The sequence below is a fragment of the Salvelinus fontinalis genome, chromosome 12 (genome assembly GCF_029448725.1).
Source record: "Salvelinus fontinalis isolate EN_2023a chromosome 12, ASM2944872v1, whole genome shotgun sequence".
NCBI classification, from domain to species: domain Eukaryota; kingdom Metazoa; phylum Chordata; class Actinopteri; order Salmoniformes; family Salmonidae; genus Salvelinus; species Salvelinus fontinalis.
Window position 1 is genome coordinate 12844701 of NC_074676.1, and position 144179 is coordinate 12988879.

Sequence of the window (144179 nt, forward strand, 5' to 3'; positions counted from 1 at the left end):
AGCCCCTGGCTATCTTCCACGATGGATTTTCAGATTGAGGTAAATAATACTTATTGTAATTGGTGAAGCGGGTTGCAGGAAAGCTTTTGCAGGAAAGCTTTTGTAGTTGAGTTCTTGGATAATAAAATAAATAAAAGATATGTGAAGAAAAGGTGTAAATATATATATATATACAGGACACGACACGACAATACGGAAAAAGACGTCTGAACTGCTAAGCCACCTTGGATGATGAAGCCCTTGGTTCTCTATGGTATTGTAGGTCAGGGCGTGACTAGGGGGGTGTTCTAGTTTTTTCTAATTCTATGTTGGTGTGCTTAGTATGGTTCCCAATTAGAGGCAGCTGATTATCGTTGTCTCTAATTGGGGATCATATTTAAGTTCTCCATTGTTCCCACCTGGGTTGTGGGATATTGTTTTGGTAAGTGCTTTCTTGCGCTCCGTGACTGCACGTTTGTTATTCTTTGTTGTAAGTTTCACTATTAAAGATATGTCGAACTCTACTCACGCTGCGCCTTGGTCCACTCCTTTCAACAAGCCTGACAGTACCGCAGAGATGGAACATTAGTCACAGAAAATATATGTTGTGGTGGCAGCTGCAGAGAAGTACTTGGGGGTTAGAGATTTGACTTCAGAAGAGTTACAGGGTGTGTGGAGTGGTAGTGTCCGTCCTCTCAGGTCAGTGGCCTGGGGTAGGATCAGATATTGTTTTAAAGTAGTGGAATAAGGTGGTGGGTTTTAACGAGTGTAGGGTTAGTTTTTAGGGTAATTAAAAGTATATTTATTTTTCCCGTTTCCCCTTTTCCCATGTTGTATCACAAAGTGTAATGGATTTATACTATAGTTCAGTTGGGAGCGGTAATTCAATATATTGGATGCCAACCGCCGGTAAACCTCACCGAAGAAGAAGAGTAGCCATACAGACTCATGCTAGTTAGACAAACTTGTAGATTCCAAAGGTTATCATCACATCTGGTAGTGCCTGTCTTGACGATAGCTAGCTAAATAAGATACCCAGCTGTTAGCCAGTTAATAAGCCTAGGTTGCTAGCTAGCTAAGGCTATTTTGCTACGCTTCTCGTCCTACCTGATGGTTGCTCGTCGTTGTAGCCTACTCCTTCTCATTTAACAAACTTTATTATGTAATATGTATTCCATTTTGCATTGATTAGAAATCTCCCACTTTGCTGGCTAAAAATGGAGCCACTGACTGTAGACACTGCCACAACAAATCAAATCAAAGTTTATTTGTCATGTGCGCCGAATACAACAGGTGTAGTAGACCTTACAGTGAAATGCTTACTTACAGCCTCTAACCAATAGTGCAAACAAGCTATTAGGTGAACAATAGGTAAGTAAAGAAATAAAACAACAGTAAAAAGACAGGCTATATACAGTAGCGAGGCTTTAAAAGTACGAGGCTACATACAGACGCCGGTTAACAACCACAAAAACAAACACGTGAAACCCTTGTAGGTTACTACGGTATGTCTTTTTATGGGGTACGTCATAAACTACATTCAAAGGGTTGTTGTTTTATTGAGTTAAGAATTTCAAACGTCATGGTATATCATTGGGTGTAGCAATGTCACATGAAATGATTTGTCTTTCTCCAAAAATGAATACTCTTGCAAGTATTCAAATACTAACGTCCGTTTGGATATTCTACTATTCAAATAACCGTGCCCATCCCTAATTAATACACATCTCTGCCTTTAACACAACTTCAGGACCAGAAATGTTGGTCAAGAACATGTCATCCATCATGGATTAAAAATGAATTAATGTAAGGCGATTACTTGAGAGGTTGTGTACTCTGCTCATTTAGTCTGACATATTTCTTTGAGTTGCCCAAGTACAGCCATTACATTTGCTCCATTTATACAATTTCAAGGTCAGATGTATGTTTTAGGGCTCCAGAGTTGCGCAGCGGTCTAAGACCGCTCAGTGCTAGAGGCGTCACTACAGACCCTGGCTTTATTCCAGGCTGTATCACAACCCGCCATGATTGGGAGTCCCATAAGGCGGCACACAATTGGCCCAGCGTTGTCCGGGTTTGGCCGGGGTAGGCCGTCATTGTAAATAAGAATTTGTTCTTAACTGACTTGCCTAGTTAAATAAATGTTAAAATAAAATAAACAAATAATACTAAAATGCCTAATTTCATTCTCTACTCTGGAGCGGTTGATTGAATGCATCAGCAAAACTGCAGGAGAAACGTATAGCATAGAAAATTATGGCAACTCAATTGGCAACAGATGACTGTGATACAGTAACTCAGTTGCAGTACCAAATTCACTTAATTTACAATTGCTAAAACTAGATAATTGAGCCAGGAAGACAGATTGGCAAACAAAATCAACCAAAACAATGTCATAGCTGCCACTGCTTCTGAGTGGTGTATAATGCCATTTGGAGACAAGGTTAACCTCATGAAATTCCTGGGAGATTTTTAGCGCAAATGTATTCACAGTTTGATCCCTATATGTAGGCCTTTGCACTCGTACCCGTATACGGGTTGAAAATGGCAGATTTGGGTTACTGATAAATGGCTACATTGGAATGCAGTGGCTGCACAGTACAGTAACATGCTATAGCCTACATGACGCCAGAGCTCTGGCTCTGCGCTTCACGGGTTTTGACTGAAAGGCGTTCTGAACTTGAGCACCTCCGCAACAAGAAGTTGCCCCCATCTCTCCTGTTAAATGGGCAACTCTTGACATTTTGAGGGAAATGCTGTAAATTTCAAACTATGTATTTTAGAAGATGAGACATTGAGGATTATATTAAATACCACAGCTTTGGTGTCAAGCCAAACACCTGTGAATCCAAATGTGCACTTCACATTTCCATATCCTAACACTCGTGTCATATACAGTGTCAACATTTATGGTCATTATGTTTGATATACAGTTACAAGATGACATGGCGTCATACCCTGGGTTGTTCTGAACAGAATGAGCCATGTTTGTCTATTGTGAAAGAAAATTGGCCCAGGACACACCTAAATGCACTCATGACTCCTTTCCTGACTCCTTGCATTGTGTAATATCGTATTTTATTACTTAGCTAGTCATGTTGTCAATAGAACAAGCTTTCAAATCATGCCCACCTGACCCAGGCTGTTTTTGGATTGCATAAACAACATATTGTGTGATGGTGGGATGCGGGATTGTGTTCCAAACAAAACAACTACAAGTGTGCTTGTTCTAATTCCTCAACTGCACAGTTAGGAAAGCACAAAAAAAGTACCTTATAGTTGAAGACGGTTCTTTGAGTCATAAAAATGCATTGAAATTGCTTAGGAACTGTACACACTTTGGAGGGGGGTGAAGCCACTTGGAGACACCACCTAGTCCTCTCACCCATACCCTTCTCATGTGTTTGTCTTATGTTGCACCTACCCCACATCTCCCAGAAATAGTCTTATTGTGATAATATTGCGTTTAGGAGGTCGGTGAAGGAGTCAGGCGCAGGAGAGCAGAGATGTCTGAGAAGCGTACTTTAATTGGCAAGTCCACCACACATGTATGGCACAATCAAAAAGGTACAACGCCCTCGACAACAGAGAACCCGTACAAACGCACGGAGGAACAAACAAAGTACCGACAATAACACACTCTTATGAATCGGTGAAAACAAAAAATGGCATAACCTCACCGAGCACATCACAATGAAAGAATAATCCCACACAAACCTAGGCAGGCAACAGGGTAAATATATGCACACAGAAATTAAGGCAAATTTAACCAGGTGTGAAAAGAACCAAAGACAAAACAAACAGAAAAGGGGATCGGTGATGGCTAGTAGACCGGCGACGCCGACCGAAGTACAACTATTACTTTAATACATCCCTGAAGAGAATAATGTACTTTTTACTCCATATTTTTCCTAACACCCAAAAGTACTCAATACATTTTGAAAGGAAAATGGTCCATTTCACACACTTATCAAGAGAACATCCATGGTCATTCCGTTACTACCGCTGAGCTGGCAGACTCACGAAACACAAATGCTTTTTGTAAATTATGTCTGAGTGTTAGTGTGCCCTTGGCTATCTGCCAGTAAATTTAAAAAATACAATTGTGCTATCTGGTTTGCTTAATATAAGGAATTTGACATTAACATTTCATTATTTATTTTTCCATATTTTCTCATGGTTTCTGTGATCAAAAAAATACAATTAGCATTTAAATTAATTCCTTTAAGAGTCCAGTGTAGTATTTTGATACTTTGTGCAAGGCAATTGATAAGCATTAACAACTTTGTGGATGGGGCCTCCTGAGTGGCGCAGCGGCCACACCTGGGAGACCCATGAGACGGCGCACAATTGGCTCAGCGTGGTCCGAGTTAGGGGAGGGTTTGCCCGGCTGGGATGTCCTTGTCCCATCGCGCTGTAGCGACTTCTGTGGCGGGCCAGGCGCATGCACGCTGACATGGTCACCAGGTGTATGGTGTTTCCTTCGACACAAAATGTTTTTTTTGTGGATGTGTATAATTTGTATGTATAAAATTAATAATAGTAATATTTAAAATGACTAAATCGGATAATTTCGTATACATGTATTTACATTTGCATCAGGTCGCTTCTGGGGGGATTCTGGTAAGATGCCGGCACAGTCGGCTGAATTCCGGTAGACTGAAACGGCCCGATGTACTTGGGCCGATTCTGGGCAGTCATTCATTTTGATTCGGGCTGAGTCTGACACCCGATTTCGGGCCGATTCAATCAGTTCTGGCTCCCCGGAAGAGGGCTGCTTCTGGGGTGATTCCTCATTGCTAGCTGGGAAAGGAGAAGTGTTTGCTGCAACGCATAAATTAGCATCGCTAATCAACAGCTAATCGCTAACAGTCATGCTAAAATGCTCGTGTATTCCAATGCAAAATGCTAAAGGTAGTGCTAACACTAGCGGGAGCAGGAGCTAGCTAACAAGCTCAACACACGGTAATTATACACAATAGACCACAAAACTTAGCTCCACATAATAGTACACAGATCTCAAGGCACTTACGTTTAGATGCACACACAATCAGACAAAGAGATTCAGCCCACAGGAGTAAAAGTTCAGTAGGAGGGAAAACTGTGGGGATGGGGAAAGCACATTTCTGACCACACAGCGTGCTAGAATAACTGAAACTGAAGTCCCGTGAATCAAAGTCACTGGTAGGCTGATCGATATGTGGTGATTAGGATTCGACGTGACCTTGGCCAATAAGACACTAAGAAAAATGGGAGACTAAGATTCCCGACTAAAACTAACCAGAAGGGATGGCTAAAATCAGCTGACTGAGTTGGCCGTTTTAACAGCAGCCAAGTGTTTGAGTACATGCATCTTCTAAGAGGGACGTTTCATAGTCAGTGCTTGATGGTCAGTGCTATCCCATTGCTTGATATGAGGAAGGGTTGTCATTAGTTACCACAGCCACAAAGGTATGAACCCCGCCTATTTCTGCAATGTATCGTCTTAAAATTGTATTTTAAACTTAACCTCTAGCTCTACCCAGGTTTCTTTGGAATGTGGCATTTTCATTTTTGCATTATGGTAGTGAGACGCCCGATTTCGAGAGCTCAAATCAAGTATACAGAATTGATTTGAAATCTCAGATGATCTAAAGGGAAGTAAACAACTTATGAAACTAATGTAACTCCATGTAAGAGCAGCAGTACTTGGATGGGCTCTCACATGGCATGAAGGCAGACACTTTTATATTCCCAATATTCATGTCTGGTCTGCCAATACCTATACTCCTCATACAACAGCAACTCCATTTAAAGCCTTTTAACAGATTTAATGACAGTATATTCAGAGCTTTAATCATGAAAGATATAAACGGCACTAAAAGGTGCAGAGACCAACCAACCCACAGTTATTTAAGGTTAACTGCTACCACATTAGCGGCTGTGAAAAAAAAAAGACAAATAAAGTTGATATGAAAATATACTGTAATTCTTCCAGTGACAAACCCACAAGAATACCACTCTGATATCCCTGTTACTGTGTTTCCAATGTAGAGAAGCCATCGATTCTAAGAAGTAAAATTGTGCCACCCTCTGGAATACCTACAGTATCACCACATTACTACCTCCAACAAACCACTGCCTCACATGGCCTGCGATTGGCATTAGAATTGTCTCCAAGGCACAGTAAGAACAGAGTAGTATTCAGTACGGTTCTCTCTTCTATAAAACTGCAGACTGCTTTCACAAAACTCATCCAGAAAACCCTGTGAGTTATAGCATATTAGTGGACGTTTACAGTTACCATCCGAAGCCAAAAGTTAATAGATCCAATTGTTCTAAATGATCTTTAAAGTTCTCAGTAGGACGAACGTACTTAATGATTGGCGTGAAGGAAATTTCTGCAAAGAGTGACATCATGGACTGCTGAGGCTGATAGATATATAAATCATACTGTATTTCAAATCCATTTCTGGAGTATGAGGCATAGTCACAGTACATACGTGAATGCATGCTTATAAAACACTTGTTCAGTGCATTTCATTTTTACAATGTCTTTATCTCCTGGATGAGCTAGCTTTTGATTTATAGCCAGCAAGGCAAATCTCCATTCTCCCAATAATCCATGTCTGACATATCCAATGAGAAAATGATGCACGCTCACATCTTTCAACAGAAAACAGGGTGTTGAAATTGCCCTGTCTACCCTCATAATGCCGCCCTGTACATCAACCTCTAAGCCGTTTGGCCTTGGGTTAGGTCACCTCCCATTTAGTTTGGAACCCTATCACAGGGAGCTTTCTCAAGCTCTTGCCTGACTGATGTCTTGGCCTTCATGAGCCCTAACCAACCAAAACACAGTGCTGGCCTGATTGCGGTTGTCTGCCTGTCTTGGGAGGTCAGCTTTTTTTTTTTACAAGCTAAGCCACCCATAAAGACAGCAATGCTCACTCAGCGTACCGGTGGGTGTTCTCACTACCTAAGGCAGGGCATCATTGTGGTTGAGAGAGCAGTTTGTGGCTACCCATTAAATGACACAGTAATATGTGTGGACAGACACATTGCCTATACATTCAAACAGCATCCAGGAAGGGCTACTACCAACTAATAAGCACTATACAGATAGCTAACACCGCCCACCATTAAATGCACAGATGTTTTGTCCTTCAACAGACTGAAGGTCTCTGAGGATGCTATGTGAGCAGTAGTCTCTGTGTACTAAGTCTACGCTATGTTAAAAATATGGTGTTTTGGCAGAGGTGGCGACTGTGGGCCGGAATGGAAAGAATCAGTTGAAGATGGCTGGAAAAGAAGCTGTTCACCTGATCTGAAGCCCTGCACTCCCCAGAGGGCGATATGGCTCTCACCACACTCTCATTCTGTTAGCTTTCAGCCCGATACTAAACCTATTGTGAATCCAGCTAACTTTTGATATCTCCAAGAGGGTAAAAGTAAATGGCATCAATAGTTTGCCACAAGGAAGAAAAGTAAGAAGTACATTAATCATCTTCACAATCGTGAAGGTCAATGACAATATAAAAAAGTATTGAAAATCTATGAACTTGGGACATGCACAGCTATTGTGAGTGAATTGTAACACCAACCATAAAGTCATTTAAGATCCACCATCCATTTTTTAGAGGGTGTCTTTCCATACAGAACTGTATTGAACACTACTGTCATGGAAACTAGCCTACGTCAAGCCAAACAGTAAACATTTAGACCCAAAGCACCCTTTAAACCTCTGTCTGATACCCTTGATATCTTTGCTATTGATGGTTAAGGCAGATTGTATTTTTAGAACTTGGATCATGGATGTGAAAAGATACATCTCAGTGTGCAACTCAAGGTTGTGTTTTCCACAGACCCTTTTCTCTTACTTACCGTCTGTTACTCTTTATTTGACAGGCCTGTGCAGCTGCAGGATTTCACTTTGAAATGGGCAGCAATGAATGATCCCCATGTGTTTGCAGACCAAACCAGGCAACCAGAGTTGAATTGCCCAATAAATGCATCTCCATTGACCCCCTGGTGGGTGTATTTTACCGAAGAGCATATAACTACACAGCATTTCCTATCGCCACCATCATTAAACTGCTTAGCCACTCACTTTCATCCAGTATGAAAGCTTCTATTTTTTAAAGGGCTATCCTTGCAACCTACCCAATTCCTAGGATTTGGTACGTACCTTTGTTTCCCTCCATTTAGTATTATACTGTATACTACTTTACATTGGGTTACTGTCACGGCTTCCGCCGAAGTTGGTCCCTCTCCTTGTTCGGGCGGTGTTCGGCAGTCGAAGTCATCGACTTTCTAGCCATCGCTAAACCTCTTTTCATTTTCTTTTGGTTTTGTCTTGTCTTGTATCACACCTGGTTCCAATCCCATCAATTACATGTTGTGTATTTAACCCTCTGTTCCCCGTCATGTCTCGTCTGTGATTGTTTGTTTGTAAGCTATGTGCAAGTTATGTTCTGGTGTGCGACGGGTTTTGTACCCACTTGTATTACTTTGGTTTTTGAGCATTTATTTAACTGCTCCGTTTATACCAAGTTCGATCTCCTGCGCCTGACTTCCCTGCCACCAGCATGCACCCCCTTACAGTTACATTATGACTGGAATAGCAGTGTACAATATCATACGAATTAGATTACGTTAGGGCTGGGCGGTATACTGTATTTTACTATATACACCGGTATTGATGCGCGGACTGCTTTGGGTTTGTACTTTACCTTCTATAGGGGTATTTCAAAGTTTACTCAGTTAGCTACTTGAGTCATATTTCTCACTCTCCTCCTGCTGCATGCCGCTTCCCACACCAAGCCCTGCCCCCTGTCACTGAAGGAGAGAAAAAGATGTCCAAAAGGCGTCAGCATTGGTCCGTGCTTACTGAGTTATAGCCTACAACAGGGATGGGCAACTCCAGCTGAAACTAATTGCATTCTAAACTGAAGATCATGATTAGTTGATTATTGGTGTCAGATGTGTTAGCTGGGGCTGGGGTAAAATAGTGACACCAATCAGGCCCCAGAAGACTGGAGTTGCCCATCCCTGGCCTACAGTGTTGCCTGAAATTACATTTTAGGAATGCCCATCTATGTAGTAGGTCTACCGTTTGTAACCCCCCCCCAAAAAAAAAAAGAAGTCCAGTCCAGATAGGACCAAAAAAAGACGGCCAAAGACGTCGGCATCCGTGCTTAGTGGAGTGTAGCCTAACATGTCGGCCCGCAATGGAATTTTGTGAATACCCGTCCATGTGGTAGGCCCACTGTTTGTAAAACAGGCCATTGCATTGGCCTTTTTAGTCCTGAATTCTGTGACTAATCAATTTGGATATTTAAGATCTGAATATCAGCTACCAAACTTTATTAGGAAGAGTTATCCTGAGCCTATTTGCAATGTGTTTACACAGCTGGAAATGCAAAAGTATTTTTTCCCCCGCTATGATCAGCTCTTAAAACATCTGCGGATACAAACTTAAAACCACTAATCATCTAGCCAGTACCCAGAACTTAGTCACTGTCTCTATCTGGCTACCACCCGGTTACACATCCCTGCACCTTAGAGGCTGCTGCTCTATGTACATAGACATGGAACACTGGTGTAACGGCAGTCTAAGTCGTCCTCCTCCTCAGACGAGGAGAGGCGAGAAGGATCGGAGGACCAATGTGCAGCGTGGTAAGTTTCCATGATTTAATATGCACGAAAACAATATACAATTACAACATAACTAACCGTAACAGTCCCGTGTGGTACAAACACTGACACAGAAAACAACCACCCACAAATCCCCAACACAAAACAAGCCACCTATATATGATTCTCAATCAGGGACAACGATTGACAGCTGCCTCTGATTGAGAAGCATATTAGGCTGAACACAGAAACAGACAAACTAGACACACAACATAGAATGCCCACCCAGCTCACGTCCTGACCAACACTAAAACAAGCACAACACATAAGAACTCTGGTCAGGACGTGACAACTGGTTAATTTAATAATGTTTTACCCATTTCATATGTATATACTGTTTTGTAGTCAAGGCCATCCTATTCAACTATTGATGTACATATACTATTCTATCCTAAGTATTCTTCAGATATACTACATATTCTATCCATATACTGTCCATAATGTCTATGCATCCCATCACACACATATACTGTATATATATTTATACTCCAGACGCCGACATTGCTCTTCCTAATATTTCTATATTTCTTATTTCCATTCTTTCCTTTTAGATTTGTGTGTATTGTTAGATATTACTTCATTGTTGGAGCTACAGTAGGAAAACAAGCATTTCGCTACACCCGCAATAACATCTGCTAAATATGTGTATGCAACCAATAAAATGTGATTTGATTTGGTTAATTTAGCTTGGAAAATGCTGCCCTCGTCAATCTGCCGCCACAGGCGGCCGCCTAATCCTGCCTAAAGAGCAGGCCGGCCCTGAAAGAAACACATACCAGACAAGTAGATGTGCAATGGATTATGATCATTGTTGTTAATTACCACGTTTTGTGCCCAAAACTATATTGAGAATATTGGCCTGTTGGAAACTCCCTACTACATTGCACAGTTCAGGCTGGATCAGACTTATCTCTAGAGAAACTGTGCTTTGAGCTTGCAGGGAAAAAAACTGAAGGAAATGGATTTCAAATAATTGAACCGACATTGGTCAATTAGTTGTTTAAACAATGGAAAATAACCAACATTTTGGTTAATCGCTCAGCACTATGAACCCTGCTTATTTCTACAATTTCTCTTCTTAAAATGTGTTTTAAACCTAAACCTAAACTTAACCATACTGCTGGCCTTATGCCTTACTCTAACCTTAAATTAAAACCAAAGGGCACATTTTTGTTTTCATGAGTTTTTGCGATGTTGCCAATTTTGACTTTGTGGAGGGTAATTGTCTACTACGAAGATAGCTATGGCTCTGGCAGCAAATAGTAAAACATATCAACAAGCATTCAGCAACGTAACCAGCTGGTTGCACAGTAACAGCGTCAGCATCACCAGCTTGAATCTATTCTGTAGTTACAGTTCCTCTATCAGCATATAAATTACTTCCAAAGTAGAGAAAGTTATTTTTATCGCGATATGTTTATAGAGTGATAATATTTTATTTCAATCACGTGCTAAAACCTAGTGGATATTTTTTGCTCAGTAAACTTGGGGGGACAAATAAAGTTGGGGAACCCTGCCATACAGGGAGGTGTAATATTTGCACATTGTTAAATTAGCAGAACACTGCTTCTATAGTATTATGTGAAGTATGGTTTGTTCTACATGGAACTGTCACACTTGAAAGTTATCAAAACGCCTTATTTAGAATATCTACATAAGTTCAGCAATTGCTCTCTTCTCATATTACTCTGCAGGCTACTGGCCGATACAATGCTTCCTCATACCTCCTCGGTATGAGAAGAGTGCCATCCTCCTGCATCTCACATCTGCCTGTAGTTATTGAACTCTGCCTGCTGGACCCATGGGTTGAGGCAAACTCTGTCATATCCAGGATGGAGTGTCATGCATTCCATCTCTCCTGTCACCTGGCTGCACCTGTCCATAACCTGTAATACATTACATATAGTAGATGGAAGGGACTTTATCACCCACTGGAGACTTGAAGACAGAACCTCACCCAGAGAGCTATCCATGTCAGTGTGTGGTTAGACAGACAAATCCTTAGATAGACAAATAGAATGGCAAAACAGAACAAATACAATGCCAGTTATGTTAGACACCTGCAGTTGTACTCTACACAGAACTTATTTTTAAGTGTAGGCATAGTTACTGTCTTTATAAGCACATCAATATGATATTTAAAGCATAACATATTTTGTCTTTCGAACACAAACATACTTTTTTGTTGATAAATGTATCTACACTCAAGCTGGGTGATGTTAGTACAATGTCCACATGTAGCCTAAACCTGTTGTAGGGATATTAGTAGTTCTGGGAGTTGTCCCCCAGGAAAGATCTAACCGTGACCGACAGTGTGGTGAAAAATGCGCAAAAGCGCCTCGTCAACCTCAGGAGAATGAAGAATGTTGTCTTGGCCCCTAATACTCTCACAAACTTCTACAGATACACCATTGAAAACATCCTGTCGGGCTGTATCAATTCCAGGTAAGGCAATTGCACCGTCCGCATCCGCAGAGCTCTCCAGAGGGTAGTGCAGTCAGCCCAACGCACCATCGGGGTCACACTGCCTGCCCTCCAGGACATCTACAGCACCCGGTGTCACAGGAAGGCCAAGAAGATCTGTGATTTTAATGCAGAAAAACTGAAATCCATTTTACCTAATTTCTACGAGCATCTCACCTGAACAATTTGAGGGGAAAAAACTCTAGATCACATTTATTCCACACACAGAGACCCATACAAAGCTCTCCCTTGCCCTCCATTTGGCAAATTGGGCCATAACGCTATCCTCCTGATAACTGCTTATAAACAAAAACTCAACAGGAAGTACCAGTGATGCACTCAATGCGCACGGCAAGGGGTACCAGAGCGCCAAGTCTGTGACCAAAAGGCATCTGAAAAGCTTCTACTCCCAAGCCATAAGACTGCTGAACAGTTAATCAAATGGCTACCCATAATTTACATTGACCCTCTTTATTATTTATCTTGTTTTGCACTGGCTCTATGCACACTCACTAGACTCTACCCACACACTCACACATACTACACTGACACTCCAACCCACGCGCACACACACTACATACGTACGCTCACACACACACACACACACACACACACACACACACACACACACACACACACACACACACACACACACAAACACACACATGTATATTGACGCCACACACTCATACATAGACACACTTTACATACGCTGCTGCTACTCTGTTTATTATATATCCTGAAAGACTAGTAACATTTACCCCTACTCACAGTTCCTTCAGAAAATATTCATAATCCTTGACTTATTCCACATTTTGTTGTGTTACAGCCTGAATTCAAAATTGATTAAATTGATTTTAGGTTATTGTCCTGCTGAAAGATGAATTCATCTTCCAGTGTCTGGTGGAAAGCACACGGAACCAGTTTTTCCTCTAGGATTTTGCATGTGCTTAGCTCCATTCCATTTCTTTTCTATCCTGAAAAACTCCTCAGTCCTTAACAATTACAAGCATACCCATAACATGATGCATTCAGTAATGTACTGTATTGGATTTGCCCTAAACGTAACACTTTGTATTCAGGACAAAAAGTACATTTCTTTTAGTATTACTTTAGTAGAGAAGAAACCCCAACTTAATTAGGTCTATAATCAATAGTCTAACCATTTAATGTGCCTGGCTTTATAAATGATCCATATATATCTACATAAATAAGACAGATCTTGCTTTTGGTGCCTGTTTGAGTATTTGTTTAATAGTCTACTGATTTCATGAGCACCAAGCCTCATGCAATGTTGCAAACAGAATATTTTTATTCTGTACATGTTTCCTTCTTTTCACTCTGTCAGTTAGGTTAGTATTGTGGAGTAACTGCAATGTTGTTGATCCATCCTCAGTTTTCTCCTTTCACAGCCATTAACTCTGTAACTGTTTAAAGTCACAATTAGCCTCATGGTGAAATCCCTGAGCGGTTTCCTTCCTTTCCGGCAACTGAGTTAGGAAGGACGCCTGTATCTTTCTAGTGACTGGGTGTATTGATACACCATCCAAAGTGTAATTCATAACTTCACCATGCTCAAAGGGATATTCAATGTCTGCTTTTTTTGTACCCATCTACCAATAGGTGCCCGCCCTTCTTTGCGAGACATTGGAAAACCTCTCTGGTCTTTGTGGTTGAATCTGTGTTTGAAATTCACTTCTCGACTGAGGGAGATTACAGATAATGGTATGTGTGGTGTACAGAGATGAGGTAGTCATTCAAGAATCATGTTAAACACTATTACGGCACACAGAGTGATCCATGTGTCAATGGTGTAGTGGAGGCGAAGTCAGGTGCAGGAGAGCAGAGTATAATGAACAGGCACACTTTTATTATTGTTCCAAAAACGAGAGAACTACACAAGTCAAACGCGCTCAAAAAACAGAACATAAAAGTAAAGCGCGTAAACTAACACCACATAACATGAAACAATTACACACAAAACATGATGGGAACCAGAGGGTTAAATACAAGTAGATTGATTGGGGAAATGAAAACCAGGTGTGTATGGAAACAAGACAAGACAAATGGATATATGAAAAATGGAGCGGCGATGGCTAGAAAGCCGGCGACGTCGATCGCCGAATGCCGCCCGAACAAGCAGAGGAGCCGACTTCGGCGGAAATCGGGACACCATGCAACTTATTAAGCACATTTTTACTCTTGAACTTATTTAGGCTTGCCATAACAAAGGGGTTGAATACTTATTTATTCAATACATTTCAGCTTTTCATTTTTTATCATTTGTAAACATTTCTAAAAACATCATTTCTAAAAACATAATTGTGTTTAGGCCAGTGACACAGAATCTTAATTTAATCAATTTTAAATTCAGGCTGTAACACAACAAAATGGTTAAAAAGTTAAGCGGTGTGAATACCTTTTGAAGGCACTGTATTTAGCATGATACCATATAATCTATAATTGTATACAATTCAACAGCACAATCCATCTTCCCTGTACTTACTCATGAGACATTCAGGAGACCCCCCCCCCCAAAAACGTTTTTTTTATAATTAAACAGTCAGTGACCTTGTGTCACTTCTTTAGTGTTTCACCCTCTCTACAACCCACATACAGTATGACTGATAAATGCAATTGTTATTACTACAAGTCTCATAGTCAATTGCCAACAATAACTGTCAGATTTAAACTAAGAAACCACTGACATTGAGAAAGTAAACACATGGCGTGGAGAAAGTGGAGAAGGAGAGAGACAGAGAGGCCCCCGTGGAGCAAGCTGACTGAAACCCTGTGCGGAGAATAAGTGTTGTCTGTGGCCCCTCCACCAGAAAGAGCCACAGGGCTTAAAGAGCAACTGAAGGCAATAAACAACTTATCTAGTAGAAAACTGGCAATGTGGCATTAATATTAGTCAACATTTATTCTAGTGGAATCTAGTCTTAGAATTGACTACAGAGCGTAAAAGTCAGTCTCTTCCAACTATTTGTGAGATAATTAGGAAAACAATTTATGTCACGGAATGAAGGATACCATAAGAGTTTTCTTTGGGTTGGGTTTATTTCAATTTTGCCCACATGCCCACAATTCAGAGAGCAGCTGCACGCAACCCAATCGTTATGCCCATCTTTGATTTGGTTTGACATTTTATATCCGTCTGTGGCTAGTTTATTACCATCAGTAAATTACACAATGTACATGGGACAATATTTTTAAACGTCAATAGCTCCAAATTTCAATGGCTTAAAAACTTAAAACTAACTATAAATTGTAGATATTAATGTACAAATATTAAAAGCATTTAATTACATATCTATTGTGTGAATGTCATGTATTGCCGGTCCCTAACTAGCCTCAAAGGCAAACCAATTTTGCCACGATCGCACACCGGCCTGGCTGAAGCTAATTGGTGAAAGAAATTGGCTAGCTTGCTAGCTAGTCTAGGCTACTTCCAAACACAACCTGGTTAGACTGTTTCAAGTTATCTAGAAGAGTGACTGTAAATGTGTACTATTTTTGACAGAATGAAAGTACAAACGCTTCCCACGTTCGAACACACACACACACACACACACACACACACACACACACACACACACACACACACACACACACACACACACACACACACACACAAGAGACACCCACATCAAAGCATGCCTCCAAAACCCATTTCTCGTTCTCAGTCGCATTTCCTAATGAGGAAAATTGAAACAGAGGTTAAATCAGAACTTTCAGAACCCCGTTAATTAGGCTGCGTAAGTCCAGAGTTTCAAATTATGCTTCCATAACATTTGTGCTCTTACCCTGCATTGATTCCATCAACAGCAGTTACTGTTGTTCAATTCTGAAAATAATTATGAGGCAAAGAAAGAGTCCAGTTCGTTACGAAAACTGAAACACTTGTAATTGGTATAAAAGAAATGCGTTACTTGTTCTACGATGTTCGAGAGCAACAGCAGGAAGTATTTACAGCAGGAAGTATTTACAGCAGGAAGTATTTACAGCAGGAAGTATTTACAGCGCAAGAAAGCAGTTTGATCTCCAATATACTTATCCTTTGAATCTGAGGATTATATGGCTATAACTAAAAAATAACCAGTACGATTATGGGACAGACAGTTTTCTTATTGTGTTGTTGATTTTTACACAGTCTTCATTTAAGTGTATTGAAATATAGCTCCATTTCAAATCAGTTCATGCTGTTCTCTGGCCTCTCAAGCAGACCGAAGCAGACCTGAGACCTTGACAGAACATAAATCCACATACACAATTCTACATGTGAAGTATTTCCAGCGAAACTATTTTATCAGTGCTTTGGAGACTTTACACTCACATAGGAACGCTGAAGTGACGCTTCGCTGCTCACTCCATGATGTTCCTAGGACATTTTAGACTGAGATCTGGACGATCTGATAAACAATTTATTTGGGCTAAAATTTGCGCAATAAATCATCCAAAAGCACTGACAGAGAAGCATAATTTCAGAGCAGCCTGACACTTTAATTTCTATCTGTTGAATACCAAAAGATAAGCTTAAAGCTGTAATCAACCACATTCTATTAAAGACGGTGTAACGGTTCTCGTCCTCTTCGTCTGAGGGGAAGCAAGGATCGGACCAATACGCAGCGTGGTAAGTGTCCATTTTAATTTATTAAAACTGAACATTGAAAAATACAAAATGACAAAGTGAATAATACCGAAAACCGAAACAGTCCTGAAATGTGCCACAAACACTACAACAGGACACAATCACCCACAACACACAATGAAAAACAGGCTACCTAAATATGGCTCCCAATCAGAGACAATGACTGACACCTGCCTCTGATTGAGAACCATACTAGGGCCAACACATAGAAAACTAACAACAGAACAAAACATAGAAAAACAACATAGAATTCCCACCCCAACTCACGCCCCGACCAAACTAAAATAAAGACATAAAAAAAGAACTAAGGTCAGAACGTGACAGACGGAGGTTGTCAGATCTTAGTTGGTTAAACAGGTCAACTGCAGTGCACATAGGGACACTGGCAAACTGCTGACTCCAAGGACAAACACAATAATCTCCAGATGTGTAGTCCAGTAGGAAGGAAATATAGCTACATTTATGTCTTAATCTCAAATCAAATCAAACGTTATTCGTCACATGAATACAACAGGTATTCACCTTACACTGAAAGGCTTACTTACGAGCCCCTAACCGATGGTTTAGTTTGAAGACAGACAAGAATAAGAGATTAAACTAACAAGTAAGTAAAGAGCAGCAGTAAAAAATAACAATATACAGTTGAAGTCGGAAGTTTACATACACCTTATCCAAATACATTTAAACACCGTTTTTCACAATTCCTGACATTTAATCCGAGTAATAATTCCCTGTTTTAGGTCAGTTAGGATCACCACTTCATTTTAAGAATGTGAAATGACAGAATAATAGTAGAGAGAATAATTTTTTTCAGCTTTTATTTCTTTCATCACATTCCCAGTGGGTCAGAAGTTTACATAAACTCAGGTCTCCCGGTGGTGCAGTGGTCTAAGGCACTGCATCGCAGTGCTAGCTGTGCCACTAGAGATTCTGGGTTTGAGCCCAGGCTCTGTCGTAGCAGGCCGCGATTGGCCCAGCGCTGTCCGGGTTAGGGATGGTTTGGCCGGCAGGGAGATCCTTGTCTCATCGAGTACTAGTGACTCCTATGGTGGGCTGGGCTCGGTGCATGCTGACCAGGTGTATGGTGTTTCCTCCGACACATTGGTGCGGCTGGCTTCCGGGTTGGATTGTGCATTGTGTCAAGAAGCAGTGCGGCTTGGTTGGGTTGTGTTTTGGGGGACGCGTGGCTCTCGACCTTTGACTCTCCCGAGTCCGTACGGGAGTTGCAGTGATGAGATGAGACAAGACTGTAACTACTACCAATTGGATACCATGAAATTGGGGAGAAAAAAGGGCAAAAAAAATAAAAGAAGTTTACATAAACTCAATTAATATTTGGTAGCATTGCCTTTAAATTGCTTAACTTGGGTCAAACGTTTTGATAGCCTTCCACAAGCTTCCCACAATACGTTGGGTGAATTTTGGCCCATTCCTCCTGACAGAGCTGGTGTAACTGAGTCAGGTTTCTAGGCCTCCTTGCTCACACATGCTTTTTCAGTTCTGCCCACACATTTTCTATAGGATTGAGGTCAGGGCTTTGTGATGGCCACTTCAATACCTTGACTTTGTTGTCCTTAAGCCATTTTGACTCAACTTTGGAAGTATGCTTAGGGTCATTGTTCATTTGGAACACCCATTTGCGACCAAGCTTTAACTTCCTGACTGATGTCTTGAGATGTTGCTTCAATATATCCAAATAATTTTCTTCCCTCATGATGCCATCTATTTTGTGAAATGCACCAGTCCCTCCGGCAGCAAAGCACCCCCACAACATGATGCTGCCACCCCTGTGCTTCACGGTTGGGATGGTGTTCTTCGGCTTGCAAGGCTCCCCCTTTTTCCTTCAAACATAACAGTGGTCATTATGGCCAAACAGTTCTATTTTTGTTTCATCAGACCAGAGGACATTTCTCCAAAAAGTACGATCTTTGTCCCCATGTGCAGTTGCAAACTGTAGTCTGGCTTTTTTATGGTGGTTTGGAGCAGGGGCTTCTTCCTTGCTAAGAGGCTTTTCAGGTTATGTCGATATAGGACTCGTTTTACTGTGGATAAAGATACATTTGCACCTGTTTCCTCTGGCATCTTCACAAGGTCTTTTGCTGTTGTTCTGGGATTGATTTGCACTTTTCGCACCAATGTACGTTAATCTCTAGGAGACAGAACGTGTCTCCTTCCTGAGCGGTATGACGGCTGCGTCCCATGGAGTTTATACTTGTGTACTATTGTTTGTACAGATGAACGTGGTACCTTCAGGAGTTTGGAAATTTCTCCCAAGGATGCACCAGACTTGTGGAGGTCTACAATTTTTTTCTGAGGTCTTGGCTCATTTCTTTTGATTTTCTCATGATGTCAAGCAAAGAGGCACTGAGTTTGAAGGTAGGCCTTGAAATACATCCACAGTTACACCTCAAATTGACTCAAATTATGTCAATTAGCCTAACAGAAGCTTCTAAAGCCATGACATAATTTTCTGGAATTTCCCAAGCTGTTAAAGGCACAGTCAACTTACTGTATGTAAACTTCTGACCCACTGGAATTGTGATACAGGGATTTATAGATTATTTCACTTGTCTGTAAACTATTTTTTTGAAAAATGACTTGTGTCATGCACAAAGTATATGTCCAAACTGACTTGCCAAAACTATAGTTTGTAAACAAGAAATTTGTGGAGTGGTTGGAAAACGAGTTCTAATGATTCCAACCTACGTGTATGTAAACTTCCGACTTCAACTGTATACAGGGGGGTGCCGGTACAGAGTCAATGTGCGGAGGCACCGGTTAGTTGAGGTAGTATGTACATGTAGGTAGAGTTCATCAAAGTGACTATGCATAGATGACAACAGACAGTGGCAGTGATGTGGAGAGGGAAGAGGGGGAGCGGTGCAATGTGAGTACTCTGGATGTTCAGGAGTCTTATGGCTTGTGGGTAGAAGCTGTTTAGAAGCCTCTTGGACCTTGGACCTGGCGCTTCTGTACCGCTTGCCGTATGGTAGCAGAGAAAACAGTCTATGGTGGCTGGAGCCTTTGACAATCGTTAGGGCCTTCCTCTGACACCGCCTGGTATAGAGGTCCTGGATGGCAGGAAGCTTGGCCACAGTGATGTACTGGGCAGTTCGCACTACCCTCTGTAATGCCTTGCGGTCGGAGGCCGAGCAGTTGCCATACCAGGCAGTGATGCAACCAGTCAGGATGCTCTCAATAGTGCAGCTGTAGAACCTTTTGAGGATCTGAGGACCCATGCCAATTCTTTTCAGTTTCCTGAGGGGGAATACGTTTTGTCGTGCCTGCTTCACGACCGTCATGGTGTGCTTGGACCATTCTAGTTTGCTGGTGCTGTGCACACCAAGGAACTTGAAGCTCTCAGCCTGCTCCACTGCAGCCCCGTCGATGAGAATGGGGGCATGCTCGGTCCTCTTTTTCCTGTAGTCCACAATAATCTCCTTAGTCTTGATCACGTTGAGGGAGAGGTTGTTGTCCTGGCACCACACGGCCATGGCTCTGACCTCCTCCCTATAGGCTGTCTCATTGTTGTCGGTGATCAGGCCTACCACTGTTGTGTCATTGGCAAACTTAATGAAGGCGTTGGAGTCATGCCTGGCCGTGCAGTCATGAATGAACAGGGAGTACAGGAGGGGGCTGAGCACGATCTCCTGAGTTCCCTTTGCTGAGGAGCAGCATGGTGGATGTGTTGTTATCTACCTTTACCACCTGGGGAAGGCCCATCAGGAAGTCCAGGATCCAGTTGCGGAGGGAGGTGTTTAGTCCCAGGGTCCTTAGCTTATTGATGAGCTTTGAGGGCACTATGGTGTTGAACGCTGAGCTGTAGTCAATGAATAGCATTCTCACATAGGTGTTCCTTTTGTCAAGGTGGGAAAGGGCAGTGTGGAATGCAATAGAGACTGCATCATCTGTGGATCCGTTGGGGCGGTATGCAAATTGGAGTGGGTCTAGGGTTTCTGGGATGATGGTGTTGATGTGAGCCATGACCAGCCTTTCAAAGCACTTCATGACTACAGACGTGAGTGCTACGATTTGGTAGTCATTTAGGCAGGTTACTTTAGTGTTCTTGGGCACAGGCACTATGGTGGTCTGCTTAAAACATGTTGGTATTACAGACTCGGACAGGGAGAGGTTGAAAATGTCATTGAAGACTCTTGCCAGTTGGTCAGCGCATGTTCGGAGTACACATTTTCCTGAGTACACATGCTGGTAATCCGTCTGGCCCTGCGGCCTTGTGAATGTTGACCTGTTTAAAGATCTTACTCACATCGGCTGCGGAGAGCGGGATCACACAGTCTTCCTGTACAGCTGGTACTCTCATGCATGTTTCAGTGTTATTTGCCTCGAAGCGAGAATAGAAGTAGTTTAGCTCATCCTGTAGGCTCGTGTCACTGGGCAGCTCTCGGCTGTGCTTCCCTTCGTAGTCTGTAATGGTTTGCAGGCACTGCCACATCCGACGACCGTCAGAGCCGGTGTAGTACGACTCGATCTTAGTCCTGTATTGACGCTTTACTGGTTTGATAGTTCGTCTGAGGGCATAGCGGGATTTCTTATAAGCTTCCGGGTTAGAGTCCCGCTCCTTGAAAGCGGCAGGTCTACACTTTAGCTCAGTGCGGATGCTGCCTGTAATCCATGGTTTCTGGTTGGGGTATGTATGTATGTACGGTCACTGTGGGGACGACGACATCGATGCACTTATTGACGAAGCAAATGACAGATGTGATGTAATCCTCAATGCCATTGGAGGAATCCCGGAACATATTCCAGTCTGTGCTAGCAAAATAGTCCTGTAGCTTAGCATCTGCTTCATCTGACCACTTTTTTATTGATCTAGTCCCGGGTGCTTCCTGCTTTAATTTTTGCTTGTAAGCAGGAATCAGGAAGATGGAATTATGGTCAGATTTTCCAAATGGAAGGCGAGGGAGAGCTTTGTAAGCATCTCTGTGTGTGGAGTATAGGTGGTCCAGAGTTCTTTTCCCTCTGGTTGCACATTTAACATGTTGATAGAAATTTGGTAAATCTGATTTAAGTTTTCCTGCATTAAAGTCCCAGGCTACTAGGAGCGCCGCCTCTGGGTGGGCATTTTCTTGTTTGCTTATGGCGGAATACAGTTCATTTAATGCTATCTTAGTGCCAGACTCTGACTGTGGTGGTATGTAAACAACTACAAAGAATATAGATGAAAACTCTCTCGGTAGGTAATGTGGTCTGCAGCTTATCATGACAAACTTTACCTCAGGCAAGCAATAGCTCGAGACTTCCTTAGATATTGGGCACCAGCTGTTGTTTACAAAAATACATAGACCGCCGCCCCTTGTCTTACCGGACGGTGCTGTTCTATCCTGCCGGTACATTGTATAACCAGCCAGATGTGCAATTAAATGAAATATGTTACAAGTTACAATAAGTGAAGACATTACATGGATTTTAATGAGATTTTAAAAATTATACAAATTTAGAATGTTGCGCAAGTGCCTTTTGCTTCAACAGAGACCTACTGTGACAATGCCTACAGTACAGTACATTAAATATATTTTTTTAAATTATATCTTTAGGTGGAGCTTTTGTCCTGCTTTTCAGCAGTGTTTATACTGAAAATCCACTGTTATTTGATCCAACAATATATTAGTAGCCTATACCAAGAATATAAAGCAAATGTGTATAGCTTCTATGTTCCATTCTTTTTAGTCTGATATACCGTTACCATTTTTCTTTGTGAGCATAACATGAGGAATGCATGATATGGATCAAGAGATGAAAATAAAAATATTATACGAAAATACAACATACAAGACTGAATAGTTGAGCTGTGAGTTTAGGCCGTGAATTTTACCTGACTATGTAAAGTCATTCAACCGGGTCTGATAAAAAAAATTAACAAGTGCCCTCTTGTGCCAATGAAAAGATTCTAAGAAGAAAAGAAATACCACTTTTTATGTGCTGAGTAAAAACACTTTGAGATACCTTTTGAAGTTGAAAATGCATTTAACAACGACTTGAATCCACTGACCTAGGAGGTCCTTCTAACCAGTCAAATGGGAAATATAACCCATTGAGACGGCATAAAGAGCTGAGGCAGAATATAATTAAAATAACATATAAAGTCTGTATGACCTGCGAGACGGAACAGGACTATTTCATCTGGCTCACTATCAATGTCATAAATCAATCAATTATTTATGGCTGGGCCTGTAAAGAATATAGTGGACCTGGAATTTCCTTTTTTAACGTTGGACTGTACATCTTGAAATGTAGCAGGGACATAAAAGCAGTTGTCTCGAACCGTTGACAAAATAATAAAGAGACAAACTAACAAAAGTACACAGGTGACCCATGTCAACAGTAAGACGTAGGGTCCAACAACCGGCAACCAGACAAGAATATCTTATCAATGAGAATATAGTAAAAAACAATACAGCACTCAGTATTATACAGACGCTCATCCTCACATGCATCCACATACAGTAACACTCATCCTTATCCTTTTTTGGGACGTGATATCATGCCTGTAATCTATTCAGAAAACACATTTATATATATAAAAATATGACACATTTAATGCTGGCTTTACTGCCAATAAACATTTGACACTTTTCCAAACCAAGTGTCTGTTTTATTTATTAGTCACCACAATTTATACAGCCCTCTACAGGGGGGACCTATCAGATGTCTTTTTACATAGGAAAACCTGTGATCTCATCCCTCCACCCCTACTCCATGATCCCTCCCTCTATCCCTCCACCTCATCAAACACTCTCACCTTTTCGCACAACACTGGGCAAGGGACCAGTTGAGGATAAAAACTGACAACCTGTGGAAATACACTGACTTTACAAAACATGCTCTTTCCATGACATAGACTGACCAGGTGAATCCAAGTGAAAGCTATGATCCCTTATTGATGTCACTTGTAAAATCCACTTTTATTTAACCTTTATTTAACTTTCGCCTAAGCAATCTCACTAGAATAAAGACCTCCTCCATTCCAGCCATTATTGAAAGAGATCGTGATACCTCACATCTCAAAATAGGGCTACTTAATGTTAGATCCCTCACTTCAAAGGCAGTTATAGTCAATGAACTAATCACTGATCATAATCTTGATGTGATTGGCCTGACTGAAACATGGCTTAAGCCTGATGAATTTACTGTGTTAAATGAGGCCTCACCTCCTGGTTACACTAGTGACCATATCCCCCGTGCATCCCGCAAAGGCGGAAGGGTTGCTAACATTTACGATAGCAAATTTCAATTTACAAAAAACACCCCGAAGTTTTCGTCTTTTGAGCTTCTAGTTATGAAATCTATGCAGCCTACTCAATCACTTTTTATAGCTACTGTTTACAGGCCTCCTGGGCCGTATACAACGTTCCTCACTGAGTTCCCTGAATTTCTACCTGACCTTGTCAGATAACAGATAATATTCTAATTTTTGGTGATTTTAATATTCACATGGAAAAGACCCACTCCAAAAGTCTTTCGGAGCCATCATCGACTCAGTGGGTTTTGTCCAACATGTCTCTGGACCTACTCACTGTCACAGTCATACTCTGGACCTAGTTTTGTCACATAGAATAAATATTGCGGATCTTAATGTTTTTCCTCATAATCCTGGACTATTGGACCACCATTTTATTATGTTTGCAATCGCAACAAATAATCTGCTCAGTCCCCAACCAAAGAGCATCAAAAGTCGTGCTATAAATTCTCAGACAACCCAAAGATTCCTTGATGCCCTTCCAGACTCCCTCTGCCTACCCAAGGACGTCAGTTAACCACCTAACTGAGGAACTCAATTTAACCTTGCGCAATACCCTAGATGCAGTTGCACCCCTAAAAACTAAAAACATTTGTCATAAGAAACTAGCTCCCTGGTATACAGAAAATACCCGAGCTCAGAAAATTGGAACGGAAATGGCGTCACACCAAACTGGAAGTCTTCCGACTAGCTTGGAAAGACAGTACCGGGGAGCGACGCCACTCCGGGGGCTGGGGAGAATCGCCGTCCACGGGAGGAACTGGAGGCAGCAAGAGCAGAGCGGCAGCATTATGAAGGGACTCGGCTAGCAAGGAAGCCCGAGAGGCAGCTCCAAAAATGGGGAGTGTGGCTGAGTCAGGTTGGAGACCTGAGCCAACTCCCCGTGCTTACCGTGGCAAGCGTCGTACTGGTCAGGCACCGTGTTATGCGGTGGAGCGCACGGTGTCTCCAGTGCGCGTGCACAGCCCGGTGTGCTCCCTTCCAGCTCCCCGAATCGGGCCGGGCTAGAGTGGGCATCCAGCCAGGTCGGAGGATGCCGGCTCAGCGCATCTGGCCGCCAGTACGTCTCTACGGCCCGGGATATCCTGTTCCGGCTCTGCGTACTGTGTCTCCGGTGGGTCTGCACAGTCCAGTGCGTCCTGTGCCTGCGCCCCGCATCTGCAGGGCGAAAATAACCATCCAGCCAGGACGGGTAGTGCAGGCTCTACGCTCAAGACCTCCAGTGCGCCTCCACGGCTCCATGATCCATGGCACGAAGCTGCCAGTGATGATCCATGGCAAGAAGCCTCCAGTGATGATCCATGGCACGAAGCCTCCAGTGATGATCCATGGCAAGAAGCCTCCAGTGATGATCCATGGCAAGAAGCCTCCAGTGATGATCCATGGCACGAAGCCTCCAGTGATGATCCATGGCAAGAAGCCTCCAGTGATGATCCATGGCACGAAGCCTCCAGAGATGATCCATGGCACGAAGCCTCCAGTGATGATCCATGGCAAGAAGCCTCCAGTGATGATCCATGTCACGCAGCCTCCAGTGAGGAGTCATGGAACGACGTTCTCCAGTCCGCAGCCTCCAGCGACAGATTCCAGTCCGGAGCCTCCAGCGACGTTCTCCAGTCCGCAGCCTCCAGCGACGTTCTCCAGTCCGGAGCCTCCAGCGACGTTCTCCAGTCCGGAGCCTCCAGCGACGTTCTCCAGTCCGGAGCCTCCAGCGACGTTCTCCAGTCCGGAGCTTCCAGCGACGTTCTCCAGTCCGGAGCCTCCAGCGACGTTCTCCAGTCCGGAGACTCCAGCGACGTTCTCCAGTCCGGAGACTCCAGCAACGTTCTCCAGTCCGGAGACTCCAACGACGGCCTCCAGTCAGGAGCATCCAGCGAGGGTGCCCAGTCTGGAATTTCTCCGGAATTTCTAAGCAAATAGCTGGAGGCAGGGCTTTCTCCTATAGAGCTCAATGTTTATGGAATGGTCTGCCTACCCATGTGAGAGATGCAGACTCGGTCTCAACCTTTAAGTCTTTACTGAAAACTCATCTCTTCAGTAGGTCATATGATTGAGTGTAGTCTGGTGCGTCACTTGAGTGGGTTGAGGCACTGACGTGATCTTCCTGTCTGGGTTGGCACCCCCCCCCCCCCCCCCCCCCCACGGTTGTGCCGTGGCGGAGATCTTTGTGGGCTATACTCGGCCTTGTCTCAGGATGGTAAGTTGGTGGTTGAAGACATCCCTCTAGTGGTGTGGGGGCAGTGCTTTGGCAAAGTGGGTGGGGTTATATCCTGCCTGTTTGGCCCTGTCTGGGAGTATCATCGGATGTGGCCACAGTGTCTCCTGACCCCTCCTGTCTCAGCCTCCAGTATTTATGCTGCAGTAGCTTATGTGTCGGGGGGCTAGGGTCAGTCTGTTATATCTGGAGTATTTCTCCTGTCTTGTCCGGTGTCCTGTGTGAATTGAAGTATGCTCTCTCTAATTCTCTCTTTCTTTCTTTCTCCCTCTCAGAGGACCTGAGCCCTAGGACCATGCCTCAGCACTACCCGGCATGATGACTCCTTGCTGTCCCCAGTCCACCTGGCCGTGCTGCTGCTCCAGTTTCAACTGTTCACAAATTCTTATTTACAATGACAGCCTACACCGGCCAAACCCGGACGATGCTGGTCCAATTGTGGGACTCCCAATCACAGCCGGTTGTGAACCAGGGTGTCTGTATTGATGCCTCTAACACTGACCTTAGACCGCTGCGCCACTCGGGAGCCCACTTCAATCAGTGTTCAGTGGTTCTCAAACTTTTTATAGTCCGGTACCCCTTCAAACATTCAACCTCCAGCTGCGTACCCTCTCTAGCACTAGGGTCAGCGCACTCTCAAATGTTGTTTTTGCCATCGTTGTAAGCCTGCCACACACACACACACACACACTATACGATTCATTTATTAAATATAAGAATGAGTGTGAGTTTGTCACAACCCGGCTTGTGGGAAGTGACAAAGAGCTATTATAAGACCAGGGCACAAATAATAACATAATAATAATAAATCATTTTGCTCTTTATTTAGCCATCTTACATATAAAACCTAATTTGTTCATCAGAAATTGTGAATAACTCACCGCAGGTTAACGAGAAGGGTGTGCTTGAAAAGATGCACATAACTCTGCAATGTTGGGTTGTATTGGAGAGAGTCTGTCTTAAATAATTTTCCACACACTGTCTGTGTGTAACGGCTGTCGTCTTCCTCCTCGTCCGAGGAGGAGAAGTTTGAAGGATCGGAGGACCAATGCGCAGCGTGGTAATTGTTAATCTTATTTAATGAAAGTGAACAACTCAAAATGCAAAAACAACAGAGTGAAAACCGAAACAGTACTATCTGGTGCGGACACACAAAGACTGAAAACAACCACCCACAAATCCCAACCGAAAACAGGGTACCTAAATATGGTTCCCAATCAGGGACAACGAATGACAGCTGCCTCTGATTGAGAACCATATCAGGCCAAACACAGAAAACCAACACAGAAATTGAAAACATAGATTACCCACCCAACTCACGCCCTGACCACACTAAAACAAAGAAAATACAAAAGAACTATGGTCAGAACGTGACACTGTGCCTGTATTTAGTTGTCATGGTAGTGAGGGCCAAGAATCCACTCTCACAAAGGTACGAGGTTGCAACGGGCATCAGTGTATTAACAGCGCGATTTGCCAAGGCAGGATACTGTGAGTGCAGCCCTATACAGAAATCTAGCAGTCACTTCTTTTATTTTTTTATTCCCCTTTTTCTCCCCAATTTCATGGTATCCAATTGGTAGTTACAGTCTTGTCCCATCGCTGCAACTCCCGTACGGACTCAGGAGAGGCGAAGGTTGAGAGCCGTGCGTCCTCCGAAACACCACATAGCCAAGCCGCACTGCTTCTTGACACAATGCCCGGAACCCGGACGCCAGCCACACCAATGTGTTGGAGGAAACACTGTACACCGGGTGACCGTGTCAGTGTACATTGCGCCCGGTGTGCCACAGGAGTTGCTAGTGCGCGATGGGACAAGAACATCCCTGCCGGCCAAACCCTCCCCTAACCCGGACGACCATGGCCCAATTGTGCGCCGCCCCATTGGTCTCCCGGTCGCGGCCGGCTATGACAGAGCCTGGACTCAAATCAGGATCTCTAGCGGCACAGCTAGCACTACGATGCAGTGCCTTAGACCACTGCGCCACTCGGGAGCCCTGGCAGTGGCTTCTGATTAAATTCTATTTTCACAGAACCGCTTGTTGCAATTTCGATGAGGCTCTTGTTCAGACATCAGTAAGTGGACTGGAGGCAGGGAATGAAAGGGATAACGAATCCAGTTGTTTGTGTCGTCTGTTTCGGGAAAGTACCTGCATAATTGCGCACCCAGCTCACTCAGGTGCTTCGCTATATCACATTTGACATTGTCCGTAAGCTTGAGTTAATTGCACACCAAAAATCATACAATGATGAAAAGACCTGTGTGTTGTCCTTGTTAATGCAGACAGACAAGAGCTCCAACTTCTTAATCATAGCCTCAATTTTGTCCCGCACATTGAATATAGTTGCAGAGAGTCCCTGTAATCCTAGATTCAGATCATTCAGGTGAGAAAAAACATCACCCAGATAGGCCAGTCGTGTGAGAAACTCGTCATCATGCAAGCGGTCAGTCAAGTGAAAATTATGGTCAGTAAAGAAAACTTTAAGCTCCCTCTCAATTTTAAAAAACGTGTCAATACTTTGCCCCTTGATAACCAGCGCACTTCTGTATGTTGTAAAAGCGTTACATGGCCGCTGCCCATATCATTGCATAATGCAGAAAATACACGAGAGTTCAGGGGGCTTGCTTTAACAAAGTTAACCATTTTCACTGCATTGTCCAAAATGTCTTTCAAGCTGTCAGGCATTCCCTTGGCAGCAATAGCCTCTCGGTGGATGCTGCAGTGTACCCAAGTGGCGTCGGGAGCAAATGCTTGCCTGTGCGTTACCACTCCACCCCCTGTAATGGCGTTTGCGCCATCAGTACAGATACCAACACATCTTGACCACAAGTCCATTTGATGTCACAAAGCTGTCCAGTACTTTAAAAATATCCTCTCCTGTTGTCCTGGTTTCCAGTGGTTTGCATAAGAGGATGTCTTCCTTAATTGACCCCCCATAAACGTAACAGACAAAATACCAGGAGCTGTGCCAGGCCCGCCACGTCTGTTGACTCATCCAGCTGTAGTTGCTTCAAAACATCTCCTGCCATGTCACCATGTCATGAAACAGTGTTGTTTGATGAAGACATTGTCTGAATAGTTTTTTTGGCCTTTTCCCCTAGCATTGTCCGAGCCATATCTGCTGCAGCAGGAAAAATTAAGTCCTCCACAATTGTATGGGCCTTGCCTGTCCTAGCCACTCGGTAGCCCACCATATAAGATGCTTCTAGCCCCTTTTAATTAATGCTATCTGTTAGTTTTATACTACACAAAAGTCGTCTTAATTCTCATTCAAAAAACTCCCTTGGCTTATTTTTCAAATTGGCATGTTTTGTTTCTAAATGTCTGCGCAAGAGTGAAGGTTTCATCGAGTTGTGAGATAGTACTTTTGCACATATAACACAATGTGACTAAGGAAAGGCCCTACTCCCAATATAAGTGAACCCCAAATCAATGTAGTTCTCATCATATGTGCGCCTCATCGATGGTCCAACGTCCCTGTCTGTTGTTCGGTGCTTTCCTGGGTAAGGGGGCAGTAGCTCTTCGGCTGCATCAGATTCACAACTGTCAGTGTCCATGCTAGCTGGGCTAGCAACAAATATAGAATTACTGATGCTAGCATTGGATGTGCTCGTGGAAGCAGAACAACTTGTTTCGTCGATAGGTGCAGGTGTAGTACTGCTGGTAGAGCTGGTATGTGTCTCCATGGATGTGGGCCTTACTTTTTATATTAACCATTTATCAATTTTTGAGCAAACAGAATGAGCAGCAGCTACGTTTGGCTACATAGTGGAATTCCTGCGAGAGAGTAATGGTTAATGTGATTGGATGTTAATTATTTGACTAGGCTACCTGTCACGCCCTGATCTTAGAGATCCTTTTTATGTCTCTATTTTGGTTGGTAAGGGCGTGAGTTTGGGTGGGCTTTCTATGTCTGGTGTTCTATGTTGTCCTTGTTTTGTATTTCTATGTGTTTGGCCTGGTATGGTTCCCAATCCGAGGCAGCTGTCTATCGTTGTCTCTGATTGAGAATCATACTTAGAAAGCCTGTTCCCACCTGTGTTTGTGGGTGGTTGTTTTCTGTTTTGTGTGTTCACCTTACAGGACTGTTCGTTTGTCATTTTTGTTGTTTTGTTCAGTGTTCAGTTGTTTAATTAAAATAATGAACACTTACCACGCTGCACCTTGGTCCTCCTCTCCTTCTCCCGACAACGTTCGTTACACTACCTGTATTTGACATTGTGTTGTTATCTCGCTGAACACTAGATGGTTTAATTTTTTTTGGGGCAGTGAAACGAGGCTACTTTAAATGGACTGTTTGAAAATGTGAATCACATTTTTATTTGGTGTACCCCCGAAGGCATTGCGTACCCCAGTTTAGGAATAGCCTGTGTAGATGAAGTAATGGACTTGTAACCTGTTTTGAAGAGGTTCTATATGTTTCAGTGGGAAAGAATGTGTTTTGTTTCTTTTTAAGCCTTGATACAATTGAGACATGGATTGTGTGTGCATGCCATTCAGAGGGTGAATGGGCAAGACAAAAGATTTAAGAGGCTTTGAACAGGGAATGATAGTAGGTGACAGGTACCCTGGTCGGTGTCAAGAACTTCTACGCTGCTGGGTTTTTCACACTCAACAGTTTCCTGTGTGTATCAAGAATGGTCCACTACCCAAAGGACATCCAGCCCAACTGTGGGAAGCATTAAAGTCAACAAGAGCCAGCAACTCAATATTAGGAAGGTGTTCTTAATGTTTTGTACACTCAGTGTATGTTAATGTCAAAACCCCCAGCAAAATGAGGTTGAGTGGATGATGTCATGTGGAAGGACTGATGGTGCCATGTTGCGATATGAGTGGCAAACCAGTCGAGAATCCTTTTACTTCAGTCAAGTAAACACATTCACACCACACCCCCACTTTCCCAACATGTCCAGTGTGGTACATTGCCATCCTTCAAACTCTTAGAAAAGAATTAGCCACACATCTTACCATGCTATAATGCTTTAGTGTAGTTTACGTATCCAAATCCGAGGTGGGAAAAATGCAGAACTATCCAAAAAAATGACTGGCATTTTAAATGTGAAATTCCAATGGCTCTAGTTCATCTTGAGGATTTTCTGGTTGTATTTTAATGTAGGTGCAGGAGGACAGTGAGGGAGGCACTGGTCTGGGAGATATATATTCACAATGTTAGAGCGTGAACTGTTCTTTATAAGGGAGGGGAGCTACAGTTCACTTTCTCCTTTGGTCAGCTTTTGGTGCACATTCAAAATCATAAGCTACGTTTTGTTCGGTTTAACCAAATCCTTAAGCTATTCTTCTTCAAACAGGGCCGTTACATGATTGAAATAACACCTTTAATTCATTTCTACATGCAACATTTACCTTTAAGCTGTGCGGGCCAGAAAAGTTGCCTTTTTTCCTCCTTTGAGTATGAGGTTTTGACTCCTGTGGGTTGTTTAAAGGGTTTTTTGAGAAGCTGAGCCAAATAAAATATAAAAAGATAATGTTTTCACTTGCCTAGGTTATCATTGGGGCTGAAATTAAAGGGATTGCAGGAACTCAGACAGATGTTTGAAACTGGAGTATGGCACACTTAGCGACCAACTGGAAAAACAGTGGTGCATGGCTTAAATGTTCTCTTCTGACACGAGGAACACTTTGCAGTATTCCCTTAACCACCATTTGCCCCTTCAGATCACCTCAACTCTTAATTAGAATTAAATATGTTGGAAACTGGAATTTTTATATAAACCAACATATCTCCCATTTTCAGCCCACCAATTGCCACTCTACTAAATGAAAGTAATGCAACAGAGCTAATGTGGTTGATTCACGCTAGATTAGATACTCAATACACAAAGCATGCAATGTGCTACTAAACTCAGGTGCTGCTCAGGTGCTTAGTCTGTAAATACAGAGAGAGAGGAGAGCTATGGAGGCGTATGAGACACTGGAAAGCTAGGGAGTCCAAAATGCTGTACTGTATGGTGGAACTCACTAAGCAATGGAAAATATATGTTCTCAAGGGATAGGCCTATGGGGACTGGTGCTTACATGCAATCATGTCTAATGGCGTAGTCCAGTTTCAAGAGGCGATGGAAATCCCTAATGCTCATTCATGTACTGTAAGGGTGAGCAGAAATACAGGACAACGTACCCTACAGTAGGCACCTGGCTAATCAATTAGCTGTAATTTTAGTACGCTAATCTTGATCGAATCTAGGCTAAGTGGCTGGATTGGTAACGCTCTGTAACGGGCCGTTTTGCTACATTGTCACAAAGTTATCTGGCAACTCTGGCCTTCCACATCGTATCTGCAGCCAGGCTGAAAATGGTGCGTGTAATAGCTTGTCTTGCACAATAAAGCTTTGTGCGATAAGAGGCAATAGCAGCGAGGAAAGCACCCTACTCTGCATGCAGCCCTAAGCTTTAATTTGGCTACGGTTACGAGCCAGGTTGCCGAATGACTGCAGGCCAACCATGACCGCATAATGTGATAATGAAATATATGCCCCGAATACAACTGGTGTAGACCTTACCATGAAATGCTTGCTTATGAGCCTTCCCAACGATGCAGAGTAAAAAAAGTATAATAAAAATACAAATAGTAACACAAGAGAAATCAAATACACAAGAATGGAGCTAAATACAGAGAGTACCAGATCAATGTGGAGCTAAATATAGGGAGTACTAGTACCAGATCAATGTGGAGCTAAATACAGAGAGTACCAGTACCAGATCAATGTGGAGCTAAATACAGGGAGTACCAGATCAATGTGGAGTTATATACAGAGATTACCAGTACCAGATCAATGTGGAGCTAAATACAGGGAGTACCAGATCAATGTGGAGTTATATACAGAGATTACCAGTACCAGATCAATGTGGAGCTAAATACAGAGAGTACCAGTACCAGATCAATGTGGAGCTAAATACAGGGAGTACCAGATCAATGTGGAGTTATATACAGAGATTACCAGTACCAGATCAATGTGGAGCTAAATACAGAGAGTACCAGTACCAGATCAATGTGGAGCTAAATACAGAGAGTACCAGATCAATGTGGAGCTAAATACAGGGAGTACCAGATCAATGTGGAGTTATATACAGAGATTACCAGTACCAGATCAATGTGGAGCTAAATACAGAGAGTACCAGATCAATGTGGAGCTAAATGCAGGGAGTAGCAGATCAATGTGGAGATAAATACAGGGAGTACCAGTACCAGATCAATGTGGAGATAAATACAGGGAGTACCAGATCAATGTGGAGCTAAATACAGAGAGTACCAGATCAATGTGGAGCTAAATACAGAGAGTACCAGATCAATGTGGAGATAAATACAGAGAGTACCAGTACCAGATCAATGTGGAGCTAAATACAGAGAGTACCTGTACCAGATCAATGTGGAGCTAAATACAGAGATTCCCTGATCAATGTGGAGCTAAATACAGGGAGTACCAGATCAATGTGGAGCTAAATACAGGGAGTACCAGATCAATGTGGAGCTAAATACAGAGAGTACCAGTACCAGATCAATGTGGAGCTAAATACAGAGAGTACCAGTACCAGATCAATGTGGAGCTAAATACAGAGAGTACCAGAACCAGATCAATGTGGAGCTAAATACAGAGAGTACCAGTACCAGATCAATGTGGAGCTAAATACAGGGAGTACCAGTACCAGATCAATGTGGAGCTAAATACAGAGAGTACCAGTACCAGATCAATGTGGAGCTAAATACAGAGAGTACCAGTACCAGATCAATGTACAGAGGTACAAGGTATTTGAGGTAGATATGTACATGAAGGCAGGGGAAAGTGACTAGGCATCAGGATAGTTAATAATTAAGAGTAAAATAAAGAACAGAGTGCAGCATATGATGAGTGTAAAAGTGTGTGCGTGTGTTTATGTTGTGTTGATATGCGCCTGTGTGTTGTGTGTGTTATGTGTGTGGTGTATCTGAATGTGTGTGGGTTTTATGTGAGAGTTTTGGTGTAGTGTGTGTGTGTGTGTGTGTGTGTGTGTATATCGTGTGTATACTGTATATAGTCTTGTGAGTGTGCGTAAAGTCAATGCAAGATAGGGTCAATGCAGATAGTCCGGGTAAGCATTTAATTGACTATTTAGCTTGGGAGTAGAAGCTGTCTTGGAGCCTGTTGGTCCGAGAGCCGATGCTCCGGACGGTAGTAGAGTGAACAGTCTATGGCGTGGGTGGCTGGAGTCTGGCAATTTGCGATATAGAGGTCCTGGATGGCAGGTAGCTCGGCCCCAATGATGTACTGGGCTGTCCACACCACCCTCTGTAGTGCAGGGTGGTGAATTTGCCATACCAAGCAGTGATGCAGCCAGTCAATATGCTCTGGATGGTGCAGTTCTATAACCTTTTGAGGATCTGAGGACCCATGCCAAATCTTTTCAGCCTCCTGAGGCGGAAGAGGCACTGTCGTGCCCTTTTCAAGACTGTGCGGGTGTGTGTGAACTATGTTAAATCCTTAGTGATGTGGACGCCAAGGAACTTGAAGCTCTCGACCCGCTCCACTGCATCCCTGGTCGATTTGGATGGGGGCGTGCTCTCCCCTCCTTCTTCTGTAGTCCACGATCAGCTGTTGTCTTGGCACCACACTGCTAAGTCTCTGACCTCCTCCCTGTAGGCTGTCTCATCACTGTTAGTAATCAGGCCTTCCACCGTCGGGTCGACAGCAAACTTGATGATGGTGTTGGAGTTGTGCATGGCCATGCAGTCATGGGTGAACAGGGAATACAGGAGGGGACCAAGTACACACCCCTGAGAGGCCCCCGTGTTGAGGATCAGCGTGGCAGAGGTGTTGTTGCCTACCATCACCACCTGGGGCCGGCCAGTCAGGAAATCCAGGGTCCAGTTGCAGATGGATGTGTTCAGTCCCAGGGTCCCAAACTTGGTAATGTGCTTGGAGGGGACAGGCCTCACCAGAGCTCTAGCGTCATGTATAGCATGTTACTGTACAGCCACGGCGTTCCAATGTAGGCGCTTAGAGTCCAAATCTGCAATTTTCAACCTGCAAAGGGCTACACAACAGGGGCTTTCACGCAAGACTCGGTGTTGTGTTCCTCGAAGAGAGCATAAAAGGTATTTAGCTTGTTTGGGAGTTCTGCGTCATTGGGCATCTCACGGCTGGGTTTACCATTGTAATCCATTATCGTCTGCAAGCCCTGCCACATATGTCAAACATTGGAGCTGGTGTAATAGGATTACACCTTTCTCCTATATTGTCCGCTCCCCGCTCCTTGTAAGTGGTAGCTCTAGCCTTTAGCCTTGCGCGGATATTGTTTGTAATCTATGGTTTGGATACGTTCATATAGTCACAATGGGAACAACGTAGTCTACGTACTTATTGATGAAGCCTGTGACTGTGGTAAACTCCTCAATGCATTCGGATGAAACCCAGAACATATCCCAGTCTGTACTAGCAAAACAGTCTTGTGTCTGCTTCATCAGACCACTTCCGTATTTAAGTGAACAGGAAGCAGGAGAAAATAGAGTCATGGTCAGATTTGCCAAAGTGAGGACGAGGGAGGGCCTTGTATGCATTTCTGTGGGTAGAATCAAAGTTTCAGCACCGATAGTGGCACCTGGGACGAATTGGTAAAAGTGAGGTAGAGCGGCTTTAAGTCTCCCCACGTTACAGTCTCCGCCCACCAGAAACACTGCCTGTTCGTTGAGTGCCAAAGCGGTGCTGGCTTGTGGAGGGTCTACCCCGTCTACGCAGGGCCGGCGCCAGAACTAATCAGTGGGACGGGCCTTTTATTTCCATAGGCAGGCACATTTTCGCAAGGGACCTCAAGCGCGTGCACTCATTTTTTTTGATGGCCGTTATATTAAAAACCATAGGTGGTTCGTGAGTTTCATGTTTGGGGAAGCGTACAATTTATCCTACCATTTCTACTGATCTGCGTGCCAGGTATTATTAATAAAAAAAATTTAGATAGGCATTTTTGTGGAACAGTTTAATTTCAATAACATTGTCCTTTGTCAAAATCATTGTCACATGGTTAATCATACAAGTCAGAAGTAAAACGATAAAAATCTGGAGTGGGACACCATTCCACAGGCCACAATCAACAGCATGATCAACTCTACGCGAAGGAGATGTGTCACACTGCATGAGGCAAAAGGTGGTCACACCAGATACTGACTGGTTTTCTGATCTACGCCCCTACCTTTTTTAAATCAGGTTTGAAGGTAAGACCCAGATTCAGACTGTGTCGAAGTAACAATGTTTATTATAGCAACAGGGGCAGGCAAACGACAGCTCAAGGCAGGCAGGGGTTGATAATCCAGAGTAGCGGGGTGAAAGTACAGGACGGCAGGCAGGCTCAGGGTCAGGTCAGGCAGAAGTCGGTAATCCAGAGGTGGGGCAAAGGTACAGGCAGGCTCAGAGACAGTGCAGGCAAGGGTCAAAACCAGGAGAGCGAGGAAAAAGAGAGACTGGGGAAAAGCAGGAGCTGAGACAAACCACTGGTTGACTTGACAAACTGGCACAGACAGACGGAAAACACAGGTATAGGTACCCAGAGGATAATGGGGAAAATCGGCGATACGTGGAGGGGGGTGGAGACAAGCACAAGAATAGGTGTAACAGATCAGGGCGTGCCATTTTTTGAAGGTATATTTGACCAACAGATGCATATCTGTTGTCCCAGTCATGTGAAATCCATATTTTAGGGCGTAATGAATTTATTTCAATTGACTGATTTCCTTATATGAACTATAACTCAGAAAATCTTTGAAATTGTTGCATTATGCGTTAATATTTTTGTTTAGTGTAGATTTATTCACTTAATATATTTATTTCATTCACTTTAAGTCAAACATTTTGCTAAACTATAAATGGAAGAAAATAAAAATGACACTCTTGCAAGGTAACATCAGAGTTAGTGCATGGAAGCCATTGTCAGGTGCTCAACGGAAAATTCTGCCACCCACTATGATTATCACTGCTAAAGATTGCCACCTAGGGGTGGTAACAAGCAAATGATTTCTCATATTTCCAATATTTCATAAACACATTGACAGTTTTGATAGTTTTGATGTCTTCACTATTCTACAATGTAGAAAATAAGTCTAAATAAAGAAAAACCCTTGAATGAGTAAGTGCGTCAAAACTTTTGACTGGTACTGTAGCTTAGTAGCTAAATATATGTAAAAAGAAATCGACAGGGCTGTAGTGGAGCGGGTCGAGAGTTTCAAGTTCCTTGGTGTCCACATCACCAACAAACTATCATGGTCCAAACACACCAAGAAAGTCGTGAAGAGGGCATGACAACACCTTTTCCTCCTCAGGAGACTGAAAAGATTTCGCATGTGTCACCAGATCCTCAAAAAGTTCTACAGCTGCACCACCGAGAGCATCCTGACTGGTTGCATCACCGCCTGGTATGGCTACTGCTCTGCACCCGACCGTAAGCACTACAAAGGGTAGTTGGGGCGGTATGCGAATTGAAGTGGGTCTAGGGTTTCCGGGATGATGGTGTTGATGTGAGCCATGACCAGCCTTTCATGACCAGACTATTTATTCGCAGTGCAGAGACTGCAGTGGTACACTAAAACAATTAGGCATGGGTTGCTCTTTATACATTGTTTATATTGTTGTCTTTCTGTTTTGTGATGTAGCAGATTAAAAGGGCAGTGGGCTCTTCTCCTGTAGCCTCTCCTGAAACAGGGATACCATGGTTGGTCCTAAGACCCTGGCGACTGCCCCTCTCATTCTCAGCGAGACAGAGGGAGACTCCAAGTGTGATGTCAGTCCTTCCACGCCCTTTACACGCGTGCGGTGTGACCCTGGCCTGGCAGCGTTGTCACTCTCTTCCTGCGGTCTGCTTTTCCTCTCAGATGACTTCTAGAGCCTCCTGTTCCTCTCTTCAGTCTCCTGAGCTCCTCCCGGGGTGTTAGGGCTGGATGAGTCAAAGCTGTAAACCTTGAGCCCTTGGAAGACAGCGAAAACTGGTGCTCTTCACAGCCATCGATTGTGTAAGCAAGATATAGAGGAGGCCTGTAGCCTAGCTTCTAGTGCAGTCGCCATCATAATCTTCATCAGTGCTGTGCATCCTAAAATAGTTGTCTGTGTACTTTCTTGCAATGACAATCTTTTTTGTTCAAAACTCCATACATGCATCTGGCTTTAGAATCTAATTTGGAATCCCACCTGTATCTGTCAGCAGCACCAGACTCACAAAACAACATTTTAGAAGATGTTCAAAGCTCTCTAGGGCCTTAATCATCACAAAATATGTGGAACATTCTAGAGGCCTAGTCTAGTCCAGTGACAGACATGGCTGGAGAGAGTATTTTTACACCTGCTTGGCTGCTGTGAGATGGAGCAGACACATTTTTATAGCATCAGGCTGCTTGCCTGAAGTGGAGACCCCACCGGCACAAGACTAATCCATGCAGCATTTATTGGATTATATCTGTGAAACAGCCACATATAAAACAGCACTTTTGGCAAGTTGATGAACATTCACATTTTAAATTACGATCATGCGTCAAAAGTTCAAATGTAATCAAAAGTTGTTTATGGATACATGCCAGTGTTACTGTAAATTAAATTAGTTATTTTGTCAGAGTATATACAGTTGTATATACAGTTGCCAAGCCTGGCTAATTGCCTGCAAGTAATACCGCTACTGGATGCCAAGTTTGACCTATTTAGACATTTCTATAGATACAGTTTCATAGCCATCATGAACCATGGAACCATTATCTACTCTGATTTATTGGTCTTTGATTCTCTCAAAGACAAATTCATTCTCACTAAAGGCTATGAAAGACTTGGTCCAGTTAACTTAAGAGGGTATAATTCTGTTTTGATGATAATATGTTCTTCCACATTAAAAACTAATGCAATTTCCAGATGCAAACCTCAGTTTTCCAAAAACAATGCCTTGAATCAAAGATGCATAACATCTCTGTTTCCTATTCACAAAGGCCTTTACCATACTGTTACTATAGTATACATACTGTACTTAATTCTCAAAAGCTATAGTGTACATACATTAGAGCTTTCGGGCTGTATGGTACTGTACATGCTCCTCTAATGCCCTCATCTGAACATTGCCGGCATTACAACTCATACCTCTGATCTGCTGAGTACAGTCACCACACAAATACTGTACCATTCTGTAAAAAATAACAAAAATACATTGAGTGTGACATTGAGTACAACCCACCTTGTTCATTATGAGTATCTTAGTTAGCTATTCTGTCATGTTCTCACTACTAGACCAAATGTCTATACAATGATTAAGTTCCATCAATTTGAGGTGTTGTTTCATTTGGCACAACTTGTCAGCATCTTAATATAAGCATCAGCATCCCATATGGAGCATCATTGCAAGCCAAGAGGACATAAGCTTTTGTCAATTGGACAAAAGCCAGGAAACTCTTTCCAAGAATGTTCTGGTTTTTGAATGTTCTCCTTATTTTGAGATGGAGTAGGCCTAAATGTCTATACAACAACTTCTTGTTTTATTCATCAACATAGTGACCATTTTATTTATAACACTTGTCTCGTCTGAGGAGAAGAGTAAGTGAACATAAATTATTGCCCATGTCAATAAGCATTTCAAAGGTATCTATGGCTTTGAAGAGGAAAACTGTCAGGGTTGTCATAGCGCTCTGTAAATTAATCAGCCTCTGTAATTAGTTGCCAGCTGTGAATGGGATTCAGCTGCAAATTTGAGGCATACAGATCATAGAGGTCATGGTCTGATTATGATGTCAAAAAACAAATGTTCATTAATTTCTTCTTCTTCTTCTACTCTGGATAGTGCACACTGCGTTATGATTTGAGAAAGTCCAGCTGCTGCACGGGATTTGTTCGGGACCAGGGATGGGCAGCTCCAGTCCTTAGGGTCTTCACTGGTGTCTCACTTTTACCCAGCCCTGGCTAACACACCGGACTCTAATAATCAACTAATCATGAATAATCAACTAATCATGATCTTCTGTTTAGAATGCAATTAGTTTAATCACCTGTTTTGCTAGGGATGTGGGAAAAGAGTGACATTCCTGTTCTAGACAGATAATCCCACCTGAAAAACCAGGTAGTCAAATATGGCACTTGTAAAGTTTACTATAGGGCAATCCATGGTAAGAGAGTGACATTGAGACTCAGATTTTCACTTTAAAATGTGTCAAACAAAAACCAATGATTGCAAAGTTAAAGGCCCAGTGCAGTCAACAACAACAACAATATATATATATATATATATATATATATATATTACACTATGAGGTTGGAATAATACTGAAATTGTGAAAATTATAATAAAGAGCTGTTTGAAACGACCACCTGAAATTTGAGCCTGTTTTGGTGTGATGGAGTTTTGGCAAGCCTGGTGAATTAGAATAGACCAATAAGAAAGAGAGTTCTAAACCACTCTGCCAATTACAGCTAGTTTTCAGTTTCCCTCTCCCCACTCAGTCCACTCCCAAACAGTCCTAGCAAAAGTCTTGCTTGATAAATTGCTCTTTGCTAAGAAGCTTTTTTTTTTTTTTTTTTTCTTTTTGACCATTTTAATTTAAAACAGTCACAGTAAGGTATGTAATTGTTACCCAGAAATGATTTGATATTGAGATTTAAAAAATGGCTTCATTGGACATATAAACAAACCCTACTTTCCACTGAAAAGTTTACAACACATATACTTGAATAACAGTGCAGATGCATTTTGGTAACAGAATGATGGCACGAACACTCACTGTTACTAAACTTTGCATCTGCATTGTTCTTCAAGTAAAGTTTCTGTACAAATGTTCAGTGAAAATTGTTAAAAGTAGTCCTTGTGCATAGATGTGGTTCGTTTAACTGCAATTATTGATTTTACTTTGAAATAACATTTCAAAGTAAAGAATCTGAGTCTGTCACACTGTTGCCATGGAGTTGCCCTATATCTACAGACGCGAATCGACATTGAGTCCCTCCCCGCAGGCAGGTCTGTGAAATTCCTCCAGTTATGTTAACAGAGGAAATACAGCTTGTTGAAGTTGTGACAGATACACGTTTGACTGTCTTTAGTGCCTTCCAATAACACATGGTAATGTATTACTTTACTTTCGCTTACTATTTTAGAAAGGAGCCTACTTTAGCTAGCTAGTTGGACTGGACAACTATCTGCAGTGACGGGTGAACCAGAATCTGGGTTTACGGGAGACGTTCTCCTCATAGATTCTGGTTCAAGTGGCGGGTAACGTTAACAGTTTGAGAAGGGTCACTCTTTGTTAACTTTGTCGACAACTCTCATTTCTATTTTACCTTAGTGCTAAATATGTTATTTTTGGCTGAAGTGACAAGAATGCTTTTTATTTTAGAAACATGTCGCTACACCCGTGATAACATCTGATAAATATGTGTATGCGACCAATACAATTAGATTTATTGTTGGTGCTTTCAAGACAACTGGTAACTTCAACAAAAAAGTCAAATGTATTACGTCAGTGATCTTTAGTTCGGAAAGTCGTTACTAAAAAAATGCCAGAGTTTCCCGACTTGGAATTCCCGAGTTGGATGACCGTTCAAAATATTTTTCAGTCGGAGCTCGTTTTTCCGACATCCCAGTTGTCTTTAATGTAGTGAAGTCGAGATTTCCGAGTTCCCAGTTGTTCTAAAAGTAGTGGTGTTGGTGATTTTTTTTTTTTTTTCTCCCCCGTGTTGTGAACTGGAAGTTTCACATGCCGTGGGGTCTAGGCCTAATCATTAGTCCGAAAAAAATTATATTGGACAAATTCAGCTAGGTCCCTTTACGTTTTGCAACAAAATCGGCGTAATGAATACGCTTCTGGTTTGATGACCTGTTAAGAGGTCAAATAAGTAAACTTAATATTCAATGATTTTGGCATCTCTGTCTCATAGGGTGTGCTGGGCACTGTGCCAGCCAGGATATTGTTGATTGATTTTCAACAGAAATGGGTTATCACCAAAGTTCACTAAAAAGGTTAGTCTACATCTTTAGAAAATGCAGATCAGAACCACATTTTTCATCCAGTCATTACTTTTATGAGAACCTGCAACACTGATTTACCATTGCATCACAATATTACATTGCAGACCTGTTAGACAATTGCACTACACCACGTTGGAATTGTATAATTTTTCACTATCCATGATGGTTAAACTGAGAAGTGGCCTCAACCAGGAAGTGACTTTCAATTGTCAGTTATCTGACTGGGTAAACTTGAAAAACCTATGACCAGGTCGGATGTGCTGAAACCCCTGACTGACACATGGCCTGATAGGCAGGCCAGCGTTTGTTTGTACACTCCCAAGAACAAAGATTAGATCACATAACAAAACAGGAAGCGGTTTAGTTACCACACATTGATCTAGTTACTTATGTCATAGTGAGAAGTAATTGTCAAATGACAGTATACCCATTCCGTTGATGTATGAATTGGGGTGGTAGGAGGTGGAATAATGCTCCGTTACCACATATTTACACATTTATCCTGTTTCCACAATCCAGTAATTATCTTACAAAAAAGTTTGCTTTGACTTTTTCTCTTGCGAAGGTTGGTTGGCTCCCTCTTGCTATTTTGTTGCACCTCAACATCCAAGCACTTGCTGATTAGGCTTAACCTAGTGAAGTGGTCAAAAGGGGTTGGAGACCATTCATTCAGGTACTCTTCAATAACTTTACCTGTGGTCATAAGCTCCAGTATGACTTTGACCAGAACACCCAGGAGAAGTTGTATTTTTGTAGGGCAAATGGCTCTTGTCATAGTTCAAACAAAGGAAGTAGAGTAGTGAGACTGGCAGCACAGAGTCTGAGTGCTTCAGAGACAGCCCAGTAAGAGTTCTGCTCCGGAGATGAGTCACTTTCATAGGCAGCCTATTTGTAGGCAACCACAATTTTCTGTTGTACTTAGTGCATTGTTGTTGTTTTTTTTACATGAATGAATGTCTGACTTTACACAGTTTTTGCTTCCTATATTGATTTAGTGTTGTCTATTTTAGTATCTCGCTTAATCAAATAATGTCATACATTGAAGGCCCTATGTTGCCTCGCTGAATTTCTTCTGGTTTGGTGCAGCAACTTGGAAGATAAGTTAGCTAACTGTATGCAAAGTAGTACAGCAGATTATTTTCCTAAGTTGACCATTGAAACAAGCCAATAGCATACAGCAACATTTAGCTTAGACTGTTTGAAATTCAATTGTTATGGAAACTGCATAAGGCATATGCTACTCTGTTCTACTTCTCTCATTAGCCTACATTGTAGGTCATAGACTCCTAGCTAAGACGCACGGTCTCTTATTCTATTCAACAGAGGGTGTTGTCATTCATTGCATTGTAAATAGTCTATGTGTTTGAGTTGGTGACGTGTCATCATGCCATGTGGATTGTTATGAGACCACTACATAAGATCTCAAGTCTTCAACCTCCGTGTCAAATATTGTCTGATCCCTGTGGGTCGAGATGCATCCAGGATGATGAGATTCTCGGTCGAGAACATAAACTGAGTAAGTCTATTCATGATAGCCGTGTTGTCACGCGATTAAAAATTATAGGATTACTGGTCCTGTGCAAAAGAAAAGTGTCAACTTCAGAGCTTTTAGAGTGCAATGCACAATAAAAAGTATTTCATATTCAGAATCTCCTGGTTCGGCTTTCAAGGTTTTCTCTTACTTTGAGGTGAGCAGATTTGTCAACAAAATAACTGTCCAAAAATGTTGATGCGGAGCATCAAACATTAAGGTAGTTGGAGCATGAGGAGGAATAGGTAGCACATGTATTCCAGCTGCAGACAGTCTGAAGTGTGTGTATGTCTGAATTGGCGTGCATGTGTGGTGGTGCGCTGTCTGTTCTCTGCCTGCCCTGCAGTGACTCAGCCTGCAGCCTACAAGAGCGGGACAGCCCCTTTAAGGCAGTCTTCCATACCAGTGCACACAGGAGCCCATATAGACCTAACCGCCGTGTGGCTTTACCAGTCAATATTTCCATGCACGGCCCTTCCAGACAGGCCAAAGTACTCCTCCGCCTCTCAACTTGTCGCCGATCATCAATCCATTCACTCGTACGTGCTGTGGTCACAATGTATGCCGTACCAAGAGAACAGTAGTACTGTGGTCTTTTGTGGACGCACAACACAGTCAACCTTGTTGGATTGAGAGTTCAACAGTCTCCTATGTTGATGCATTGCATAATACTGTGCTGTAAGAATTGTAGGATTCTGTACCATTTGAGGCTTTTTCCCCTGTGGACGGGATGCTTAATTCAGAAGAATGCCTCTTTCCTGTTAGCCTCTTTACCCTGAGAAACCAGTAAGAATTGGCCCAGCCTAGTGCTAGCATAATTGTTTCCTTTGAACTACTCTGATAGAGAACATGCTACTTCACACTGATAGGGGGAGGGAACTAAGTTCGAACTTGGTACTTCTGCCATCTGCTCTGTGAATTTACTTCATGGGTTTTTCGAAGATGGACCTAATATCTAGTTACACACTCGGTGCTCCTCTTTGTCCCAATAGTCCGCCTAAATTGGAGCTGTTTGTGAAAACTGTTTGTGGTCACTTCTCTTTAGCACCATTCTTTGATGCGTTCAAAGTAGGTTCTTTCTCCTTGTGAGCTATGAGTTTTGCATCGCTCCTTCTAGGCTTGTTGTACCGTATGTTTTTTTTAAAAGTTGGCTGCGTTATTAGACAACAAGTCATTACATTGTAATAAGAATAAGACCTAGGTTATCACCCCAAAATGAACAACATAAAATGCTATGTGAAGAAACACCATAGTCTGACATGTCACACTCCATCATTCAGAGAGAGGGTTATTTTGAAGGGATCCATTTTACCTTTTCTCTCTCTCTCGCTCAGAGCCTGGGCTTCATCGACTAATTAAAGAGGCGGTTGCTAAGAGATGACAAGCGGTGACATCGCTGCTGAGAGCCTCTGTGCTGCAGCCTGAACCTGCGTCTCTACTCTGGGTCTCTTTTCTCAACCCCTGTCTATACCTGACTACACCTGACCCATGTGAAGGGAGAGGGAGCGAGAGGAGCCACACCACACACACGCCATGGCAGCTTTCACCAGTACCCCCAAAGTGAGATCCAGGAGTGCTCCTCGGCACAGAGACTGGGACCAGAGCCCGGCCGAGTGTGACTGGAAGGACTGTGAGGCTGGAGGCGGTGAGAGATCTACAGGACACAGCACCATGCTGGAGAAGACCCAGGACTTCTTCCAGATCTGTGACATCGAGGACAAAGGCTTCATCACCCACCGGGACATGCAGGTAAGATCATCTACTGTCAATGGGGCTCACTGAGTGTGACCAAACCGTCCCATGGGAGTTATTGACGTTTTTAGGCTGCACCAGCATTATGCATGTTCCCATCCTTAGTACTGTGTATATATTAGTTACCTAGTCATGTATACCCTCGATGTTACTTTTGTCATTATTTCAGAGTAACTCATTTCAAATGGCTGACTTTTGATATTGATTGACAGTGCAAGTTGGTGTAGTTGTTTTTTGAACTGTGTTTTGATCCTTCAGAGCAAGAATCAATCATGAGTTGTGGTGGGTTTGTTGGAGTTGCATTCTGGACCATTTGAGGCTTTTTCCCCCTGTGGACTGGATGCTTAAATCAGAAGAATAATTCATCTTTCCTGTTAGCCTCTTTACCCTTAGAAACCAGTAAGAATTGGCCCAGCCTAGTGCTAGCATAATTGTTTCCTTTGAACTACTCTGATAGAGAATACATGATACTCTGTGGATTACTCTGTGGATGTATCCTAACTTATGCACCAGCTCCCATAGCTCATTGTTGTAATTTAGGCTTTTGTCAGGGCATCTGAATGACTGCTGTTGACAATAGCATACAGTGCCTTGGGTAAAGTATTCAGACCCCTTGACCTTTTTCCAAATGTTGTTCTGTTAGAGCCTTATCCTAAAAAAAAAAAAAAAATATATCCTCAGCAATCTACACACAATACCCCATAATGACAAAGCGAAGACAGGTTTTTAGAAATGTTAGCAAATTCATAAAAATAAAAAAATATACAGAAATAGCTTATTTACATAAGTATTCAGACCTTTTGCTATGAAACTCGAAATTGAGCTCAGGTGCATCCTGTTTCCATTGATCATCCTTGAGATGTTCCTACAACTTGATTGGAGGCCACCTGTGGTAAATTAAATTGATTGGACATGATTTGGAAAGGCACACTGTCTCTAAGGTCCCACAGTTGACAGTGCATGTCACAGCAAAAACCAAGTCATGAGGTTGAAGGAATTGTACGTAGAGCTCAGAGTTGATTGTGTCGAGGCACAGTTTTTGGGAGGGGTACCAACACATTTCTGCAGCATTGACGGTCCCCAAGAATACAGTGCTCTCCATCACTCTCTTCCTAGAGCTGGCCGCCTGCCCAAATCTGGGTAGAAGGGCCTTGGTCAGGGAGGTGACCAGGAACCCAATGGTCACTCTGACAGAGCTCCGGAGTCCCTCTGTGGAGATGGGAGAACCTTCCAGAAGGACAACAATCTCTGCAGCACTCCACAAATCAGGCCTTTTTGGTAGAGTGGCGAGACTCAAATCAAATCAAATTTTATTAGTCACATACACATGGTTAGCAGATGTTAATGCGAGTGTAGCGAAATGCTTGTGCTTCTAGTTCCGACAATGCAGTAATAACAACAAGTAATCTAACCTAACAATTCCACAACTACTACCTTATACACGCAAGTGTAAAGGGATAAAGAATATGTACATAAAGATATATGAATGAGTGATGGTACAGAACGGCATAGGCAAGATGCAGTACATGGTATAGAGTACGGTATATACCTATGAGATGAGTACTGTAGGGTATGTAAACATAAAGTGGCATAGTATAAAGTGGCTAGTGGTCCATGTATTACAAGATGCAGTAGATGATATAGAGTACAGTATATACATATACATAAGAGATGTGTAATGTAGGGTATGTAAACATTATATTAGGTGGCATTGTTTAAAGTGGCTGGTGGTACGTTTTTACATAATTTCCATCAATTCCCATTTTTAAAGTGGCTGGAGTTGAGTCAGTATGTTGGCAGCGGCCGCTAAATGTTAGTGGTGGCTGTTTAACAGTCTGATGGCCTTGAGATAGAAGCTGTTTTTCAGTCTCTCGGTCCCTGCATTGATGCACCTGTACTGACCTCGCCTTCTGGATGATAGCGGGGTGAACAGGCAGTGGCTTGGGTGGTTGTTGTCCTTGATGATCTTTATGGCCTTCCTGTGACATCGGGTGGTGTAGGTGTCCTGGAGGGCAGGTAGTTTGCCCCGGGTGATGCGTTCTGCAGACCTCACTACCCTCTGGAGAGCCTTACGGTTGTGGGCGGAGCAGTTGCCGTACCAGGCGGTGATACAGCCCGACAGGATGCTCTCGATTGTGCATCTGTAGAAGTTTGTGAGTGCTTTTGGTGACAAGCCGAATTTCTTCAGCCTCCTGAGGTTGAAGAGGCGCTGCTGCGCCTTCTTCACAACGCTGTCTGTGTGGGTGGACCAATTCAGTTTGTCCGTGATGTGTACACCGAGGAACTTAAAACTTTCCACCTTCTCCATTACTGACCCGTCGATGTGGATAGGGGGGTGCTCCCTCTGCTGTTTCCTGAAGTCCACAATCATCTCCTTTGTTTTGTTGACGTTGAGTGTGAGGTTATTTTCCTGACACCACACTCCGAGGGCCCTCACCTCCTCCCTGTAGGCCGTCTCGTCGTTGTTGGTAATCAAGCCTACCACTGTAGTGTCGTCCGCAAACTTGATGATTGAGTTGGAGGCGTGCATGGCCACGCAGTCGTGGGTGAACAGGGAGTACAGGAGAGGGCTCAGAACGCACCCTTGTGGGGCCCCAGTGTTGAGGATCAGCGGGGTGGAGATGTTGTTACCTACCCTCACCACCTGGGGGCGGCCCGTCAGGAAGTCCAGGACCCAGTTGCACAGGGCGGGGTCGAGACCCAGGGTCTCGAGCTTGATGACGAGTTTGGAGGGTACTATGGTGTTAAATGCTGAGCTGTAGTCGATGAACAGCATTCTCACATAGGTATTCCTCTTGTCCAGATGGGTTAGGGCAGTGTGCAGTGTGGTTGCGATTACGTCGTCTGTGGACCTATTGGGTCGGTAAGCAAATTGGAGTGGGTCTAGGGTGTCCGGTAGGGTGGAGGTGATATGGTCCTTGACTAGTCTCTCAAAGCACTTCATGATGACGGAAGTGAGTGCTACGGGGCGGTAGTCGTTTAGCTCAGTTACCTTAGCTTTCTTGGGAACAGGAACAATGGTGGCCCTCTTGATGCATGTGGGAACAGCAGACTGGGATAAGGATTGATTGAATATGTCCGTAAACACACCAGCCAGCTGGTCTGCGCATGCTCTGAGGACGCGGCTGGGAATGCCGTCTGGGCCTGCAGCCTTGCGAGGGTTAACACGTTTAAATGTTTTACTCACCTCGGCTGCAGTGAAGGAGAGCCCGCAGGTTTTGGTAGCGGGCCGTGTCAGTGGCACTGTATTGTCCTCAAAGCGGGCAAAAAAGATATTTAGCCTGTCTGGGAGCAAGACATCCTGGTCCGCGACGGGGCTGGTTTTCTTTTTGTAATCCGTGATAGACTGTAGACCCTGCCACATACCTCTTGTGTCTGAGCTGTTGAATTGCGATTCTATTTTGTCTCTGTACTGGGACTTTGCCTGTTTGATAGCCTTGCGGAGAGAATAGCTACACTGTGTGTATTCGGTCATGTTTCCGGTCACCTTGCCCTGGTTAAAAGCAGTGGTTCGAGCTTTCAGTTTCACGCGAATGCTGCCGTCAATCCACGGTTTCTGGTTTGGGAATGTTTTAATCGTTGCTGTGGGTACGACATCGTCAATGCACTTCCTAATGAACTCGCTCACCGAATCAGCATATTCTTCAATGTTGTTGTTGGACGCAATGCGGAACATATTCCAATCCGCGTGATCGAAGCAGTCTTGAAGCGTGGAATCAGATTGGTCGGACCAGCGTTGAACAGACCTGAGTGCGGGGGCTTGTTGTTTTAATTTCTGTTTGTAGGCTGGAATCAACAAAATGGAGTCGTGGTCAGCTTTTCCGAAAGGGGGGCGGGGGAGGGCCTTATATGCGTCGCGGAAGTTAGTATAACAGTGATCCAGAGTTTTGCCAGCCCTGGTAGGACAATCGATGTGCTGATAGAATTTAGGGAGTTTTGTTTTTAGATTAGCCTTGTTAAAATCCCCAGCTACGATGAATGCAGCCTCAGGGTGTGTGGTTTCCAGTTTACAGAGAGTCAGATAGAGTTCGTTCAGGGCCATCGATGTGTCTGCTTGGGGGGGAATATATACGGCTGTGATTATGACCGAAGAGAATTCCCTTGGTAGATAATGCGGTCGACATTTGATTGTGAGGAGTTCTAGATCAGGTGAACAGAATGACTTGAGTTCCTGAGTGTTGTTATGATGATCACACCACGTCTCGTTAATCATGAGGCATACCCCCCCGCCCCTCTTCTTACCAGAAAGATGTTTGTTTCTGTCTGCGCGATGCGTGAAGAAACCAGCTGGCTGCACCGACTCCGTTAGCGTCTTTTGAGTTAGCCATGTTTCCGTGAAGCAGAGCACGTTGCAATCCCTGATGTCTCTCTGGAATGTTACCCGTGCTCGGATTTCATCGACCTTATTGTCAAGAGACTGGACATTGGCGAGTAGTATGCTAGGGAGTGGAGCGCGATGTGCCCGTCTCCGAAGCCTGACCAGGAGACCGCTACGTTTGCCCCTTTTACGGCGTCGCGTAGGCTCCCCGGCTGGGATCAGGTCCATTGTATTGGGTGGAAGGCAAAACACTGGATCCGTTTCGGGAAAGTCATATTCCTGGTAGGAACGGTGGTTAGTTGACGTTACTCGTATATTCAGTAGTTCCTCCCGACTGTATGTAATGAAATCTAAGATCACCTGGGGTACCAATGTAAGAAATAACACATAAAAAAACAAAATAATGCATATTTTCCAAGGAACGCGAAGCGAGGCTGCCATCTCGCTCGGCGCCGGAAGTTGAACCCAATCCTCAGTGAAAGGCGCATGACAGCCCACTTTGAGTTTGCCAAAAGGCACCTAAAGACTCTCAAACCATGAGAAACAAGATTCTCTGGTCTGATGAAACCAAGATTGAACTCTTTGGCCTGAATGCCAAGCGTCACGTCTGGAGGAAACCTGATACCATCCTTACGGTGGTGGCAGCATCATGCTGTGGGGATGTTTTTCAGTGGCAGGGCCTGGGAGACATGATCGAGGGAAAGATGAAGGAGCAAAGTACAGAGATCCTTGAAAACCTGCTCCAGAGCTCTCAGGACCTCAGACTGGGGCGAAGGTTCACCTTCCAACATAACGACCGTAAGCACACAGCCAAGACAACGCAGGAGTGGCTTAGGGACAAGTCTCTGAATGTCCTTGAGTGGCCCAGCCAGTGCTCGGACTTGACCACATTCAAACATCTCTGGAGAGACCTGAAAATAGCTGTGCAGCGACACTCCCCATCCAACCTGACAGAGCTTGAGCGTATCTGCAGAGAAGAATGCAAGAAACTCCCCAAATACAGGTGTGCCAAGCTTGTAACGTCATACCCAATGAGACTCGAGGCTGTAATCGCTGCCAAAGGTGATTCAACAAAGTACTGAGTAAAGGGTCTGAATACTATATACTATATTTTTTTAAATGATAAATTACCAAAAATGTCAACCTGTTTTTGCTTTGTTAATATGGGTTATTGTATGTAGATTGATACATTATAGCCTTATTCTAATATTGATTTATAACAAAATGTGGAAAAAGGGAAGGAGTCTGAATATTTTCAGAAGGCACTGTACATTAGGCTAAATAATGCCAAACCTAACAACTGCAACAAATCCTTCGTAGACCCTTTGTTAGATTTGGAGACAACAATCTGGTCATTTCACAGGGCTGCATGTGGAGGACAGGGGCTGCGTTTGCTCCATAGAATTAAATGGGACACTTTTATGTCTCTGTGGCGTGCTCATTAGAGATGATTCTGAGGATGTAGCCTGTATCTGTCTTATTCAGGAGAGCATGTGAAAGAGTGAGAGGAACCCACAACACATACGGGCAGCAAAGAGCCACACAGAGCCGTGCTTTGTCATACAGCAACTTCATTTGCGTGACTGTGCAAATCCAAACACTTCTTACATATTCATCGATGGGCAGAGTATTCCTTTGATCGAGCACTTGTGAGCCCACGCCATGACGAGAGTCTCAATAGAATAGATCCCTTTGATCCAATGTTTATGGAAATATACAAAAAGATTCCCTATACCCGCTCCCCGTGTTCATTTATGAGTTGTGAAAGTAATGAAATCAGCCCCCCAAAATGTTTTGTAATAACGTCAGTGCATAACTGTGTGCACTCCTGTATAATACATTACAATTTTCTGCGTGAATATGTGTTATGCAACTGAAATGCATTTCTGCTGGTCTATCCTTATACGACCCGAGTGGAAATGTATTTCTCTGCCATATGCAAGTTGGATTTAGATTTAGTCGGGTATTTACTATGCCTGATTAGGCGTACCTTGTTTATCCATAAGGGCAAAGTGGACAAAGTAATTTGGCTAAGTTATGAACACATCAATTTTTATTTACATTTTTTTACATTTCATGAATGTTTTCTAGCGACTGCCAACATTACCCTGTATGTGCGCGTGTCGTTTTCTGCTGATTGCACAAACAGCCTTACAATGTTTCTCACACCGTGACCAAGAGGGTGGCAGTGGTGTCTCCGGCTGTGATCTGTCTGCTGACATAAGGGATGTGTTCAGCCCAGATAAGAGAGTTTAACAAGGAGTTCCTACCACAAATTTCACAAGTGGTTTCGGTGTAAACATAGACATGCCCAGCTCACAGAGGTGAGGCGGAGCTTTGGCTTTTCTGCATCGTTGTGGTCTTTACTGCTTATTTTCAGGGTTTCAGAGTCTGTTTGTTTTCACACACTGCTTGGCCTTGGCGTGTAAATGGCGGTTTGGGCGTATGTTGACTGACTGTTTTTGACTTTGTGCAGAAATGTTAATTTCTATAATGTTTTGAGTTCAATCTGAACGGATGAATGTCTCAAGTTTATTAATATAAACGTTTTATGGAGCAGCCTGTCCTAGTTAACGGTTCCTTTTTGTCATGAACTTGCGTTACGTCGCTTGTGTGAATGCAAATGATACACCATCCTACACTTTATGAACAGGAAGAACATCTGCTCTCCTGTACTTGGGTACATGACCGTCTCTTCTGATGATACTGTTGAGTGCGTTCCCAGGTGTTTGTGCTTGGCTGGCAGCTGTTGTTCCGCACTGTATTGTTGGCACAGGAGGCTTCTGAGGGATAATGGCTCGTAATAATGTCTGGAACTGCGTGAAACGCATGGAAACTGTGTTTTTTGAGTTTGATACAATTCTATTTATTCCGTTACTATGAGCATGTTCTCCCCCAATTACGGTGTCTGTTTAACGTAAAGACTCTTGAGTCCTTCAGGTCCCCAGTTGTGTCCATGGCACCTGATTTGTGTTTTGTGTCCTGCTCCGCAGAGGCTCCATGGACAGCTGCCCCTCAGTGCAGAGGAGCTGGAGAATGTCTTTGACACCCTGGATTCTGACGGCAACGGATACCTCACCCTGCAGGAGTTCTCCTCAGGGTTCAGTACGTTGACTATGTCCTCTTCTCACCTTCTGCTGTCCTATGCATGTTGTTTTGAAAAAGTGATGTAGTTTGATTTGACGCATCTTCCCTTTCCACATAATAACATTAACTGTGCTAGTGCAAGCAGATTATGCAGCTCTGAGTAGGTATAGATGTATAGAAAGAGAGGGAGTGAAGGGTATTATAAATCATCTCCTGGACTCTATTTCTCCAGGTGAGTTCCTGTTTGGCCGAAGGATCTCTGTAACAGAAGGGATGGGAGAGGCCAGCCCCATTGCCAAGGAAACCAACAAGGGCCCCCCAGACTCCCTTTACCAGACCCAGTGGGAGGAGAGGCTGATGGGCAGCGAGGACGAGGAAGAGAGGCACTTCTGCATGCTCATGGAGAGCTTGGGCGCCAGCAACGTCTTTGAGGAGTGAGTGTTTGTTTTTGTCTGTGACGTCCATACTATGTGAATCTTTGTCCCAATCCTCAATAATGCCCTCAAATGACCAGTCTTTTCCTTTAGAAGGATTAGATTGATTGAAGTAAGCTGTGCAAAACAAAATGCGCTAAGTTGCCGCTCCATAGTAGTGCTAGCCATTCATCCAGACATTGGTGGGTGTTGGTACCAGTGCTTTTGGCCTTTTGAACTCCAGGCATTCAGAGGAGAGAAACGAGAGAGCCGGGCCTCATTTAATGCATGACTAGACTCACCTTCAGCAAACAAATGTGGCTCAATAATAGTAAACGGTAGTAGGTGAGGATGTCAACTTGATAAGTACATCCTATTGACTGTCTGCAAACCTGGGTTAGAACCAGAAAGGAATACTGACAATTTACATCAGATCAATTTGCTTCAACCTCCGGTGTGTTTTCCTGAAGTTGACACGGCATGTAACTCTACTGTGAGGATTGGAAAGTTTCCATATTTGTTTAGGAGTCTTCCAGAGGCCTGCTAGTCTTATCAATCAGTTCAAATTTCAATGAACAGAGATCCATCAAACATGCATTGCATGAGATGATTTTCTCAGATCATTTTCTCAATTGGTCTTTCCACATATGGCCCTGCCAAAAAATTACATAAATGTATTCCAGTCGTTATCTGAACACTGACGTGAAGACCATGGCACAGACAAAGATTGCGTTTAAACTGTCGTATCAAAATAGCACTATTTTCAACTAACTAAGATCATCTTGACCAAATGTCAATTTTGCATAAATATGTCAGCACGGCTGCAGGCAGCCCACAGCTACCCACTGCCTGCCTGCCTGCCTACATTGTTCACATTGACCTAAAAGTATAATTCGACTTAAAAGTACTTTTTTTTCCCCACACCAAGAAGTACCTCAGTACAGTTGTTCTACACAGAAACCTGAGTACAGACTGTATTCCAGGTCTTGTCATTCAGACTAATCTTTGTTCTGACCCCCTTCCCATCAGCCCTGGTGAGGTGCGTAGTCTGTGGGCCCAGCTGAGAAGAGATGAGCCGCATCTCCTGTCCAACTTTGAGGAGTTCCTGGCCAGGGTCACCTTCCAGATCAAAGAGGCCAACCAGGAGAAGAGGGAGATGGAGAGCGCCCTTAAAAGGTAGAAATATCACCATTCATCAGGTATTGGTAGAATTTGGGCAATTAGTAGCTCACTGTAGCTTGGTCCCAGATCTGTTTGTGCTGTCTTGCCAACTCCAAAAGTCATTGGCTAGACAACACAAACAGATCTGGGACCAGGCTAGCTCAATGTTCTTTTACAGATAACCTCTGCCCTAGTAACGAAGGGCAAAGTAGCTTACTGTATGTGCTTGCTACAATATGAATGTCATTTAAACCTTTTTTGCATTAGTGCATCTATAGAATGATCGTCCCCAGTTATCTGTTTTTTCTGTGTTTTTTCCCTTAAAAAAATGTTTTACTAAAAGTATAGCTTTTTCTGACTGACAGATTTGTAGTCCTTAGTTAAGCCTGCTAAATTCCACACATTAAGAGCTAGTGCTGCCTTGGGAGGGGAGAAAGTGTTAAAGTTTTACAGTGTGGGAGAAACAAACTTTTACTCCACCGTTGGGATGTGGCTAACCTCCCAGCTCCAAAGCAATATTAAGTGCTTGTGAATGTGCTCCCAAATCTCTCACTTTCTCCAAATTGTGACGGACAATGTTCATGGCAATTTTACGCAAAGGAGTACTACTTGACAATCTCCACCTACTTGTTTATTATGTCATGTTTCAACTGAGCACAGCTTAGCTTTTGTACCATAGTGGTGCATTATCACACAGTTTCCCATAGCTGAAAAGCAACCCTCAAACTGTTATTTGTTGCTGTGCCTGTTCAGAATGCGTCGTGCTAGCTTACAGTTGATTTGAAATGGCAGACTGAAAGCTTAACTAAACATAAAGCTTAACTAAACATTTGATAACACTTGAGTGGCCCATTTTCTTATGTGATGCCAAAGCTCATGGAAAATGCTTTATTAGCATTAACAAGACCCCCACCCCCAAAAAAATAAAAAAATAATTCTACATCCGAACAGAAAAGCAGCAACACATGACGACGAGATCCAGCGCTTATATGAAGAAATGGAGCAGCAAATCAAAAATGAGAAGGACAGGATCCTCCTGCAGGTAAAGGAAGAGATCTCCCACTGCATACGCCTTGTTAGTAACCTCAGTTTTCGGGAAGATCCTCTTGCTCTCTCGTTCTCCCTCCCGCTCTCTCTCTCTCTCCCCCTGCAGGACTCTGAACGCTTCCTGTCTAGGAGCCAGGACTTAGAGCATCAGCTCTCCAGTAAGGAGCGGGAGCTGGAGCAGATCTTCCAGAAACAGAGGCGGGTGAGTCAGGACACGAATGATGAGTCCTTGATGATCACAGGCATCACACTGATGGGTAGATTTGCACTGTACAGAACTTATTATTTTTGATCAAATCTAATTTTGGTGACCGAATTGTCACTAGTTATTATTAGACTCTAAGAGCTGTTGCTGAGTGTCTGTCTGCAGCATATTCTTTAATGGAAACTAAGAGATGATCATGTCTAACCGTGACACACTCACAAACAGAACTCCACTGAAGCTTTTAAGACTAATTTGTCCATTGGAAATTAGTCTCATTTTTAAAAAATTTGGGAGGTGGAGATTAGCTTTAATATTGCAGATTGTGGCTTCCATCAATGTAATTGTCTGCATCATTTCCAAAATGTATTATTTTCCCCTACCTCCCCTAACTGGAGTAAACTAATGGGCAACAATTAGTCTTACCAGTACTTCTTCATTTGCTCTACAAAGGGGAATAAGGCATTAGTTCCTACTGTACCCAAGGCACCAAGGCTTTCTCTCAGAGGTACCTGAGTGCCTCTAATTATTATGTCTGTAATTCACATTCCATGTTCCTCTCTGCCGACCATGAAAATAGAATGGCAGAACATTGACTTTAATGGGAATGTCTGTTCTAGAGATTATATTTCAATGCTGCCAACACAGTCTCTGTAAAGGAGGCATCCAGACCTTATGCTGGCTAGCCTTATATATTGTTTTAGATCCCCTGTTGGAGCACTTTGGCTTATATATGTAGAACAGTGATAGTAGTGTTTGAGGCAGACAGCAGCCTTATGTGTGTCCTCACACAGCCCCTGGATTTAATGGGTGTATGTGTGGGTCAGACCAGGCCGGGAGATATCACTCGTTTCATATTTTCCATTCATCAATGCACGGTGTATTGTAGCAATCACACAATAGACACTGATTGCTAAGGACGATCAGACTATGATTGTTACTGCATAGTAGTGTCTGGGAAATTGTGTTTTTAAAGCTGTATATGATCAGATGAAAGTGCATTTCGTAGGGCGTCTGCTTTTGGCCGTAGTGTTTTTGTGTGTTGTCCCCTCTGCCCGTCTCCTCTGTGTGACCGTGGCCCCTCTCCCCTGTGTCCCCCAGTTGGAGTGTCAGTGTCGGGAGCTGCACAGTGAGCAGCACGTGACCAAGGTGGAGAATGTGAAGCTGAAGCAGACCAATGAGGATCTGGCCCAAGAGCTGGAGCACACCAGTCAGGAGCTGACCCTGGCACAGGAGCAGCTGGGCCTCCTGCAGGAGCAGTCGTCACGCCTGCACAAGGAGAGGGAGAGGTAAGTCTGCTTGTTTGTGGCTGGTTGGCTAGCTGACTGTCTGGGATCCTGATTGGGTCTCCTTGTGAGTCCACAGTACACGAATATGTGGATTTGTTTTCCAACACAGGGAAATGTACCAGGTCACAGAGGGATTGCAGAGAGAGCGAGCAAGCCTGCTGAAACAACTTGACCTGCTGAGGCAAGAGTGGAGACGGACAGACACACACTAGGAGAGAGGCAATGGGTTATATTAGTCCAGGGGCCACTGTTCTCCAAGTGTACAATAGTGTACAATGTTATTTTCACTACAAACCAAGGCCACGCATCCATCGAGCAGATAGCAAAGCATATAGCATTGACCTCAGGCAAACTCCTTGAAGCGCTTTCTCACTTGTTCTTAGAAAATGTTTATATTTTTTGCAATGAACCCATTTCTTGTTATATTGTCTCCAGGGAAATGAACAAACACTTACGAGATGAACGAGATATGTCCTCGTATCAAGTAAGTATTCGCATGCATTTTTCATTGTCCATTTGTGAAATCCCATGTCTGTCTGCTCTGTTTGATAGAGCCTATCCTAAAAACATTTTTTTATCAAATCCAATTGCAATCAAACTGTAGATTTAAATTTTTTTTGCAGAAACTGAGGAATACTGTTGAAAATCCTGCTTGGAACCCGAGGCCTGGATCAAATACTCTGAATCCCTTTGACAAAAAGGCCTTTAAATGGTACACCGTTTGCTCTGAAATGCTTTTAATACAAATTGAGTGAATACTGTCTGATTCAGTCGTGGAGGCCTTCATTTACATTTACATTTACATTTGAGTCATTTAGCAGACGCTCTTATCCAGAGCGACTTACAGTAGAGTGCATACATTTTATTACATTTTTACATACTGAGACAAGGATATCCCTACCGGCCAAACCCTCCCTAACCCGGACGACGCTATGCCAATTGTGCGTCGCCCCACGGACCTCCCGGTCGCGGCCGGCTGCGACAGAGCCTGGGCGCGAACCCAGAGACTCTGGTGGCACAGCTAGCACTGCGATGCAGTGCCCTAGACCACTGCGCCACCCGGGAGGTGTGGCGCAACATGACAATATTACACTTTTAATAACCTTACAATACACAAAAAACATAGTACAATCTGTACATGTTCATACACAGCAAAGCTTCAAATAACTAATGCACACATACACTGATATGATTGGTTGAAAAAAGGGTAATTGAATGACACCTCCATCTTTTACTTGTGACAGGAGCAGAGAACATGCAGCAGCTTTTACTTTTACCTTCATTTATACTAATGTTCAATTCACCTACAATACACACGTCAGTATGACTGACTGTAGCTTGAGTAGTTATTCATGGTGAATGATTAATATTTTCTAAGTAGATGGCATTACACAAAGTAGAACAAAGCACATGACACAGAATTCAAATGTAGGACAGAAAGCTGTTTAATAGGGCTGCAGTTGTAACTCTGTGCAGAACATGTCCGTACTGTATTTACATTGTTCTGAATATGCAAATGCTTATATAAATATGCGAGTCAATTCACATTCTACAGCCATACCGTTATGTTCCAACAAAAAAAAAGCACTTGTCAGCCAATTCACATTTGTCCCTCCAATTACCATCTCATCCCTGTCTCTCCAGTGAGGAAGAGGTAGGGCTCCCCCACTCTAAGAAGAGCCCGGGGGGAGTGAATGGCTACAGCCTGGAGGATGTGGTAGCCTCCAAACCCCCCCACAGACCCCTACAGAGGATCATCTCCATAGAGGAGGACCACCTACCCCAGCTCTTGCAGGACGACTACCATGCCCAGCTCTGTGAGTGGAGCGAGGAGGCAGAGGAAGACGGGGAGGAGGAAGAACACATAGAGCTGCAGATGAACTCAATATATCCTCCAAGTTCTCTTCCGACTAGGGAGCAGCAGCCAGCTGACACCAGAGAGTCAGAGACGCCTACATCCCCCAGGGGCCAGCCTGTCGGCAAGGAGACCGTAGTGAACGTAAGACTTGTGTGCTCAGAGACGAGGTTGATTGGTCATAATGTGGACAGGCTTTGTTTTGTCTCTGATCAATAGAGAATGAGAAGGTGTCAGTTGGCCTAGTAACCTTCCCTTTAAAAGAACCTTGCCGTCCTCTTCAGTCCTTCAGGGTTGTTTATAGGTCAGTGTTTTTGTTGGTTCTCCTGACCCGTATAGAGAGGGGTGAAGGTAGATGTACAGCACAATGTGTTCTCAAAGTCCTGTTTCTCTGAGCAGACCTGAGATAGGAGAACAGCGGTCACAGGGTTGGGTTTTTCACTTAGTGACTTGACCCCACAGTTACCCTGTCAACAGGCTTAGCTATTTGTGTTGAATGAATGTTTCAGGAGGTTTTTATGATTTAATGTCATCTAGGAACTTACTTAGGTGACTTAAATGACTTAGGTGACTTAAATCAGAGAAATATTATCTTGTCCATCCTGCATCAACAGGCATAGACTACAGTGTGAAAATGATAACGGTGCATTTGGAAAGTATTCAGACCCCTTGACTTTTTCCACATTTTGTTCAGTTACAGCTTTATTCTAAAATTGATTAATTGTTTTCCCCCCTCAATCTACACACACTACCCCATAATGACAAAGCAAAAACAGGTTTTTAGAAATTTTTGCTAAACTTAAATCACATTTACATAAATATTCAGACCCTTTACTCAGTACTTTGTCGAAGCACAATTGGCAGCGATTACAGCCTAGTCTTCTTGACGCTACAAACTTGGCACAACTGTATTTGGGGAGTTTCTCCCCTTCTCTGCAGATCCTCAAGCTCCCGAAGCCACTGCTGCGTTGTCTTGGTTGTGTGCTTAAGGTCATTGTTCTGTTGGAAGGTGAACCTTTGGCCCAGTCTGAGATCCTGAGTGCTCTGGAGCAGGTTTTCATCAAGGTTCTCTCTGTACTTTGCTCCGTTCATCTTTCCCTCGATCCTGACTGGTCTCCCAGTCCCTGCCGCTGAAAAACCTTACCACAGCATGATGCTGCCACCATGCTTCACCTTAGGGATGGTGCCAGGCTTCTTCCAGATGTGACGCTTGGCATTCAGACCAAAGAGTTCAATCGTGGTTTCATCAGACCAGAGAATTTAGTTTCTCATGGTCTGAGAGTCCTTTAGGTACCTTTTGGCAAACTCCAAGTGGGCTGTCATGTGCCTTTTACTGAGGAATGGCTTCCGTCTGGTCACTCTACCATAAAGGCCTGATTGGTGGAGTGCTGCAGAGATGGTTGTGCTTCAGGAAGGTTCTCCCATCTCCACAGAGGAACTCTGGAGCTCTGTCAGTGACCATCGGGTTCTTGGTCACCTCCCTGACCTAGCCCCCCCCCCCCCTGTTGCAAAGTTTAGCCGGGTGGCCAGCTCTAGGAAGAGTCTTGGTGGTTCCAAACTTCCATTTAAGAATGTGTTCAATGCTGCAGATGTTTTTTTTTATACCCTTCCCCAGATCTGTGCCTCGACACAATCCTGTCTCGGAGCTCTACGGACAATTCCTTCGAACTCATGGCTTTGTTTTTGCTCTGACATGCACTGTCAACTGTGGGACCTTATAGAGACAGGTATGTGCCTTTCCAAATCATGTCAAATCAATTGAATTGACCACAGGTGGACTCCAATCAAGTTGTAGAAACATCTCAAGGATGATCAATGGAAACAGGATCCACCGGAGCTCAATTTTCAGTCTCATAGCAAAGGATCTGAATACTTATGTAAATAAGATGTTTCTGTTTTACATTTTTTATAAATTTGCTAAAATTTCTAATAACCTGTTTTTGCTTTATCGTTATGGGGTATTATGTGTAGATTGAGGAAAAACATGAATTGAATACATTTTAGAATAAGGCTAACGTATATGCCTGAATAATTTACGAATGCACTGTATTTCAAGAACTTTACAACTTGATGTTTTTATAGGATAGTAGTTGTGTTGTGGACTTAGAATTAGGGGCTATATGATGTATTCAAAATATGCTAAAATATGTTGCTCAATGCTCAAATATTTGGTGCATCAGCTAGGGCCATGTCATCGTTTTAGTATACCCTCTCCCAGCATATATCGATTTGGATAGCCGCAATCTGAAATATCTTGCTTATCACTTGAGGAAAAGTTAACTTAAGCACAAAAAGGAGTATGGCAACATGTAATGAAACTTATAGAATTACCTCTTCCCTCTGCTTTATCTCTCTGTGTTGTTTCCAGGAGGGTGCAGCGCCACCCCCGGACCGCCTGTTTAAGATCGTGCTGGTAGGGAACTCTAGCGTGGGGAAGACCTCACTCCTCATGAGGTTCTGTGACGACTGCTTCTACCCAGGCACCTCTGCCACCGTGGGTGAGTAGTGGCTGGCCTCTCCAGGGTTCCTTTTCTACAGCAGAGCAGGGTTTTCATTAGGCACCAATGGAACAAAGTGGACGGAAACCCAGGAGGAACTACCTGGACTTAAGAATAAGAATCTCTAGTTTTATGTTGCAAACTGTTTTGATACGGTGTGTCCTAATCAACATGACCCAGGGCAGAGCTGAGCCCACAGACATGTGGCTGGCTGACCTCACCCTCCCTCTCACACCTCACACTGGCTTTACTCATTAAGCTCTTTTAAATGCCGATTGCTTACACTGTGGAGGTCCGACTGTTGTGTTGATCTTGCACTACATAGGCAACAGCCTAAGCAGATAAACCATATTGTGGTACTGTTGTCTTGACTGACCTGCATTCACACAGACCATAACTGGATACTTCCAATTGGGCTTTCTGTTGTACAGTAGATTGTTACACACCCAAACCTAGTTTGTTCCTTGACTGACTGCGAGCATACTGAATTATTCTGAATCCTAGTACGAACAGCTCCAGAACTCTAATCTCCTCTCTATTAGACCCTGTTTGGAAGCACACAAAAATTATTTGATTCTGAAAATAGTCATTTTTAGGAGAGTCAGATGGATTTTGAATTGTATGGTCCCTCTAGAACTCTAGGGCAATATACTCTCATTGACGCAATTGTGATGCAATCATTCACAAAAAAACATGTTTCTCCTTTTCTATTTGAGGGGACAAATATTGTTGATTGCAACCATCGATGGGAGTAACATTTCAAAAACTCAGAAGGACATATCCTTTTGAAGTTCCTTGTTCTACCAAATTTGCCCGGAAATCAATTGTTGGTTCCTTTCATCATGTTTAACCTTTTCTATCTTGCTACAAACCCAGCACTTCTAAAAAATAATACTGACAGAAAATTACAAGAAAAAATATAATTGGAAGGCAAAATCTAGTAAATTACTTAGGTGACTTAAATCAGAGGAATATTATCTTGTCCATCCTGCATCAACAGGCATAGACTACAGTGTGAAAACGATAACGGTGGACAACAGCAAGGTGGCGCTGCAGATGTGGGATACAGCAGGACAGGAGAGGTGGGAGCTTGACCATATTAAGTGAATTTACACACATTCCACATTTTACCTCAGCAGCTTTTGTTTTGCTACATGCAGTTATGCTGTATGGCACGTTGCTAATGTCAGTGAAGTGAAATATTACTGCAGTGCTTAAATGTCTTTTTCCCCCTTTTTTATTTTACAGTATTTTCTAATGAGACCATGTTGCACATGACACTTGAAAATAGTATCTAATGAGACAACATTTTTAGTATAAGATCAAATTCCGTACTTATTTTATTGTGCTTGAGGATAATGTACAAATGGGGGAGTTCTCAGTTTTCCTTCTCCACCCCTTCAGGTATCGCAGCATCACCAAGCAGTTCTTCCGCAAAGCTGACGGTGTGGTAGTCATGTATGACATCACTGATGAGCAGAGCTTCACTGCGGTGAGACAGTGGCTGACCAGTGTACAGGTAAGACGAGCCCAGACACTTCACTGCTCACCTCTGAAATAGCAGGCCTACACATACAAGCTCAGAGAAATGTAGATAATACGGAGAGCCTCCTCCTGCTCAATAGCACATTCAATGTAGGCTTACAGAACATTTTATATACAATATCAGATCAAATGCGCTAATTATTGTAATTCTTACTGGATATTTGTAAAGCGGCACGATAAGTTACCATTCATTATCGTTACGGATTGTGTGTTATGTACTACTGTTATGCAACATGTAGTGAATATAGATTTGTCCGTGACCTTGCTCAGTGTAACACTGTTGTTAAAAACCTGCAACGCTGAATGCTGCCCACCCACTGGGTATCTGAAAGAGACTGCTGAGGTTCTAGCCCTAATGGAGTGCATCAGTGCCCAACATCTCTCTTCACAGGAGGGGGCCGGCGAGGATATTCCCATCATGCTGCTGGGAAACAAAACGGACAAGGAGAGCGAGCGGGAGGTTCAGACGAGAGTAGGCGAGAAATTGGCCAAGGTCTGTCTATCAGCAATTCCCTGGGTGTTGTCTTCAACCCGCAGGCTTCTCAGTGCCCACAGCCACAAAGTAGTAGGCCATCATCTCATTGAATAAGTAAAAGCAACAAATATATATTTTTTTTTAACGAGATGTGTGTGTGTGGGCCTTAAAGGTCTAGGAGTTGTTTTTCGACTTCTATCATCCCTCTATAATTTTGTATATTCAATTTTCTTTCCCATTTGGGTCTGTAGTTTCTACGGTGATAGATAATTGCTAGGGGCCTTAGATCAGTCGAGCTGCTCTTATTTTTCATTTTGCTCAATGGCCATTAGTCCAGACAATGATTACCTTTAATGTTACTAAACAGGCCTCAGTAGGAGGCTGTGTGGAAGAGGAGAGCGTGATCAACCTACTACAGCCAGTTCCAATCAGAGCACTGTACTGTACATCCCATTGACTGCCCTGTTTTTCATCTGCTAATGACAGTCATCCAATCTCCTTTGCAGGACTGCCAGTTGATTTTCTATGAGTGCAGTGCTTGCTCTGGACAAAACGTTGTAGACTCTCTGGTACATTTGGCAAGGTGAGTTAAGCGCTGTGTGGGATTCTGCCCAGCGTTTTAACAGGACATAAGTCTTACTACTTCCACATTTACTATTGTCTTAACACGACTGTTTGTCATTTCGATTTTGGCCATTAGCAAGGCTATACGAAGGGAAAATATGCTTAATACTGTCAGGCCAAAAATGTAATAACTGTCTGCTTGGGCTACATCCAAGCTAGGCTTTATGTGGTTTGCAGTGAAATCGGACAACTCACTTTTAGGCCAAATGTGTCAGTGGGTCTGGAAGTACAAAAAAACTCTTTGTTGATATTAACAAGTACAGGGAAAGAAAGGAAAACAATGACCAATCTTATCATTCCTAAATATACACTTAACACACATAATAAACAACTTTATCCTAGCAGTTAATTCTCCCAACTTCAATAATAGTATCGGAATCTAATATTGTGTAATTTCTTTAGTGAAGTCTATTGCAATGTAGTTTGTTGGGTTCTCACTCAATAATAAACAATTAACCTACAGTATGTGACGTTGGCTCATTTCTGAGTAAAATCTCTTCTGTGTCCCCTAGAATTCTGAAAGAGCAGGAGGACAGAGAGAAAGAGAAGACGGTCCAACTGGTAAACAGCTCTTCACATAAGAAGAGGTCCTGCTGCTAGCAACAAGAATGCTACTAGCTAGCTTCTATCTTCTCAACACACAAGGTGAAGGTGAACTCACCTAGTTAAATATACAGTATATTCTGACTAGAGTTCCTTAAGAACTTAAAGATCTACAGCACAATACCTCTCACTGTCACCCAGTCCACCTACGGTGTGAACACCTGTTTCTTGAATCTGTGTTTTTTTTTTTTTTTAAACACCTCTTTGAGGGGGAAAAAATAATAATAAAAATGTCTTAGAATTTCACACGATGAAAGGGCCAGGGTAGGTGCTGACACTGCCATACATGGATAATGACATTTTTTAAAAGACAGTCTTGCACTACAATAATAAAATATTGATTTTCCTAATGACAACTTATTTTTAATACATTTATTTTCAACTAGCTAAGTCAAAACCAGTAACTATACTACTTTTCTATTTAATTCAGTACAGTTTCCACTGTCTGAAAAATGTACTGAAAAAATAAAAGTAAACCTTGTTAATAGTTGGGTTAGGTTTCGTGAAATCTGAATTTCATTCAGGACCAATTTAACATTTTCCAATAGTAGAGAAGGGTTATAACATTTGTCAGATTTGGACTTTATCTCAGATCAATTTGATGAATAGATTAACTTATCCCTCAAATGTAATAAGGTTTACTGTGTTGTATATGTAATGTTGGGATGATTTACCAGAAGTCAACTACAGATGTGGGATCCTAATTTGACCAGTATTGTCACAGCAAAATAATCCTGCAGCAACAGGATTTGAATGTTTAGTCCATTAACTTTTCTGCCGATGTAATGTTGCTAGATCATGATTAGGCTACATGAAAAGTGCAATACTGTTAATATAATGTGTTAGTGTGAGTTTTTAGTGAATCTGTCAATTCTGGGGCACAGAAATTCTCAGCAACAGCAGTGATCAAGTGAAGATCCTACATCTTTATGTGTCTAGAAAGTCTAATTGGCAGCTTCTCCTTTTACACAAATGTTTGTTTTACACTTTGCATTGACAGTGAAAGGTAGTAAACCTCTGACATACTATACCTCTCTCAAAGCGTTTGCATATTAACCGTCACCACTGTTTGGCTTTTTTATGTAATTGGCACAGTGTTATTTCTATGAAGGCGTTTTGTACTGTAGTTGTTTGCTTAATTTTGCCAAGAGATTTGTCTTCTCTTAGAAGTATTTGTTTGTGGGCGCACTAAAACGTTTCTCCTAATAATTCCATAAAAATGTATATTGTGCCAAGTATCCTTGAACAAATGTTCCATTTTAAATCTAACACATTGCAATGTATGCCATCACTGCACCTGGAAAGATCCTCAGATACGTATGAGACATTGGAGGTATTAGATACGTGCTGTATGTGTATGTTCTGTGATGTTGAAGGATACTGAGAAATCGTCATTTGGAGCCCTACGGTATAGAGAGTATTCCTTGTGTATTTGACAGTGTGCCATAGCACCATGACTACTCTAAATGAACCAATTCAGTTGCACAATAATGTATGTGAAAATGTAAATATGAAAAATGTTGTATGGTTTCTCTGAATAATAAACAGATATTGTATATTTCAGTGATCTTTTAAATTAAATAATCTAACCAATTAAAACACCACTTCCTTGAAGTAGGAAAGTGGATGCAATTGTGAAACTTGAATTTCAGATGCCACCTAGTGGACAATGTTGAGCAATAACTTTTATTTAACTGTTACATGACAGGAGGTAAAATTAACAATACAATACAAAGCTTGAATATAACTATTTTTCAACTCAATTGTCATACCAAATTAACACATAGCACAATTTCAGTAGCTGACATGAAATAGTGGCAACCATGTTGTTTTAGTACTTGGTGTAAATAACCAACTGAATGCCATGAGTGGTAAACTGGAATAACACTAGTGTTAGAGCTGCTAAAGGCCAAACCTTAAATTACTGACTTAATTCCAAAGACAACAGTTTTGTATGCATGCTACTGAAAGTGATTCAATGGATTCTATTAAACTAACTACTTTTGCTTTTGATCCAGTATCAACTTGTTTATCTACAGGTTTAGTTTATTATTCATCTACTGTATGTATAGCACAGCATCTACAATAGAATACTATACAAATCTATGCTCTCACAAGTATGCGCTCAACATGAAACTGAAAATAGTCAGACCCTTTACTGAATAGATTGTACATCCATCAACTGTGACTCACTCATTACTAGCCACTGGTCTATTCATACATGGCATGTCCTACATCTTCTGAACAGTCATAAGTGCTGTGCTGATGAGCTTCACAGAAAGGCATGGGAGAGCGAGCGGACTGGGAGTGAGGATCTTGGCTGCGTAAAGGAAGGATGGTGTAAACGCACGTGTCAAACTCATTCCACGGAGGGCCGAACGTCTGCAGGTTTTTGCCCCACCTTTTCTATTTTAGTGATGAATTAAGGTCACTAGTTAGTAAGGAACTCCCCTCTCCTGGTTGTCTAGGTCTTAATTGAACGGAAAAACCTGTAGACACTCGGCCCTCTGTGGAATGAGTTTGACAACTCTGGTGTAACAGTACTACACAACTGTGAGGGGAGGTCACAGTTGGACTGGAGGACACCTCCAGTTGTTGCCTTGGCGATGACCTTAGTAAGAGCACAGGTTAAGGGAAGGAGCTGCTGTCAACTGACCCGCTGAACAGAGGCCAGAATGAACACTGCTACTGATCTAAGGACGGGACTAACTGATGATTTCTGCTAGGCTCTGTGGCCAGGCCAGTTGCAGACCCGAGATCAGTGGAGCCAGAGAAAAAAATGGTAACGATGTGAGGCCCCGCCCACTGAATGCTGCAGCGCACTCACCACTTCCTGGGAGCGATCTCAATTGCATCATATTCGTGTCCTCTCTCCTCGTCTGCATCTCAAAACCCAGTGGAGATGGTCAGAGGGGTGGGACCTCTGGCTTTCTCATCCAATGGGTTTTGAGAAGAAGGTGAGGCAAGAAGACATGAGAATTATGGAATTAAGATCTTCCCCTGGTGTGGTTTCAGTGTGTCCACATCAACTACAATTATCAATTACAGAACTTAAGAGATCATGGTTATTGTTGAAAATCGTGATTACCTAATTATCTATAGTATGAGAAATATAGCACTATAGAATAGAGTTAGGGAGGATTGGAGAAATGTAGGCTTTGTAGCCAGGAGCTTTTGCAGGCATCTAGACAAGGGCCCCGGTCTATACTGATTACAATGTTGACATCACAGCGCTAACAGAAACCACAGACCACCACTTTGGAGTGCAAGCTGTGCAAATGTGTGAGCTCTCATACTGTTATTTTGCACCCACCTGAAAAGCTACAGCACGTCGCCTGACTGCAAATACACATTTACATATTTTCACATCCTTACACAATACAGTATGCAGTACTGAATTTCCAATATATTCAATTACTGTACTTTTACCAGATATGAAGTTTATTATTAAACATGCAAAATTGGGTAATTTTAAAAAGCCTATTTGAAGAAAAATCTAAACTACTGGCTGTAGGATGTATTATTATATGCAATATAAATGTGAAGTTACTGAAAAATACAGTAATTGATTATATGGCCTCCAAACTTGCTGTAGAAGATAATATTGGTTGCCACCTCTCACATACAGTATAGATTCATAATGACAGTAACATTAACAGTAACATTCATAATGACTAGAACAATCTTGAATTCATAAGGTGTTACATTCAAAGTTGTCCTCTGAACAGTTGGCCTAACAGTAAAGTGCCAGTTAGAGGTGTCAATGTGAGCATGTTGATATTGCTTGGAGTGCCACCCCTGCACTGATGAGCTTCTCTCATCATAACCTGCCTCCTCTGATCTAGCCTATCCCTCCATTTCTCTCCAGCCATCCTCTCATCCCTTCATCTATTCTCTCTATCTCCTCTCTGATTCCTGCATCCAACCCTCTCATCCCTTCATCTCCTACCTCTATCCAAACTTCTCTCCTCCCTCCATCCCACCCTCTCTGATCCCTCCAATGCACTCCCTCTCCTCCCTCCATCCCATCCTCATTATTGTCTGTTGTCGAGAGGAGTGCCTCTTCTTTCCTCCCTCTGTGTATTTGTAGGGGTGCAGGCGGCATTGCGCGCCGGCTTCTCCCTATTGGACACCTAGCTAGCGCATCTTGTAGTCGTGGGAGATGGCTGCCTCGCATATCTGTCCTTTGAAATCCAGCTCAAAGGTGAAGTCCAAGTCACGCTGTGTGTGAGAGAGAGAGAGAGAGAGAGAGAGAGAGAGAGAGAGAGAGAGAGGTAATTCACCAGGGGAATAAAAGAGAGAAATCTAAGTGAGTGTTCAATCAGGAGTGGGGCACTGACGCTGTTGCTATCCTCATCTGCTGTTTGGTCTGGGAGTGATTAGTGCTCTCTCTCCTTTGACCTCTATCAAAAAGATGATGATTGAAGTTCAAACAAGCAGAGGTAGTGGTGGAATTGGGTTTCTTTCTAGCCATATAATGTTGGTTAAAATGCCTCGTCTGCCTGAAATGACTTGATTTGACCTTCTGACTTTATTTTGTTAGACAGGTACAAATGTATGTATGACCTCTACCTATCCCTGTTGGGCCAGTGTCTAGTTATCATACAGTAGGTAGGGGCCAGGGGCCTCATTTATCAAAGGTGCGTGTGCACAAAATAAACTCAACCTTGCATCCGCCAGTCTTCCCGCAAAGGTTGGTATTTATACTTTTTGAACTTGACGGGAAAAGTGTGCATCTCCACGCACAGCTCAGACCATGCGTACACACAACTTCTAATGGTTGGACAATTGTATTGGGGGAAATTATGTTTTACGCACACGGGTAGACTAATAAAAACATTCAAACGTAATGATGCATTTGCCGTTGGTAAGGAGTTCACATAGCAGCATGTAGGTAGGTGTATGTTTCTTCAAATGTTATTAAATAGGCCTAAATCATAATCACATTGCAGGACATCTCCTTTTCTTACATTACTTGTTTATTCTCGCCACACAACACATATTAGGCTACCATTCATCCGTCACTCATTCAATAGCCAAGCATGCTTGAAAGTAAATAGACTGGTACCCTATTTAAACTATTTGACAGTATGGGTAGGCTACAGTATTGGTGTGCGATAGGAGCGCGACATCATAGCCTATTTCATCTCAAAGCCTATACCACGGCAGGAGAAATACAATCATCTATTGATCAACAAGTTATTAAAGAATAATTTTCATTTTGCATAGAAGTGTGGGCTGTAGCATTTACTTTACAATCGTTCGAATAGACAATCAATCTTGCAGAATGTGCGGCCAGTGTTTGGCACTTGCTATTGGGAGCATGCATTTTTCGTTTGAAAAAGTCACTGCTAAATATTAAAACGTTCTATCGACACCTCTACAGAAATGTCATCAAATTTGCCGTTGTGTTTCTTTTAGAAACGGCCATGGCCCAGTTCCAACATTTCCAAATCACACAGTAAATGATGACGTTTCTGCTACCATAATAGGTAAATAGAGGGCAATTGCTAGGCGGGGATGTAATGCTCATATACGCCAGAATTTAGTATGAAATGTATGCACGGTTGATAAATGAGGCCCCAGGACTCTGGTCCCTAGATGGGGCGGTTTCCCGAACACTATTAACACTATTCCTGCACTACAAAGCATTTTCAATGCAGATTCTCCATTGAACCTTGCTTTTTATTCCAAGACTGGAAACTGCCCCTATAAGTGTCTCAAAGTGAATGGCTTTTTACTGGTCATAGATTCCAGAACACTCACTATGTTCTTCTCGTTGGGCTTCATGTTAATACTGCCAATGATCTCCTCGCCCCTCTTTACGGTCAGGTAGTCCTCCAGGTAGAAGACTGTCTGTTTCCAGTGTGTGAACGGAGCATCAGGGGCTGTAGGAAGACAGGCATGCAGTTAGGGCCAAATCTCAACTTCAGATTTGTATGTTTAATTCATATTTTAACATAAATAATGCATTATTGTCAATGAGATTTGTTCAGAAACTCAAGTGAAGTGCGCAGAGTTCATTTGGCTCTTAGAGTGGACACGACCCCTGACCCTTAAAACCAAAACAATCATGAGCCAAAGTTTTGACCCCCAACAAAAACTAACATAAATTTAACTTTTCACCTTTGACATTGGACCTCTGATGCACTTATTAGTCACGAAGACACAACTTTTGTAACATTAGACAAAGTTTTTTCTTCTCGCTTTTTTTTATTTTTTTATCTCTTGGTTTAGAAAAAATGTTACCCATGGTTCTGGCTGAATATACGTGATTCACTATATCATCATGCTATTTACAAGCGTAGATGCAGCACTGAGGATCGATCATGCTAAAATGCTGGTTCAAATCAGGATATCAAATGACATTGATATAATAGACAGATAAGAGGAATTGATTGAGTTGACCCTCCCTACTGACGTTTGTCCTTGTCAATCTCCATTTTCCCATTACCTCGCCCACATGCATTCTGCTAGTTGAAGTGTGTGTGTGTTTGTGCATGCGTACAGTATGTGTGCTCGTGTGTATATGCTCATGTGGATCTTCCAGCAAGACAATGACCCCAAGCACACATCAAAATCCACAAAGAAATTGTTAATTGACCCCAAAATCAACATTTTGCAATGACCATCTCAGTCTCTAGACTTGAACCCCATTGGAAACCTGTTGTTTGAAGTGAAGAGGGAAGTCCATAAGAGCAGACGAAGGATATCAAGGATCTGGAAAGATTCTGTATGGAGGAATGGTCTAAGATCCCTCCCATTGTGTTCTCCTCATAAAACAGTTAGAAAAAGGCTCAGTGCCGTTATCTTCACAAGGGGATGTATTGAAAGGTATTGAAAACAGGGGTGCCAATCATTTTCACCCCTATCTTTTTGAGAAAATAAAATATGACTTGTTAAACAAAATCTCTTTCTCTGATCAATTGTATTCTAAAATAATATAATAACAAACATTTTGGAGCCTACAATATAGCTAAGTATTTGTAGTATTTTTTTGCTCAACTTTATCAACGGTGCCAATCATTTTGAACCTGACTGTACATGTGTGTTTTGTGGGTGTATAAACGATATGCGTGTGTGTGTGTGTGTGTGTGTGTTTGTGTGTCTCAGCTTCACTCCAGCTGCATACTGCTGATAGCCAATACCCCCGCCCAAAACAACGTGCGCCCACCTGTGCCTGCGCTGTTAAACTACCGCTTGGCCAAGGCTCAAAGGCTCAAAGGTCAATACAACTTTAATTGAATTTCAGCCGGCTGTCCTGGGATAACTTTGTATCTCAGACTTTAAAGGCATGCCGTTTGAGGGCTCATGGATAAATTGAGTTGCTGATCATGCTGCATAAACACACAGATTATGAAAGCTGTACTCAGTGGGAACCTGAACGGAATAGATAAGGCTGTGTTTGTTGTGGTGGTTCAATGGGTGATATTTTCCAGCAGCGTACAGCATATGTCTGAGTTTCTCTGTGTGCTCTTTTTCCATGTACTGTATATATTACCATTAGTGTATTACCATAAGTATTTATACAGTATATTCCTACTACCAGTCACTTTTCATCCATGTTTACATGTATAGTATATCCTACTACCAGTCACGTTTTATGTATAAACCCACCTCAACCACTCCAGTACCCCTGTACATTGAATAAGATACCTGTATATATTTGCATTCTCATGTTTCTTCAATTTATATCGTACTTATTATGTTGTTCTATTATCTATATAATCACTGCAATGTTGGGAAAGAGCTCTCAAGTAAGAATTTTACTGTACTGTTTTACACCTGGTGTATCCTGTGCATGTGGTGAATAAACTTGAAACTAGAAATACCTGTCCTACAGGAGAATATAGGAAATCAATGGCCATAGAGGACTTAGGCCTCCATGTGCGCATTTAGATGTGTATCAGAGGTTCAGTGAGGCTAGCAGGGTTTAGCATTTGCTAAGGTGATTTGGTTTGATGGACAGGCTCAAATCAATACAAGAAGAGCTGGAAGATCTGTATATGATTGGAGGTCAAAAGTAAGACATTGTCCACTTTTAAGAGTGACAACATATGGTCATCTAGCCACTGCCTCTGCATAATGCAAGTCACAGTTTAAAGTCTCCTATTTGCATCACAAACTCTGATGAAGGCGAACTACTGTAGACATTATGCATATAATCACAGAGGAGCGATAACATCACACCACCACTAGAGGTTGCTCACAGACAAATCCAAACACGATTCTTGCTAAATGAATTTAGCTCATCACACAACTTCTCTGGATCATGCAAATCAACTGGGGACTCAAATGTCTTCTAATTTCCAGTGGTATCAGTGTTTGCTGTTGTACTTCAGGCCTTTCTGACTCATCAAAGAGCTCATTAAAGGGGGTCTTTGTCTGTGAATACAGATCGGGATGGAACCCACAGGGAGGATGGCAGGCAGGGAGCAACAGGACTCTCCTAGCCTGTAATCTGCTGCTGCTGCTGCCAATTAAAAGGATGAAACCCTGGGTCTGTCAGGAGCTGGTCTGATAACGACACAGTGAACTGGAGAGATGCTAGTACTACAGTAAAAAGAGTGCTAATGAATCAAAACAAATCAAACTTTATTTGTCACGTGCGTCGAATACAACAGGTGTAGTAGACCTTATCGTGAAATGCTTACTTACAAGACCTTAACCAACAGTGCAGTTCAAGAAAGAGTTGATATAATATTTACCAAATAAGATAAAGTAAAAATTATAAAAAGAGTAACACAACAAAATAACAATAACGAGGCTATATACAGGGGGTCCAAGTACCGAGTCAATGTCCAGGGGTACAGGTTAGTCGAGGTAATTTGTACATGTAGGTGGGGGTGAAGTAACTATGCATAGATAATAAACAGCGAGTAGCAGCAGTGTAAAAAACAAAAAGGGGGGGGGGGGGGGGGGTCAATATAAATAGTCTGGGTGGCCATATGATTAATTGTTCAGCAGTTTTATGGCTTGGGGGTAAAAGCTGTTAAGGAGCCTTTTGGACCTAGACTTGGCGCTCTGGTACCGCTTGCCATGCGGTAGCAGAGAGAACAGTCTATGACTTGGGCGACTAGAGTCTGACAGTTTTTGGGGCTTTCCTCTGGCACCGCCTAGTATATAGGTCCTGGATAGCAGGGAGCTTGGCCTCCCACATGAAAAAAATACTACAGTACTTACTATAGAATTCTATTGTAAACTGTAGTATACTGTAGAATAATACACTACACACTGTAGTATCCCTTGATCATGTATAGTATTTACTATAGAATGTTGTAGAATACTATAGTAAAAACTACAGCATTATTTACACAAAAAACACTGTAGTAAATACTACAGTAATGTCCGCAAAACACAACAGTTTAGCTATTGTAAATACTTCAGTATTTCATTTGCATATACAGTACCCTGCCCATTGCCCTTCTCCATATCCCAATTTGTGCCACCCATAAGTGAGAAACATACATGCCAAGTATAGATCATATTGTGTTCCATACAGGTTATAGAAAAGAGTGGAATGCTGAATTATCCATTCAGACCCCAGAATTACCTACCTACAAGTTGTGAACAATTTGTATTTTAGTATTTCTCCAGTACGTTTCATCAAGGAGAAAGACTCCACTTCTATGTCAAAGATAATTAAACAAAAACACTATAGTAAATAATACAGTAATGTCCACAAAAACTCTACAGTAAATACTACAGTATACTATAATCCCCAACACTACATTAATTACTATAGTATTTACTACAGTTCTTTTACTATAGTATTTTCTACTATAGTTAACTATAAAAAATACAGTATACTACAGTAAAACTACAGTATTCACTATAGTGTTTTTGCTGACTCTAGTCCGCAAAAACACTACAATGAATACTACAGTAAAATCAGCAAAAACACTACAGTAAATACTATAGTATTTATACCATAGTATACTTAAGCAATAAGGCCAGAGGGGGTGTGGTATATGGCCAATATACCATGGCTAAGGGCTGTTCTTACGTACGACGCAACGTGGAGTGCCTGGATACAGACCTTAGCTGTGGTATATTGTCCATATATCACAAACCCCTGAGGTGCCTTATTGCTATTATAAACTGGTTACCAACGTAATTAGAGCAGTAAAAATAAATGTTTTGTCATACCCATGGTATACGGTCTGATATACCACGGCTTTCAACCAATCAGCGTTCAGGGATCGAAGCACCCAGTTCATAATATATTATATGAGCCTATGTGAAAAATCAGAGAGCGAGAGAGAGAACAACACTGAGAAGAGAAAGAAAGTTGAGAACGTACCGGTGGAGAAGCCAGTTTTCTTGTGACACTTGGTGAACTCAATGTTGAAGTAGGTGACCAGGGCGTGGATGTAGTCATTCCTCTGGATCTGAAGGCAGAAGGCTGAAGTGAAGGACAAGTCCTCAGTCTTCACTGTGTAGATGTCCACCTCCTGTTGAAGAGAGAGAATAACCACACTGCTCTGTTACATCTACATCTTGCATTGTTAATGCTAATCACATACAGAATCCATAGTGATTGGGGTTCTATTCACACCATTCACTGCCAGCACAGTGGTTTCTCCATTGTACATGTACAGATGTAGGATTTAAATTTTATCACTCTTTTGTTGCTGGGAATTTCGTGACTTACATAAATTCACTGAAAACCCATACTAAACACACAGTTATATTAACAGTATTCCACTTTTCATGTACCCTCATTTGGACCAGCTAATAGCCTAACCACTGATCAAGCAAAATTATGTTGCTGCAGGATTTTTTTTGCTGCGAAAATACAGGTCAAATTAAGATTCTACATCTGTAGGCCTAACTCTTCCTCTGTGGGTGGCCATTAAGCAGTGTGCCATGGGAGGCTGGTCACGTCTTACAGTAAGTCTTGTAAGGAGATGAGAGGTGTGAGTGTGTCCAGGTGCAGGTCTTATATGCATGTCATATGATCTATGTGGCGGTGCCTCTGAGCATTGTGTCTTGTATTATCCCTGAGTCCCTTATTCTCTCTGTCAAGGATGAGGCCTCTGCTTTCTGCTACTCTGCTCCAACCTCTCCCTTTGGGTTCAAGGTTCACGCAGCTGAAACCAAACCCCAGCACCCCCTCCCCCCAGAGGGACCAGCCAAGGAAACCCCACTATAGGGGGGAGAACGAGGAGAAAATGGGGTCATTTGGCTGGAGAACCAAGGCAGTAACTATTGTCAGGGTAGCATTGTACTGGTGTCCTGCTCCTTTATAGACCTCCCCTGGTTCATATCCCATATTTTAACAGGGTATCTGATGCCTCATGATTCTGCAGTGGGAGAGAGGAGAGAGAGGAGAGCATATGGCAGTGAAACACAGCTCTCTGTTCTGGTGAGACCCACATAGTTGCTGTGGAAAAATGACTTTTATGTATCCCGCGATCAGCAGTAAGAAAAATAAAAAAGAGTGCGCAATACAAAGTCAAGCTCCCCTGCTATCTTTCGCAAACAAATTCCAGCTTCCATAAGAGTAAAAACTCTTTATTTTGGTCATCCACCACAAACTCCTGAAAGTCATATTTTTATAGTGCAGGACGACAATTCAATTCAGCTCTCTCTTTCTCACTCACAGTAAAGGTAAAGTTCTGAACATGAGGCACTCATTTGATCTTTTTAACAGCCTAAGCTCCTTTTTGCACACTGTCTGTGTACAAGATTAATGACATGATTCATCCTGTAATCCATTTAGAAGTCATGCAACAGCTTGTGAGTGGGTTGTCATTTTCAAAGGGGTTTCATCTTACAGGCGTGAAGGACAAATAAGGCACCAGTGTCAAAATCTTGAATATAAAACACTGACTGTTTCAAATATTATTTCCCTGCTTCCTATTATTACAGTCTAATGGCTTTAGATAGCAACAATAGAAACACATTTTAGTTAGGTAACATCTGAACTGAGAAAAGGGCAGAACAATCCAATCAATAAACGAGATAAGAAGGGCACCTCGGACAAAATACACAATTAGCGGTCTAGACATGGGAATAGATGCATAGCATCATAAATGGAACAATCCCTGTCCTAGTAGTGAAGGATGGCCAGCATGGCCAGAAGGCTCAGATTGAAGGATCACGTTACGGTAACATATTGTCTAGTTACAGCTGAGGTCATACACCTCTGAATTGGGATTGGTATGTGGATTGTTTACTGTCCCTTTACTGTAACCCAGTGATCACCAACCGGCCGATCGCGATCTCCATGGCTTTCCTAGTCAATCACCAAACAAAAAGCACTCATTTGTTATTTGTACTTGATTCAGCTGCCCTGCGAGCCAGGTACTCGAAGTCTTCCCATTTTCAACCATTTAATGTCTGAAGGTACAAACTCCGCCTACACGGCGGGCCCGGAGAGCAAATCAAGTGCAAATAGGCTACGGCTGGCCAATGAGATCAAATCACTTTGTCTGCAGCTTCTACGAGCCCACAGCGAAGTTGATAGTCGACTCTAACGTGTGAGATTTGATTTTGAAACTTTAAAAACCATAACTAGAGAGAGACTGTCAACGAATACAGCAATGTCTGCTGTTTTTATGATTGACTTCATGTTTAAGATTTTATTAAACACTGTCACTTTATTCAACACTTTTATAAGATATTAAATGTGCTCCCCATCCACTCGCGTTACAAAGTGTATCGATAGACTTGTCTTGTTATTAGCGACTTGTGTCTTTCCAATATCGAGGAGGATTTCACGTTCCCTGGTCATACGAGTAACAACATGAATTTGTGCATGAGTCAGAAATAAAGTGTGACTCGAATTTCGCCATCAGATGGAAGACGGTGTCCCTTTTGTGGTCAGTCAGAGGAGGGAGGAAGAGCTGAGGGACGGTGAGAGGCCTATCCGCTGCTCTCTTTCAATTTCAATTTAAGGGGCTTCTCACTCTCACACACACTCCATCTCCCTCCCACTTTCCATCCGCTGAGACTGACCATCACATACAGGCACCATCAGTCACCAGCAAAATAAAAAAAACACTAAATGATTTCAATATATGCCTCACAAGAAGTAATACAACAAATGATCTATTACCTGTACATCACGCTTTGAAATATTATTTTAATGGTTAATAACATTGGCAGGGCAAATCAAGTGTAGCCAATATGCAATTAAATGTATTCAGCCTATAGCCTACTGCACAAACCTCATTGATACAGAATGGTTTTTAATAGGTTAATGTTGAATGAGCTTATGTTTTTAAAGTCATGTTTTTTTATTTATTCTGAGGGGTAATTCTTCGGCTGGTGGCCCATTATAAATATAACAGTATCACTGGTTATGTAAATCCCACTGTGCATGAGCCCAGAGACAACACTGAGTCAATGCTTTCTGATTAAACTGTAGGCTTTCACACTGCTGGGCCTCAACAAATCCTACCCACATATACAAATCAAATCACATTTTATTGGTCGTGTACACAAATGTTGTAGATGTTATCGCAGGTGCAGTGAAATGCTTATGTTTCTAGCTCCAACAGTGCAGTAATATCTAACAATACACACAAATACAAAAATATCAGAACGAACCATGTCAGAGTCCGAAAAATAAATACAGTACCAGTCAAAAGTTTGAACACACCTACTCATTCAAGGGGTTTTTATTTTTACAAATTTCTACATTGTAGAATAATAGTGAGGACATCAAAACTATGAAAAACACATTGTGTAGTAACCAAAAAAGTGTTCAACAAATCAAAATTTATTTTATATTTGAGATTCTTTAAGTAGCCAACCTTTGCCTTAATGACAGCTTTGCACACTCTTGGCATTCTCTCAACCTGCTTCATGAGGTAGTCACCTGGAATGCATTTCAATTAACAGGTGTGCCTTGTTAATTTGTGGAATATCTTTTCTTCATAATGCGTTTCAGACAATCTGTTGTGTTGTGACAATGTAGTGTTGGTATGCAGAAGATAGCCCTATTTGGTAAAAGACCAAGTCCATATTATGACAAGAACAGCTCAAATAAGCGACAGTCCATCATTACTTTAAGACATAAAGGTCAGTCAATCTTTCTTCAAGTGCAGTCACAAAACCAGCTCAAATAAGTAAAGAGAAATGTTACTTTAAGACATGAAGGTCAGTCAATCCAGAACATTTAAAAAACTTGAAAGTTTATTCAAATGCAGTCGCAAAAACCATCATGAGCTATGATGAAACTGGCTCTCATGAGGACCGCCACAGGAAAGGAAGACCCAGAGTTACCTCTGCTGCAGAGGATAAGTTCATTAGAGTTAACTGCACCTTCGATTGCAGTTCAAATAAATGCTTCACAGAGTTCAAGTAATAGACACATCTCAACATCAACTGTTCAGAGGAGACTACGTGAATCAGGCCTTCATGGATGAATTGCTACAAAGAAACCACTACTAAAGGACACCAATAAGAAGAAGAGACTTGCTTGGGCCAAAACATACAAGAAAATCTGTTCTTTGGTCTAATGAGTCCAGATTTGAGATTTTTGGTTCCAACTGCTGTGTCTTTGTGAGACGCAGTGTAGGTGAACGGATGATCTTCGCATGTGTGGTTCCCAAAAGGAAGCATGGAGGAAGATACGTGATGGTGTGGGGGTGCTTTGCTAGTGACACTGTCTGTGATTTATTTAGAATTCAAGGCACACTTTACCAGCATGGCTACTGCAGCGATACGCCATCCCATCTGATTTGCGCTTCGGACTATCATTTGTTTTTCAACAGGACAATGACCCAACACACCTCCAGGTTGTGTAAGGGCTATTTGTCCAAGAAAGAGAGAGATGGAATGCTGCATCAGATGACCTGGCCTCCACAATAACCAGACCTCAACCCAATTGAGATAGTTTGAGATGAGTTGGACCGCAGAGTGAAGGAAAAGCAGCCAATAAGTGCTCAGCTTATGTGGGAACTCCTTCAAGACTGTTGGAAAAGCATTCCGCATGAAGCTGGTTGAGAGAATGCCAAGAATGTGCAAAGCTGTCATCAAGGCAAACAGTGGCTACTTTGAAAAATCTAAAATCTAAAATATATTTGGAATAGTTTAACACTTTTTTGCTTACTACATGATTCTATATGTCTTATTTCATAGTTTTGATGTCTTCACTATTATTATACAATGTATAATATAGTAAAAATAAAGAAAAACCCTTGAAAGAGTACCGTTGAATTCGGAAGTTTATATACACTTAGGTTGGAGTCATTAAAACTTGTTTTTCAACCAAATTTCTTGTTTACAAACTATAGTTTTGGCAAGTCAGTTAGGACATTTACTTTGTGCATGACACAAGTAATTTTTCCAACTATTGTTTACAGACAGATTATTTAACTTATAACTCACTGTATCACAATTCCAGTGGGTCAGAAGTTTACTACATACACTAAGTTGACTTAACGGAAAATTCCAGAAAATTATGTCATGGCTTTAGAAGCTTCTGATAGGCTAATTGACATCATTTGAGTCAATTGGAGGTGTACCTGTGGATGTATTTCAAGGCTTACCTTCAAACTCAGTGCCTCTTTGCTTGACATCATGGGAAAATCAAAATAAATCAGCTAAGACCTCAGAAAAAAATTGTAGACTTCCACAAGTCTGGTTCATCCTTGGGAGCAATTTCCAAACGCCTGAAGGTACCACGTTCATCTGTACATGTAATAGCACGCAAGTATAAACACCATGCGACCACGCAGTCATCATACCTCTCAGACACGTTCTGTCTCCTAGAGATGAACTTACTTTGGTGTGAAAAGTGTAAGTCAATCCCAGAACAACAGCAAAGGACCTTGTGAAGCTGATGGAGGAAACAGGTACAAAAGTATCTATATCGACAGTAAAATGAGTCCTATATCGACATACCCTGAAACCAGCAAGGAAGAAGCCACTGCTCCAAAACCGCCATAAAAAAGCCAGACTACGGTTTGCAACTGCACATGGGGACAAAGATTGTACTTTTTGGAGAAATGTCCTCTGGTCTGATGAAACAAAAATATAACTTTTTTGGCCATAATGACCATCGTTATGTTTGGAGAAAACGGGGATGCTTGCAAGCCGAAGAACACCATCCCAACCATGAAACACGGGGGTGGCAGCATCATGTTGTGGGGGTGCTTTGCTACAGGAGGGACTGGTGCACTTCACAAAATAGATGGCTTCATGAGGGAAGAAAATTATGTGGATATATAGCAATGGATATATAGCAACATCTCAAGACATCAGTCAGGAAGTTAAAGCTTGGTCGCAAATGGGTCTTTCAAATGGACAATGACCCCAAGCACACTTCCAAAGTTGTGGCAAAATTACTTAAGGACAACAAAGTCAAGGTATTGGAGTGGCCATCACAAAGCCCTGACCTCAATCCTATGGAAACTTTGTGGGCAGAACTGAAAAAGTGTGTGCGAGCAAGGAGACCTACAAAACTGACTCAGTTACACCAGCTCTGTCTGGAGTAATGGGCCAAAATTCACCCAACTTATTGTGGGAAGCTTGTGGAAGGCTATCGAAATGTTTGACCCAAGTTAAACAATTGAAAGGTAATACTCAAATACTCATTGAGTGTATGTAAACGTCTGACCCACTGGGAATGTGATGAAAGAAATAAAAGCTGAAATAAATCATTCTCTCTCCTATTATTCTGACATTTCAGGGAATTTTTACTAGGATTAAATGTCAGGAGTTGTGAAAACTGAGTTTAAATGTATTTGGCTAATGTGTATGTTAACTTCCGACTTCAACTGTAGATGTGTCCAAACATTTGACCGTTACTGTATATATATATATATGCATGTAATAGTGTCTATAGACAGTGTCATGACTGTCCTGTGAGGATCCAGATGGGTCAGATCAGCTTTACAGTGGATGACCCCTCTGTAAAGGGGGGGGGGGGGGGGGGTTGACAGTTCACACCCTGTTGTAGTAAATCAAGGATTAGAATTTTTAAGCTATCTCCCACTCCAAATTCACACAGGAATGTGCCTTTAAAGGAATGTGCCTTTTAAAGCGAATACTGGGGAATGGTCAGAGGCGACCTAAAGAATAATAATGTAATTTCGGTTGTTATTTTGTGATGTCATTCAAAATGTTATAAAGGAAATACTGTAACTTGAAAAGTAAATACACTATATGTACGAAGTCTCCATCCTTTACGTTGTGTATGAAATATGAAAAATGATGAAAGTGTTTTTGTTAAGAGAGGGATGTGATCTTAGAAACTATAAGAGGAAATTGTTTCTATAACTTTGTACAAGTGAGCAGTCACCGCCCCTTGAGTGAGGTCAGAGAGCGTTTCAGCCTCACGAACCGCCACTTTTGACTGAACTGCATAAAACGGTGTGTTAAGAATTAAGATATCAGACCAGAGAGACGTTTTAGCTGCAACTCACGTCCGAAATGGTTTGAACTCTGAAATCTCAACACGAGGTAGAGACAATAACGTCACCTCCCGGACAATCACTGGTGTGGCTGATTTGCTGTCCTAAGTAAAGTATCTAGAAAAGAGAATTTAAGTGGGACCATTCTACTACTCTTCAAACCAACGTATTCTACTACTCTCATCACAACTGAGAACCTCCGACTACACTGGATAGCCTATCTTCAAGTAAACATCTTCCAGAGCGAGTGGAAGCAGAGTGAGCTCTGTAGTTCTGTTCAGGACCACACGACAGTTCGCCGGATGCCGGGTGACAGCAGAGGAGAGCAACAGTAGAAGAGATGGGTGGGGGACCCCTTTTGAACAATCATAGGGACAATCCAAGGGTTCACCTACTTTTTCCAAACTACACTGTGAATGTTTAAATGATGTATTCAACATAGACAAGAAAAATACAATAATTTGTGTGTTATTAGTTTAAGCACACTTTGTTTGTCTATTGTTGTGACTAAGATGAAGATCAGATCAAATTTTAGGACTCATTTATGCAGAAATACAGGTAATTCCAAAGGGTTCACATACGTTTTCTTGCCACTGTACACGCACGCACGCACGCACGCACGCACGCACGCACGCACACACGCACACACACACACACACACACACACACACACACACACACACACACACACACACACACACACACACACACACACACACACACACACACACACACACACACACACAAACGTGAAGTGAAGACATAGCTGACCTTGATCAGGCAAGAGTTGGTGACCACATGTTTGGGGTCCACTATGTCCACCAGGGGCTCCTTCAAGGCCACGTTACGGATGCAGGTCATGTCAAAGCCATACACATTCTCCCACCCTGTGGAAACACAGCGCATTATGGAACACCTTTGTGGAAGAAGGGCTATTACATAAGTCCTCCCTAGAGAAGGAGGAATACATTGTGTCTATCCAATATGGCACCCTAATCCCTATGTAGCTGACCAGGGCCCAACGACTCTGGTCTAAAGTAGTGGACTAAACAGGGAATTGAGGGGCATTTCAAAAACATTTGTATTCCCCCCTCTCTAGGTCGGATTTACAGTATTTCTTTGCCCTTCTATAAGGTCGGGTAGACAGCTTCCTTAGACTCTGTTGCACTTTGCCGGCTAACCATCACTGCAGTGCAGTGCATGGCAGTAAACAGAGAGATTCTCCTTCTCTTCCCTAATATATTTTCTCCTCAGGCTAACTGATCATGGATTATGCATGGCCACAGTACTTAAAGATGGACTGTCAAATGTTTGTATAATTTTAGATCCCGAAGTGCATCTTTAAGATAGGATAGTGTGTGTGTGTAAGCATCTCTACTGTGTCCCATTAAAGTGGAACCACTTAAGTTTAACGATAGGAGAAGGAAGGAATAATGAGCAGGTCGCACCTCAGCTGTTGATGTGCATTCTCATGCCCTAAAACTGAAGTAGTCTAGTCCTAGGTCATATTCCTTAAGCATTAAACATAAGAAAATGGACTGAAACGGGAAGGCAAGGCAAGAACAAGAAATGCTAATTCCATTTTCTATTGCAAAATGTTTTGCTATGGTATGCCCTAATGAATACAACAACAAAATTCTCTCAGGACGACAGAACATTATTTTAGAGCACTAAGTGATCCAGCATGCCATCCCTTCCCAAAAGGCATCTACAGTATAAGCATTTGTTTGTTGGAACCAGACTGGGCCCAACATGGACAATGTGCCCCAATCGTCTTCTATCTTTTCTCAAAGCTTTCCCTAAAGAGTGAAACAGCACTAGCTGGACTTCTCTTCAGGGCTCAGTCATGTGGCCTGGGTTTCTGTAAGCCTAAGGAGCTCTGTCTCATGGTGTGTAATTCCCTAGTTGTGTCAGTGTGTATGTGGAGTTGGTGCGTGTATTGCTTCTGCTTCTTGTCCTCTGTTCTGCTGCCATGGCTTGTGTCTCTGGTCTCTGTGCTGAAATGAAGATGAATAATTCCACCAAATCCTCCAGGAGAGCTTTAGTGTGGGCTAGCACAGAAATGGAGAGGCTTGTTGAATTGTAATATCAGATAAATCATCACTTATGTCTTTGAAAAGTTAAAATGCACCAACACTAATGTGTGTGTGTGTGTGTGTGTGTGTGTGTGTGTGTGTCTTTTTTTTGCATGTGCTGCTATGGTTGTTCTACATTCACGGTCTATTAGCGAAGCAGAAACATAAGCCAGATAAGATCCACCCTGGGAATAAAGAGCGAGTTAGGGGCAGCAGGACTTATGTGAGGGCCCAGGGCCAACTAAACATACACACACACAAACACACTCACAGTGGATTTTGAAGTCCTTGTACTGCCTGTCCTCGATGGCCACCACATACAGCGCAGCGCGGTCGGGAAACATCAGACCGCCGGGTTTCTGTGTAAAATATGGGGAGGAAAAAACACCCTGCAATCAATCCTGCACACAAGACATGTCATTTATCAGCTGTGCTGCATGTGAGAAGAACCAAACACCGGGCCAGGTTATGGTTTTCATCCCTGGTTAAGTCTGTGAGGTTTGAGCGTTGTTCGTTCTGCTAGCATGTCTGGTTAATGCATGTGCACGCACACATATGAACGCACACACACACAAACACGCCTACCAGCCACTTGTCCCTTGCAAAGATGACGGTATTAAGCATGGACTCGTAGAAGAGACAGTAGCCCATCCACTCTGAGATGATGATGTCAACCTTCTCCACTGGCAGCTCCACCTCCTCCACCTTGCCCCTGAAGATAGTAATAACTGCAAGACATACCATAACACACCATTACCATGGAGCCAATCATATTAGGTCTATGTGAAGAGTACATAGGAGGTCAACACCACAGCACAGAACACCATCACTTAAGCTCTGCTTCTAACTCAATCGGGGTCTCAACTTACTTTCTTAAAGTGTTCTGAACAATTTGAGAACATGCTCAATGTCAAACCAGTTGGAGAACATTCCTAGAACATGACCAATTTCTATTTTATTTTAATCCAGAAAGTTGTGGGAAGGTTGTATGCAAAATAAGCAAAGAACAACATGCTCTACCCAAGCTGTAAGAAACATGGTTCTCAGAAAAGTATTTGCTAGCTGGGAAGATACATTCATACAGAAAGATTCTAATAATTTAGCACGTTTCCATCCACAGTTTTTATGCGTGTAAAGTTATTCTGTTTTTCTAAAAATGTATTGAGTACTATTGGTCATAGTATGGATATAGTTAGTATGCCAAAAGTTTCCGGATGTCATACTAAATTCGCCAAATTTCGAAATATACAAGCAGTGGACACTATTGCTGTGCTTTTAGGCCCCATAATGCAATTCTTCAAGAAAATGGGCATGGCTTCGCAACATTTGCAGATTTGAAGAAAGTCCAATGAGAGATGATACAAATGTAAATACAAAATGTAAATATTAATTGCTTTAACTAATTATTACAAATGTTAAGAAAATGTTGAGCAATTAAATAAAAAAGTAATTACTTTTCAAATATATTATGTTACATGTTATGTTGGCTGATTATTTGTTAGCTACACTACTAGCCTTAAACTGCATAGCATATCATTACAGCAGATGCTTGTATGTATGTATATTAGCTAGCTACCTAATGTTAGGTGGATACTAATACATCAAACTTGCCAGTATATGAACTATTACATAGTTGTGTATGTCTGTCTCAAGCCACATACAGTGCATCGCATGCTGATGAGCCATTTAGGGATTAACATAGGAATGGATACAAATAATGAAATATCAAATACAGATGGAGGAAAACATTTATTGATATGATTATTCAAATTAGCTTAGCTTAGCTAACGTAGCTAAGTGGTATAGTCGTTGTGCATTCTCAATGGACATTGCTAATGAAGTCGTAAGATGTCTAGCTAGTAATTTCTTACGCTAACAAGCTAGCATGAAGTTGCATAGCAACAGCATCAACTTCCAGTAGACATGTGCTAGTACTCTCAACTGAAAGGATACCGTTCGTTTACAGTATACAAAAATTAACTAATAGTATGCAGTATATACTCATTAAGTACACTACCGTTCAAAAATGTATGGTCGAAATTTACACATATGGAATCATGTAGTCACCAAAAAAGTGTTATATTTGAGATTCTTCAAAGTAGCCACCCTTTGCCTTGATGACAGCTTTGTACACTCTTGGCATTCTCTCAACCAGCGTCATGAGGTAGTCACCTGGAATGCATTTCAATTAACAGGTGTGCCTTGTTAAAATTTCATTTGTGGAATTTCTTTCCTTCTTAAACCTCTCTGGGATATGTGGGATGTTAGCGTGAGGACCGCCACAGGAAGGGAAGCCCCAGAGTTACCTCTGCTGCAGAGGATAAGTTCATTAGTTACCAGCCTCAGAAATTGCAGACCAAATAAATGCTTCACAGAGCTCAAGTAACAGACATATCTCAAAATCAACTGTGTGAATCAGGCCTTCATGGACGAATTGCTGCCAAGAAACTACTAAAGGACACCAATAAGAAGAATAGACTTGCTTCGGTCCAAGAAACATGAGCAATGGACATTAGACCGGTGGAAATCTGTCCTTTGGTCTGATGAGTCCAAATATGAGATTTTTGGTTCCAAACGCCGTGTCTTTGTGAGACGCAGAGTAGGTGAACGGATGATCTCTGCATGTGTGGTTCTGACTGTGAAGCATGGAGGAGGAGGTGTGATGGTGTGTGTGTGCTTTGCTGGTGACACTGTCGGTGATTTATTCAGAATTCAAGGCACACTTAACCAGCATGGCTACCATAGCATTTTACAGCGATATACAATCCCATCTGGTTTGCGCTTAGTGGCACTATCATTTGTTTTCAACAGGACAATGGCCCAACAAACCTCCAGGTTGTGTAAGGGCTATTTGACCAAGAAGGAGTGTGATGGAGTGCTGCATCAGATGACCTGGCTTCCACAATCACCCGACCTCAACCCAATTGAGATGGTTTGGGATGAGTTGGACCGCAGAGTGAAGGAAAAGCAGCCAATAAGTGCTCAGCTTATGTGGGAACTCCTTCAAGACTGTTGGAAAGCATTCCAGGTGAATCTGGTTGAGAAAATGCCAAGAGTGTTTAATTCAAAACCTGATACTGACTAGTAACTCACATGCTTCACTATTGAGCCTATTATTCACCCCAATGTAATGTCGGTGTTTGTCCCAGATCACTGTGCCCAGTGTCATGTGCCCATTCTCAACAAGGCCCTCTTCCCACCGGTCCCCCATGATTTGGGCCAGCAGGATCACCCATGTGAATTGCTCCTGCAGGGGGAGCTATACCGGTCTCTTCTAAACCCTAACCCTCTAAACCTTAACCCTAATCCTTTAACCCTTAACCCTAAACCTAACCCAATTCCATTTCAATGTAGGAAGTACACTGAAATTCCAATTCAGATTTTTTTCTCATTGTTGGCAATGAGGAAATTTAGAATTGATATTGGAATTTCAGTTTACTTCCTGAATTGGCTGAATTGAACCAACCATAACTCTAATCCAGGGTTTCCTTAACTCGGTCCTCGGGACCCCAGGGAGTGCACATTTTGGTTTTTGCCTTAGCACTACACAGCTGATTCAAATAATCAACTAATCATCAAGCTTTGATGAATCATTTGAATCAGCTGTGTAGTGCTAGGGCAAAAAACAAAACGTGCACCCCTTGGGGTCCCGAGGACCAAGTTTAGGAAACTCTGCTCTAACCCTTTACCCGAAACCTTCTAATCATACCAGCTGACCCTTACCCTCTACCCCTAACCCTACACCCCAAATCATTCTAACACCGAGACAAACAACTCTAGCGCACTGTCCAAAATGTATCGCAACAGTTGACAAACAACAAAAGAACCATCTGGCTTTTTTCACATGTTTACCTGAAATAATCTGTACAGTAGGTGTGCTTGTCCTTGCAAATGACATAATCACAACCTTGTTAGCTCTGATCAAAGCAATGACTCTTTCGTTCTCTCATGAAAGCCTCTTACTGAAATGCAAGCCTGTCTGTTTCAATATACACAGATCTATGCAGAGCTCCTTTTCTTTTCTCTGGGATAATTAATTGATTGGACATGTATAGCGATTTTGAGACACCCAAACACATTGCAAATTAAGGGGGAAGCTCACCTCATCCACCTCCAATGTGTAGCACCCACTTGGGTGATGCATGGCAACCGATTTACACCAGAATGCTCACTACACATCATCTATCAGGTGAGGAGTGATATATGCCAATTAGGAATGAGGGGGATGATAATGTGGCCAGGTTAGGAATTTAGCCAGGCCACCGGGGATGACAACCCTACTTTTACGATAAGCACCATGGGATTTTTTTGTGACCACAGAGAGTCAGGACACCCGTTTAACATCCCATCCAAAAGGGGGCACCCTACGCAGAGCAATGTTCCCATCAATGCCTTGGGGTATTGGGATTGGAATTTTAACACCATTTACAGCAAGCAGCATCTGGTCTCCCATCCAGGGACTGACCAGGACCTACCCTGCTTAGTTTCAGAGGCAGGCCAGCAGTGGGATGCAGGGTGGTATGCTGCTGGCATAGTCACCTGTTGAAGTATCCTGTGGTTAGGGAAGCTTTTTGGGGATAATCAAGTCCCCTTTTTGTTCAAGTTGGGCTGAAGTGCTTTTGGGTACGCTTTGACTTTCTCAGTGTATTTGATGTCTGGTAGAGACCAAATGTAAAGTAAGTACCACATTATAATGAATGATACTGCCACACTCAAAGGTGTTATGACTGGTTTCATAAAGATGTTATGAATGTCTTATGTATACCCCCTTTAGGTAAAGTGTTACCGATGTGTCACTCTATTATTTGGCCGTGACGCCATTGTCACATACGAACACTGACAAAAGATCTCAGACACACTTTTAGTGGTGAGCACTCATTACATCATATATTATGGTATCCGAGTGCCAGCTATCCCTATGCAGAGCCAGCCCTTAGTGTTCTCATGTAAATCAGCTCAACTGGAGGTTAAAGAAAACGAGCGGAATCTCACTCTGGCTGAGATGAGTTGGCGACAATCACTTTTGTTCTCCTACTGGAAGTAATTGAATACAGTTCCTCCAAGAAAGGAAGTATTTGTCAGCATGAAATGAACACTTAGCCCCCCCCCCTTGCTGGTGCCAATTTGTTTATGCTGCTATTATTTTGTGAGCGCTTAAATCGCAACTTAGCAAAGCTGTCAGCTGTTGGCGCCCCCCTTGGATTTGTGCTGTGGGGGAGATCTTCGTGGGCTATACTCGGCCTTGTCTCAGGATGGTAAGTTGGTGGTTGAAGATATCCCTCTAGTGGTGTGGGGGCTGTGCTTTGGCAAAGTGGGTGGGGTTATATCCTGCCTGTTTGGCCCTGTCCGGGGGTATTGTCGGACGGGGCCACAGTGTCTCCCGACCCCTCCTGTCTCAGGCTCCAGTATTTATGCTGCAATAGTTTGTGTCGGGGGGCTAGGGTCAGACTGTTATCGGGAGTATTTCTCCTCTTATCCGGTGTCCTGTGTGAATTTAAGTATGTTCTCTCTAATTATTTTTCTCTCTTTCTTTCTTTCTTTCTTTCTTTCTCTCTCTCGGAGGACCTGAGCCCTAGGACCATGCCTCAGGACTACCTGGCCTGATGACTCGTTGCTGTCCCCAGTGCACCTGGTTGTGCTGCTGCTCCAGTTTCAACTGTTCTGCCTGCGGCTAAGGAACCTTGACCTGTTCACCGGACGTGCTACCTGTCCCATACCTGCTGTTTCAACTCTCTAGAGACACCAGGAGCGGTAGAGATACTCTGAATGATCGGCTATGAAAAGCCAACTGACATTTACTCCTGAGGCGCTGACCTGTTGCACCCTCTATAACCACTGTGATTATTATTATTTGACCCTGCTGGTCATCTATGAACATTTGAACATCTTGGCCATGTTCTGTTATAATCTCCACCCGGCACGGCCAGAAGAGGACTGGCCACCCCTCGGAGCCTAGTTCCTCTCTAGGTTTATTCCTAGGTTCTGGCCTTTCTAGGGAGTTTTTCCTAGCCACCGTGCTTCTACACCTACATTGCTAGCTGTTTTGGGTTTTAGGCTGGGTTTCTGTACAGCACTTTGTGACATCAGCTGATGTAAGAAGGTCTATATAAATACATTTGATTTGATTTGATAGCTGAGTGACCATTTTGCATGAATGCGTTGTTGTTCCCCTATAAAATATGACCGTTCTACACATAAGTGAGAATAGAGGTTACCTTCATATTATGTTTTAAATTAACCTATCGCACACAGAAAGACAACTTCCCATGTTCTTGGTGAATCCTCCCCTTTCAGACACTCTACCACCCATCCCTGTTGTACTGCATCTCTGAGGAGAATAGTGAATAGGCACAGTGAATAAGAAAGACCTTCAGCTCTTACCACTGTCCAGGTGGTTAGACTTGATGATTTTCTCAGAGTATTCCGATATACTGGAACATTCAATCTGGGGAAAAAGCAAAACAAAAATAATTTCAAACATTTTGCCACTAATACCAGTGATCACCAAAGTAAAGAGATGCTTGAATATGCCACTCTCTAACTATGTCCAACCAGGTGGGTTCTGAGACGGTAGTTAGCACTGGGAGTCCAGAACTTGAAGTGTTCTTCAGTAGAGTTAAAGAAACAAAGAATATAACAGTCTGTCCATTCCTGTGCCCAGCTGTCAGAGCTGCGTACTTCAGGTAATGGGCCAAGTACAGGTTATTCACAAGTCGCCTGCCCGCAGTCCTCCCAATGGAAGCAGGACCTGAAGAACCTCTCGCCCACTCACTCTCTCTCTTTTATTCCTCTCTCTCGCTCTCTCTCTTTCTCCCTTTAACACAGACACACTCACAAGGCACACTGACACGAACACACACACACAGAGAGAGCACAGCGAGATAGGCGCCTGTATAAAAAAAGCAGCTCGCCCCATGTCAGTGGTGCTTTGCCGTCCTGTCTGGATTTCACAATGGCCACACTTTACGGGCCCGAGGCCCATAGACTGGAACCCCACCAGGAGTGCCTAACTGTGCCCACTGCACTTCCAATATGCTTGATTTATTGAACTGACAAAAATTTCGTTTTTATACAATAAAGAAGTTTTTATATAATAAAGACACTCCTCTATCAACTTTAGATAATCCAATTGAAAGCCTTCACATGAATAAAGCAGGGACACAGTCATGCCGTGTGCACTGGGTCCGTGGTCAAACGACCAGCCCTCATCACTGTCAAACGCTCCCTAAAACACTTCAGCAAGCAGGCCTTTCTAATCGACCTGGCCCGGGTATCCGGGAAGGATATTTACCTCATTCCATCACTAGAGGATGCCTGGTTATTCTTTAAAAGTGTTTTCCTCACCATCTTAAATAAGCAGGCCCCATTCAAAAAAATGTAGAACCAGAAATAGATATAGCCCTTGGTTCTCTCCAGACCTGACTGCTCTTGACCAGCACAAAAACATCTCAGATAGAGTACTCAGAACAACTACGTCTCAGATAGAGTACAGTGTGTCAAATCGGGGGGCCTGTTGTCCGGACCTCTGGCAGTCTCTATGGGGGTGCCAACCCAATTCTCGGGCCGACTCTCTTCTCTGTATCAATGATGTCGCTCTTGCTGCTGGTGATTTTTCTGATCCATCTCTACGCAGACGACACCATTCTGTATACTTCTGGACGGTTCTGACTTATGTGGACAACTAAAAATGAGGACAATTACAAATACCTAGGTGTCTGGTTAGACTGTAAACTCTCCTTCCAGACTCACATTAAGCATCTCCAATCCAAAATTAAATCTAGAATTGGCTTCCTATTTTGCAACAAAGCATCCTTCACTCATGCTGCCAAACATACCCTCGTAAAACTGACTATCCTACCGATCCTTGACTTTGGCGATGTCATTTACAAAATAGCCTCCAATACTCTACTCAGCAAATTGGATGCAGTCTATCCCAGTGCCATCCGTTCTGTCACCAAAGCCCCATATACTACCCACCACTGCGGCCTGTACGCTCTCGTTGGCTGGCCCTCGCTTCATATTCGCCGCCAAACCCACTGGCTCCAGGTCATCTATAAGTCTTTGATAGGTAAAGCCCCGCCTTATTTCAGCTCACTGGTCACCATAGCAGCACCCACCTGTAGCACGTGCTCCAGCAGGTATATTTCACTGGTCACCCCCAAAGCCAATTCCTCCTTTGGCCGCCTTTCCTTCCAGTTCTCTGCTGCCAATGACTGAAACGAACTGCAAAAATCACTGAAGCTGGAGACTCATATCTCCCTCACTAACTTTAAGCACCAGCTGTCAGAGCAGCTCACAGATCACTGCACCTGTACATAGCCCATCTGTAAATAGCCCATCCAACTACCTCATACCCATACTGTTATTTATTTATTTTTGCTCCTTTGCACCTCAGTATCTCTACTTGCACATTCATCTTCTTCACATCTATCACTCCAGTGTTTAATTGTCATAATGTAATTATTTCGCCAATGTGGCCTATTTATTGCCTTACCTCCCTTATCCTACCTCATTTGCACACACTGTATATAGACTTTTTCTATTGTATTATTGACTGTATGTTTGTTTATTCCATGTGTAACTCTGTGTTGCTGTTTGTGACACACTGCTTTGCTTTATCTTGGCCAGGTCGCAGTTGTAAATGAGAACTTGTTCTCAACTAGCTTACTTGGCTAAATAAAGGTGAAATAAAAAAATAAATACTGATCAATATTAAACCTTGAAAGTGTCAGGATTCTGCAGGTATAGACTTCTACTCCCATGTACGCTAAATAACTCCCACTATGGGCTTGTGTCCAGGGTAAGTAAATGTAATCTCTTACAGTTACTAGTTACCTGAAAAAATGTTATCAGCAATGTAACTTGGATTACTGAAACTCATTAATGGAATCTGATTACTTTTTAGTTACTTTTTTGGATTACTTTCCCCTTAAGAGCCATTACAAGAAGACAAAAAGGATCCATCAAACGCATTTGGTGTGTCATCATAGTTGTCTCTGACATCTGGTCAGACTCGCTCAGGTGGAACAAACTTGTGTGTTTTTTCAATGATGAATTGAATGTCATTGAGAAAACACAAAGTTGTCATAATGTACTTTTTGCAAACATCCTTTCTGAATTTAAAAGTGATCCAAGAAGTAATCATCTTGTTTTTCAAAAGTATCTCTAATCTGATGACAATATTTTTGCTGGTAATGTCATTTATTACAGTTTTTTTGTGACCAGTTTACATGTAATCGAAGACATGTAATCAGTTACTCCCCAACCCTGCAAGTATCTCTGAGCTGTACGAGGTGATTCATGCTCTACACCACCCATTTATTCTCCGGAAAACAGAGAGGACAGGGCGACAGGGTGAAGCTGGCTAATGCTGGAGCCCTTGGTTAAGCCGGGGTAGGACACAGCTGTGGCCTGCCTTCTCTGTGCATTGCTGTTCTGGAGGTGTCAACCTGGCCACAGCTGGACCTCTACAGCCCATTAGTAGCAGTGCCCATGGTAATCAGTCAGCTGCCAGCCTGCCACCACTGGCCACACACATCTGTTCCCCCAGGCCTGGCCTGCTGTAAAATGGCATGTAGAGGAGAGAATGCCATCGATAATGTGTAGCCTGTGAGTATGTGTGTGTGTGTGTGTGCGTGTGTGTGTCAGCTCACACTAATTGGCACTGATTTCTCCCTTTGCCGAAGACAGAAGACAGTGACAGGCACCTACCTTCAGTGCCATGCCTGAGTGGGCGCTCTCACCCACAGAGATCTGTATGCCCCTCACATTGCCTCCCAGCTCCCAATGGTGCCAGAAGGCATCAATCTATCTCTCACCCACAGGCAGTCACCGAGCTCCTCCTCCCTGGAGACAGTCTCCAGTTGTCACATAGCTACCTCTAAGGAATAAATTCCACAAGGTTGGCTTAAAGGCAGGCATATATCTGCATACAGACTGTTCAACTAAGTGTTACACGGTATCGGTATTGGAAGAACAGTAATTTGACCAGATGATCCACATACACACACATACGTACGTACTCACACACGCACGCACGCACGCACGCACGCACACACACACACACACACACACACACACACACACACACACACACACACACACACACACACACACACACACACACACACACACACACACACACACACACACACACACACACACACACACACACACACACACACACACGCCCTCAGAACAGCCTCAATTCATCAGGTGCATGTACGCTGGTGTCAAAAGCGTTCCACAGGGATGCTGGCCAATGTTGACTCCAATGCTTCCCACAGTGGTGTCAAGTTGGCTGGATGTCCTTTGGGAAGTGGACCATTCCTGACATACACGGCATTGCAGTTCTTGACAGCAGAGTTGGAGTTCTTGACACACTCAAACCGGTGCGCCTGGCACCTACTACCATACCCTGTTCAAAGGCACTCAAATCTTTTGTCTTGCCCATTCACCCTCTGAATGGCACAAATACACAATCCATGTCTCAATTGTCTCAGGGGTTTAAAATCGTCTTTAACTTGTCTTCTCCCCATCTACACTGATTGAAGTGGATTTAAGGTGAAGGTGAGAAGGGATGATAACTTTAATCTGGTCAGTCTATGTCATGGAAAGAGCAGGTGCTACTAATATTTTGTACACTCAGTGTAATTGCACATAGCCTAGTTGTACCACTGGGCGATTCCACACCAGCGTAGAAACTTCATTGGGAGGAAGGATGTTTGACATACTTTTTACATTTGAAGAGTTTATTTCCAAAACGCTATATCGACCAAATTTTCACGTTTGTGTTTTGTCATCAGAAATGATTGCTTATGGGTACCTTCATGTGTGTGTAAAATATTACTATTCTCAGATGTTTTATTAATCGATTTTAGGTATGAATTAAAATGTTTTTCTTGCAAAACGCTATTTATTAATTATTTACCTGATATTGAATGTTGGTATCCTGTATATTTGATGCTGATATGTGGTTGTCTCCCTAGCAAGTGCCTTCAGAAAGTATTCATACCCGTTGACTTATTCCACATTTGTTTTGTTACAGCCTGAATTCAAAATGGATTTATAAAAAATGTCTCACCCATCTACACACAATCCCCCATAATGACAAAGTGAAAACATGTTTTAAAAATTATTAAAAAAAAAAATGAAAGACAGAAACCTCTCATTTATATAAGTATTCACACCCCTGAGTGAATACATGTTATAATAACTTTTGCCAGTCTTTCTGGGTAAGAGCTTTGCACACCTGGATTGAACAATATTTGCACACTATTCTTTAAACTACTCAGGAATATTCAATGCCATCTTGCTAAGCAACTCCAGTACATATTTGGCTTTGTGTTTAAAGATATTGTACTGTGGAAAGGTGAATTTATCTCCCAGTATCTGTTGGGAAGCAGACTGAACTATGTTTTCTTCTAGGGTTTTGCCTGTGCTTAGTTCTATTTCATTTATTTTTATCTCAAAAACTCCCTAGTCTTTGCCGATGACAAGCATACCCATAACATGATGCAGCCACCACCATGCTTGAAAATATGAAGAGTGGTACTCAGTGATGTGTTGTGTTGGATTTGCTTTGTATTCTGAACATAAAGTGAATTTCTTTGTTTTACTTTAGTGCCTTATTGCAAACAAGATGCATGTTTTGGAATGTTTTTATTCAGATCCCTTGACTTTTTCCACGTTTTGTTACGTTACAGCCTTATTCTAAAATGGATTACATTGAAAAAAAATCCTCAGCAATATACACACAACACCACATAACGACAAAACGCAAAACAGGTTTATAGAAATGTTTGCAAATGTGTTAAAAATAAAAAGCAGAAATACCTTATTTATATAAGTATTCAAATCCTTTGGTATGAGACTCGAAATTGAGCTCAGGTGCATTCTCTTTCCATTGATCATCCTTGAGATGTTTCTACAACTTGATTGGAGTCCACCAGTGGTAAAGTCAATTGATTGGACATGATTTGGTAAAGCACACACGTGTCTATATAAGGCTGCATAGTTGACGGTACATGTCAGAGCAAAAACCAAACCATGAGGTCGAAGGAATGTTCCTTAGAGCTCCGAGACTGGGGAAGGGTACTGGGGAAGGGTACCAATAAATGTCTGCAGCATTGAAGCTCCCCAAGAACACAGTGGCTTCCATCATTCTTATATGGAAGAAGTTTGAAAACACCAATACTCTTCCTAGAGCTGGCCACCTGGCCAAACTGAGCAATCGGGGGAGAAGGTCCTTGGTAAGGAAGGTGACCAAGAACCCGATGGTCACTCTGACAGAGCTCTAGAGTTCCACTGTGGAGATGGGAGAAACTTCCAGAAGGACAATAATCTCTGCAGCACTCCACCAATCAGGCCTTTATGGTAGTAGAGTGGCCAGACAGAAACCATTCCTCAGTAAAATGCACATGACAGCCCACTTGGAGTTTGCCAAAAGGCACCTAAAGACTCTCAGACCATGAGAAACAAAATTATCTGGTCTGATGAAACCAAGATTGAACTATTTGGTCTGAATGCCATGCGTCACGTCTGGAGGAAACCTGGCAGGATTCCTATGGTGAAGCATAGGGATGGCAGCATCATGCTGTGGGGATGTTTTTCAGCGGCAAGGACTGGGAGACTAGTGAGGTTCGAGGGAAAGATGAACGAAGCAAAGTACAGAGAGAACCTCAATAAAAACCTGCTCAAGAGCGCTCAAGACCTCAGACTGGGGCGAAGTTTCACCTTCCAACAGGACAATGGTCCTAAGCACACAGCAAAGACAACACAGGATTGGCTTTGGGACAAGTCTCTGAATGTCCTTGAGTGGCCCAGCCAGAGCCCGTACTTGAACCCTATCGAACATCTTCGGAGAGACCTGAAAACAACTGTGCAGTAACGCTCGCCATCCAACCCGGCAGAGCTTGAGAGGATTTGCAGAGAAGAATGGGAGAAACTACCCAAATACAGGTGTGCCAAGCTTGTAGTGTTATACCCAAGAAGACTCAAGGCTGTAATTTCTGCTAAAGGTGTTTCAACAAAGTACTGAGTAAAGGGTGAATATTTATATATATATATATATGAATATTTATATTATTTAATATTTATGTAAATGTGATATCAGTTTTTTATTTGTAATAAATTAATAATTGTTTTTGCTTTGTTATTATGGGGTATTGTGTGTAGATTGATGATGTGAAAAAAACGTTTTAATACATTTTAGAATAAGGCTGTAACATAACAAAATGTGGAAAAAGTCAAGGGGTCTGAATACTTTCCGAAGGCACTGTAGGTCTAAAAATGGCAATTGTCATTATTTAAAAAAAATATCACTTGTGATTCAAATGTGAAAAGCATGTCAAACATCATTCCTCCCAATGACATTTCTTTCTGATTATTGCCAGAACAATAAATATATACACGCACGCACACACACACACACAGTTACACAAACTGACAAAAAACCCTGTCCAAGACCAATGTACTAAATGAGAACCACCGGGTTGTCAACAAGCTACTGGCCCAAATCCAGCATGCATTTTCAGATTTGCCTAGAGTGGAAATTACTCCACAATGCACAACTCAGCATCTGAGAGCTCTAAAATAGAGAGAGCTTATCCAGATAACCTGCCTGACAAGCAGACAGCAAATAACCACCTGAGGTAAACAAAGTCTGCACCGTGACAAACTCATACATTTATAAACAAATATATGTGCAAATGCATAGTATACACATGTAAAGATAGAAGTACACAGACACAGACTCGCTCGCACGCACACACACACACTCACGCAACGCACGCACGCACGCACACGGTCTGGGGAGAGCAAGCGGCTTGTCAGGCTAGGCTTCACAACATTTCCTGATGCTGTCGGTTATGATGGTTCTGCCTGATAACATTCTAGTCCGAGGCCAGACAGGGAGCAAGGAGTGAGGCAGCTTCTCGTACCCCGTACACGTGCTTGGCTCCCGCCTTGGCTGCAAACATGGACAGGATGCCGGTCCCGCTGCCGACGTCAAGGACGATCTTGTCCTTGAAGGCGTGCTTGTTGTGGTACATGGAATTCCTGTAGGTCAGCGTCCTCACTTCGTCCTTCAGCATCTCCTGTTCAGTGACAAATGATTGGTGTCAGGGTGGGAGATGTCAAAACCACTTCTAACAGTGTATCAAGGTGAAAAACAAGGTGCTTTTCGATCAAAGCCATATTAACTTCCATGACAATATGAACTAGACTCTTAGTGTAGTGTGAGTGGATGAAATACAGTATATTAAATATGAATCCGCCAGTCACTGTGATCCCACCCCTCCATTTCAGACACACTGGTCCACATTGAAAAACAGTGTGGGGTTACTGCATATCCCTCTTAAGTCAATTCAACCATTCTCTTTCTCTGTCTGTCAGGAACATTCACAGAGCAGAAATTATAAAAAACAATCTGACCTAGTAAATTCAAAAAATGTCACAGAACAAACCCCATCTAACAGGTCTTACTTGAAATATGCTCTCTACCCTTCTGACCCCCTCCTCCCATATACCCTGGAACAGTTGGACATCTCTGGGGAAGAGCTGCAGTTCTGTGAAGTGGTCTAATGTGGGCTGGCCTTTAGTGGAACTAACTTTACATAGAGTCATGTAAGAACACAGTTGGTAAGAACTGAGAGTATATTTACAAAGCATCTTAAAGTAGAATAATAAAGATACTAATAATAAATGATAATAATAATAATGATACTACTGCTACTACTACTACTAATAATAATAATGATACTAATAATACTAACAATAATAATAATGATAATAATGATATTAATAATAATAACACTAATAATAATGATACTAATAATAATAATAATAAATAGTATGAGGGCTCATCTAAAATTAAGACCCCCCGTCTAATCTTATGCTGATCCTAGATCAGCATTACTACTTTAAGTTTGAGAGGCTTGATGCATACAGCCCCTGGGCAGCCCTACCTCATGGATTCCAAAGTGGGCGTAGGAGTCAAAGTAGTAGTCCTTGGAGGTCATCTCCTCAGGGTTGAGGAACTTGGCCATCTTTCCCCGGCCAGGGCAGCTAGGCATGGGGGAAGCGTGGGGAGTATGGGGCGGCCGCGGGACATCGTGGACGAAGGGCACAGGCTTGGGCAGCGAGGTGGGCTGCACGCGCTGAGATTGGATGATGCGGATTGGCTGTGGCTGCTGCTGTTGCTAAGGGTTTTTAGAGAATGGTAACACACAATAAAGACATCATTGGGCTGGAGCAGATTTCTAAAGTCAGGTCTTCTACAGAGAAATAGTGGGTGAAGGACATACTGTATGATGATAAAACTGTAAAACCCAATGAATTGATTTTGTGTTAGGACAACACTCTTTGCATTCACCTCACAATCTGTGTGAAGAACAGATCTTGCTATAACGGCTTTCTTCCATAGGTGAAGGAGAGGACCAAAGTGCAGCGCGGCTAGTGTTCAACATGTTTAATAAAAGAACAAGTGAAACACTACAAACAACATACAAAATAACAAAATGTGCAAAAACCGAGACAGACCTGTCTGGTGCAGACAACCACAGAGACAGGAAACAAACACCCACACAATCCCAACACCAAACAAGCCTCCTATATATGATTCTCAATCAGGGACAACGATTACCATCTGCCTCTGATTGAGAACCATATTAGGCTGGACATAGAAACAGACAAACTAGACACACAACATAGAATTCCCACCCAGCTCACGTCCTGACCAACACTAAACAAGCAAAACACATAATAACTCTGGTCAGGACGTTACAGTACCCCCCTCCTGAGGTGCGGACTCCGAACGCACCCCTACAACTCAAGAGGAGGGTCTGGGTGGGCATCTGTCCGCGGTGGCGGCTCCGGCGGTGGACGAGGACACCACTCCACCACTGTCTTTGTCCCCCTCCTTAGCGTCCTTTGAGTGGCGACCCTCGCCCACGACCTTAGCCTAAGAATCCTCCCCAAGGCCCCCACATGATTTTGGAGGTAGCTCAGGACAGAGAGGTAGCTCAGGACAGAGGGGCAACTCCAGATTAGTGGCAGCTCCGGACTGAGTGGCAGCTCCGGACTGAGTGGCAGCTCATGACTGTAGGGCAGCTCATGACTGTAGGGCAGCTCATGACTGTAGGGCAGCTCATGACTGTAGGGCAGCTCATGACTGTAGGGCAGCTCATGACTGTAGGGCAGCTCATGACTGTAGGGCAGCTCATGACTGTAGGGCAGCTCATGACTGTAGGGCAGCTCATGACCGTAGGGCAGCTCATGACTGTAGGGCAGCTCATGACTGTAGGGCAGCTCATGACTGTAGGGCAGCTCATGACTGGCTGACGGCTCTGGACGCTCATGGCTGACTGACGGCTCTGGCAGATCCTGTCTGGTTGGCGGCTCTGGCAGATCCTGTCTGGTTGGCGGCTCTGGCAGATCCTGTCTGGTTGGCGGCCCTGGCAGATCCTGACTGACGAATGGCTCTAGCGGCTCCTGACTGACGAACGGCTCTGACGGCTCGGGACAGACGGATGGCTCAGATGGCGCTGGGGAGACGGATGGCTCAGATGGCGCTGGGGAGACGGATGGCTCAGATGGCGCTGGGGAGACGGATGGCTCAGATGGCGCTGGGGAGACGGATGGCTCAGATGGCGCTGGGGAGACGGATGGCTCAGATGGCGCTGGGGAGACGGATGGCTCAGATGGCGCTGGGGAGACGGATGGCTCAGATGGCGCTGGGGAGACGGATGGCTCAGATGGCGCTGGGGAGACGGATGGCTCAGATGGCGCTGGGGAGACGGATGGCTCCGATGGCGCTGGGGAGACGGATGGCTCCGATGGCGCTGGGGAAACGGATGGCTCAGATGGCGCTGGGGAGACGGATGGCTCAGATGGCGCTGGGGAGACGGATGGCTCAGATGGCGCTGGGGAGACGGATGGCTCAGATGGCGCTGGGAAGACGGATGGCTCAGATGCCGCTGGGGAGACGGATGGCTCAGATGGCGCTGGGGAGACGGATGGCTCCGATGGCGCTTGGCAGACGGACAGTTCAGACGGCGTTGGGCAGACGGGCAGTTCAGGCGCCGCTGGGCAGACGGGCAGTTCAGGCACCGCTGGGCAGACGGCAGACTCTGGCCGGCTGAGACGCACTATAGGCCTGATGCGTGGTGCCGGAACTGGAAGTACCGGGCTGAGGGCACGCACCTCAGGGCGAGTGCGGGGAAGAGGAACAGGGCTCTGGAGATGCACTGGAAGCCTGGTGCGTGGTGTAGGCACTGGTGGTACTGGGCTGGGGCGGGAAGGTGGCGCCGGATATACCGGACCGTGAAGGAGGACACGCGCTCTTGAGCACCGAGCCTCTCTAACCTTACCAGGTTGAATGGTCCCCGTAGCCCTGCCAGTGCGGCGAGGTGGAATAGCCCGCACTGGGCTATGCAGGCGAACCGGGGACACCACCTGTAAGGCTGGTGCCATGTACGCCATGGCACCCGGCTCGATGCCCAACCTAGCCCTACCAGTGCGGCAAGGTGGAATAGCCCGCACTGGGCTAAGCACGCGTACTGGGGACACCGTGCGCTTTACCGCATAACACGGTGTCTGACCAGTACGACGCCCTCTCACTCCACGGTAAGCCCGGAGAGTTGGCTCAGGTATCCAACCCGGCTTCGCCACACTCCCCTTTAGCCCCCCCCCCCCAAGAAATTTTTGGGTGAGCCTCTCGGGCTTCCAGCCTCTCTTACGTGCTGCCTCCTCAATCCACCGCTCCTGGGCTGTGGCTGCCTCCTTCTCCTCCCGAGAGTGGCGATTCTCTCCACCCTTTGCCCAGGGTCCTTTTCCGTTCATGATTTCCTCCCATGACCATTCCTCCTGGTACCGCTGCTGCTGTTGCTGCTGCCCGTTGCCACGCTGCTTGGTCCGGGTTTGGTGCGTGTTTCTATAACGGCTTTCTTCCATAGGTGAAGGAGAGGACCAAAGTGCAGCGCGGCTAGTGTTCAACACGTTTAATAAAAGAACAAGTGAAACACTACAAACAACATACAAAATAACAAAATGTGCAAAAACCGAGACAGACCTGTCTGGTGCAGACAACCACAGAGACAGGAAACAAACACCCACCCAATCCCAACACCAAACAAGCCTCCTATATATGATTCTCAATCAGGGACAACGATTACCATCTGCCTCTGATTGAGAACCATATTAGGCTGGACATAGAAACAGACAAACTAGACACACAACATAGAATTCCCACCCAGCTCACGTCCTGACCAACACTAAACAAGCAAAACACATAATAACTCTGGTCAGGACGTTACACTTGCAGCAGTTTATATTCTTTGCTATTTTCCTCTCTCATTTGTTCTTTCAACGGTCATTGGCTTTCCCATGGAGCCCCAGAGGTGAGTGGATCAAGCGTATTTGTCTAGATACAACACTAACAGTATTGACAGGATGTCTGTCTGTCAGTCTGTCTGAGGAAAGCAGAAGATACAGAATTCTACACAGAAGGTGTGCCTGTAAAACTCTGATTGTCACCTTTAATGCCTGCTGGGAGAGCACAGACAGAAGCCTGTCTGATCAGCCCATAGCTCAGCGGAAGAAAAAGGATCCAGGATTTCCTTCCCTTCCAGACATATTATCAAGAGAGGAAAAAGGGGAAAAACTCATTTGAGCATTCAACTAAACCCATGTCATGTTCTGTTCCCTGGTGCACATATATCTTAAGAGTTAGATTTCACTCTCATGGCTATCAGGGATATTGATCTGGCCTTGTTAAAGAGAATCAGTCCTTCTTCTCAGTCTTGTGCTCGGCAGCCACTCTGACTGTGCAGCTTTGTCTTTGTCCTTGTTTTGCCTAGTAATGGGGAAGGTCTGTCAACAGGGGGCGGAGCAACAGGCAGCTCCAAACACTGGCTCCATTCACACCGTAATTCACCTGTTCTATTCACATGCTGGGTAAGCAGAAAGCTACATGGCAACAAACATTACTTTCACAGATGGACAAACAGGATGGGCAAAAACAAACACAGAGACATGGGGAAAAAGTGTATTAAAACTATATGGGTACCACAGTCATCTTTTTTCACCACCTATCTTCTGTTCCTCAAACTTTTACTCTCAAGCAGAGAATGCTACAATTCTCATGTTAACTACATCTAAAGTAAACTCTCGCTCTGCTGATGAGAAGTTTTATCCTCTCTCTGCTCATGCAGGGAGTAATAAAGGCATAGTGCAGTAATTTGGTGGAATGTTTAATATGTATATAAATTCGTTTTTTATTGCGATTTATCAGGGGGTGCTGCAGCACCCTCAGCACCCCTACAAACCGCGGCTATGCGTTTCGCCGGATGGTCCACTCAAGAAAGATAGCCGTTCCAGTTTGAGGTTGCTACAGCAACAAGGACTGCGCAGCGCACAAGCTACGCGAGCTTCGCGCCTTAAATAACGTTTCTCTGAATCTTGACCTGTGACTGACCGAATGCAACCTTTCTCTTGATTACGAACCAGCCAAAATAATTAGTGGCAGACACGAGTAGGCTATCATTAGGGTAGCTCCTATTAAACAGAGTGTCACACGAATCAATTACGTTTACGGAACTCAACTATTGGTCAATGAACAGTTTGAAGTCACTGTATGCTTAGGATAAAAAATATTGTATTAGTGGAGCGTGCCATTTGGTATAGACATTTTACAGGGCATAGACTATGTTGCACAAAAGTGGACCCAAAGAATACCAACACATATATTGCAGAAGTACCAGCATACACTTGTGCGCGATGTGCTTTCCATGCTTGAAATGAGAAATTAACCTGACAGTAACTGCGCAGTGAACTATTCATCACTCACGTTGTTGTGTAGCTTTGCCTATGAATTAATCGAAGATTGCACACCTACCTCAGTGCTCTCAGACTCCGCCATTTTCCCCCTGAGCAGCATACAGCGGGAGGAGTGTTTAATTCCCATAAAAGCCCAGGAGATTTGGTCTCGATAAAATGAAATTATTATTTTTGAAAGGATTTCGTCGGAGTTATTTTTGTCCACACTTTTCCTCAACTTGTAATTTACAGACACAATTGCTGTGAAATTATATTTATAAGACAAAAAAAACGACATAAAGTCTCACAGGAGTAGCGACCTCTATTAGCAGATAAAAGTGTTCTGGATTCCATTGTGCAAAAGTTATATGTCTCCCATGTCGCTTTCTAGGAGAGTATACGGCAAACCTCTCATCACTTTGCAATACTTGAGGAAAATGAATAAGGTAAACGGCATTCCATGTTCTCCAGCGATGTAGGCTACTCTAGATCAGGTGCAACGCACACTATCATATCACATTTAGGAGCAAGTTGTTAATTTATGGTCGGAACATTGGTGTCTAAAAATAGAGACCCATGCCCCTATTGCTGTGATGTCTTGGAGAAAAGCAGGCACCATGTTATTTCCTTAACTTTGGGTTGTCACACTCTTGATCACCCCTTACAGATGTTCATGCCATTTTATTTTCCACGAGATTATATTGCAAGCATTGCCTATTTAAGCCTATGAATAACGCAATAACTACTGTAGAAGAGTCCATTTCAGCGCAGGCAGCTCCAAAACATAGAAGGGCTCACGCTTTGCTTGATCTAATTTCCACTTTGTCGAATTGCTAGACAGCCTCATATGGAAAGTTCAACTTTACTCTCAGTTTGAATGTGAAGGAAGATATGACAGGATGCTCAAAGCCTTGATACTTGAAACAGAAGGCACCACCACCTCAGTGCGCGTGTGAAATCAGTGCATGCTGCTCGCGGGTTTGGTTTTTCACCTTCTCAGTTGATCCTGTTATTTGAGATTACTTCAAACCCCTCAGTGAGAGAATAGGTGTCTAGTCAGTGAGGTTCTCCTGCTCCCTATCCCTCCCCACAACTGAGATTAAAAGAGACAGCATCCCTAAACCCCCCCCCCCCCCCATAAGGGATGACAAATTTAGCTTGCCCTCTTCAATTTTTTATTTAGCTACTTCTTTCATTTTTATTCAGCTATTCCATTCCTTTGCAAGTATATATTGTGGTGCTGCTCAAGACTGAGCTTTCCTGGATTTTTTGGTGTGCAATTTGACTGAGTAAAAGCTGTGTTTCTTTTCAGGCAATACCTACCTCTGCCACCAAAACCACTCACGGCCCCTGCATACACCATGCATTGAGCACAGAAATGGTGTACTAAAGCCTGCAAAACACCCTGAAACCCAGATACTGCAACTATGCATGCACACCCATGCACTTGAGGTCCTTGAAAAATGTTTGACTATCGAACAGATTGGTGGGGACAGATTGTGTTCAAATGGTGGCCAGCCCTTTGGCTTAAGTCTTATTGCTCCTCAGATCTGATGCTACATCAGTGTCTTGTCCATCTGACTCTCTATTTCTCTGAACACAGTTCTCAGCAGAGGACAGACAGTCTCATTGTGTCAACTGTCCTCCATTCTCCCCATAAGAGGCTACATTAAAAGTGATGTGCTGAAATTGCTTCAATTACCTCTTCTTCTTTCCCCTGATCTATATACCCGCCTTTTCATTAGCAAACGACTGTTACTGAAAATATCCTATCGTCTCGTCTGATAAAAAAGCAAAGTAACAAGGAATGACAATGATGAAAAACAATGAGTTTGAATGATTAGCCTCTTTTTTACTGACGTTGCTCAGAGCTGTCTATTGACTCCTGCTGTTGTCTCACAGTTACCTCTGCAGGATGTTCTGATTGGAGAAGTGGTCCCTCCCATTTAACAGTGACATTTTTAGTCCGAAATTTAGAGGACCTCCCCCTAGTCCCTAGAGATATTTCCAAAATATTCCACATTTGCGTGGTAGTCCCAGAACATTGCACTCTCACAGGAGGGAGTGGGAGTACCCGTGTAGGAGAGTACAACAGGGGGATATTTCTGTAATGCTCACTGACATTTTGTGCAAATCTACATGCTGCACGCCATCAACGATTGTGGAAACTCCCCAAAAATAATTGGCATACAGTCACTGATTGCACCTTGCAGATCTATAGATAGATGTGTCCATTTTTTATTAGTTTTTGGTATATTTTGTTAATATTTGTATTTTTTCAAAAAATTATGCACTTTGAAATTATTCTGTATATAGTGTAATACATTATTATTTTTTTTATTTTTTATTTTTTTAATCTTTATTTTAACAGGGAAAACAGACTGAGACCTGGATCTCTTTTACGGCTGTGCCCTGTGTAAACATGTTGACATGTACAGTTTTAGACATACAGACAAGAACATTTCAAAACATACACAATTCAACAGAAACAATCACAGACAACATCATATTGATCCTCCATAAACATTTTAAAATGGGCAAGGGACACCAGAGTGTCTAACTTAAGTTGGATCTGCAGTTTGTTCCATAAATAAGGTGCAAAGGAACTGAAGGCAGTCCTACCCAACTCTGTGGAGACCGCAGGAGTCTCTAATGTAATCCACATCTGTGATCTGGTTTTAAAATTAGTACATCTTGTGGAAATTAATGATGATATATATGGAGGTAGGTTTAAAAGAAGTGCTTTATAAATAAACAAGAGAGCATGTTGCTCTCGCCTCACAGATAGAGAGACCCAACCCACATGTTGATATAGGATACAGTGATGAGTTCTGTAACTATCACCCTATCATTATTCTTGTTATCTTGTGAGTATGCAAAACAGGTGTAGACCTATAGTAAAGCATATATTCTATTGAACAAATATTGAAAAGAGGATTCAAATTTAGTCATTCACCTCTCTCTCTCGTCCCACTCTCTCTCTCTCGCTCTGTTTCTTTTCCTGCTCCGTTCTTCCTCTGTTTGGCTGGCTTGACCCAGGCTGACTTTAGTCTACTCTGTTTAAAAGAGAGAATTGTGAGCGAGTTCATTCCAGCTCAGTGAACTGTGAATTGACCTACACAGCACTTATTTGGCCTGGCTCTAAGGCTATACATTTTTTAGGCCTGATAATGATATGTAACCTAATTTGGAGTTTGGTGATAAGTCATTTTTTATGAGATGCTATGATGTAAAACAAAATGGTTGCTCATAGAACACGGTTGTTTTAGTCTGCAGTGATTTGAGGTTAATGATTATGTGCCATAGAATAGATGGCCCACATCCAATGTACTTTGTTCTATGTAGATGTAACCGAGTGGTAAAAATGAGATTGAATATCAATCTCACAACCTACCTAAAACCATAACAGACTAATCAGCTTTGAGGAATTGGGCTGGGGTGTGGAAAAAAATTGAATTTCCATACATGGCCACATAGAGAAGTCAGATTTGAAAATTCCTAATAAGACACTTTAGTCATCACCTTTGTGCACAAAAAAAATCCATTGAATTATTCAAATAATTGTTGCTGAGGCCATTGTTTTTTCATCACTCATAGCTGAAGATATTAACATTTTATATTCATCCAATGTCTGCCATGTTTTTGGATGTGATGTTGTGATGTTGGTTCGTATAAATCGGATGCAACACGGATGCATTCAGAAAGTGCATTCAGACCCCTTGACTTTTTCCACATTTTTACAGCCTTATTCTAAAATGGATGAAATATTTTTTTCCCCTCACCAATCTAGACACAATAACCCATAATGACTAAGCAAAAACAGGTTTTTAGACATTTTTGTAAATGTATTAAAAAAGAACAGAAATTTCACATTTACATTAGTATTCAGACCCTTTACTGAGTACTTTGTTCTTCTTGGGTATGATGCTACAAACTTGGCACACCTGTATTTAGGGAGTTTCTCCCATTCTTCTCCGCAAATCCTCTCAAGCTCTGTCAGGTTGGATGGGGAGCATCGCTGCACAGCTATTTTCAGTTCTCTCCAGAGATGTTTGATCAGGTTCAAGTCTGGCCTTTGGTTCGGCTACTCAAGGACATTCAGAGACTAGTACCAAAGCCACTCCTGCGTTGTCTTGGCTGTGTGCTTAGGGTCGTTGTCCTGTTGGAAAGTGAACCCCAGTCTGAGGTCCTGAGTGCACTGGAACAGGTTTTCATCATACTTTGCTCCATTCATCTTTCCCTCGATCCTGACTAGTCTCCCAGTCCCCGCCGCTGAAAAACATCCCCACAGCAGGATGCTGACACCACCATGGTTCACCATTGGGATGGTGCCAGGTTTCCTCCAGACGTGACGCTTGGCATTCAGGCCAAAGAGTTCATTCTTGGTTTTATCAGACCAGATAACCTTGTTTCTCATGGTCTGAGTCTTTAGGTGCCTTTTGGCAAACTCCAAGCGGGCTGTCATGTGCCTTTTACTGAGGAGTGGCTTCCGTCTGGCCACTCTACCATAAAGGCCTGATTGCTGGAGTGCTGCAGAGATGGTTGTCCTTCTGGAAGTTTCTCCCATCTCCACAGAGGAAGTCTGTAAGTCTGTCAGAGTGACCATCGGGTTCTTGGTCACCTCCCTGACCAAGGCCCAACTGCTCAATTTGGCCGGGCGGACAGTTCTAGGAAGAGTCTTGGTGGTTCCAAACTTCTTCCATATAAGAATGATGGAGGCCACTGTGTTCTTGGGGATCTTCAATGCTGCAGACATTTTTGGTACCCTTCCCCAGATCTGTCCCTCAACACAATCCTGTCTCGGAGCTCTACGGACAATTCCTTCAATCTCATGGCCTGGTTTTTGCTCTGTCATGCACAGTCAACTGTGGGACCTTATATAGACAGGTGTGTGCCTTTCCAAATCATGTCCAATGAATGGATTTTACCACTGGTGGACTCCAATCAAGTTGTAGAAACATCTCAAGGATGATAAATGGAAACATGATGCACCTGAGCTCAATTCTGAGTCTCATAGCGAAGGGTCTGAAATATCATGTAAATAAGGTATTTCTGTTCATTTTTAATACATTTGCCAAAAAATCGTAAAACCTGTTTTCGCTTTGTCATTATGTGGTGTTGTGTGTACATTGATGAAGAGGAAAAATATTTTAAGCAATATTAGATTAAGGCTGTAACGTAACAAAATGTGGAAAATGTCAAGGGTCTGAAAACTTTCCGAATGCACTGTAGACAGTCCATGAATCAATCGCCATTGCGAACGTGAGTAGATTACCTTGAAAACAACATCTTGGACACAGTGTCCAGTTGTTATTATACCTCAGTGGAAAACAGTCCCGAGAGAGGCCAGGGGCCATTTTGCATACAGTAATAGTTTCACACGTGCATATAGTCTACAGTATATAGTTGTCCTGGCTATTGTAGCCATGTATGCTAACCTGCCCACAGCATCCAGTTTCATTTGGTAGCTAGCTAAGTTTTCATACTAGCTTTTGTTTTGTCATGTCCTATGAGCAACGTCAACTCACCAACATTACGACCAGGAATACGACTTTCCTTGTTTGGCCTACCACCCAGGACAATGTTTGGCCTACCACCCAGGACAATGGATCGGATCCCATCCGGCGACCCAAAACCACGACTCCGTAGAAGAAGGGGCAGACGGAGCGGTCTTCTGGTCAGGCTCCGTAGACGGGCACATCGCGCGCCGCTCCCGAGCATACTACTCACCAATGTACAGTCTCTTGACATCAAGGTAGACAAAATCCGAGCAAGGGTAGCATTCCAGAGAGACATCCGAGACTGTAACCTTCTTTGTTTCACGGAAACATGGCTCACTCGAGATACGCTATCTGAGTCGGTACAGCCACCTGGTTTCTTCACCCATCGCGCCGACAGAAACAAGCATCTCTCTGGTAAGAAGAGGGGCGGGGTGTATGCCTTATGATTAACGAGACGTTGTGTGATCATAACAACATACAGGAACTCAAGTCCTTCTGCTCACCTGACTTAGAATTCCTCACAATCAAATGTCGACCGCATTATCTACCAAGGGAATTCTCTTCGATTATAATCACAGCCGTATATATTCCCCCCCAAGCAGACACATCGATGGCCCTGAACAAACTTTATTTGACTCTATGTAAACTGGAAACCACATATCCTGAGGCTGCATTCATTGTAGCTGGGGATTTTAACAAGGCTAATCTGAAAGCAAGACTCCCTAAATTCTATCAGCATATCGATTGCGCAACCAGGGCTGGTAAAACCCTGGATCATTGTTATTCTAACTTCCGCAACGCATATAATGCCTCCCCCCTCGCCCTCCTTTCGGAAAAGCTGACCACGACTCCATTTTGTTGCTCCCAGCCTATAGACAGAAACTAAAACAGGAAGCTCCCGCGCTCAGGTCTGTTCAACGCTGGTCCGACCAATCGGATTCCACGCTTCAAGATTGTTTCGATCACGTGGACTGGTATATGTTCCGCATTGCGGAGAACAACAACATTGACGAATACGCTGATTCGGTGTGCGAGTTTATTAACAAGTGCATCAGTTATGTTGTACCCACAGCGTCTATTAAAACATTCCCCAACCAGAAACATTCGCATTCGCGCAAAACTGAACGCGCAAACCACTGCCTTTAGTCAGGGCAAGGTGACCAGAAACATGACCGAATACAAACAGTGTAGCTATTCCCTCCGCAAGGCAATCAAACAAGTTAAGCGTCGGTACAGAGACAAAGTGGAGTCGCAATTCAACGGCTCAGACACGAGAGGTATGTGGCAGGGTCTACAGTCAACCACGGACTACAAAAGAAAAACCAGCCCTGTCGCGGATCACGATGCCTTGCTCCCAGACAGACTAAACAACTTTTTTGCTCGCTTTGAGAACAATACAGTGCCACTGACACAGCCCGCTACCGAAACCTGCGGGCTCTCCTTCACTGTAGCCAACGTGAGTAAAACATTTAAACATGTTAACCCTCGCAAGGCTGCAGGCCCAGATGGCATCCCCGGCCGCGTCCTCAGAGCATGCGCAGGCCAGCTGGCTGGTGTGTTAACAGACATATTCAATCAATCCTTATCCCAGTCTGCTGTCCCCACATGCTTCAAGAGGGCCACCATTGTTTCTGTTACCAAGAAAGCTAAGGTAACTGAGCTAAATGACTACCGCCCTGTAGCACTCACCTCCGTCATCATGAAGTGCTTTGAGAGAATAGTCAAGGACCATATCACCTCCACCCTACCTGACACACTAGACCCACTCCAATTTGCTTACCACCCCAATAGGTCCACAGACGACGCAATCGCCATCACACTGCACATTGCCCTAACCCATCTGGACAAGAGGAATACCTATGTAAGAATGCTGTTCATCGATTACAGCTCAGCATTTAACACCATAGTACCCTCCAAACTCGTCATCAAGCTCGAGACCCCGCCCTGTGCAACTGGGTCCTGGACTTCCTGACGGGCCGCCCCCAGGTGGTGAGGGTAGGTAACAACATCTCCACCCCGCGGATCCTCAACACTGGGTCCCCACAAGGGTGCGTTCTCAGCCCTCTCCTGTACTCCCTGTTCACCCACGACTGCGTGGCCATGCACGCCTCCAACTCAATCACCAAGTTTGCAGAGGACACTACAGTGGTAGGCTTAATTACCAACAACGACGAGACAGCCTACAGGGAGGAGGTGAGGGCTCTCGGGGTGTGGTGTCAGGAAAATAACCTCACACTCAATGTCAACAAAACAAAGGAGATGATCATGGACTTCAGGAAACAGCAGAGGGAGCACCCCCCTATCCACATCGACGGGACAGTAGTGGAGAGGGTGGAGAGTTTTAAGTTCCTCGGCGTACACATCACGAACAAACTTAAATGGTCCACCCACACAGACAGCGTGGTGAAGAAGGCGCAGCAGCGCCTCTTCAACCTCAGGAGGCTGAAGAAATTTGTCTTGTCACCAAAAACACTCAAACTTTTACAGATGCACAATCAAGAGCATCCTGTCGGGCTGTATCACCGCCTGGTACGGCAGCTGCTCCGCCCATAACCGGAAGGCTCTCCACAGGGTAGTGAGGTCTGCACAACGCATCACTGGGTGCAAACTACCTGCTCTCCAGGACACCTACACCACCCGATGTCACAGGAAGGCCAAAAAGATCATCAAGGACAACAACCACCCGAGCCACTGCCTGTTCACCCCGCTATCATCCAGAAGGCGAGGTCAGTACAGGTGCATCAAAGTGGGGACCAAGAGACTGAAAAACAGCTTCTATCTCAAGGCCATCAGACTGTTAAACAGCCATCACTAACATTGAGTGGCTGCTGCCAACATACTGACTCAACTCCAGCCACTTTAATAATGGAAATATTGATGTAATCAATTTATTAATAGCCACTTTATATTTTATAATGTTTACTTACCCTACATTACTCATCTCATATGTATATACTGTACGCTATACCATCTACTGCATCTTGCCATCTTGATGTAATTAAATGTATCACTAGCCACTTTAAACAATGTCGCTTTATATGTTTTCATACCCTACATTACTCATCTCATATGTATATACTGTACTCTATACCATCTACTGCATCTTGCCTATGCCGTTCGGCCATCACTCATTCATATATTTTTATGTACATATTCGTATTCATTCCTTTACACTTGTGTGTGTAAGGTAGTTGTTGTGAAATTGTTAGGTTATATTACTGCATGGTCGGGAACTAGAAGCACAAGCATTTCGCTACACTTGCATTAACACCTGCTAACCATGTGTATGTGACAAATACATTTGATTTGATTTGGTTTTACATACACTTAGGTTGGAGTCATTAAAACTCGTTTTTCAACCACTCCACATTTCTTGTTAACAAACTACAGTTTTGGCAAGTCGGTTAGAACATCTACTTTGTGCATGACACAAGTCATTTTTCCAACAACTGTTTACAGACAGATTATTTCACTTATAATTCACTGTATCACAATTCCAGTGGGTCAGGGATTTACATACACTAAGTTGACTGTGCCTTTAAACAGCTTGGAAAATTCAAGAAAATTATGTCATGGCTTTAGAAGGTTCTGCTTGGCATCTAATTGACAGGCTAATTGACATCATTTGAGTCAATTGGAGTTGTACCTGTGGATGTATTTCAAGGTCTACCTTCAAACTCAGTGCCTTTTTGCTTGACATCATGGAAAAATCAAAAGTAATCAGCCAAGACCTCAGAAAAAAAATTGTAGACTTCCACAAGTCTGGTTCATCCTTGGGAGCAATTTCCAAACTCCTGAAGGTACCATGTTCATCTGGACAAACAATAGTACGCAAGGATAAACACCATGGGACCACGCAGCTGTCATACCGTTCAGGAAGGAGACGCGTTCTGTCTCCTAGAGATGAACGTACTTTGGTGCGATAAGTGCAAATCAATCCCAGAACAACAGCAAAGGACCTTGTGAAGATGCTGGAGGAAACAGGTACAAAATTATCTATATCCCCAGTAAACAAGCCCTATATCGACATAACCTAAAAGGCCGTTCAGCAAGGAAGAAGCCACTGCTCCAAAACCGCCATAAAAAACAGACTACGATTTGCAACTGCACATGGGGACAAAGATCATACTTTTTGGAGAAATGTCCTGTGGTCTGATGAAACAAAAATAGAATTGTTTGGTTATAATGACCATCGTTATGTTTGGAGGAAGAAGGGGGATGCTTGCAAGCCGAAGAACACCATCCCAACTGTGATGCACGGGGGTGGCAGCATCATGTTGTGGGGGTGCTTTGCTGCAGGAGGGACTGGTGAACTTCACAATATAGATGGCATCATGAGGGAAGAAAATTATGTGGATATAGTGAAGCAACATCTCAAGACATCAGTCAGGAAGTTAAAGCTTGGTCGCAAATGGGTCTTCCAAGTGGACAATGACTCCAAGCATACTTCCAAAGTTGTGGCAAAATGACTTAAGGACAACAAAGTCAAGGTATTGGAGTGGCCAACACAAAGCCCTGACCTCAATCCTATAGAACATTTGTGGGCAGAACTGAAAAAGCATGTGTGAGCAAGGAGGCCTAGAAACCTGACTCAGTTACACCAGCTCTGTCAGGAGGAATGGGCCAAAATTCACCCAACTTATTGTGGGAAGCTTGTGGAAGGCTACCCGAAACGTTTGACCCAAGTTAAACAATTTAAACGCAATGCTACCAAATACTAATTGAGTGTATGTAAACTTCTGACCCACTGGGAAAGTGATGAAAGAAATAAAAGCTGAAATAAATCATTAACTCTACTATTATTCTGACATTTCACATTCTTAAAATAAAGTGGTTATCCTAACTGACCTAAAACAGGGATTTTTTCCCTGGATTAAATGTCAGGAATTGTGAAACACTGAGTTTAAATGTATTTGGCTAAGGTGTATGTGAACTTCCGACTTCAACTGTACATACTACAGTAGGTCTATAGGATATAGTCTACATAGGCATATATATTTCATTTATTTTGAAATAAATGTCATGTTCAATCAATTTAGTTTTATTTAGCTAATTGTAGGCTACTGGTTGTAATTTTTGCCTCAATATATGTCATGGTTTAACAACACGTGCACAATGATGTGCCAAATCTGTGATCAGTATTTTACCTACATATGCCTGACCTCGACATTCTTGATACAAAGATATGACTGCTAAACTCTAGGTTGAGGTGTATGGCTTGTTTGTTCAAATGACTCAAGATCAATAGCACAGAGTGGTGTGTGACTGCCGCATACAAAGACAGAAAATATGAGCAAATTAGAGACATTAGACTAGTTTGGTTAGAACCATTTTTTTTTTACTTGGCATCCCAGGGTGCATGGGAGCTGTCAGGAAGCACAGACTGCAGTTTATTGTTCTTTTTATTTATTTGTGAACAACTGATCATATATACATTTGTTGTTTCCTGCCTATATATCAAAGCATTATCAAAGCAGTCTCACACATAAGCTCTTCTTTCCAACGTATTCCATTGTCTTTTTCAAGGCTAATAAATGTAATTGCTGATCTTCCTTAACGAAAAGAGAGCATACATTGTGATTAAGGGTGCCATCCCCCGTCCTGCATCAAGTACACATACACACTCACGCAGAGACACACGCACACACTGCTGACCAACAGATACAGTAGGCGTTGCCATCTGGTACCAAGCAACGGTTGGCTTGGAACCAACAGTTACGTCACTCATGTCTCTCTCACTCACTCTTGCCATAGGTTTGTGCTCCACTTGTTATTTTACACATCAATCAGGAACCATCCATTTACAATGGACAGAAAATGGTGGTCAGTATCAATCCCAATGAAAGATTGGACCTTCATAAAGTAATAAGAAGCCTTTTGTGTGTTTGTCAGGTTTGAAATAGCAGCGCTTCACCGATGATATGCTACGCTAGCTACGCTATGCTGTCACGTCATTGTGGTTAGGCTTCACTTCATCTGTTGCTCAGGGGCGGGGAGGGAATACATATTTTTATATTTTGTCTTAGAACATTCTTGGAATAAAGTAATCTGGTTATGTATTTTGTTGTGACACTATATTATCTCCAGTTATAATCTTCACATTTCTAGCACTATAACCATAACTCCAGATGAGAAGACCTACAGTAAAGAAAGCCTGCAAACTTCACCTCTCCTTGTAATACCTGCTAGCACCGGCCTTCAAGCCCTCTGGGGTACTTCCTGATACACCCTTACTGGTCTAACTTGTGTATTACACAGAGGGGCAAGTTTGCTAACTAGGACATTATGTGGTGGGTCAAAGGGTGAAACTTAAAGGGCCTCTAAAGTGTTGTTATTCATGAGCACTCTCTGTGAGAGTTAGTTCTCCATGTGTCCTCACTCAGCCATGTCATTCACTGGGGAGCGAGCCCTGCACTGTTTGACAGCTGCAGAGGTGTTCCATATTAAACAGGAGAGAGAGCAGGAGTCATGAGAGTTTGGTTCTTCAGATGGTGCTCATTCAGATGGTGCTCATATTGTTGTTGTTTGTCAGTGGAATATAGTTGAACAGATACAGATAGTTTTTTTTTTTATAGCTTTTCTTACCCGGCTCATTCATCTTGCATGGACAAGTCTACAATGAGAGCTACCCTTCTAAAAAGATGACAGGATTCCCAAATGAATGAAGCTAGCTTTAGTTTAAAATGCTCACACACCAGTAGCGGTTCGTGCCGTTCAAGATTAGGGAGGATGATTGTTTTTAATGAGCATGGCCTTATTTCTATTACTGCATATTGGATGACTGTCATTTATATTCTATTCACCTAACTCCACAATTGACAGGTTTAGGCTACTATATGATACTCACATTTTCCCTATACCTATCATGAGGTTGCTACAACCTAGCCTACAAATTAAAGTTTATAACATAGGTGCACAGGCCGAGAGACAAATTTGAGTTGTCAAGATGACAGACAGTGACACAGCTTTATACACTCTTGCCTGCATCTAGCTGGTCTGGGGTGTAATCATTAGTCAAACAGTTGCTAAACATTCCGCTTTTTATCTAAAACAAGTTCAGTTAGGTCCCTCACAGTTTTGTTCTGTTTGCTTCCATTTAAGAAACGTTTTGCAACTGTGTCACCCGCACACATAGTTCACTTTCGTAGCAGCCACATACAGCATCATCACTTTGCTCATTGTAGCCAATAATTCCTTCTCGCATCTACGTGCTCTCCTCTCACCTTTTCCATTTGCTTGTGGACTTCAGTGCACAACACAACAGCTGTCTGTGGGGCAAAAACCTCTCCAAGCCAAACCTTCATACCATAACCGCTAACCACTACTAGGGCTGTGGCGGTCATAACATTTTGTCAGCCGGTTATTGTCTTGCAAACAACTACCAGTCTCACGGTAATTGACGGTTAATTCATATAAACATGTTTTGCATCTCCAGGCCACCACTCATACAAGCCGCTGATGCAAACATCTGTATTTAAAAAGACTAATAAATCCATTTAATATACAACATCGTAATGAGTCCATTAATTATTTTATGCAGGTCTAAAGAAATATTATGATATGAAGAAAATTGATTTCCTACTGTATGTTATCTGGCTATGCGCCATCCATAGGCTCTAGGCTAGTTCAATTAACTGACAAGAATATGTTCAGTGCCCTTAATTTATATGATATGATTTTATTAACAATAATATGATTTAACTTAAATTAATAAAAAAGAAAGGAGGGCCTCCCAAGTGGCGCAGCCATCTAAGGCTTGAGGCATCACTACAGACCCGGGTTCAATCCCAGGCGGTGTCGCAGCCGGCTGTGACCGGGAGACTGATGAGGCAGCACACAATTGGTCCAGTGTCGTCTGGCTTAGGGGAGGGTTTGGCCGGCTGGGATGTCTTTGTGCTCTAGTGACTCCTTTTAGCGGGCCCGCTGACTTCAGTCGGCAGTTGTACAGTGTATCCTCCGACACATTGGTGCAAATGGCTTAAGCGAGCAGTGTGTCAAGAAGCAGTGCGGCATGGCACGGTCGTGTTTCAGAGGACGCATGGCTCTCGACCTTCGCCTCTCCCGAGTCTGCACAGTAGTTGCAACTATGGGACAAGACTGTAACTACCAATTGAATATCACAAAAAAGGGATACATTTAAAAAATATATATAAAATAAAGAAAATATATTATTCCCATTCCGGCGCGAATGTGAATATGAAGGGCTATGTTGAGTGTAAAAGTGATGATTTGAAACACTAGATTGAGTTATTTGACAAATTTAGTTGTGAATGATACAAACCTTAGAATGACTTAGAAAATCAAAAATGCACGATGAGACTATAGGCTATTGACTATTTGATAATTTCGCAAAAAAAGCTAGCGCTCTGTTCCTTGCATCAGGCTGCACACTCTGTTCTCTCATCAAGTGATGATATTTTCACCCATCAGACTATTCTCAATTGAATCTTGTCTTTACTAATATGTCAAATTTGTTTCAATTTAGAATGGGTAGGAACAGGGGCAGGGGAAAAATACATGTAATCCGTATGCAGTTTAAATCATGCCGGGAGGCTACTCCGGTTTATAGCAGAGCAGCTAAGAACTATAGTAGCTGCTAGGATCCTCCTCTTTTTAGTGGCAACCATCAAAACTCTGCTTTCACTCGGGATTGCATATAGAAATGTCTGGGCTTATGACAACACTTATTTCACTTCATGCATCAACCACTGTTTGAGGAGCATGCAGACTCTCGCTGTGCGACAGGTGATATTTCACACAAACTCCGTATGCAATGGGCTCTCAAACCATGTTCCTGCAGATACCTAGTGCTTCATTTTGGAAACCAAGTGAAATCTGTTCAGGAACATCGACAGTAACATGTTTTCACAACAAAACATATTTAATTAACAACCCTCATCTCTGCATGCTTGAGAAAGGAATGAAGGAAAAAGAGGAGGAGATGGAAACGCACGGTGGTGAGATATTCTGTAGCTAATGTGTCTGTAGCTAATGTGTCAGCCTATTAATTATGAATATATATTTTTCAAATTCCCTATTACTAGGCTATTCAAAATCAAATATAAATTCCCTATCATTGTAGGCTAACTCTGTAAGCCGCCTTACACAATGAACGAAACAACAGCATCGCCTAGGCCTATACGTTCTCTCCCAGACTAGAACGTTTGGAGCATAAAGTAAGCAGTCCATCTAGTATGCATAATAATACAGTCCACACTCAAAGGTGATTACTAGAATGTATGTAATTTTGGTCATTAGCTAGTTGGGTACTACCAATGCATGTCCAGAGTGCATAAAATGATATTACCGTGGCTCAATGGTCACGTTGAATTTGACTGCGGTCATGACTCATGACTGCCGGTGTGGCAATAATACAGTCACCACAACAGCCTAAACTGGTACACAGCTTACATCATATTAATATCATATTAACGTTATGGTCAACAAACTAGAACTAACCCATTAGTAAACCTAGAATCCAATCCATGAGTACAATTACGCAGTGCAGTTTAGCATTTACCCCAGCGGGCCCCAGTGGCAATAAATTAATAAAACCAAACACTTACCTTGACTTGGAACAGATGCAGGTGTTAAATAGCCTTAGCCTGCTAGCTAACATAAATAGCATTTCTCACTATTTGAGTCAGGTTGTTGAGTAGGCTAAATAAGCTGCTTTAGACAAGTAGTGAAAGGTAAACTAAAAAAAAAAATACAATGAAAAATAGCTAATTCTCTCTGCTGAACCTTCATTTTGGGAGAAAATAATTTGTTCAAAACTGTCCACACTTTATGCACTGCAGTGCTAGGAACACAGCTGTCCTCCGGGTACACCATAGCGATACCCTAGAGGGCGCTGTTGATGCTACTGCAGACCATTTCAAAACATTGTGTTTTAATCAGTTTTTTGGTGATGTGAATATATTCAGTATAGTGTATCTAAAAAGGATAACATTAATGTTATACACTTTTTATGAAATTCCCTGAGTAGGATGGTCCTCCCCTTCCTCCTCTGAGTTTTGTGACTCTGGTAAATCCCTGTGGTCATTTGTTGTTGTTAAATGGAGCACAGTGTTCTTCAGTGTAGACTGTAGCTAGCTAAAACTGGATTGAGCTGTCATTCAGTCCCACTGGAGGATAGCTGAGCTTGACAGATCAAAGTAGTTGTCTGGAGATCTCATTGTGTGTTGTGGATACATGGACATTTTTAATTACAGGTCTGTTTTTAGCTACAGTTGTTGCCTGCAGGCATGGACTGGCATCCGTCCAATATCTGGGATTAGAGCTAATGATAAAGTGTGTGTGCTTCGCCATTGAAATGAGTCAACGTGATGTTGACTTTCACAGCAACGGATGTTGTAGTTGCCTTAGAAGCCCATATCATGGCATACTCTTAAAATAATTTGGGTTTCATCACCTGTTGATGTAAAGCTAGTCTGGTTTCTTTGGGAGCATTAATTGAAAAGGTTTATTATTAGTAGCCTCCTAAGTTCCCAGAATTAGGTCTGTATGTTTGTGGAGTGAGGCTGTCGCTGCTGAGATAAATGGCACGGTCCAAAAGAATGGCCAGACCATCCACAGCACTATGTAGATTATTACAGCCCAGCCCAAAATGTATGCTGCTGTGTCACCATGCCACTGCTTAGGATGGAAAGACTGAAGTCACTGCATATTTCACTGACCAAAAGCATCACACTCAGTAAGAATATACAATTTACAGAGGGGATATATCTATATAAGCAGAGGGAGGGATTCTGCCGTGGTAAATATTTACAGAGCATATACAGTGTTGTGCAGATTAGTATTTGAGGTCATTGATGACAACGTGCCGTAACGGGCCCAATGTAAAGTCACTTAAACCCTAGGAGCTCGATGGCCTGTTTATGAGGGTCACAGCATGGGGGAAGAAACTGTTCAGCTGGCGGGTGGTTATGGTTCATAATTGACCTGAACCATCTGCCAGAGCGGAAATGTCCGGGTTGGACAGGGTCGGCAATGATCTTACCGGCACTCTTCCTTATCCTGGAGGCGTACAGGTCCTTGATCGAGGGCAGGTGACAGCCGATGACCTTCTCCGCAGACCAGATGATGAGCTGCAGTTTGCCCTTGCAGTGGGCAGACGCAGACCCAAACCAGACAGTGATAAAAAAGGTGGGGATTGACGTGTTGAACCGAACAAGAATTGTCTGAGAGAGTTTGAGTTTCCTCAGCTGGTGCAGATAGTATCTTCTGTTGAGCCTTCTTGGTCACCGCTGTCATGTTGTCCTCCCACCTGAGGTCGTAAGAGATTTATGGTCCCCAGGAATTTGAATGACTTGGCGATACTGACGGCTGAGAAATCAATCTAGAGGGGGAGAGATGTTGTGGGACGTTTTCTGAAGTCCACCACCATCTCCACGGTTTTGATTATGTTGCATTCCAGGTTGTTGCGACTGCACCAGGCCACCAGTCAGTCAGCCTCACCTCAGTACTTGGACTCGTCAGCGTCCGAGATGAGACCGACCAGGGTGGTGTCATCAGCAAACTTGAGTTGTTTGACAATGTTTGCACCTCCAACGCTGTAAAGTGAGTAGAGGAGGGGGGAGAGCAGTGGCGGTTCTAGCTTGTATGGCTCCCTGGGCACAAATAAATAATCATAACATTTAAAACTATATAAATCTAAATATATATACAAAAATAAGACACATAAATATCAAAAATAGATAGAAACAAATTGTAGTATATAAATACAAATAAAAAGAGAATCGAAATATTACACTATTACCCTATTGCTAACAAAAAACACACAAATAAAACTAAATTGCACAAATCCTATATCACACAAATAGAATAACAGAGTAACACACTTATAAAGAAAAGAACCTGATTATTACACTATAGCACTTCAAACTTGAAACACACAAACTAAATTTCACAACTAATTTCATTACTAATTGCATTAGTACTGTACAAAGTTAGAGGTGCGCTATTTGATAGATTCCCCTGCTCCCCCTACATCGGGCTTCCAGTGGGGAGACCTGAGGTCAACCGACCCCCGCCCCCCTCTCCACCTCGTATTTCTGAGTGAGAGACCTTCCCAGGCAGTAGCCTGCCTAGCTCACAAACTACAATCAGGGCACCCACTCCGGCAAGGTTAATTGACCCACAGTCCCACACGGTGACATGATATCATTGACGTGACGTTTATTTAATTTTATAATATTTTGGGGGGGTGTGGGTGCCCGTGACGCCCCCAGCAATATGCCGCCCTGGGCAGCTGTCCATTTCGCCTATGCCTAAATCTGCCACTGTGGGAGAGCATGCAACCATGAGGCACCCCCTTGCTGAGTGATAGGGAGTCTGAAAGATGTTGGGAGTTTGTGCTGTAGCAGGACCAGAATGATTTTGTTGAAGGCTGAGCTAAAGTCCACAAACAATATCCTTGCATATGTCCTTGGGTTGTCGAAGTTTTGGAGGATGTAATGAAGGCCCATGTTGAAAGCATCGTCAGCTGACCTATTGGCTCTATAGGCGAACTGCATGGGGTCAAGGAGGGTGCCTGTGGTGGTTTTGAGATGGGTCATGACCATGTGCGCAAAGGTTTTCATCAGGTGAGTGCTACAGGTCTGTAGTCGTTCAGGCCGGTCACCTTTTGTTTCTTCGGGATGGGGATGACGGTGGAAGATTTGAAGCAGTCTGATACAGTTTATAGTTCCAGAGACTTGAATATGACAGTGAAAAGGGGGAAGCTGGACAGTGCAGTGCTTTAGTGTGGCTGAGGAGACCCGGTCCGGGCCTGCAGCCTTCCTTCAGTTTTTCCTCTTGAAGAGCTTGTTCACCTCATGTTCTGTGATGACGGGGGAAGGGGAGGTGGAAGGGGGAGGCGGAATAAGAAGTAGATGGGATTGGGGCAGGGTGGCAGCAGGGGAGGTGGCGACCTGATGGCTGAGGGTGTTGCTAGCTGAGGGGCAAGATGGCTGAGGGCCCTTTGTGATAGTTCTATAGTCCTCTTTGTTGTTGCTCCTATGTTTCACCTCTTTGGCTGAGCGCAGAGCTCTGAGTTCAGCAGTGAACCAGGGTTTATAAATAGAGTATGTCCCAATCAGTTGAGTACAGGCAGTACTTTAACTCCCCTATGGCCTAACTAGTCCATTTCCTCACTGTTTTCTTAACAGGCGTGGCGGTTTTCAGCCTGTCTTTGTGGGGATGAGTTGGAGCATCACATGGTCAGAGTTCCCCGGGGGGGATTGCGCTGTATACACGATCCAAGGTATTCTGCTCTCAAGTGTTGCATTTCACCAGCTGTTTGTATCTGGGCAGCTCGTCTCTCAAAAAGGTACGAATAAAATCGCACAGGATGGTAAGAGCTGAATCCGGGTATTTCCCTTCCGCCTCTGTGATCTGGTCAGCAAGTAGCCGTAGTGCTGTGTGTTCGCATGCGCTGGACGGGATGTAAACACTCGCCAGGATTACGGAGGCAAATTCCTGTGGTGGATAGAAGGGCTTGCAGTTGATGAAAAAGGATTCCAGATCGAAAGAACATGATTTCAAAAGTTGTGACATCATTAAATGATGTAGAAGCGAACACTGCCTCCTTTTGATTTGTTACAGAGTTCAAGGAAATAATCAGCTCTGTATAGGTGAAATCTGGGCATATATACCAGACATATGTTTATTTAATCTTAATTTAACTAGGCAAGTCAGTTATGAACAAATTCTTATTTACAATGACGGCCTACCCCAGCCAAACCTGGACGACGCTGGGCCTATTGTGCTCCGCCCTATGGGACTCCCAATCATGGCTGGATGTGATACAGCCTGGATTCGAACCAGGGACTGTAGTGACACCTCTTACACTGAGATGCAGTGCCTTAGACTGCTGCTCCACTCGGGAGCCCGAGTGTATGTATCCATTCCATGTTTTCCATTCAATACCCAAACCCTGCCTACAAAGTCAAATGGTACACCCTGGCCGAGAGGGCTGTGGTTAAACTTAATTCAGTACCATAGATCTGACTACACACACCCTAGAGCATAGGGAGATATGAATAACAGTTCTACTGTACCATAGGCAACACAGGTTATTTTAGTTTAGGGTCTGAGTGGAAGAACATGGGAGGTTCTGAGACAGGTCACAGACAGGTCACAACTTCATATATTTTTTTCCCAATCTCAGTTTCCATGAACCACGTTAGCTTTAGCTCAACACAAAATGGAGGGAGGATACATCAAACAATACAAACAATTAAATCAAACAAATACAGGTTTCAGTGCAGATGGAGTGAAAGCATTGCAACATTGGATTTAACTGTCATTTTTTGTCAATGATTTACACAAAATATTCTGTCAAAATAATAAAATAAAAAAATATGATTAATGAAAAATGGAACACTGCTATAACTACTATAACACTACTATACCCTCCTAAGTCAATACATGTTAGAATCCCCTGTAACGGCTTTCCTCCTCCTCTTCATCAGAAGAGGAGGAGCAGGGATCGAACCAAAATGCAGCTGAGTTTGTAGACATGATTTATTAAAGAAAAAACACGAAAACACGAACTTGACTAATAAACTAACAAAACAAATAAACGGTGTAGACAGATCTGAACGACGGACTCACATAACACACGAGAACGCACGAACAGGGAAAAAAGCCTACACATAAAAAAACACTGAACAAACAAACCGAAACCAGTCCCGTGTGGCGTAACGACATACACAAACACAGGAGACAATCACCCACCACGAACACTGTGAAAACACCTACCTAAATATGACTCTTAATTAGAGGAACGCCAAACACCTGCCTCTAATTAAGAGCCATACCAGGCAACCCATAAACCAACATAGAAACAGAAAACATAGAATGCCCACCCAAACTCACGTCCTGACCAACTAACACATATAACAAACTAACAGAAATAGGTCAGGAACGTGACAATCCCCTTTGGCAGTGACTACAGCTGTGAGTCTTCTTGGGTAAATCTCTAAGAGCTTTGCACATCTGGATTGTACAATATCTGCACATTTTATTTATTATTATTCATGCACTGTCAAGGTGTTGGGGATCATGACTACACAGCAATTTTCAAGTATTGACATACATTTGCAAGCAGATGTAAAGTCAAGACTGTAACTTGGCCAGTCAGGACATTCACTGTCTTCTTGGTAAGCAACTCCAGTGTAGGTTTGGACTTGTGTTGTAGGTTAATGTCCTGCTGAACGGTGAATTCCTCTCCCAGTGTCTGGTGTAGGGGAGAATGGGGTAAGTTCAGTCAAAGGGGTAAGTTGAGCGACCCTTGTTTCTAGGAAACCATACACAAAATGAATCATTTGACCAAATATTTAGGATGAGGTAATTTGATGGAGTCAGTGAATTAATAAACCACATGGAAGAAGTGGTAAGCATGTTAGGTCCAAAAAACAGATTTTCACCAAGTCAAATTAATTTGTGTTAGAGGTTTCATGATGCTTGTATCTAAACCAAAGTAGATCAACTTCAATACGAGGTCCTAAACATAACATAAAAGTGTGTCCTTGTAGTTGTGTGGGCTAATATAGTTAAAATCGTGGGGTAAGTTGAGCCAATGGCAAGTTGAGCAAATGAAAGTGTTTTCTTTTCAGACATAATGCAAGGCATTATCGCTGGGATATGAGGTAACAACAGAGCCTGGCCTATGTTAAATGTGTTTTAAAAAGTACAAAGTGTTTGTAAGGTGTTAAGCCTGTGTTAAAATATGCTTAAAATGTTTAAAAAGACAAAAAGGTAGTGGCGTGGATCAGAAAACCAGTCAGTATCTGGTGTGACCACCATTTGCCTCATGCAGCGCAACACATCTCCTTCACATAGAGTTGATCAGGCTGTTGATTGTGGCCTGTGGAATGTTGTCCCACTCCTTTTCAATAGTTGTGCGAAGTTGCTGGATATTGGCGGGACACTTTATTAACAACGTTGACATCAGCAAACCGCTGTGTGCCATCTGCCCGGTACAGTTGAAACCATCGAAGGTGAGCATTTGCCAACTGAAGTCGGTTACAACACCGAATTGCGAGTCAGATCAAGATCACGCAGATGAGTTTCCCTGAGACAGTTTCTGACAGTTTGTGCAGAAATTCTTTGGTAGTGCAAACCAACAGTTTCATCAGCTATCTGGGTGGCTGGTCTCAGACGAGCCCGCAGATGGCGGATGTGGAGGTCCTTGGCTGGCATGGTGACAAGTGGTCCTTGGCTGGCATGGTGACAAGTTGTGAGGCCAGTTGGACATACTGCCAAATTCTCTGAAACAACGTTGGAGGCTATTTACAGCAGAGAATTTAACATTCAATTCTCTGGAAAAAGCTTTGACTAACATTCCTGCAGTCAGCATGCCAATTCCATGCTCCCTCAAAACTTGAGAAATCTGTGGCATTGTGTGGCAAAACTGCACATTTTAGAATGACTTTTTATTGTCCCCAGCAGAAGGTGCACCTGTGTAATCATGCTGTTTAAATCAGCTTATTGATATGTCACACCTGCCAGGTGGATCTTGGCAATGGAGAAAGGCTCACTAACATGGATGTAAACACATTTGTGTATATCATTTAAGAGAAATAAGCTTTTTGTACGTATTTCAGTTCATGAAACATGGGACCAACACTTTACATGTTGCATTGACATAGATCTTCGTTATAAATAATACTATATATTTCCCTGCTGTGATGCTGAATGTAAAGAAATGGCTCAACTTAACCCCCCCCCCCCCCCCCCCTTAAAACAGACTGAAGCAGGTTTTCCTCTAGGATTTTGCCTGTGCTTAGCTCCATCCCATTTATTTTTATCCTGAGAAACCCCGTCTTTGCTGATGTCAAGCCTACCCATACCATGATGCAGCTCCCACCATGCTTGAAAATAAGGAGACAGTTACTCAGTGATGTGTTGTATTGGATTTGCCCCAAAACATAAGGCTTTGTATTTAGACCAAAAAGTGTATTCCTTTGCTGGGTTTTTTGCAGTATTACTTTAGGGCCTTGTTGCGTACATGATGCATGTTTTGGAGTATTTTTATTCTTCTTTTCACTCTGTCATTTAAATCATTATTGTGGAGTCACTCGAATGCAGTGGTGGAAAAAGTAAACAATTGTCATACTTCAGTAAAAGTATAGAGATAATAGAAAGCTACTTCAGTAAAAGTGAAAGTCAGCCAGTAAAATTCTACTTGAGTAAAAGTCTAAAAGTATTTGGTTTTAAATATACTTAAGTATTAACGTTAACGATTTTTAACGTTAACGATTTTTAACGTTGTCAGCTCGGGGGATCCAATCTCGCAACCTTACAGTTAATTAGTCCAATGTTCTAACACCTGATTACATTGCACTCCACGAGGAGGAGCCTGCCTGTTACGCAAATGCAGTAAGCTAAGGTAAGTTGCTAGCTAGCATTAAACTTACCTTATAAAAAACAATCAATCAATGTCTGTCATTGCTCCAATGTGTACTTAACCATAAACATCAATGCCTTTCTTAAAATCAATACACAAGTATATATTTTTAAACCTGCATATTTAGCTAAAAGAAATCCAGGTTAGCAGGCAATATTAACCAGGTGAAATTGTGAAATTGTGAAATTGTGAAATTGCAACATTTTGGGCCGCCTGGTACTTTGCAAACTAATTTGCCAGAATTTTACGTAATTATAACATAACATTGAAGGTTGTGCAATGTAACAGGAATATTTAGACTCATGGATGCCACCCATTAGATAAAATACGGAACGGAATAAACGTTTTTGTTTTCGAGGTGATACTTTCCGGATTAGTCAAAGGTATATGGTTCAGAGAGAAATAGTCGACGCGTTATAATTCCTGTAATAACTTGCGGCTGAACTTGAAAGGGGTTCCTTCGTTATTTTAACGTTCATGTCTTCCATAGAGAATGTCTTGATCTACTTCAAATAAGGTCTGTGTTTCGCGGAGGAGCAGACTGACAGGGAACCATGCAGACAAGCTCTGCTTTCTGCACTACAACCTAAAACTTCTTAACTGGGAATATTGAAGACCCATGAAAGCTGGTGGTTCGTTTTAACATATGTTCTCATGTTATTTGAGACTAAATTGATTTTATTTATATTAAGTTAAAATAAAAGTGTTCATTGTTCATTCAGTATTGTTGCAATTGTCATTATTACAAAAATGTGTGTGTGTATGATATATAAATATATATATATAAATACATCTTCTTCTTTTTTTAATCGGCCGAGTAATCGGTATCGGCTTTTTTTGTCCTTCAATAATCAGTATCGGTATCGGCGTTGAAAAATCATAATCGGTCGACCTCTAATGGAAATGCATGCACACAGACATTCACAGAAACGCACACAGGTGTGCTCTCTCACTCTCACACACACACACACACACACACACACACACACACACACACACACACACACACACACACACACACACACACACACACACACACACACACACACACACACAGCCAATAACCACTTTTTCCAAGGGCCACGCTGCCTGAGTTGAGTTTCCTTTGAGCGTAAGCACCACTGACACACAGAATAATTGCTTATCCTGCAGGAAGCAGGAATGGCTGTGGACCCCAGAATAGACACATACACTTCCTAAACAAAACCTAATTTCTTGCTGTGATGAACAGGCTTGCTAATTAAGTCTCTCGTTCATCGCTGGTGCTCCTGTCACACTACATTCATTATGGCTTGGGGTGTTGGGGAGAGTCCAGTTAACCGACTGCCCTCAGGTTAAGGACCGAGGTGGTGGAGAGAATCTACAGATGATGTTCGGGAATATCTACTGACAATCCATCAAGTGAGCCACGCAGTTCTGCCTGGATGAGACAGAACCTATGATGATCAACAATGACTTTAGGATAGTTATTTACCATAATGTCCTCATTCATAATGTAAAATCACTACTGGTGAAGCAACGGTTCAAAGTTAGTGTTTCCCTTGCAGTTCTTTAGCCCTCCCAGTTAGTGTTACCCTTGCCGTTCTTTAGTCCTCCCAGTTAGTGTTTCCCTTGCAGTTCTTTAGCCCTCCCAGTTAGTGTTTCCCTTGCAGTTCTTTAGCCCTCCCAGTTAGTGTTTCCCTTGCAGTTCTTTAGCCCTCCCAGTTAGTGTTTCCCTTGCAGTTCTTTAGCCCTCCCAGTTAGTGTTTCCCTTGCAGTTCTTTAGTCCTCCCAGTTAGTGTTTCCCTTGCAGTTCTTTAGCCCTCCCAGTTAGTGCTTCCCTTGCAGTTCTTTAGCCCTCCCAGTTAGTGCTTCCCTTGCTGTTCTTTAGCCCTTCCAGTTAGTGCTTCCCTTGCAGTTCTTTAGTCCTCCCAGTTAATGTTTCCCTTGCCGTTCTTTAGTCCTCCCAGTTAGTGTTTCCCTTGCCGTTCTTTAGTCCTCCCAGTTAGTGCTTCCCTTGCAGTTCTTTAGCCCTCCCAGTTAGTGCTTCCCTTGCTGTTCTTTAGCCCTCCCAGTTAGTGTTTCCCTTGCCGTTCTTTAGCCCCCTATCCATATTTCATGAACCAGCTGCATGCGTGGAAATGGGCCGCTGTAGTAGAACAAATCTGGGCATAAACCCACCACTGGCTCCTTTAATGCTACAACTTACAGAGGAGCTATGCTGAGTTGTATTAATAATGCAGCTCTATTTCCATAGGGACACAAAGGAGGGGAGCTAGATAGCATAACTTTTTTTTTTAAGGTGGAGTCCTCGAGTGCAAAACGGGGAACAATGTTTCCTACCACGTCTGAACAGTCTGACTTGACTTGTGTTTGACAGTCACCCATCAGCTCCCTTCTCTAGCTTAGCTGAAGTCTGAACTTTTTGTTGTTGTTGACCTTTGGATTATTTTGTTTGAGAGTCCCATAGCCAGGCTCATCAGTTTGTCTGAAGGTGTTCACAGCCACATTTACACACTCCCACTACAATTATCCTTTCTGAGGTGCAGTGTGCTTCAGTCCCTCTGAATTGGGATGCAGATCTTCCTTAAACATACATACCAATGCTTTTATTTATTTTTTAAACCACTTTCCCGTGCAGTCGTCACGTGACCTATTTGTACCTACACTGAAACCACCAGCCGAATCTGTGTCAGAGAGAGAGCTCATTCTAAGAAAACAGAGCAGCACCCGCTGAAAATGTCAACATTTGTTAACAGTGCTCTCTTACCGTATGCTGCATTGGTCCCATAGACACGCAGATCACAAACCTGTTGTTTTGAAGGGAGGAGAGAGTATTTATCCCATTCAATCAAATAACTGAGAATTATTGGATTTTTACGCGCTATTCTCTTCAGCACTCGGCGGTCCCGTTCTGTGAGCTTGTGTGGCCTACCACTTCTTGGCTGAGCAGAAATTTGAGGAACTGACTTCTACTGCCAATGTTTGTCTATGGAGATTGCATGGCTGTGTGCTCGATTTTATACACCTGTCAGCAACGGGTGTGGCTGAAATAGCCAAATCTACTAATTTGAAGGGGTGTCCACATACTTTTGTATATATATAGTCTATTTGAAACTTCAACCAGGGAATAAGAAGGATCATAGAGGCAGAATGTGCAAGACTAACATTTGGAACAGACACTTACATTTTTTGTGTCAAAGAGTGTTCTGTTCCCCCAGCAGCGTTGCAATTCTTGACAAACAAACGGTGCGCCTGGCACCTATTACCATACCTCATTCAAAGGCACTTAAATAGTTTGTCTTGCCCATTCACCCTCTGAATGGTACAAATGCACAATCCTTGTCTCAATTCTCTTCCAGGCTTGAAAATCCTTCTTTAACCGGTCTCCTCCTCTTCATCTACACTGATTGAAGTGGATTTAACAAGTGACATCAAAAAAGGCTACTAATATTTTGTAAACTCAGTGTACATGTGTTCTTGTGTTCTTAGGGTAACTACGTTGGGTACTGTGGCTGTAAAAATACAAATGATACTGAATGAATGATTGCAACACTCATAAAGGTGTTATGAATGGTTTCATATGAATTACTGTTGTATACCCTCTTCAAGTACAGTGTTACCAGTATCAGCAGGCCCACAGTGTGGATTGAGTTCAGACACAGACAGTTTGGTAGGTGAACTCAAAAAGAGGATGCCCCCATGAGTGAAGTCAATCTATTCTAAACTGACCAGGTCTTCGTTTCCTAGTTGCGGATCAGCGCCTAGAGCGATATTACCACCTATGGCAGCAAATAGTCTTTTGAGGCGGCTTATTATATTAACACAACAATAATGCATTACATCATGTCACACATCATGAAACACATAGAGGCAAAAATTACAGATAGTAGCGTATGTGCAAAATCGAACTCAATGGATTGAACATATAATTGATTTCAATGTGATTGAAATTGCCTATGTATCTTTCAATGCAGTCACCTCGGTTTTCATTTGACGCATCATTTTATCCTTCACTTGTTTGTAACAATTGCAAATACTTTGGCAACTTTGTATTTGTAGTCAACTTCATTCTGAAGTTATCGGCAGCCACAGCCAGACAGATAGCCTAATCATCTTGATTATATGTTTATAGCAGAGATCTTATTTGAATAAAGTGACGCGGAATGGCAAAAAAAACGCGGAATGGCAAAATCTAACAAGGCACTTTGGCTGCTCTATATTTCTGTAGAGTGGTCTTTAGATATACAAAGGTTTTTAAGAGCAACGGCTACTAAATATACACCGTAAGGAGGTTTGATTGAATTTATTTGACAATTTGGAAATACATACATAAGGGCGCTCCAGCTGGTGACGCCTCCACATACAATTGAAGAAAATCATCAAGGATAACACAATAAAGCTTAACAGCTTATTTCCATCCTGGTCCTTTTGAAGAGGGAAAGGGGAGGGGGGAATACAACAAGGTTAGGCGGCGATTGTAATGACAACAGACAATGACAAACACAATGGTTGTTTGTTTCACAACATCCGATAATGAATACAATTTCTGTTCCTAATAAACAACTATGGACAGGTACATCTTCCTTGTCTCACATACCCTTAATATATAAACAATCAATCGCTAATATATACAGTTGAAGTCAGAAGTTTACATACACTTAGGTTGGAGTCATTAAAACTCGTTTTTCAACCACTCCACACATTTCTTGTTAACAAACTATAGTTTTGGCAAGTTGGTTAGGACATCTACTTTGTGCATGACACAAGTCATTTTTCCAACAATTGTTTACAGACAGATTATTTCACTTATAATTCACTGTATCACAATTCCAGTGGGTCAGAAGTTTACACACTAAGTTGACTGTGCCTTTAAACAGCTTGGAAAATTCCAGAAAATGATGTCATGGATTTAGAAGCTTCTGATAGGCTAATTGACATAATTTGAGTCAATTGGAGGTGTACCTGTGGATGTATTTCAAGGCCTATCTTCAAATGCAGCGCCTCTTTGCTTGACATCATGGGAAAATCTAAAGAAATCAGCCAAGACCTCAGAAATAAAATTGTAGACCTCCACAAGTCTGGTTCATCCTTGGGAGCAATTTCCAAACACCCGAAGGTACAATGTTTATCTGTACAAACAATAGTACGCAAGTATAAACACCATGGGATCACGCAGCCGTCATACCGCTCAGGAAGGAGACGCGCTCTGTCTCCTAGAGATGAACTTACTTTGGTGCGAAAAGTGCAAATAAACCCCAGAACAACAGCAAAGGACTTTGTGAAGATGCTGGAGGAAGCAGGTACAAAATTATCTATATCCACAGTTAAACGAGTCCTATATCGACCCAACCTGAAAGGCCGCTCAGCAAGGAAGAAGCCACTGCTCCAAAACCGCCATAAAAAAGCCAGACTACAGTTTGCAACTGCACATGTGGACAAAGATCGTTCTTTTTGGAGAAATATCCTCTGGTCTGATGAAACAAAAATAGAACTGTTTGGCCATAATGACCATCGTTATGTTTGGAGGAAAAAGGGGGATGCTTGCAAGCCGAAGAACACCATCCCAACCGTGAAGCACGGGGGTGGCAGAATCATGTTGTCGGGGTGCTTTGCTGCAGAAAGGACTGGTGAACTTCACAAAATAGATGGCATCAGGAGGATGTAAAATGATGTGGATATATTGAAGCAACATCTCAAGACATCAGTCAGGAAGTTAAAGCTTGGTCGCGAATGGGTCTTCCAAATGGACAATGACCACAAGCATACTTCCAAAGTTGTGGCCAAATGGCTTAAGGACAACAAAGTCAAGGTATTGGAGTGGCCATCACAATGCCCTGACCTCAATCCTATAGAACATCTGTGGGCAGAACTGAAAAAGCGTGTGCGAGCAAGGAGGCCTAGAAACCTGACTCAGTTACACCAGCTCTGTCAGTAGGAATGGGTCAAAATTCACCCAACTTATTGTGGGAAGCTTGTGGAAGGCTACCCGAAACGTTTGACCCGAGTTAAAGAATTTAAAGGCAATGCTACCAAATACTAATTGAGTATATGTAAACTTCTGACCCAATGGGAATGTGAAAAGCTGAAATAAATCATTCTCTCTACTATTATTCTGATATTTCACATTCTTAAAATAAAGTTGTGATCCTAACTGACCTAAGACAAGGCATTTTTACTAGGATTAAATGTCAGGAATTGTGAAAAACTTAATTTTAAATGTATTTGGCTAAGGTGTATGTAAACTTCTGACTTCAACTGTCTATACACACACACACACACACACACAAGACAGTCACAATATAATAAACAACAGGCACCAAAAAGGCAGACCATATGCTATCCTGGGCATGTCCCTCTCTGACACCTACTTTAACCTTACCACTCACTTTTGAGACATACTACTATTAAGCATTTATTTTCAGTGAGAACTTGAAACTACCTATGGAGCTTAAACATTTAAAAATTATTCAGAAGATTATTCCAAAGAACGGCAGCCGAGTATACATTTGTTTTCCTTTACCACTTTTAAATCTAAAAGGAACAACGTCAGTTTCACTCCTTCTAGTTGAATAGTTATGGTTATCCTTACTAAGTTAAAGTAGTTACATAAGTTCCTGGGGACCATACTGTGGACAATCTTATGTACAAGACACAATTTTATCTGAGCAACTCTCTCCTCCACTTTAAGCCATATAAGGCTTTCAAAGTGGGAGTAGTCAAGATGCGTAAGTGCTGGAAGTTTAAGAGTAATCCTGACTAGTTTGTTCTGAGATGTCTGCAATTAATTTTTTTATATCTTGGGGGCACTATTGTACCAGGAAGAGCATGCATAGTTGAAGTGACACTGAACAAGAGCCCCTGCCAATGTCCCCATTGCATTCTTATCCAATTATTTGGAGGTTTTAGCAGGAACCTAATTTTATGGTTTACTTTTGCAATAACATTTTGTGCCATGCACTCCTGTCAGATGGTTATCTAGAACACATCCAAGATACTTAAGATACTTGTTTTGCTGCGACTACTATGTCACCTACACCACCTTAAACTCTGGGGATTTCCTCAGTTTCCCTTTGGACCCTAACAAGATGGACTCTATTTTTCCAAGGTGAAGCGACAGCTTATTGTCATATAGCCATTTAATGACATAAGAAGTTCATCACTGAGGGATTTCTCAACCACATTTTTGTCTTTGTGGGAAACCAACAGTGCAGAATCATCTGCATATAGGAAAAGGTCACATGTACAGGCAGAGTTCAGATAACTTATATACAATATAAATAAAAGTGGACCCAGCACACTCCCTTGGGGTATCCCGCAGTTCAAGATTTTGGGTTTAGACAGGGTCCCATCCACATCCAACATCTGTTTTCTTCCTTGCAGGTAAGAGCTTACCCATTTTACTGCTAAATTGTTAATGCCCATGGCTCTTAGTTTGATTGACAGAATCTCATGATCCTGTTGAGCGTGTGTAGCGGAGGCGAAGTCAGGTGCAGGAGAGCAGAGTGTAGCAAACAGGCACACTTTAATTCCGTTAATGACAGCACAAGTCATTAAGTGCCAAAACCACGGAAATAACAAAAGTAATGCGCCTGACAAACCACATAACAATAAACAATTACACACAAAGACATGATGGGAAACAGAGGGCTAAATACATGTAGATTGATTGGGGAATGAAAACCAGGTGTGTATGGGACAAGACAAAACAAATGGACATGTGAAAAATGGAGAGGCGATGACTAGAAAGCCAGTGACGTCGATCGCTGAACGCCGCAAAAACATGGAGATGAGCCGACTTCGGCGGAAGTCGTGACAGATCCACTGTATCGAACGCCTTTTGGAGATCTAACATAACCATACCACAAAATTTCCCTCCGTCTACTTCCTTCCTTATGTGATCAGTCATATATAGTAGGCAGGTGTTAGTGGAATGGGATTTCGTGCAGCCAGATTGGAGCTCATATAATAGGTTATGTAAGGAAATAGAACTGTCAATCTGCTTGAATATAATCTTTTCCATGACCTTCGATAAAGCACACAGGATTGAGTCAGGCCGAAAGTTTCCATGACCTAACTTATTCCCTTTTTTATATAAAGGAATGACCCTTGCAAGTTTTAATTCACTGGGAAAACACAGTAGTTCAATAGATAGATTCACAATGTGAGCTACACAGGGGGTGATAATAACCGCAGCTTCCTTTAGAGATCTGTCAGGAATGTTGTTAAGGCCCGTTGCTTTGGAAAGGTCAAGTTCTTTCAGCCTCTCTAGCATAGTTGACTCAGACACCTTTTCAAATGAAAAATCATCTACTTGAATAGCCTGCTGTGAATAAAACTGCTGGAAATGACTCTCCCCATAGCAACCTGGTTGATAAGGTAACTTGCTAACTAATGTATTAGCTATAGTTGTAAAATAGCTACTCAGACTATCTGTAACCATGGTCTTGTCTGATTTAACCTTTCCTCCAATGTCCAAGCTGAGATTGAGAGCTTTGGTCTTTAATCTGTTACTGTAACCTAACGGCTTCAGACACTTCCATAATTTACTCTGATTGTGCCATTTTTCAACTAAACTCAGCAAAAAAAGAAATGTCCTCTCACTGTCAACTGCATTTATTTTCATCAAACTTAACATGTGTAAATATTTGTATGAACATAAGAAGGTTCAACAACTGAGACATAAACTGAACAAGTTCCACAGACATGTGACTAACAGAAATTGAATAATGTGTCCCTGAACAAAGGAGGGGTCAAAATCAACAGTCAGTATCTGGTGTGGCCACCAGCTGTATTAAGTATTGCAGTGCATCTCCTCCTAATAGACTGCACCAGATTTGCCAGTTCTTGCTGTGAGATGTCACCCCATTCTTCCACCAAGGCACCTGCAAGTTCCCTGACATTTCTGGGGAGAATGGCCCTGGCCCTCACCCTCCGATCCAACAGGTCCCAGACGTGCTCAATGGGATTGAGATAAGGGCTCTTCGCTGGCCATGGCAGAACACTGACATTCCTGTCTTGCAGTAAATCCCGCACAATACGAGTAGTACTTTGTAAACTCAAGGTGTGTTTAGAATTATTTTTGTTGTATTAATGCTATTTAATCTCTCCTCAGACTAATATTATTCTGTTTGTCCTGTGGGTACCTTTGCCACTGTTCCACCCCTTGTGTATTGCGCTGTCATGGTGTATTTGTTCATTGTCAGGATGGAGGGTCATGTCAGGATGAGCCTGCAGGAAGGGTACCACATGAGGGAGGAGGATGTCTTCCCTGTAACGCACAGCATTGAGATTGCCTGCAATGACAACAAGCTCAGTCCGATGATGCTGTGACACACCGCCCCATACCATGACGGACCCTCCACCTCGAAATCGATCCCGCTCCAGAGTACAGGCCTCAGTGTAACGCTCATTCCTTCGACGATAAACCCGAGTCCTACCATCACCCCTGGTGAGACAAAACTGTGACTCGTCAGTGAAGAGCACTTTTTGCCAGTCCTGTCTGTCCAGCGACGGTGGGTTTGTGCCCATAGGCGAAGTTGTTGCCGGTGATTTCTGGTGAGGACCTGCCTTACAATAGGCCTACAAGCCCTCAGTCCAGCCTCTCTCAGCCCATTGTGGACAGTCTGAGCACTAATGGAGGGATTGTACGTCCCTGGTGTAACTTTGGCAGTTGTTGCCATCCTATACCTGTCCCGCAGGTGTGATGTTCGGATGTACCGATCCTGTGCAGGTGTTGTTACACGTGGTCTGCCACTGCGAGGACGATCAGCTGTCTGTCCTGTCTCTCTGTAGCTCTGTCTTAGGCGTCTCAAAGTACAGACATTGCAATTTATTGCCCTGGCCACACCTGCAGTCCTCATGCCTCATTGCAGCATGCCTAAGGCAGGTTCACGCAGATGAGCAGGAACCATGGGCATCTTTCTTTTGGTGTTTTCAGAGTCAGTAGAAAGGCCTCTTTAGTGTCCTAAGTTTTCATAACTGTGACCTTAATTGCCTACTGTCTGTAAGCTGTTAGTGTCTTAATGACCGTTCCACAGGTGCATGTTCATTAATTGTTTATGGTTCATTGAAACAGTGTTTAAACCCTTTACAATGAAGATCTATGAAGTTATTTGGATTTTTACGAATTATCTTAAAACAGGGTCCTGAAAAAGGGACATTTCTTTTTTAGTTTATTTTGTCAATATATTTTTACAAAATATTATTTCTTGGCCTTCTGCATCATCCTGTTGACCTCATTTCTTCATTTCTTATAGTCTATAAATATATTATCTGCCCTGTATTTCCTAAACTCCAGAAAGCGTTAATTTCTACGCTTAATTGCCTTTAAAATGTTATAATTTATCCATGGTTCAGTTCTTTGCTTAATTCTAACCTTTTTTACTGGAGCCTGCTTATCTACAGCATGTAAAAACAATGATTTAAAATGTCCCCAGGCATTCTCTACCTCATTGCATTTCAAAACAGCAGACCAGTCCAATTTGCTCAAACAATTAACAAAAATATCTGCACTATAATTCTTCATAGCTCTAATTTTTATTAAGTTATGACAATTAAAAACTGTTTTCTGAACCTTCCTACTACAGAAAATAATGTAATGATCACTGAGCCCATAGTTTACAACCCCACTGTTTGATATCCTGGATCTATCCGACACCAACACAAGGTCAATGAGGGTTTGGGTAGGAGGACAGACTCTGGTGGGCTCATTAATCAGCTCGTATTAAGAAAAAAGATTTTAAAAATTCTTAAGAGCTTTAAAAGTAGCATGGCCCTTTTAGAGCATATCTGTATTATAATCACCAGCAACAATAACCTCTGATTTACCAAAGTCTGTACAGTTGGAACAAGTCTCCTCCAACAACTCATAAAACTTGTACTGATCTGGTGGTCTATAACAGGTTCCAACTATAATATGTTTACATTTAAAAATGTCCAACCACACAGCTTTAATCGCGTCATGGTTTAAATCTGATCTATAGTTGAACCCAATATCTGATCTTACATAAACACAAACTCCCCTGCCTTTGCGACTGCAGTCTCCTCTAATTACTACATCATATTCAACTTCAATCTCAGCGTTTTTTATCCAACCATCCAACCATGTTTCGGTAAAGCAAAGCACTCCCACCTTACAGTTCCTAGAGAGTAGGCGAATATCCTCAATCTTATGAAGAAGACTTCTCAGACTTGGAAAACACCTTTTTTAGAGTCAAGGTCTCTGTTGGAACTGTCAGCTGAAATTGTTCACTTGAGATGAGTGTTGACTCCATGCAGTCCAATCAATGAAGCTCCTTCCAGGATTCGTGCTGGCATTTGAGAGAGATGGTCGTTGCTCCTTCCCTTCTGACCATCTCTATTATAGCGAATGGATTTATCGCTAGAAAACAGGCCGGGGCACTAATGGACATCTCCAAACAGCAACAGGCATAGTGTAATTATTAGGTTTCCACCCTCTGTTTGGCGTTTTCCCCCGACCAAAAAACGGCCTTTTGGAGGGACAGTGCCTGCTGGAATATACAAACGTGTTAAATAGGGTGTATTTCCTGTGGCAAAAATGCTTAATGCCAATCTGGTCTTCGAACCTGATCTTCTGATTAAAACCGCATACTTTGTCAAAAGGACATCGACTTCATGTACAAAAAGGGCCAGTATCTATAAACGTTCATATAAAAGCGTTGATTTTTAAAAACGCTTTCCAATACGCCAAACTTCTGCCATCTTGGAGGTGAGATGTACAATTGAGATGTCTAACAAAGATCTTAATACAAAGTCTCTGGGAAACGAGGCCCTGGTTAGTGTAACAGTATAACTTTAAACCGTCCCCTCGCCCCGACACGGGCGCGAACCAGGGACCCTCTGCACACATCAACAACGGTTGCCCACGAAGCACGGTCGTTACCCATCGCTCCACAAAAGCCGCGGCCCTTGCAAAGCAAGGGGCAACTTAAGTCTCAGAGCAAGTGACGTAACTGATTGAAATGCTACTAGCGCGCACCCGCTAACTAGCTAGCCATTTCACATCCGTTACACTCACCCTCCTTTCGACCTCCTCCTTTTCCGCAGCAACCAGTGATCCGGGTCAACAGCATCAATGTAACAGTATAACTTTAAACCGTCCCCTCGCCCCGACACGGGCGCGAACCAGGGACCCTCTGCACACATCAACAACGGTTGCCCACGAAGCACGGTCGTTACCCATCGCTCCACAAAAGCCGCGGCCCTTGCAAAGCAAGGGGCAACACTACTTAAGTCTCAGAGCAAGTGACGTAACTGATTGAAATGCTACTAGCGCGCACCCGCTAACTAGCTAGCCATTTCACATCCGTTACACTAGCATGCTGTTCAGAGTACTGGAACTACCCAGTGGGGGAAAAAACATTCCTAGCCTGCCAGAAACCATTGTTTGCCTTGAGACATGGAAGAAGGAGCCATGAGTCACCAATGAGTCCTAACCCAACATTAGGGAAGGGGGCTTTGTTTTTTGGAAGTAGTGCCATTATATAAGAATAATGGTGGCACTTTCCGTTGGTATAACCCCCTTAACAATCCAAACCACTCAGTGAAACTGAAATCACATGTTCATCAGAGCTTGACTGGGCTCCAGGCACTCCCCGTGTTTGCTATGACTCACTATAGAGTCATGTAACAATTATAATGATTTAAAACTGGCCAATTCATGTCCTGGGCCCCTTCATGTGTATTTCAAGGTTAAATGCACCAACACAAATTTAGACAGTCAGAATGTCATCAGTACTGGCCATGCCATGTGTAGCTTTGACTACTAATTTCAAAGTTATTCTGATTGGATTTTGCAGGAAGTTTAGGGTTTTACACAGGCAGCCCAATGCTGATCTTTTTTCCACTAATTGGTATTTTGTCCAATCACATCAGATCTTTTCGAGCAGATCAAAATATCAAATAGTGAAAACATATCAGAATTGGGCTGCCTGTGTCAACACATAGTAGAATGAAAAGATCCAGGTCAGTATGAACATTCAACCTGAGATGATGGTCCAGTAGGTGGGTCTATGCTGCGATGAAAAGCCTGGAAAACTGCTAATTTCTAGTCAGACACCTTGGAATGAAGCTGAAATCTTCATTCATTTTGTGTGGCCCTTTCCTTTCCATTACATTCAAACAAAACATACAGACCCGTGTTTTGCCATTTGTCAAGTTCCCATCAAGGTGATTGCATTCCTATGTGACTTAATTAATTAATTCTCAATGCAATCTCGGGAGCAGAGCACCAACTGCTGGGGATCAGAGTAAGAACAGGGTGAGGATGAGAACGGGCGTCAGCAAGCACATTCGTCCATAGCAGGCCTGGGTTCAAATGCTACTTGAAGTTATTTCAAATACTAGCAGTAGCAGTAGCTAAAATCACCAGGGAAGCCAAGGCTGAAAAAAGCCATATTAAAACCTTTTGCGTAATTTGCTCTATAACCTGTTAGTGCATGTGCCTTGACAATGTGATATATAGGCCTAAAGGCGTCTGCATGCTTCCCAGACAGAACAGTTTGGAAGAGTTTGTGCATGCTGTATATTATGATGACATTTTGTGAGTTTTTTGTTTGTTTTGGACTTCCGTAAGGGTTTTGTCGGCTGTTCTGGGACACAAAAAATTCTCAAGGCAAGCCGAAGTCGGTAGTCGAAGTTGGTAGCCGAAAGCCGAAGTCGGTAGCCGAAGTCTATGCCTCTTGGTCGGTAATTGGTCAAAAGTAGGGATTCTTCAATAAAGTCTTTGTTTGTCATTCAATGAAAACGACTCGTTATCATGCATTTTTTTTCATTGAGAAATACTGCACCAAACATCTTAGTTAGATGTAAAATTGTGCGACTAAGATCTCCAAGGGCAAAAACGTAAAAACGTATGAGTTATCTTAGATTAATTCTGACTATTTTGAGGAAGTGTATACTGGCCTCGGTGTCTCAAAATGGACAACCAGTACTAGGTATTTTAAGGGAGTATGCGAGCACAATGGTTCGGTTCGCCTAGCTGAGTTTGACTAGGCGCCACCCAAACTGAAGCATGCTAATGCCTTAATTAAGGCCGAGACAATAAGAAGATACAGTGGCAGAATAAATTCAACCACACCTTTGTTTCATCACAAAACGGGAGAGCAACATCTGTACGGTGAAGTCCACAAAACATATTGCATGTAACAAATAGTTACATGACCTGCAGCATGGTCAAGAAAATGAATGTCGCCAACTTTTTTGCTCTACTAAACAACTATTGACTTAGATCCATGGAAGTTACCGCAAGTCGCAAAGAAAACAGGCGCTGCCTTCACTATTCCAGTACCATTTTAACTTCAACATTGTGTGTGTGTGTGTGTGTGTGTGTGTGTGTGTGTGTGTGTGTGTGTGTGTGTGTGTGTGTGTGTGTGTGTGTGTGTGTGTGTGTGTGTAAGTAGAAAAAACATGTTGACTCAAAAAACATATTGACTCAAAAACATGTTGACTTTCATGGGAAAGGATGCGCCAGGCCAGCTAGTTAACATTAGCCATCAACATCTAGACACTTTTATTTGTTGCGACAGGACCAAAGCTCACTCAGTTTAATGCTGATTGGCTATTATTTTATACTTGTTTTATCAAGGGAGGCCAAATGCTCACTGGCTTCCCTTTCATTCAATTCTACGGGCAACAATAGTTTCATAATCTTTTTGACCAAACAGCATCAGATAGATAGGCTACAAATACTGAGTCAAAGGGGGTGCTGTTTCATTAGCCCCCAGAAAATAAAAGGTGATACCACTCTCCCAATTACGCGAAGTAGAGATTCAGTATAGAGGGTATTGATGCTAGTTATTCAAATGCAGTACCTATAACGATTCTGAATGTAGTTTAAAGGTAACTCCAAGGCCTGTCTAGGCTATATTCAAGGACATGAAAGTCAGGTCTTTAACGCTTAAGACTTTACATCCTTTTTGTCACAGAAAGATAGATCCAGGAGCGAGACGGCACCACTGATGTGTATATTGATGGGATTGTCAGTGTGTGTGTCTGTGGAGCAGGATGAGTTATTCCTAGCCCCCGTGCTTCTACACCTGCATTGCTTGCTGTTTGGCGTTTTAGGCTGGGTTTCTGTACAGCACTTTGAGATATCAGCTGATGTAAGAAGGGCTATATAAATTGATTTGATTTGATTTGATGGGGGGGGGGACGTCTAAGCTGAACGGTGGCTCTGAGAGATAAGAACTAGGCTAGGTAACCTATGGGGTTTGGTGGGTGGAGATGACAGGGGATGATGGGGGGGGGATTAGGAATTGAAATTCAGATCAAACAAATCAGAGCCATCCCAGGAGGGCCACTGAGGGGATTGAGAGGGTCTGTCTGTCTAAGACTTATACCAGGGATGGAAAGGAAAACAGTCTGTGCAATAAAAAAGGATGGCTTATCTGCATAACTTCACCCTGTAGCTTACTGTTACAGTGTTTCAATAAATTGAAATATTGATAAAGGTCCAGGATAAATATTATTTAAAGGAATTAAGTTTGCTATTTCAACATTCTGTCTCCCTTTCTTTCCTTTGATGATGATCTGTACTAGGCATTATATCATTAAAAGTTAATGAATTGAATGAGAAAGTGCACACTGTCAGAATACCGTACAGCTAAGGCAGTAATACTGTCTGTCTCTCTGTCTCCATCTTTCTTCTCTCAGACAGCACTTCTCTCAGACAGCAGTGACTTTCTCTGACGTTATCATCCATCAAGGGGCATTAGGGTGCTTCTTTGGAAGGTTAGAGCCCTTAAACCTGATCTTGTGCAATCTGGGGCCCAATGATAAACGTCTCACGCAGCTAAGACTCCCCCATCTAGCAGTCTCATAAAATAAAATTCACCCACACCGCAACAATCAGCTGCAGTGGCTGAAGCAGCATCAAGGCCGCCTGGCATCCAAGGGCTAAATATCAGTACTTCTGATGGTTAATATTTCCTCTCCTGGTGACATTTTAAGTGCTTCCTGGTCAACTTGGAAAAGGGATGTGCTTCGCTCGCTACTGAGAAGGTAATATGATGACAATGCTGGGCATTAGCTGTGAGTAGTACAGATCAGCTTCTCAGAGCATCAGAAAGTACAGCATTTTGCTGGTACACTTTTTAAACAAGGCAGGTCAATGTCAAAGGCAGGTCAATGTCACCAAACTTCTTGAGGATGAAATCGGTTGTCTGTGTTCAGCTACTTTCTATGAATTTATAGTTTTGTTGTGTGTATCTTTAGCGAATATTCTCCTTCAGGGTTAGAATAGGAGTTCTATAGCAAACACTTATTTAAAGCAAATACCATCTTCTAGCAACTTACAAAACCTTCAACTTCAGTATGAAGGTGATGACCTTTGAAGACTTCTCAAAGAGACGCACATAGTACATTCTGTATATTTAGCCCATTTAGGCATCCAACCCCTAACATCATGTACTGTAACAGTATTTAACACATATTTGCCACATTCTTGTAGTTCCATTCTCCTATTTGGAAAAGATATGACCTGTAAAACACTTTCGACAAATCTTGTGTTGAATTGTTGTTATAATAGCAATGTTTTGCGGTGCTACCATGACAACCTTCTGACAAGCTGGGACTATACACAGTTGAATACAGGCTAGAGCGATTGTACTGACTGCTAAACAGACAGGCAAATCTTCTAATGTGTCTCAGAAAACTATCAGCAAAGTCTAGTGGGACTGTCTTATCTATTGAAAGAGAAAGGGATTTCTTATGCGAGTCCCCTATATCCAGTTTTGTCATTACTGAGTTTTGATCATTTGCAGAGGCAGACACTGGCCCTTATCTGGCCAGGTGCATACAGTCATTAATCATTTGCGGTGTTCAGATTGGGCCTGAGAATAGGACACCTGTGTGCCTCACTGTAACATCCCACCTGATCATCCTGGTTATTATCTGTGTTTGGCTGTGGGGGGGGGGGGGGGGGGGGGGGGGCACTATCATCTTTCATCCTCTCCCTTTTTTGCATTGCAGTGAAACTAGAACTGTTTCTCTCGACACAAGGGTGACACAATCTTCTTGAATGAAATATGACTCTGCCTGGGATATGAATAACAGGCCTAAATGTTCTTTCCATATCAGAAGAGTGAAATGTCTTGTTTCTATATGTGCATGGTTGATTTATATGCTGTTATTTTCTTAGTTTTGCTGTTGGCATATCCAATACATATCCAATATCCATTCAGTCATCTCTATCATCTCACAGCTGGTTAGACAATGTTAATAAATGCAACAGTACACATACAGTGAGAACGTGTGCCTGTCAGTGACGGTGATGAGGAAGTGAAACTACCAAGCTGCTCGTCTGCCAGTTCATCCTTATACCCAATGACAGTCGGTTTGGCCTGGGGTTTCCTTTGAAGAATTGTGTCAGCAGCAGCCAGGATTCTTTAGATTTCCAAATTCAGATTTGCCGCT

General features: G+C 42.8%; 2 protein-coding genes and 1 long non-coding RNA gene across 5 annotated transcripts; 1 reads left to right on the plus strand and 2 right to left on the minus strand.

The window, feature by feature from the left end:
- Nucleotides 1–3486: 3486 nt before the first annotated feature.
- Nucleotides 3487–5353, minus strand: LOC129866824 (uncharacterized). Its single transcript, XR_008761533.1, has 3 exons — nucleotides 5012–5353; nucleotides 4571–4803; nucleotides 3487–4460 (listed from the first exon to the last, which is right to left on the minus strand). It is a non-coding gene; the product is annotated as an uncharacterized LOC129866824 (long non-coding RNA).
- Nucleotides 5354–41123: 35770 nt separating this feature from the next.
- Nucleotides 41124–66167, plus strand: cracr2aa (calcium release activated channel regulator 2Aa). 3 transcript variants are annotated; one of them, XM_055939757.1, is made up of 19 exons: nucleotides 41130–41303; nucleotides 42119–42200; nucleotides 45075–45489; nucleotides 52804–52915; nucleotides 53130–53331; nucleotides 54340–54486; nucleotides 55423–55513; nucleotides 55625–55720; nucleotides 56822–57009; nucleotides 57119–57190; nucleotides 57445–57493; nucleotides 57633–57721; nucleotides 58654–59008; nucleotides 61233–61362; nucleotides 62363–62444; nucleotides 62767–62881; nucleotides 63299–63400; nucleotides 63889–63965; nucleotides 64519–66167. In XM_055939757.1, exons 3-19 carry the CDS (start codon nucleotides 45274–45276, stop codon nucleotides 64604–64606), a joined length of 2211 nt encoding a protein of 736 aa, XP_055795732.1. In that variant the 5' UTR covers nucleotides 41130–41303; nucleotides 42119–42200; nucleotides 45075–45273; the 3' UTR covers nucleotides 64607–66167. The 3 variants fall into 3 exon arrangements, with proteins under 3 accessions (XP_055795733.1, XP_055795732.1, XP_055795731.1); XM_055939756.1 differs by lacking the exon at nucleotides 42119–42200; XM_055939758.1 differs by lacking the exons at nucleotides 42119–42200; nucleotides 63889–63965 and having other exon boundaries at nucleotides 41124–41303.
- A 2451-nt stretch (nucleotides 66168–68618) lies between these two features.
- Nucleotides 68619–104944, minus strand: LOC129866827 (protein arginine N-methyltransferase 8-like). The gene is made up of 10 exons (XM_055939759.1): nucleotides 103948–104944; nucleotides 99020–99253; nucleotides 97994–98149; nucleotides 90435–90498; nucleotides 84639–84781; nucleotides 84325–84412; nucleotides 82750–82865; nucleotides 74913–75063; nucleotides 70376–70497; nucleotides 68619–68830 (listed from the first exon to the last, which is right to left on the minus strand). The coding sequence occupies exons 1-10, from the start codon at nucleotides 104164–104166 to the stop codon at nucleotides 68747–68749; spliced, it is 1377 nt and encodes a 458-aa protein (XP_055795734.1). The 5' UTR covers nucleotides 104167–104944; the 3' UTR covers nucleotides 68619–68746.
- Nucleotides 104945–144179: the final 39235 nt, after the last annotated feature.

Bases quoted from the DNA above. Each gene is read 5' to 3' on its own strand.
- cracr2aa (XM_055939757.1), top strand. From the start codon at position 45,274: ATGGCAGCTTTCACCAGTACCCCCAAAGTGAGATCCAGGAGTGCTCCT. The intron at 55,721-56,821 runs GTGAGTCAGGAC...TGTGTCCCCCAG, and splicing joins TCTTCCAGAAACAGAGGCGG to TTGGAGTGTCAGTGTCGGGA. The intron at 57,010-57,118 runs GTAAGTCTGCTT...TTTCCAACACAG, and splicing joins CTGCACAAGGAGAGGGAGAG to GGAAATGTACCAGGTCACAG.
- LOC129866827 (XM_055939759.1), bottom strand. From the start codon at position 104,166: ATGTCGTTTTTTTTGTCTTATAAATATAATTTCACAGCAATTGTGTCT. The intron at 99,254-103,947 runs GTAGGTGTGCAA...AAAAACCCTTAG, and splicing joins CGGAGTCTGAGAGCACTGAG to CAACAGCAGCAGCCACAGCC. The intron at 84,413-84,638 runs GTAGGCGTGTTT...TATTTTACACAG, and splicing joins TTGCAAGGGACAAGTGGCTG to AAACCCGGCGGTCTGATGTT.